At 46.9% G+C, this 138,024-nt stretch overlaps 9 protein-coding genes across 22 annotated transcripts; 5 read left to right on the forward strand and 4 right to left on the reverse strand.

The window, feature by feature from the left end:
* The first annotated feature begins 14,260 nt into the window (after positions 1–14,260).
* On the forward strand, positions 14,261–20,900 carry MAT2A (methionine adenosyltransferase 2A). The gene is made up of 9 exons (XM_042932876.1): positions 14,261–14,490; positions 16,431–16,508; positions 16,606–16,728; positions 17,143–17,255; positions 17,343–17,486; positions 17,649–17,867; positions 18,092–18,274; positions 18,426–18,559; positions 19,253–20,900. The coding sequence occupies exons 1-9, from the start codon at positions 14,400–14,402 to the stop codon at positions 19,353–19,355; spliced, it is 1,188 nt and encodes a 395-aa protein (XP_042788810.1). The 5' UTR covers positions 14,261–14,399; the 3' UTR covers positions 19,356–20,900.
* A 1,610-nt stretch (positions 20,901–22,510) lies between these two features.
* Positions 22,511–41,028, reverse strand: GGCX (gamma-glutamyl carboxylase). Of its 8 annotated transcripts, none has more exons than XM_042932869.1 (16): positions 34,371–34,588; positions 33,800–33,970; positions 32,521–32,679; positions 32,028–32,193; positions 30,310–30,388; positions 29,778–29,884; positions 27,822–27,985; positions 27,205–27,470; positions 26,944–27,075; positions 26,404–26,555; positions 25,773–25,942; positions 25,451–25,581; positions 25,021–25,168; positions 24,659–24,854; positions 24,151–24,223; positions 22,511–23,215 (listed from the first exon to the last, which is right to left on the reverse strand). In XM_042932869.1, exons 1-16 carry the CDS (start codon positions 34,411–34,413, stop codon positions 23,132–23,134), a joined length of 2,241 nt encoding a protein of 746 aa, XP_042788803.1. In that variant the 5' UTR covers positions 34,414–34,588; the 3' UTR covers positions 22,511–23,131. The 8 variants fall into 8 exon arrangements, with proteins under 8 accessions (XP_042788803.1, XP_042788807.1, XP_042788806.1 ...); XM_042932873.1 differs by lacking the exons at positions 22,511–23,215; positions 34,371–34,588 and adding exons at positions 34,705–34,971; positions 40,954–41,028 and having other exon boundaries at positions 23,580–24,223; XM_042932872.1 differs by lacking the exons at positions 22,511–23,215; positions 34,371–34,588 and adding an exon at positions 40,954–41,018 and having other exon boundaries at positions 23,580–24,223.
* A 2,917-nt stretch (positions 41,029–43,945) lies between these two features.
* Positions 43,946–47,406, forward strand: VAMP8 (vesicle associated membrane protein 8). Its single transcript, XM_042932885.1, has 3 exons — positions 43,946–44,192; positions 45,551–45,709; positions 46,961–47,406. The coding sequence occupies exons 1-3, from the start codon at positions 44,190–44,192 to the stop codon at positions 47,102–47,104; spliced, it is 306 nt and encodes a 101-aa protein (XP_042788819.1). The 5' UTR covers positions 43,946–44,189; the 3' UTR covers positions 47,105–47,406.
* Positions 47,407–49,349: 1,943 nt separating this feature from the next.
* VAMP5 (vesicle associated membrane protein 5) lies at positions 49,350–56,825 on the forward strand. Its single transcript, XM_042932884.1, has 3 exons — positions 49,350–49,427; positions 54,953–55,090; positions 55,557–56,825. Exons 1-3 carry the CDS (start codon positions 49,425–49,427, stop codon positions 55,764–55,766), a joined length of 351 nt encoding a protein of 116 aa, XP_042788818.1. The 5' UTR covers positions 49,350–49,424; the 3' UTR covers positions 55,767–56,825.
* Positions 56,826–58,230: 1,405 nt separating this feature from the next.
* RNF181 (ring finger protein 181) lies at positions 58,231–60,087 on the forward strand. The gene is made up of 5 exons (XM_042932883.1): positions 58,231–58,375; positions 58,999–59,129; positions 59,309–59,418; positions 59,605–59,679; positions 59,947–60,087. Exons 1-5 carry the CDS (start codon positions 58,290–58,292, stop codon positions 60,004–60,006), a joined length of 462 nt encoding a protein of 153 aa, XP_042788817.1. The 5' UTR covers positions 58,231–58,289; the 3' UTR covers positions 60,007–60,087.
* Positions 60,088–60,863: 776 nt separating this feature from the next.
* On the reverse strand, positions 60,864–65,599 carry TMEM150A (transmembrane protein 150A). Of its 5 annotated transcripts, none has more exons than XM_042932882.1 (7): positions 64,450–64,969; positions 63,812–63,859; positions 63,388–63,474; positions 62,716–62,783; positions 62,230–62,357; positions 61,872–62,049; positions 60,864–61,599 (listed from the first exon to the last, which is right to left on the reverse strand). In XM_042932882.1, exons 2-7 carry the CDS (start codon positions 63,850–63,852, stop codon positions 61,358–61,360), a joined length of 744 nt encoding a protein of 247 aa, XP_042788816.1. In that variant the 5' UTR covers positions 63,853–63,859; positions 64,450–64,969; the 3' UTR covers positions 60,864–61,357. The 5 variants fall into 5 exon arrangements, with proteins under 5 accessions (XP_042788816.1, XP_042788815.1, XP_042788811.1 ...); XM_042932881.1 differs by having other exon boundaries at positions 64,306–64,967; XM_042932877.1 differs by lacking the exon at positions 62,716–62,783 and adding an exon at positions 64,986–65,599 and having other exon boundaries at positions 63,388–63,859; positions 64,306–64,486.
* A 1,502-nt stretch (positions 65,600–67,101) lies between these two features.
* CA3H2orf68 (chromosome A3 C2orf68 homolog) lies at positions 67,102–72,975 on the reverse strand. The gene is made up of 5 exons (XM_042932886.1): positions 72,769–72,975; positions 72,572–72,690; positions 71,443–71,594; positions 68,520–71,077; positions 67,102–68,263 (listed from the first exon to the last, which is right to left on the reverse strand). The coding sequence occupies exons 1-4, from the start codon at positions 72,873–72,875 to the stop codon at positions 70,955–70,957; spliced, it is 501 nt and encodes a 166-aa protein (XP_042788820.1). The 5' UTR covers positions 72,876–72,975; the 3' UTR covers positions 67,102–68,263; positions 68,520–70,954.
* Positions 72,976–73,995: 1,020 nt separating this feature from the next.
* USP39 (ubiquitin specific peptidase 39) lies at positions 73,996–103,845 on the forward strand. 2 transcript variants are annotated; one of them, XM_042932887.1, is made up of 13 exons: positions 73,996–74,292; positions 78,813–78,882; positions 80,636–80,730; positions 81,491–81,627; positions 82,856–83,008; positions 88,846–89,071; positions 90,868–90,945; positions 92,158–92,225; positions 92,930–93,118; positions 97,268–97,410; positions 99,557–99,692; positions 102,182–102,268; positions 103,346–103,845. In XM_042932887.1, the coding sequence occupies exons 1-13, from the start codon at positions 74,025–74,027 to the stop codon at positions 103,391–103,393; spliced, it is 1,698 nt and encodes a 565-aa protein (XP_042788821.1). In that variant the 5' UTR covers positions 73,996–74,024; the 3' UTR covers positions 103,394–103,845. The 2 variants fall into 2 exon arrangements, with proteins under 2 accessions (XP_042788821.1, XP_042788823.1); XM_042932889.1 differs by lacking the exon at positions 80,636–80,730 and having other exon boundaries at positions 73,996–74,285.
* Positions 103,846–111,164: 7,319 nt separating this feature from the next.
* Positions 111,165–120,666, reverse strand: SFTPB (surfactant protein B). Of its 2 annotated transcripts, none has more exons than XM_042932891.1 (11): positions 120,596–120,666; positions 120,143–120,270; positions 119,744–119,815; positions 119,229–119,354; positions 118,493–118,645; positions 118,147–118,236; positions 115,534–115,648; positions 115,216–115,376; positions 114,243–114,323; positions 113,401–113,485; positions 111,165–113,268 (listed from the first exon to the last, which is right to left on the reverse strand). In XM_042932891.1, exons 1-10 carry the CDS (start codon positions 120,657–120,659, stop codon positions 113,423–113,425), a joined length of 1,053 nt encoding a protein of 350 aa, XP_042788825.1. In that variant the 5' UTR covers positions 120,660–120,666; the 3' UTR covers positions 111,165–113,268; positions 113,401–113,422. The 2 variants fall into 2 exon arrangements, with proteins under 2 accessions (XP_042788825.1, XP_042788824.1); XM_042932890.1 differs by having other exon boundaries at positions 115,534–115,717.
* Between the last annotated feature and the right edge of the window lie 17,358 nt (positions 120,667–138,024).

The following is a 138,024-nucleotide window of genomic DNA, read 5'->3' on the forward strand; positions in this document are numbered from 1 at the left end:
TAGAGTTATATTTCTTATCTTTTTCTTGTTGAGTTGTAGGAGTTACTTATATATTCTGGATACTAGGCCATTGCCAGATAGATGATTTGTGAATATTTTCTCCCATTCTGTGGGCTGTCTCTTCATTTTGTTGATAGTTACCTTTAAGAACGAAAAGTTTTTAATTTTGAGGAAGTCCGATTTATTTATTTCTACTTTGGTTGCTTATACTTTTGGTGTCATATCCGAGAAACCACTGTCTAGTCCGAGATCATGAAGAGTTACTCCTGTGTTTGTTCTTCTAGGAGTTGTGTAGTTTCAGCTCTTACGTTTAGATGTTTGATCTATTTTAATTTTTGTATATGGTGTGAGGTATGGACCCACTTTCATTCTTTGGCATGTGCCTATTCACTTGTTCTGACACCGTTCATTGAAAAGATTCTTCCTTCTCCCATTGAATGGTCTTGGCACCTCTGTCAAACAACAATTAGCCATAGATGTATGGGTTTATTTCTGGACTCTCAATCCAATTCCTCTAAACTTCCTTTAATGTGCTTTATTACTTTAATATATATATTTAAAATAAGCTTCAAGAAATAACTGTAAAGAGGAAGGGATATCCGTATTCATTATTCAGCTCGCAAGAGGAAAACCTACATGGGGTCCATTTACTATTAAAAATTATCTTCGATGATTTGGTTGCTTAGAGCAAGAGCAAAAATTGAGTGTGGTACAAGAGTCTTCACTGCCCACTCCCCCACTTCATGTGTTGCCAGGTGTGTCTGAGGGAACTTCAGGATGGACACATGGCAGGAGGCCAAGGGGAGAGGGTCAGAGTCTGGCCAAATCACAGGTGGTAGCAGTGGGCCTGGGCATGGGCAAGAGTCCAAGGAGAGGGCAGCATCTGTACGTATCGGGCCATACCCGTAAGGGCTACCCATGGGGTAGTGTGTGTAAGTTGGTTCTCAGGGCCTAGCCAGAGTTTAGACACCATGAATGTACTCCAATCTCCAAGTAAAATTCTCATTCCAAAGGAATGACTAGGGGAGCACCTCTGTAATAGATAGATACCACGGAGCCACAGGAAGCTGGCATTTTCCTGTGGCTCTGGACCACAGGTAGTGAATTTGCAGGTCTTGAGCAATTCTTCCAAATAGGTACTTGTCCAGCAAGGGCCACTTACTGTCCAAGGTCCAAGATCACCCTAAAGGATAACAGATAGTGGCATTCACTAGTATGTTTTGCCCCCAGAATAAAGGTGAAGCACCACACAGACCCACAATCATGGCCTCACATACTCCCTGTGTTCCCTAAGTTTGTGTGGCCATGATTGTGTGTCTATATGGTACTTCACCTTTAGGGCTCAGAATGTGTGGTCAGCTGGTGTTCTTGGTTCCCAAGTTGGGAGGCCATCTTCACACTACTTACAGCTTGCCTCCGGGCAGTGAGGGCAGCGCCTGCTTCACCATCCCTCTCTGCCCACGCTGCTCCCATACCCAGTGTCTATAAGCCCATCAAAGAGAGACTATTCCTTGTCAGAGGCAGAGACTCAAGTCTGTACTAGTCCATAGACAAGGCCTTATAGTCAGTGGGGTTACGGACTTCATCTAGTATGCTTCTAGGGACTTAAAATTTCATTCCAATCCTCAAAGTGAATGAAAGCAAAGCTGACTTCCAGACAGAGTACAGGTAATTTGGACCCTGATTTATGAACTCCAGCATTAACAATAACCCTTCAAAGATTCCAATAGCTCAGTGTTTCTCAACTGGGGAGCCCATTTTCCATTGTCACAACTTGGGGGAGTGGGGCCAGGTACTACGGTCATCTAATGGGTAGAGGTCGAGGATACTGCTACATATCCTATAATGCACAGAATAACTCCCCATAACAAAGAATTATCCAGCACACGATGTCAATACTGTGAATGTTGGAGAAACCCTACAAAATATCTGATTGATAGCATCAGCACACTATGCGGGACCAGAGAACGATCATACTTTTACTAACATTTCTGCATGCTACTGGCTCACATAGAGTTTCTGCCTGGACCATCCTGAGTTGTCTCTTTTACAATCACTTCCAAATAAACTCTAAATAATTCGAGGTTCAAATCTTGGAGTACCCTCTCCTCTCAAATGGGTGTATGTAGGTATTCTTTTAATTGTTGTGGCTTTTTAACTCCAAAAATAATGTTTTAAAATTATATGCTACCAGGGGCACCCAGATGGCTTTGTCGTTTCAGCATCTGACTTCGGCTCGGGTCATGATCTTGCAGTTCGTGGGTTTGTGCCCTGCATCAGGCTCTGTGGTGACAGCTCAGAGCCTGGAGCCTGCTTCAGATTCTGTGTTTCCCTCTCTCTGCCCTTCCCCAGCTCACATTCTGTCTGTCTGTCTGTCTCTCTCAGAAATAAATAAACATTTAAAAAAGTTAAAATTATACGCTACCAGCATATATATATATATATATATATATGTATATATTTTAATGTTTATTCATTTTTTGAGATGGAGAGAGACAGAGCATGAGCAGGGGAAGGGCAGAGAGAGAGGGAGACACAGAATCTGAAGCAGGCTCCAAGCTGTCAGCACAGAGCCTGATGTAGGTCTTGAACTCATGAACCGTGAGTTCACAACCTGAGCCGAAATCGACCACTTAACTGACTGAGCCACGCAGGCATCCCTACTACCAGTATATTTTAATTTAGATATCTAAAGTTTTTCATCACAAGTATATTTGAAAGGTTGTAACTTTGGGGCACCTGGGTGGCTCAGTCAGTTAAGTGTCCTACTCTTTTTTTTTTTTTTTTTTTTTTTTTTTTTTTTCAACGTTTTTATTTATTTTTGGGACAGAGAGAGACAGAGCATGAACGGGGGAGGGGCAGAGAGAGAGGGAGACACAGAATCAGAAACAGGCTCCGAGCCATCAGCCCAGAGCCCGACGCGGGGCTCGAACTCACGGACCGCGAGATCATGACCTGGCTGAAGTCGGACGCTTAACCGACTGCGCCACCCAGGCGCCCCAGTGTCCTACTCTTGATTTGGGCTCAGGTCATGATCTCAGTTCAGTTCAAGAGATCTAGCCCCAGGTGGGGCTCTGTGCTGACAGTGCAGAGCCTACTTGGGACTCTCTGTCTTCCTCTCTCACTGCCCCGACTCCGCTCATGCTCTCCTCCTCCCCCACTCTCTAAACAAACAAACAAACATACATTAAAAAAAGGTTGTAACTTTCTGGGAATGCAAGCTGGTATAGCCACTCTGGAAAACAGTATGGAGGTTCCTCAAAAAACTAAAAATAGAACTACCCTACAACCCAGCAATTGCACTACTAGGCATTTATCCACAGGATACAGGTGTGCTGTTTCAAAGGGACACGTGCACCCCTATGTTTATAGCAGCACTATCAACAATAGCCAAAGTATGGAAAGAGCCCAAATGTCTGTCAATGGATGAATGGATAAAGATGTGGTATACATATACAATGGAGTATTACTCAGCAATCAAAAAGAATGACATCTTGCCATTTGCAACTACGTGGATGGAACTGGAGGGTATTATGCTAAGTGAAATTAGTCAGAAAAAGACAAAAATCATATGACTTCACTCATATGAGGACTTTAAGAGACAAAACAGATGAACATAAGGGAAGGGAAACAAAAATAATATAAAAACAGGGAGGGGGACAAAACAGAAGAGACTCATAAATATGGAGAACAAACTGAGGGTTACTGGACAGGTTGTGGGAGGGGGGATGGGTTAAATGGGTAAGAGGCACTAAGGAATCTACTCCTGAAATCATTGTTGCACTATATGCTAACTAATTTGGATGTAAATTTTTAAAAATAAAAAATAAAATAAAAAAATTTAAAAATTAAAAAAAGAAATGAATAAACAGATTAAAGTTGTAATTAAAAAGAAAAAAAGGTTGTAACTTTAAACATATTTTAATTAAAAAAATTTTTTTTAATGTTTATTTATTCTTGAGACAGAGACAGAGCATGAACAGGGGAGGGGCAGAGAGAGAGGGAGACATAGAATCTGAAACAGGCTCCAGGCTCTGAGCTGTCAGCACAGAGCCCAACGCAGGGCTCGAACCCACAAACTGTAAGATCATGACCTGAGCCGAAGTTGGACGCTCAACCGACTGAGCCACCCAGGTGCCCCCGACATATTTTAAATATTGGCATTTAAAATATAATAAACCATCATTCTTAAATATGTCCAATGGAATCTAAATACCAAAGAGTTAATACTCACCATCATTCATTTTAGAAAACACATGAACAAAAAGTACTAATAAATAAAAATTAAAATATATTAACAAATTCCTCTTTAAGAGTGCAAAAATTCATATTGTTCCTTTTTCTCTGTGAACTCCAATCTATTCCCTAACAGAATCTTATACTACTGAAATATATTTTATATTTTATTTTGAAAGTCTTTTATTCATCACTCTATCATGTACTCTGTTCTAAAATGTGTATATAAATTGAAATATATTAGAAAATGTTTATTATAAGTCTCTGAGAATCAGCCAAATTTCCTTTGGCTTGACTTACCAAGATAATAATAAGTACATGATTCATCTAAATCATAAATGCATTATAATCTTTCATAATTATCACTCAAAAAAGGAAAAATATATACTCGTGTGTGTGTGTGTGTGTGTGTGTGTGTGTGTGTGTGTAATGAAGTGGGTGGGTTTTTTCTTCCTTATTAGTTTATTTTTTAAGTTATTTATTTTTGAGAGAGAGAGAGCACGTACAAGCACACCCACCCACAATTGGGGGGGGGGGGGCGAGAGGGAAGGGGAGAGAGAGAGAATCCCAAGCAGGCTCCACACTGACTGTCAGCACAGAGCCTGATGCAGGGCTCAAACTCATGAACCATGATTTCGTGACTTGAGCTGAAGTTGGATGCTTAACCGACTGAGCCACCCAGGCACCCCTTCCCTTAATTAAAGTCCATGGAAGACTATTACATATTGCAAGAAAGAGACAGGATTCATTATTTATTCTAATCTGTTTTTCATTTTACAGGTATAAGCACTAAGGAAACTTGTTCATATAAATAGATATGAAAAGTTTTGTTAGAGCAATTTTACTAAGTGTTCTTAATTCCTTCTAAATGCCAAAAAAAAAAAAAAACCACACAAAACACCCCACCACACAACAAAACCATATAGTGATTTATCATCCAAAAGTATGTGTAATGATCAATTTGCTAATAATGTCATTAAGTCATCCAGTTGTGTAGAAAACAAAGGATTAAAGAAGATTTAACTTGAAAGAGATTTGTTAGTTATTGGAATCATTCATTTTCTCAATACCTATACCAATATTTCAGTGTGTTCCCTTGTTTAGCACCCCAATGTGGGATTCAGCTGGGTGAGAGGTCTTCCTTTTCTAAATACACTTAAGAGAAGGGCCACTGTGAAAGGGACTTGGGAGAATGGGAACCTACTCTTTCATCTCAGGTCTATTATCAGGCAGATTCATTTTAGAAAATAGCTGATATGGAAGTTGGGGGATCTGGAAATTGATTCATTTAAAACTACCAATATCTAGACAGACCTTGGAAGTTTCATGTACCCTATTCCAGTTTGCAGAGTGCTGGTCTAGATTCTTGCTTCTCACTGTGGTGCATAGTCCGGATCAGCACCTCCCGGGAGCTTGTTAGAAATGCAGAATCCTGTTAAAATATGTGATTTAAAACGATCCTCTGGTGATTTGTATGCACATTAAAGTTTGAGAATCCACTGCTTCCCACAAAGGTGTCCACGGTCCTGAAGAATAACATTCTCTTCATATATATAATAGGGATCTTGCAGGCCTCTTGAACATGTAAGGTCATCACCACTGATTCAATCAACAATTGGCTAGCCCAGTAGTTTTCAACCCTGGTTGTCCATTAGAATCACCTTTTGCTTTGAAAACCTACCTGTGCCTTGTCCCAAGCACAGAGATTCTGACTTAATAAATCTACAGGTTTAGGCATCACTTGATTTAAAGTGCTCCAGCGGATTCTAAAGTGCAGCCAGGGCTGAAACCACAACACTATTCCTTTGAATTATCTATTCGAGAAAGGTTACCCATTACTCTGAATCCCAGCTGATGCATTTGCCAAAGGACTCCAGAAACACATCCTACTAGATCTAATCTACATACAAGCTAATCCATGACAGTTGGGTTGATGTCTGCAACCCAGCTGGAAGCCTGGAAGGAAGGTACCAATGTAGGAACCTTCACAAAGGAAAGCATGATCCCAGCAGGACACACTAGGTGATCACTCTGGCAGATCATCCCATGAACCCTCTGAGATGGTTTATAAAGGGTAACATCACTCAGACCACGTTTGGGGGCAAAGACCAGAACCCTGCTTCCCCGTGTCTGAGAATATCTCAACCTCATAGATACTCACCATGGCCTGGTTTGTATGCTCTTCTTCTGCTAGGCCTTTAATCACAGAATACAGTTAAGCCAAATTCTCTTTACATTTCTCCTTTGTGGATTGCCTTTTTCAGTTAAATGCGATTGTAAGAACATCAACTATTCAGGCTTCCTAGGGGAGCCTGAGGACTGAAAAGTTATCAAAGTATGGCAAAAACCCCAGCAAGTGTATAAGGTCTCTGTGAATTGTGAAGGCAACGCCATTGAGGACAGGGCCAAGTTCTTCCAGTTGCCCCACCACACCAGCAATCTCTGCCCTAGGGGCAGCTGTGTCCTCTCACAGAGTAGAGCTGGGTGACAAAAGATACAAGAATTCCTTCCTACTTCTACTCCAACATCCTTAGTTGCCCAGGGAATGGGGCAGGATCTTCCTTTGGCTGCCTGTGGAGGCAGTTTATAGTGGAAGGACCCTGAGGCCAAATCAGGTATCAGTTAGTGAGAAGTCAAGCCACAATCATTAAGCCAAAAAAAAATTTTTTTTAAGTGGGGGAAAATGAGAGGAAAAGGGAGGTCAGGGAGGCCCAGGTACCAAGCAAACAAAGCTGGAAGCAAAAGCAAGTAGGTGTACTAGTCGGACAGAGTTGGCATTCATCCGGGGGCAGATTTTGCCCTGAATTCAGGGCAAGTCTAAACTAGGACCAGTCTCAAAAGATGAGTATGTGCCTTCCTGAAGTGTTGGGGTGAGGTCTAAAGAGGTAAGTCCCCAAATGATAGCTTGTCTGTGGAAATGGCATTGGCTTTCAGATAAAAGTTGAGGATGGCTGGTGGTAAGTCTACATAATAGCAAAAACAATTTCAATCTGTCCCAATAAAGATACTGATGATTCAAGTGGACATGACTGTAGACAATAGCCAAGTGGTGGGACTAAGCAGCAATAGAAATGGTGAGAATAAATTCTTACAGGAGTCTCTTGATTAATGAGCTGTAGCCTTTGACAGCAGATACCCACATGAATGGCATCATTAAGAAATTCTGGAAAGCATCATCAGAATCACGAAAGCTTTACCAGAGGCCAAACTCATAGAAGAGCTAAAGACTGAGCATCCAATTATTTAGATTCCTCCTCTGCCCTTCCCTCACATGGAGTGTGCCTCCTTGTTCCCAAACTTACCATACAAATGAATTAATTAATTTACTGATCAGTGCGGTTAAGCATCTTTTCACGTTTATGGACAATTTGCATTTCCTCGTTGGTGAATTACACTCTTTTTCCTAGTTTTCATTGGGCTGTTTGTCATTTTCTTATCAATTGGTACTAACCCTTTGTCATATGTGTTGCAAATGTTTTCTCCTATTGTTTGTCTTTGGATTTTACTTATAATTTTTTAATGTTTATTTATTTTTGAGAGAGAGAGACAGACAGAGTGTGAGTGGGGGAGGAGCAGAGAGAGGGAGACACAGAATCTGAAGCAGGCTCCAGGCTCTGAGCTGTCAGCACAGAGCCCGACGCAGGGCTTGAACTCACAAACCGTGAGATCATGACCTGTGCCAAAGTTGGACACTCAACCGACTAAGGCACCCAGGCACCCCGGATTTTACTTATATAGTAATTTTTCATTTTAATGTAGTTAAGTTTATCAGTGTTTTCTTTTGTGGCTTCTGGATATTCTCTTTTTTAAAAAAATTTTCCCAAGGGTAAAAAATATTCTCTTAACCTTTTTCATTTGTCATACTGGCAAAAATTTTTTTTAAATATAATTTATTATCAAGTTAGCTAACCCACAGTGTGTACAGTGTGCTCTTGGCTTCAGAAGCATGATTCATTTCTTACATACAACACCCAGTGCTCATCTCAACAAGTGTTCTCCTCAATGCCCATCCCCCATTTTCCCCTCTCCCTTGCCCCTCCCCCCAATCAACCTTTAGTTTGTTCTCTGTATCTAAGAGTCTCTTACGGTTTGCCTTCCTCTCTGTTTGAAACTATTGTTTTCCCCTTCCCTTCCCCCATGGTCTTCTGTTAAGTTTCTCAAATTCCAATATGAGTGGAAAACATATGATATCTTTCTCTGCCTGTCGTATTTCACTTATCATAACACCCTCCAGTTCCATCCATGTTGTTGCAAATGGCAAGATTTCATTCTTTCTCATTGCTGAGTAGTATTCCATCGTGTATATAAACCACATCTTTATCCATTCATCAGTTAACGGACATTGGGGCTCCTTCCATAATTTGGCTATTGTTGAAAGTGCTGCTATAAACATAGGGGTACATGTGCCCCGATGAATCAGCTCTCCTGTATCCTTTGGAGAAATTTCTAGTAGTGCTATTGCTGGGTCCCAGGGTAGTTTTATTTTCAATTTTTTGAGGAACCTCTACACTGTTTTCCAGAGTGGCTGCACCAGTTTGCATTCCTACCAACAGTGCAAGAGGGTTTCGTTTCTCTACATCCTCGCCAACATCTGTTGTTTCTTGAGTTGTTAATTCTAACCACTCTGACAGGTGTAAAGTGGTATCTCAATATGGTTTTGATTTGTATTTCCTTGATGATGAGCGATGTTGAGCATCTTTTCATGTGTCTGTTGGCCATCTGGATGTCTTCTTTGGAAAAGTATCTATTCATGTCTTCTGCCCATTTCTTTATCGGATTGTTTGTTTTTTGGGTGTTGAGTTTGGTAAGTTTTTTTATAGATTTTTTTATGCTAACTCTTTATCTGATACATCATTTGCAGATATCTTCTCCCATTCCACCAGTTGCCTTTTAGTTTTGTTGATTGTTTCCTTTGCAGTGCAGAAGTTTTTTATCTTGACGAGGTCCCATACTGACAAAATTTTTTTTAAATGGTAACACTCAGCTCTGGCAAGAGAGTTGGGAAATGATATTGTCATACCCTCCTGGTAGGAATGTGAGTTGTGACAGCCATTTGGAAAGTAATCTGGCTGTAACTAATGATATGTAAAAATGCACTTTTCCTTTGTCTCAGCAATTCCATTTTGGGACATCTTTTCCACAAAAATAAAAACATTGGGGGGCGCCTGGGTGGCGCAGTCGGTTAAGCGTCCGACTTCAGCCAGGTCACGATCTCGCGGCCCGTGAGTTCGAGCCCCGCGTCAGGCTCTGGGCTGATGGCTCGGAGCCTGGAGCCTGTTTCCGATTCTGTGTCTCCCTCTCTCTCTGCCCCTCCCCCGTTCATGCTCTGTCTCTCTCTGTCCCAAAAATAAATAAAAAACGTTGAAAAAAAAAAAATTAAAAAAAAAAAAAAAATAAAAACATTGGTTCACAAAAGTATATGTACAAATATGTTAGGTTCATCGGCATTGTGCAAAGGGCAAAAATGAGAAATAATTTGGATATCAACCAGTAAAGGTAACAGCTGAATGAACTGAATGGCAGTCATACTATACTACATTTCACTATTATTAGAAAAATGAATTTGCAGAACAATGTGAATGTACTTAATGCCACAAAACTGTACATTTAAAAATGGTTAAAATTATAAATATGTTTATTTTACTACAATAAAAAAAAGAAAAAATAGAATGATTTATCTCCACAGTTTCTGGAAAAGTGGCCATGAAAATTTTTAAGAGAAAAATCCATGTTTCACATTACTTTCACATAAGTGACAGGATTGTTCTTCAGAATTTGGCTAATCTTCTGAGCGTTAAGCAGCTGGAGGCTGTTCCAAGAGGGTCTCATTCAGTTCCCCAGTGTGTGCATGTGTGCCTGTTAATAGAAAAAGGTATGAAAGGATACAAACTAAATTTTACCATTAATTATCTCAGGGAGTGTGAAGTATTTATTGTTTGACTTGTAACAAAGAGCGTGAATTTAGAGCTTAGACCTAGGCTCAAGTCCCAGCTTCACTAATGATTTGATATGTGACCTGGGTTACTTAAGTGCTAGCACCTTCATTTGTAGAACAGGAAGAGAAACAGTAACTTCTTCCTTAGTACTGTCATGAGGCATAGATATTAGAACAGTGACCACCACAATTAGATATAAATTATATATAATGTCATCATTATATAATTGTCTTTTTTAGTGTCTTCATTATACCCTATGAGTTCTTCATCCCTCACGACTTTAATTGGGATTGTCAAAGATGTGATTAAGAACTAGGAGAGAAAACGAGAAACAAAAGCAAATTCCAAGAAGCCTAAAAATGAGGGGATTCACGCTGTATTTGTTTCAGATCCCTCTACAGCTAGCTTGTGTCTGAGGCCATCTGAGATGTCTGAGCTTTGGCCCTATAGGACTGGAACAGTTACAGAGACATCTGGTCTAGATTTCTTTCTTCTTGGCCTGTCATCACATAGAAGGTACTCTTAAGATTCATAGCCTCACAGCTTTCTTCTCAATATCTCCACACCTCCTCTATTGCTCTTTGATATACCTAGTGTCATTTTCCTCTTTTCTCCTGCCCATACACTCCTTACACTGCAAATGCTTTCTCTTAGTTATTGGAACTCTCTTCTTCACTGGGAAACTGATAAGACCTGGAGTTGTTATAGTTGCTATGTGAGTCACAAACATTAGTTTATCCAATCCCAACCTTGCCTCTTTCAAAGACTACTGCCACATTAATATTCTTCGAGAAATCTGGAGCCTTTAGCCAGTGATTAGGTTTTTTCTTGTGCTTTACAACATTTCACATTCAACAAATCTCATTAATATTAAATATGAAATAAACCAATAACTTCTCGGGTTTATTTTACCCTTAAGGGCACTAATGTATGGAATCAGAAATCCCTTCTCAGAGCAGGATGGCAAAGAACTTCCCTGTTAGTAAAGAGCCCTCAATTTTATTATAATGCTTGCAACTAAGATAAAGCTGTAGCTCTTTTCATTGATTTTACATGAGCCCCAAGATTTCCTATTTCCCTATTTCCTTCTGCCATCCCTTATCTTTATTTATTCTTTTTTAATGTCTCCTTTCCTCTCTCCAGCTCTTCTCATTCCCTCTCCTCAAACATTCCTAATCACCTTCTGTGGGTCAGATAGTAACAAAGCTTGAGCAAAACAGACCACCTTCCCAGTGTCATGGAGCTTACAAATTACAGCAAGAAGTGCTGTAATTTCAAATACCACTTAGTAGGAAACACAGGACCCTGTGAGAAATTAGTGTAGGGGAAGGCTTCATCCAGGAAGTAGTAGCTGAGCTGGGGAGGAAGGATGAGGAGGAGTTAGCCAGGCATCTCCTCCCATTTAGAGCCCGGGGTGGGCAGGGAGCAGGAATGTCATAGTACCAGTCCCTGGGTCTGCCTGCCAGAAGGGCTCATAAATATTTGTGGGAGTAAGGGACAATGTGAAAAATATAAAATCAATGAAAATGTCTCTGCCTTGTTTCAAAACTAATCAATTAATGAATGTAACTGTTACTAATTAAAAGAAATCCAAAGTAAAAAGCAGAAAGGAAGAGAAAGTGGCATAAGATGAGCAGCCAAATCACATTCAGGATATATAGGGATTGTAGTTTCTAACCTAACAGCAATTAGAAGCCACTTAAGGGTTATTTTTTACAGATGATGTTTATTTATTTTTTTTATTTTTCAGAGAGAGAGACACGTACAGCGTGAGCAGGGGAGGGGCAGAGAGTGAGGGAGACACAGAATTCGAAGCAGGCTCCAGGCTGTCAGCACAGAGTCCGACGCGGGGCTCGAACTCACGAACCATGAGATCATGACCTGAGCCGAAGTCAGCCGCTCGACTGAGCCACCCAGGTGGCTGATTTACAGCTGATGTTTAAAAAAAGTACCTATTATGTTCTAGATACTGAGCTGAAGACTTAACTTGCATGATTTTATTTAATCCTTGAAGCAATCCTATGATAGTACTATTAGTAAGCCAATTTTACAGACTGAGGACACTGAAATATAGCGGTTGTTTGCACTGCAATGTTACTAAGTGGCAGAGGCTTGACTCCAAAATTCCTCATTCTTAACCACTATATTACACATGCTATGAGCTACAAAGAAAAGTAGGTAAGCAAGTATGAACAGCTGATTCTAATCTCCTTGGCAGGAACAACCCCACTGTGGAGTTGGTAGCATAGGGGTATCAGGGTTTAATGAGCTAATCATTAAATTTAACTAATCCCCTTGTTCTGCCTCCATATTAATCAAATAACCTTCTAATTATATTCTGGCTTCCCATATAGATTTTTCTGCTGGGAGATAATACACTGACCAGCCTACACATGCAATTTGTTCCAGTGGGCAATTTTATTACTCATTGTGAGTTAATAAATTGGCATTCTGCTTAAAAATAAAAAAAGATGAAATACACTAAAACAAATTATGAAAGTCTTATACAGTTGCTTTTCAGTAGTTTAAAAATTAAAATAAAAATAACATGTTGTCTCTTTTGTGATTCAAACTTGCTGCCTGCTTTGAGTCACCATGGATGTGGTCAGGAAGTCTAGAGATGATGAGCCCTTTCTTAACCTTTGTCAAAGCCTCTAGCATAGCCCAAGTGCTTCCATTGTTTCCCAGTGGCAAACTCCCACCTTTCCTCCCGCGCTGACAGGATTGTTCCTCAGAATTTAGCTAATTCTCTGAGAGTTAAGCAGCTGGAGGCTGCTCCAAGGGGTCTCATTCATCTCCCCAGGGTAACGTGCATCTAATCCTAGGAGCGGGCAGTTCCCCGAGTAACATCATTAGACCCCATGTTAATGCACTCGGGGCCACCGGGACAGCAGCCCTTGTCAGACCTGCACTGAGTCACAGCCCCTGAACCAGAGGAAGTTGACACTTGCCCTCCTTTCCACTTGTGGGCTCATTCCAAACGAGGACTCCATGAAATCCGTTTCTGACTCCCTACTCCTTGTTGGCTCAAGTTTTGTTCTTTTTTCTTCTCTCCCTAGAATTCCCTTCATGGGCAAAGCTGGGACAAACACAGGTGGATATTTTAAAGTGAAAGCTTCATGAAACGGACCTTATCAAGGTCCATTTCACCTTATCAAGAGATCTGGTTAATCACATACAAGGGCTAAAAAGGGCTTCTCCCCCAAGAAAAATATGAAAAGGACACTCTAAACATCGATTATTTTCCCCTCAAAGACATAGGAAAGTCCGCAAGTGCAAGGTCAGCCTTGTGAGAGGCCTCCTTTCTTGGACAGAGAGAAGGTCAGAGCTGAAGGGGCAGGAGCGCGGCCTCCACTGCAAGAGCAACAAAGAGTAAGGGCCTCTTTCAGAAACTTTAGCGCTGGGGTGCAAGTAGGACGGCAATCGTTTGAATCGATGACAGAACTCTCGTTATTCTCCTTTTCGGCCATTTCCAACACTGAGGCATTAACCAATAAATTACTAGCAAGCCTCAGAATTCCAAGTCGGCAGCAGCGCGCGGGGCGCGGATGAATAAGGCCGTGAGAAGAATCGTACGCCGGTCAGCCAAAATGGCTACTTTCACATGGCTGAGGGCCACTGGCTCCCTGTCACCAGGGCATCTTAAGGCGGGGCGGACGGAAAGACCCTCAGGCATAGCTTGAGGACAAAACCTCCGCCGATTCTCGCAGTCACCGCTGGGGGACGCGACCTCGCGGCCAGATAGCCCGGTCAACGGTCGGAAGGGAGGTGCCATGTCACAGCAAGGGGAACAGGCCCATAAAGTCCACGTCGCATTTCCTCCCACTCCGAACACGGAAGGGCACGAGGACGCGGTATACTCGCATGTCCACTTTATCCCTCGTTATAAGTGCTTAAGATAACTAAATATTCGCAGGAGGGGCGAATCCGCTTCCTCCCCCTGCCTCGCACAGTGGTTCAGCCCGAGCTCCCGCGTCCGCGAACCGCCCCTTCTGCCTGCCTCCGCGCGAGTGGCGCAGTGGCGCGCGGCGCCGAGGGGCGGGGCCCGGGCCGGGCGCGCGCTGGCGCTGTATATAAATACTGGGCCGCACCGCCCGCCGCCTCGTTCGCTCCGCGCCGCCCGCCCGAGCAGATTAGAGCGCTGTCCTCTTGTGCATTTCGCAGCCGTCGCCTCGCCGCTCCCTTTTTCCTCAACGCCGCTTAATACTCACCACTACGAACCCCAGAATGAACGGGCAGCTCAACGGTTTTCACGAGGCGTTCATCGAGGAGGGCACGTTCCTCTTCACCTCAGAGTCTGTGGGGGAAGGCCACCCAGGTGAGGTGACGGGCCCTGGAGGGAAGTGAGAGGCGGGGCGTGGGCAGGGCCGGGCCCGGCCGGCCGAGTCCGGCCGGCGATGGTGCCCGTGCTAGGTGCCTTCACCCGCCGGGCGGTGGGAAGAGCGGCGGCCGCGCGCCTTCCTCGTGGCGCCGCCGGTGCCGAGCGCGTGGCCGCCGCTCCCCTCCCCCTTCCTCCCCTGCCCTCTCCTCCCCTCCCTTCCCATCCGGCCGCGCGCCTCGGCATGCGGAAGATTCTAGAAAACGAGAAGGGCGGGGGCCGGGACAGCTGTGCTCTCTACCCAGGGAGGGCACTATTTCCTCATCTCCGCCCTGCCGTCTGAAAGCCCTCGAGTGGGCGACCGGCCCCGAGTGCTCGCGGCCGGCCCTCGGGAGCGCGCGCCCCGCATTGCAGCCGCAACCACGTGTTTGCCGCATGTGGCATCCGGGCGAGGGGGAGCCGTCGGGCTACCGGAGCGCTCGGGTGTGCGGAGTGGGGGGTCCGTGCTTCGGGACGTCTGCCGAGTCCGTTAATTCTTGCCTTGGGCTATTACGGTACCCAGGAGAATACGGATGTGTCCTTCGGCAGTATATGGCCTTGCCGTCAAGGTGACAGCCGCCAACTAAATATAGCGCGGGTTGGGGAAGGCCTGCCTTATTTGGACCATGTTTGAAAAGGATTGGAAGCGTGAATTAAGTGTAAGCTGCCATTGGGTTGGATTTCCCTTTAAAGTCTTTGGTGCTTTACCGTTGGGCAGGGTTTTACCGAACATCTTCTCTGGGCTTTGTCCACTAGTCCGCCATTATGGAGATCAATTTACACGTGAACGAGTAAAGCTATTTCAAGGAACTTTGAATCTCAGTCTAGTAAAGATGAGTCTTTTGCTCTACTGGTTCTACCTTTTCTTAGGATGACCACAATGATCTGGTAATCTAGTCTAATGGCTTTAAAGATGCATTTCTCTAGTAAGTCTACTGTGCCTATGATGAAATCCCACAAGCAGCCTAGTGATCTAGGAGAGGACAAACCCCAAGAGCCTGATGAGTGAAGGTCAGGTGTTCTGGTGTGGGTTACCCACCTTCCCTCAGTTTTGAGAATTTGACAGGTATTTGGCCCACCTTTTATTAATTTAATACTTTAAGTCAGGCGTTTATACCAGTTTGTAGATTAAGTCTTGAACTTCTGATTTGACTGCAATGTACATTTTGCTTTAATTGTTCCGGATGATTGTAGAAAATTCAGGAAAGTGATCTCTCTGGGAAAGGGATTTTGTTCTCCCTTTTTTTAATAAATGGTGATACAGTGGGGGAGGAAACAAGGATTCAGAATACATGGGACATTTCCCAGTCTATTCAGCTCATATTCCTGGACTACTCCTTTGGCAAATCAAAAATGTTTCCCTGCTTTGCTTTTGGGTTTGAGGATAAACACTTCAATTTGATTAACTTGAGTTATATGGCTGTTCTGCATAACAGTGGAAATTGTTCTGCCTGGGAACTTAATTTTTCAAAATGTCTGAAATACTTAAGAGATGGAATAGAGTCCTCCTGAGGTGTAAAGTGCATATATCACAATGAATTTAAATATGTTAAACGTGCTGGGTATTCTGGCTAATCTGAATTGGTGAGCTTGTGGTGCAGCTATATTAAGACTATGGTATCAAGTTTTCAAGTAACATGCAGTATTATATCCAGCATTTATTCTTCAGTCAAAAGGTTTCTGGTAAAGCAGTGCTCTATTTAGCAGTTAAGATCTCCATACTTCGAATTGCTGAATCGTATGCTTGAAAATGGTTAAGTTCGTAAATTTGTGTTCTGTAGGTTTCACCACGATTTTTGAAAGAAAGCTTTCCCAAAGGTCTTTACAGCTGTGTTTATAAGGGCATGACAGTGAGATTGTCTATTGACAATGAGACAAATTGAGACAAATTTTTTCCCCAGATAAGATTTGTGACCAGATCAGCGATGCTGTCCTGGATGCCCACCTTCAGCAGGACCCTGATGCCAAAGTGGCTTGTGGTAGGTTCTAAACATTGCTTACCAACTGATGAAAAGGTAATCTCATGGAAATTACTTTGTAAGAGTGGCATTTGATTGTGAATTTCTCTTTTATTAGAAACTGTTGCTAAAACTGGAATGATCCTTCTTGCTGGGGAAATTACGTCCAGAGCTGCTGTTGATTACCAGAAAGTGGTTCGTGAAGCCATTAAACACATTGGATACGATGATTCTTCCAAAGGTGTGTTTTAATGAATTGGCTTTTCTAAGCTCATTTTTCCGGATATTTTCAACACTCTCTAGCTCTTTTACTTTAAAGTTTATTTATTTTGAGAGAGTCTGAGTGCATGCCAACAGGAGGGGGAGCGAAAATCCCAGACAGGCTCCTTGACCTGTCAGTGCAGAGTCTGACGTGGGGCTTGATCCCACATGAGATCTCAGTTAGTGAAAACAAGTACTAATGCAGGTCTTTCCTAAAAGTGAAGTGATGAAACAATAACTTTCAAAACGTGGGGGGATACCTGTATTTGATTTCTATAGCAGTATTTGAAATTTTAAATAACTCTTGTAAATAGAAGGCATGGGTATTGCTATGGTTGTTTTTTTTTTTTTTTTTCCCTCCTTCTTCTTAAACAAGACATTGTTTTGTTTGTAGGGTTTGACTACAAGACTTGTAATGTGCTGGTAGCGTTGGAGCAACAGTCACCAGATATTGCTCAAGGTGTTCATCTCGACCGGAATGAGGAAGACATTGGTGCAGGAGACCAGGTAGCTTGGTAGACTCTATTTGCATCTCTTCTAATGTGAAATTGTGAAGCTTGGATTGATCACATTGGTGACTTTTTCCTTTTTTAGGGTTTGATGTTTGGTTATGCCACTGATGAAACTGAGGAATGTATGCCTTTAACTATTGTCTTAGCACACAAGCTCAATGCCAAACTGGCTGAACTACGCCGCAATGGCACTTTGCCTTGGTTACGCCCAGATTCTAAAACTCAAGTAAGTGATGATCATAAAGATAGATTACACATACTGCTTTGGCACAGAACAGTAATGTTTTTACTAAAGACTAGTATTTATCTTGTATTGTCACTTAGCTTTGCCTTGGTTCTCTATTCTATCTAGTAAACTGATGTTCTGATCATTTGCTTTGCCTTCAAGGTGACTGTGCAGTACATGCAGGATCGAGGTGCTGTGCTTCCCATCAGAGTTCACACAATTGTTATATCTGTTCAGCATGATGAAGAAGTTTGTCTTGATGAGATGAGGGATGCCCTAAAGGAGAAAGTCATCAAAGCTGTTGTACCTGCAAAATACCTTGATGAGGACACAATCTATCATCTACAGCCAAGTGGCAGATTTGTTATTGGTGGGCCTCAGGTAAGGCCTTGCAGTATCAATTCCATTTACTTTTTTGGATTTTCTGTAATGGTTACTTGCAAATTTGGCTGCTACCACCTTTTTTTCTAGATTTGTTAAGTCTGCATGTGAATTTTCTGAGGGTGTATGTTGAGTGATACAGAAATAGGTATTTAGGAAACTTGATCTAGAACCATTTATTGGAAAGGATTAGGCATAAAGTGACTTGAATTCTTTAATTTCAGGGTGATGCTGGTTTGACTGGCCGGAAGATCATTGTGGACACTTATGGTGGTTGGGGAGCTCATGGAGGAGGTGCCTTTTCAGGAAAGGATTATACCAAGGTGGACCGTTCAGCTGCTTATGCTGCTCGTTGGGTGGCAAAATCCCTTGTTAAAGGAGGTCTGTGCAGAAGGGTTCTTGTGCAGGTATATACTTTCTTAAATAATTGGAGTGATTAGAAGGCATGCTAGTGGGAGGGCTTTTAGTGTAGTTACTTCTGTTTTTTAAATACCAGCGTATTGTACAAATGGGTGGGTCTCTTAATCACTGACTTTTATGACATTTGAATCCTTTTAGGTCTCTTATGCTATTGGAGTTTCTCATCCATTGTCTATCTCCATTTTCCATTATGGCACCTCTCAGAAGAGTGAGAGAGAGCTATTAGAGATTGTGAAGAAGAATTTTGACCTCCGCCCTGGGGTCATTGTCAGGTAAAGATGGTAAAGCCTATTGTTAGTGAAAAATGAGGGTGTGTGTGTGTGTGTGTGTGTGTGTGTGTGTGTGTGTGTGTATTTGAGATCTGTTCAAATCGGAGAAGGTGAAGGTGGGTGTGAAGACTCCTCAAATGGGGAAACCTTTTAATTCCTAGAATGGTTGATGTTATCTAAGTTGCCTTTAGTAAAGGCTTATATTAAGAAAAATCTAAAATTACAGTGTTCCATTGCTTAGATTAACCACCCTAGAAAAAGTCTTTCACGTTTGATATTGGGCTTTGTGCTCATGTTATCTAGGGATGTTTATTTTACTTAAATTAGTACAGATAAGTGGGGATATTTATTCAAGGCCGCTATAAAGAAAATAAACAGGGTTTGGGCATGGGACCTTGGTAAGTATGCCATGATCTCAGATGAGCTTTTTGACACTTGGAATTTCTCAGAATAATGACAAATTTTCATATTTGTTGAGCCAAGGATGGAAAAACAAGAACTGTAGTTACTAATAAGGACTGTGCGAGGAGTTTGGACACCAGGGAAGTAACAAACACTTCTGCCACAAACTTTTTTCCTAGCAAACCCCAGAGAACTGAACTCATTTGCCAGAACTCTTGAAAATGAGTCTTGCTGATTGTTTTGCTTTATTTTAATTGAATGCTACATATTAAGTTACGGACTTGTATATTCCAGGGATCTGGATCTGAAGAAGCCAATTTATCAGAGGACTGCAGCCTATGGCCACTTTGGTAGGGACAGCTTCCCATGGGAAGTGCCCAAAAAGCTTAAATATTGAAAGTGTTAGCCTTTTTTCCCCAGACTTGTTGGCGTAGGCTACAGAGAAGCCTTCAAGCTCTGAGGGAAAGGGCCCTTCTTCCTAAATTTTCCTGTCCTCTTTCAGCTCCTGATCAGTTGCAGTCACTCTAGTCAATGACATGAATTTTAGCTTGTGTGGGGGACTGTAAGTTGGGCTTGCTATTCTGTCCCTAGGTGTTTTGTTCACCATTATAATGAATTTAGTGAGCATAGGTGATCCATGTAACTGCCTAGAAACAAACCAACAACACTGTAGTAAATAATGCTTTGAAATTGAACCTTTGTGCCCTATCACCCAACCTTCTAAAATCCTAATTGCATTGACTTTCCCACCAAATGCTGAAAATGTCCTGTAATGTGCACGTAAAGTATTTGTAGTTCCATTATAGCCTGTCTGGCAATGCCATAGCCCTGTCAGCATGAATTTGTAATGTCTTGAGCTCTATTCAGAATGTGAAGCCTTCCCTTATCTTCCTTATAACTTGATCCATTTCTAATTATGTAGCTCTTTGTCAGGGAGTGTTCCCTATCCAATCATTCTTGCATGTAACGCAAGTTCCAGTTGGAGCTCTAGCCTGACGTTAAAAAAAAAAAAAAAAAGGCAGTTACCATTAAACCATCTCCCTGGTGCTTATGCTCTTAATTGCCATCTCTTAAATAGCACCAAATCAAAATCTCTCCACTTTTCAGCTGTCTTTTGGAGGACGTACGTAATAAGGTTTTTATTTAGTAAACCAATCCTATGCATGGTTTCAGCACTAGCCAAACCACCAACTCCTAGCTCTAGAAAAACAGGCACTTGGCACCCTTGTGATGTCATACAGAGAAGTCACAGGGCAGTACCTGAGGGTCTGTAGGTTGCACACTTTGGTACCAGATAACTTTTTTTTTTCTTTATAAGAAAGACTGAGTACTCCACACTGCACAATAATTCCTCCCAGGGTTTTAACTTTGTTTTATTTTCAAAACCAGGTCCAATGAGCTTTCTGAACAGCTGGTGTAGCTACAGAGAAACCAGCTTCCTTCAGAGAGCAGTGCTTTTGGCGGGGAGGAGGAAATCCCTTCATACTTGAACATTTTCTAATTGCTTATTTATTGTATTCTGGGGTATGGCGTAAGTACAGAGAAGCCATCACCTCAGATGGCAGCTTTTAAAAGTTTTTTTTTTTTTGTTTTTTGTTTTTTGTTTTTTTTTTCCTCAACACCATGATTCCTTTAACAACATGTTTCCAGCATTCCCAGGTAGGCCAAGGTGTCCTACAGAAAAACCTTGGGTTAGACCTACAGGGGGTCTGGCTGGTGTTAATAGAAGGGAGGGCAGAGCTGGTGCGGCTGGCCATGGAGAAAGCTGACTTGGCTGGTGTGGTACAGAGAAGCCAGCTTGTTTACATGCTTATTCCATGACTGCTTGCCCTAAGCAGAAAGTGCCTTTCAGGATCTATTTTTGGAGGTTTATTACGTATGTCTGGTTCTCAATTCCAACAGTTTAATGAAGATCTAAATAAAATGCTAGGTTCTACCTTAATTGTGTCCATTATTCTTTGGTTTGAATATGACCTGAGAACATACTCCTTATCCCTGAATAATTGTAATCCTTCCCATGGTTCAGGGAAATCATCTCAAACACCTTCATCCAGGACTGCAGGCGTTTCAGTAGGTTTGTATATCCTATTCCTAGCACTAAGAAAAACCTCCCAAGATCTTACCTGTCTAGCATTGCTTTTTTTGGTTGACACAGTGGACAAAATCTCTATGTCCTTACTATGTAGCAGCTACTCAACTGCCAGTAACATTTAAAAACTGTCCCAAGATTAGGGACGTAAAAGGGACAGTGATGTTTAGTCTTGAAAATTTAAACCCCTTTTCATCTTTCCAATGTAGGGGGGGAAAGTTTATTATGCCTGAAGTGTTAATCCCTTTATTATAAACAGGTGTTAAAGGCTGCAAGTTACATGTTCAGTACATGACACAGCAAAATTTGAGCAGTGGTGAGGGGCCAGCTTCTAATTATTTTATGAGCTAGAATAAGTGAGCTACAGTGAAAAATTGAGCACAATTACAGTGACGATATTACAAGTTTCTAAAACCCTTATTCTAAATTTGTGGCAGTTTGTAGGGGTTTACAACAGAGCTTGAACCATCCCTTTTTAACCAGGAGCTAAAAGTAGAGACCAGAGCCACTTGGCACAGGTTTACACCAGCATGTATGCAATCATGTGGTTCATCTTTACTGTTGATCTGAAAATGTGAAACCCAAAAGAATGCTTGATTACACCTATCTGGAGGCTTAAATATAACTATGTTGGCAGGGGGGCAAGGTTAAGTCCTGGTATCGTTTAAAGTTTCAAAAAGCTCTTAGATGCCAGTGCACTGCTGGCCAAATAAGGGGGATAGGGATGCACTGGATGCCTATAGGCTAGTCGGATAGTACTAGAAAAATTAAGGTTAGGTTCAGTTTTTGCTTCTGCCTAACAGGGGAAAAATTATTTTAAAAAAGTGAAGGTGAAGAAATAGTGACCAGCCCAGGGAGAAGAGTAGAAGCAAAGGTAAAATGGAGTGATGGTGATTATAAATGGTTGAAGATCAAAGTATTAATATGGTATGGAAGGAAAGCTCAATGTGCAGGTAAAAAGGAAATCTGTACTGGACTTTATACAGTTTAAAGGAACAACTTGGTCCGGGACAAGTGCTGAGAGGAGAAAGAACACTAAGGCCTAGCAAAAAGGACATTGATAGTCCCATTTCCATAACAGCTGCACAAGACCTGATTTCTAGTGAAATCTGAATCCTGATTTACTCAGTTGAATAGCTTTTCTTAAACAGTATTAAGATGACCACCTGTCCTCTCCATCCCATCCCAACATTTTCATTGGGAAGAAGAGGTGATGCACTAACAGGTTTGGGACAGTAGCATCCTTGCCTATATTAGAACTACCACGGAGTCCCTTCCCCAAATACCAGTCATGTAATGGGCAGGGCGTGGGGGCACTGCAGGGGAAGGGATGGCTGAACTTAAAAGGACATGGTGCCGAGGTATATTGTGTCAGAGATCTGCAAAACTATTGAAAACCAGTGTTTCCCCCACACTTAACAAGTGACCAAGATACCTCGTGGCACAGTTATTGCTAGCTAACCCACACAATGCCTTGTAAGAATGAGGTCCCACTTGACTTCAGTGGGATGCCCTTATACAGGCCCAACTTGCACAACTGTATCTGCTCAGGTCTATCTCCAACTAGATTAGAACGCAGAGGTAGTAGAAATGAATAGATTCAAGAGGTAGAACTGATGCAACTTGAAATTTAAGAAATGTGAGAAAAAAGGAAGAATCAAGGCTGAGGACTCAGGTGGCTTGGTCAAAAAATGCCATTCACTAATGAGAAGGAGGCCTGAGTTGGGGATGAACAGAAGTTGTTAGAATTTGAAAGCTTTGTGGGATATCCAGATGGAGCTAGTTAGATATATAGGTCTAGGGCGCAGGAGGGAAATTTAAGCATCATCACTGGAAACCACTGGAGAGGACATCATCAACCCAAGTGTGTACAGTGAGAAGGCAGCTGCCTAGGAAAGGCCCCCTGAGACCACTGTCCAAGGAAGTAGGGTAGGGTGGGGTGGGGTGAGGCATGGGAAGCAAAGCCTGAAAACACAGATGTAATCCTTTATCAAAGTTACTGGGACTGCCAATATACTGCCATGACCGTCTTTACTGCAAGACCATGAGCACCCAGAGCAGGGGCCTTTTTTCTTCCTTTTTCTCTATGCATTCTTACTTTCTAGCCCAATGCCAGGCTTTTGTTCATGGAATTGAGGTGCCTCCTGAGTCCCCCTGTACATCAAAGCCTACAAAATAACGGCAAACATGCCTTAATCCCTCACCAAGTTTGGTTAATTCTCTTTACATCACTTTGTGCTCACGAAAGGGCAGAAGGATGCTAAAATTTAATTTTGAGAGAATGCTAAAGCTTATTTTGAGAGAACTAGTACCAATCATCTGAATTTCCTTATTTAACTTGGTCCTACCTATTCTCATAGCTGCTACTGAAAAACTCACTGGCTATAATAGGAACAATAAAGGAACCACAACAGTAGGGAAGAGAAAATTACTCTGTGCATTTAGAACTTGATCACCATCCTAATCTTACCTGTAATTAACAAGACAAGTTTTAGGCTAACACTGTTTCATGATTCTTGTCTGTGAGTCTGCAAATTACAAGAGGCAGGGTACATCTCTTATAAGAGGGTTGTCTTTGAAATTATATGATCTCTGAGCCTTACTTTCTCCAACTGTAAAATAGGGGGCTAATGGCCACTAAGGGTTAAATGAAATAATGAAGGCATATAACAAGTACTTGAGAATAGTTTGGCATTATTGTTATCATGGCACATAAATCTCTTTCCCCAAGGAGCTGGTCACTTTAAACCTGACTCTTAGCCCTTTATCCTAGAATGGCTGTCCTAGCCCCTCAACCTTGAATTGATAAATTTTATCCTTGCTTTACTTTCTTGGCTCCTCTAAGATATCCTCTCTGAATTTAAAAGAACTATGAATAAAGAAGAAAAATATATAAAATATCAATTTCTTCACATTTCCAATGCATAGGTTGATGGTCCTATGACTGGCTGCTCCCACATCTGTACCCAACATCTGCCCCCCCTCAGAACTCTGAGTGCACAGGGTCAGAATTTGGCTCAGGGGGATCAGAATTCGAAGAATCTGTGTTTAAATGACTTGACTCTCCAACTGGCTCAAAGGGTCGCAAGTTTGCATAAGTCACCTCTTGGGCCAGCTGCTCCAGGGAAGGGCGGCCTAATACCAGATTTCGAAGTGAGATACAAGTCATCAGGAAGCTGAAAAAGAAGAAAAAGGCCAGCCAGTCCAAACTCCTGTTTCTACATAGGGATTCCTGCTGAACCCCTCATGGCCACCTGGTCCTACCTTCTTTCACTCAGGCATAAATGAAAATCTCCCCCCCGGTGACCCACCCATCCCAGCTGGAAGGGCACACCACTCCTTATATGGTCCAGTAAAGGATTCTAGAGTGAGGTAGGAATAACCCACAGGGAGGCTGGCGGTGAGCTGAGGCAGAACAAGACAGCAGGCCATCAGACACAGATCATTTAGTCTTCCATTACATCAGGGGGAAAAGAATGGAGAGGAAAAAGTATTTAGCACTAGACTGTCCTTTCTTGGGATTGTCCCTCCCGTTACCTTCACCAGAGAAAAGTTACCCAACTTGCAAACATCTGACGGCAATGACCAGTACTGTTGTCAGTATAACTCACCTGCGGCGGAAGATATAGAGCTTCCGTAGCAAGAAGCGGAAGAGCCGCTCATGGAAAGGGGTATTTCTCCGGCGTTCAAGCTCTTGGAGCCGTCGCTGGCGTCTAAGAAAAGTCTGAACCAGAGGTGTTGGCTCAGGGCCCCCTTTTACTTCCCCTTCCAGCAGAGGTTGCAGTTCTGGAGGTAGAGGCCCCATTTCTGCCCAGAAGATGGCAAAAAGAGGAATCACTGAGGTCATTCTCTCTTTTAGAACTCTCCTTTCACCAGCCAGAAACTTCAAGTTCATTCTTTAGTGGCTAGATCCTCATTCACAACCCTGACTTATAACCAGGTGCTTTCTTAGCCCAACTCTTCATATACTCACCAGTTCCATTCTCCACCTTCTCCTTTAATTCTTGCAGATATGCCAGGTCTTGCTCCAGTGCAAGCTCTGTAGTGTTGACATAGATGTACATGTAGCAGGAAGGACTGGGTGACATCGTATATACCTTATGGTACTCACCAGCAGGCAACTGACAAGGGAAAAGAAATGGACATACTTCACTCTCTAACCTTTCCCAGGCAGCCTATGGGCTTCCTACATTCCCCACCCCAACCCACCCCCCCTTCCCCCCTACCTAGACGTCTTTCTTTTCATTGTATTTTGGAGTCCGAAGGAACTGACTTCTAGAATCCTGGGTGAGGCTGTTCACAGCCCTGGGGACCCTTGATTTTTGAGCTCCCACTTTGGAGTCTATAGTAAATTAACTCCACTCATCTAAACTTTTCTGCCATTGTTAATTCCAACAAAATACCTGCATTTTTTCTCCCTCCTTTAGAGTCTGATTCTTTTGTTCTGCCACCAGCTCCACAATCACCTCCCCCTGCAGCAGCTGAATGCTAGTGTTGCCCAGGTCTTCACTCACAAAATTCTCCAGGTGCAGCCCTGCCAGGGGCAACAAAGTTCCCCAGCTTACCCCATGGAAGATGAAATAATTCCCTTTACCACTACCACCCTTCAGGTCTCAAGAACACTCCTCCCATCAGGAATGCCCCTCCCCTCTCCATCACAGGCAATGTCGCTGGCCAAGGAAACCACAGGGAAAGACAGCAAAGGTTCTTTGCTTTCCTCCATACCAGGGAAATCTGCAATGAAAACCACCTCAGTGTGGTTGTCCAGGCTGCTCTTGATTTCTTGTAACTTGGTCCTCCAGGGAGACAGGTCCATCAACAGTGGCTGCAGCCAAGATGTACGCTGGAATGGGGACCAGGCGGCCTGCACGATGTCCACACGAGGGTCAAAAATCCTTAGGAAAGAAAACCATGTTCTAAAGAGACCACAGCACCTACCCACCAGAATTTCTGGTTCTGTTCCCTTCATCACTGCTCCCAGATAGAGGGAACAGGGTTTCCAAATAGAAGAAATGGCTTATGTCAGCATATTATTGCCAGTCTGGGGCAGAGAGAGAAGGAGAAAGAGATTCTGGAGCATTGGGAAGAATGGGGGTTAGTGGCCACCTGAGGAGAATTGTGTTAACAGCATCTTAGGGAAAAAAAAAAAAAAAAAAAAAAAAGTCAGTTACCTTTTCTGCTGGTTGATGGTGCCCCCTGCTGGAAGCAATCAGCTATGCCCACAACCAATTCAACAGGGACATGCACCAGAGGACAGACAGCCTTTCAAGCAAGACAACACTGGGGAGCATGGGCTGTTCATCTTGGCAAAAGGAGTGGGACTTCATTTTTCCCCTTCTCTGTTCCCTGTGCCCACCTCTGCTGGAAGCGGTCATTGATGGAGACCCAAATATCAAAGTAGATCTGGGGCTCAGTGACATTGTACTTGGGAAGCAGTTGGCTCAGGCAAGTAGCATATTGCTTCAGCATGTCTGCATGATCCTTCCATCGCCGGCTCTGTGTGAATACCTGCCCCAAACCCCCACATTAGTCCCACCTCATCATTATCAACCTCCCAGATGGGTCATGCACTGTCAATGGCACTAAGAGAGTCCTGTCTGGTGCCTATTTTGACCAGGAAAAAAAAAAACCCTCAACTCGTCTCTGGGGAAGAATTGTTTATTGCTGGGCTTGATATACTTACCTTTCCTAAATCTAATTTCAATTCAAAGGAAGTGAATGACACTGCCCTATTTGAACTCACACAAAAGAAGGGTCAACCCGGCTCCTGAGAGGACAGAGTGGGCAGAGTGGACCCAAATTTGTTTTATTTTATAATTATATTTAGGACCAAATCAGACCCCAATGCTCAAGGGAGCTCTGAAGAACAGTAAGTTGTCAGCATCAGACATCTCACCCCAGGGTTAAGGTAGCCCAGCTCGCCAGTGCGGCCGTCACGGTAGGTGATCTTCACGTGCTGGTGGGAGCGCGAGTGTACCATCATGTCCCAGGAATAGCCATACAGCCCATTTGTCCAGTTGTTATAGCCCTGAAAAAGCAGGACAGAGGCAATCGGCCCAACAGTTCTCCTAACCCCATTCTCAACCGACACGGCCCCATACTTCCCTAACGTTGTGACCTCTGCCACTTCCCAACCTAACCCCCAGCCCACACATACCTGGGTGAGGAAATGAGAATAGGGCAGGAAGAGCTGCTCCAGGAGGTAGAGCAGGGTGAAGGCGGCACCAAGCTGATGGCGCAGCCCTGGCTTCTGGCCACCTTTGGCTCGGCTCCTCTTATACACGCAGGACACACTGGGCTGAGGGGCAGCCTTGAGGGGCAGCAGTTCTTGCAGCCTCTCAGGGAAGTGAGATACCAGCTTCCGGGGCCACTCAGGGGAGCAGAAGAGAGGGCTGCTGGCGAGCATGACGTAGGGGAACATACCTAGGAAGGCAGGGAGAAAATAAGCGTTTCAGGAGTTTGGTTGCAGGGAACATGGGTAATCCCCTCCACTCCCCTACTTCAGGAAGCCTCTCCCAGGTATTCTACTTGTGACGAAAGAAGTTCTTAACTAGAGGATTCTTACTTCCCCGAGATTCCTTCCTACACAACACGCTAGCTGAGCCCAGAGGCCCCAGTCCTCTCTTCCTGTTTACGGCCATTTTCCAGTGACTACATCTGGCTCAGTTTAACTCCAGTTCCCATCACCATCTCCCACTCCCAGACAACGTCTCCGGCCAGTCCCTCCCCACAAACCTGTGGCTTCCCATCTCCTACCAGACCACAGGTACTGACCGATGCTGAAAAGCTGGGAATTCATGCAGTGGAAGTAGGACACGAAGAGGAGGCCAATGGACCTCGAGGCATCAAAGAAGAGCAGGAAACCGGCTGAGAGGTCGAGCAGCAGTCCACACCAGTGCACCACTAGCAGACTAGTCATCTCCTCGGACAATACCAGTCTGTAGAGACCAGGAGCAAAGGTCAGGCACCAGCCCACCGGAGAACCCAGCATTCACAGCAAACTCCACCACCCTGTCCTTGCCAAAGGATGTACCATAGCAGGTGGATAGAACTCTGCACAAAGACACCCTATGGGAGTTTCCAACCCCTTTTCATTTCCACACACTTTAGCGGTTCAATTTTTTTCCACATGCCCTATGTAATAAGTAGGGGCAGATTCCACAGAGCAAATTTGATTGAGAAGTGAGTGTACTTTAGGGAGTAGGTGTTTTTTTTTTAACGTTTATTTTTATTATTTTTAAAAAAGAAATTTTTTTTTTAACATTTATTCATTTTTGAGAGGTGGAGAGAGACAGAGCATGAGTAGGGGAGGGGCAGAGAGAGAGAGGCAGACACAGAATCCAAAGCTGGCTCCAGGCTCTGAGCTGTCAGCACAGAGCTTGATGCAGGGCTCGAACTCACAGGCTGAGATCATGACCTGAGCTGAAGTCAGATGCTTAACCCACTGAGCCACCCAGACGCCCCTAATGTTTATTTTTGAGACGCACGCACACACACACACACACACACACACACACACACACACACACACAGTATGAGCAGGGAGAGGGCAGAGAGCAGAGAGAGAGAGACAGAATCCAAAGTAGGGTAAGCTGTCAGCACAGAGCCTGATACAGGGCACGAACCTACGAACCATGAGATCATGACTTGAGCCAAAGTCTGAATCTTAACTGACTGAACCACCCAGGAGCCCCGGGAGTAGATTCTTCATGGAGTTTATAAATGAGAAGAAACTGGGGTACCTGGGTGGCTCAGCTGGTTAAGAGTCCGACTTGGGCTCAGGTCATGATCTCGTGGTTCATGGGTTCCAGCCCTACATGGGGCTGAGTGCACAGTCTGCTTCTGATTCTGTCTCCCTCTCTCTGCCCCTCCTCCCCAGCTGATTCTCTCTGTCAGAAAATAAACATTTAAGAAGGAAGGAAGGAAGGAAGGAAGGAAGGAAGGAAGGAAGGAAGGGAGGAATTTTAAAAGGTGAATGCCTGACAGGGGCACCTGGGTGGCTCAGTGGATTAAAGTGTCCGACTCTTGATTTCATCTCAGGTCACGATCCCACGGTTCATGAGTTCGAGCCCTGCGTCAGGTTCCACACTGAACGTGCAAAGCCTGTTTGGGATTTTTCTCTCTCTCCTACTCTCTCTGCCCTTCCTGTGCAAGCGCTCACTCTTTCTCAAAATAAATAAACATACTTAAAAAATAAAAAAATAAAAAGCGAATGCCTAACATAATAAAGTCAAACTTTTGGAACTGGGAAAGAACAGGGAAAAAGAAAGAATAAAGTAAAAGAGGCAAGGAAAAACAGAAGGAAAGGAGAATTCAAGAGAGGCAAACCTCTGTTTCCTAAAGAGCTTGCAACAATGATTTTGTCAGAGCAAGGCCGCTGACTGTCCATCTATGTACACTGGCTGAGGAGTCCCGGCGAGAGGCCGGGGCGGCAACACAAGGCACCACCTATGGCGGCTGAATGAGCACGGACTCATTCACCAACTCACTTCATTCTGACTTTCGTCTTTTAGTTTGTTCCCTTTGTTCTTGCCCAGGGACAGGTAAGCCTAGATCTTTTGGTATCACTGACTCTGCCTTCTGCTGAATAGGAAGATAAGTGGCCAGAGGAAAGCATGTGGCAAATTCAGGCAAAGCAGGGAGGGCAGTTGTTACCGTAAGCCTGGGGGAGGTGAGTCACCTGCTGTGTACCTGTGCCTCAACGAAAACTCTGCCCTGACTGCCACTCACTTGAAGGGACTGAAGAGCCAGTGCCGGGACAGGTACTCCATGGAATAGCCTTCAACCCAGTCTGCGTCCAGCTTTTTCACACCCGCAATGAAGTACACAATGAAGATCTGCAAACACAAAATGCAAAACGAATGTTCAAACAAAAAAAAGAACCCCGTTTTCTACAGACTACTGGCAATAACACAAGTTCTGATCTGAGTTCAGGGCCTAAGGAAGATTAGATTCACTCAACTGGGATAGTCACTCACCCAACAAGTATTTATTGACATTCTACCAATGCCAGGCACAGTATTACGTACCAAAGAAAGTCATGAAGCATATATCTCTCATAAGGATGTCAATCTAGCAGGGATAAAGCTCTATTCTTTCCATGACAAGGTAAGAGAACCCAGAGACTAGAAGACAGAAGAGGTGGCCTAGCTTTTCAGCAAAAGGAATCCAAGGAGGCAGAGAACAGTGGAGTCCGGCAGCAGGATGGCCACGCTGACAGTGGGTATCAAAGATCACCTCCCTCTTTCCTCAAATCCTGTACCTGGCCCCGCAGCACAGCATAGTTCCAAAGGGGCACGTGGGCATTCCGCTTACGGGCATTCAGCAGGCCGTCCACAGACCTACACGAAGAGAAGCAAGCAGTAAGGAGAGTTTCTTAGTCCAGCACATTTCCACCTTTCTTTTTAAATGTAATAACCTCTCTATCCCAGGAAGTCTTCCCATATCCTCTTAGGTTCTCTGGGCTATTCTAAAGGTCTTTTAGAATTACATGAGCAAATTTAACAGTGACTAGGTCATGACAGAAATGTTACTAGTGAGTGATAGTGACAAAGAGTTCAGTGTTTACCATTAGTTAGTAAATTAGTTTGTCCTAATGGAACAAATCAGGGAAGGGACCATAGTGCTAGAATATGACTGAATTTGAAAAAGAATGAATTTGAGAAGAACGGTTGAAAAGCTAAAGGTATATGTAAACATATACTGCATTAAAAAAAAAAATTCCAAAATCTAAGACAAACTGACATTTCATAGACCTAGATGCCAGGATGTAGTGCTGGAGGGTACCTGCTAACAGCTACCTTGGGAGAGATACCCAAGACACTAAGACTAGATGTATTCTAGGGAGGCAGCAGCAAAACAGGTTTTCAAGAACACAATGAATGAGCAGAGAAGTTGGGGAAGGGGCACTTTACACTTGTGGTCAAGAGCACTGCAGTCTGTAGTTAAGGAGACCTGGATTCTCACTTGTGCCTCTTAGCCTGGTGGGTGACCTTAGGCCAATCCTTCCCTATGCCTTAGTTTCCTCATTTATAAATAGAACAGCACTATAGACCTCATGGCATTGTAATGAGGAAAAATTTAAAGTATTTAGTATAGTGTCTGGCCATGTGCAAAGCCTTCAGTAAAGGATAGGTATTTTTTCAAATTGTGTAAAAATTATAAAAATGAATCTTTTCAGGAGTATTCTGTCAAAACTGTCTTAATTTTATATGATCAGAGCTGGCTATTTTGAATGAATTTAAAGATTTACCAAAGGGGCATCTGTATGTTATATTAATAAATGAAAGTTAATTAATGACTGATAAATCAGTAACACACTCAACATTTGAGATTTTTTTCCCTATACCCATCTTACTGACATTTCATATTTGCATATTTGCTTTCACTTAATGCGGAGGGTCCCTAGAGATCATCCGCCCTGCCACCCTGTCTCCAAATCCCTTCACCACCTCCCATAAAAGATGGTCGCCTAAGCCGGAGGTGGGGGAGGGTTACCTCCTCCCAGGACAGCACTGCTGAGCGGCCCTGATGGGCCCTCTCCTTCTGATATGACTCTGCCTCACAGCAACCACTACTCTTGGCTCTAACTCTGCCCCCCTGGGCTCACACAGAGAAAGTCTGCTCCCTCTTCCACATGACCACCCTTGAGGTATCTGAAAACATCTATGTCTGGCTTTAGTCTTCTCTTCTTCTAAGAGGATTACAGGAAGTGGATAGATCAAGGCACCTGGGGAGATACGGAAAGAGTGGAGGGTTGGGAATGGAGCCATTTTCCTTTTTGTCATCCCAAGTGCCCCAACTCACTGATCCTTCCCCCTCCCGAATTCATCCGAATCAAAATGTGATCCTGTAACCACACTTTGCAAAGCACGGTTGAAAATATGCTTGCTGGGGCAAATTCTAGGACCTCACTGGGCCCCTATCACCAGTAACCATCCTGACCCGGCCAACCCTTCCCCCTTTCCCCTAGACTCATACCAGTAGTGGTTCGCATCCATGAATGTCAGCTGAAAGGCCAACAAACCATACAGATAGGAGTGGTTGTTCCATGACGTCTTGTCCAGGAGAAACACATACCAGTATGGCAGCAGGAATAACACACAGCTTATCCGGTAGCACAGGCCCAGCATCATGCCCAGTGCCCCTGGGATTTGTGGGGGAGAGGATTAAGAGATCAAAGGGTCACCACAGGCCCAGCTCCCCTGGGACAGGCTGTGGGTGGGATCAAGAAAAGTCATAGGACATTTTATCATCGGGTAAAACTAAATGAAAATTAAATGTTACTCTAATATTTTAAAAAGACTTATGGGATCACAGCTGAGATGACACACAGGTCAGCAAGATGAAATTATGAATCACAGCGGAAGTGAAATAATGAACCCAAGACTTTGGTCATTCACCAGCATGCTTTGTATTTCTTTGTTTTAGGTAGGCCAGGTAATACTCCCATCTCTCCCACACTTTCCCTCACCCAGAAACATGATGGTATAGACAAGATACATCCAGTCAAGTGGTAGTGGCTGCAGGGCATCCAGCAAGGGGAAGCGGCACACCTCCAGCCCATCCAGGTATCTTCGATCTAGGGAGCTGAGCCCCCGTTCCTGGGGAATGTCCAACACCATCAACAGCCCTGAGAAGGTAGTCAAGGAGGGGCTGTTAGCCCTCAGCAAAGGAAGAGGTGGAATACACTGGAATACAGTGGAATGCACCCAGCTCCAGGGTCAGACTTCTTACCTAACCCTGGCTCTGCCACTCACTCATTCCCTCAACAATAATTACTGAGCGCCTACTCTGTGCTAGGCATTATGCCGGTTATGTGATCTCAGACAGCCACCGCACCTCACTGAGCTAATTCTTCATTCCCTATTTGAGAAAGGGGCTCATCTTTTACAGGGTTACAAAGAGGATTAAATGGGAAAAGTGTACAAAACGCTATAAATACTGTTTAGGTTTTGATAACTTAAAGTCTGTCCTATGAGGCATAGAAAGTGTTCTAGGGTGGTGCTTCTCAAACTTTTTCTCTTCCTAGCACACCCAGAATATAGTACTTGGCTTACACACTAGAGCAAACAAAAGCAGCTACTCAGGTTCGGAGGACAGTTCCAGTTTAGGCAGGGTTTCTCAACCTCGGGACAATCACATTTTAGTCTGGTTAATTATTTGCTGGGAGGGGCTCTCCTGTGCACCATTAGGTCACAGCATCCCTGGCTCCTAAGTACACACCGGTCTGTGGCCAACTACTTCCTCTTCCCCCAAGTTGTGACAAATAAAAATGTCTTCTGGACAGCAAAACTGCCACCAGTTGAGAACCACTGGGCTAAGGGGATGGATATCTCAGCACATCTGTAACCCGTTCCAAGCATCCTTGTGTGGCCTATGAGTTAGGAAACTCTGGATTCAGGATTCACAGCCAAAATGTCTGCCCTGTCACCTAGCCATTTCTCTGAGGTCTAGTCCTCAGTATAGTTACTGGGCAACTTCATGCCACAAGCAAAATGGGTCTCTGTTCCTCTGCCTCTGTATTTCCTATGACCTCAGATCAAAGGATTTCTGGCCTCCAAACCCTAATCAGAGGAGACAAAGCTGGATTTGATCCTAAACTCCACAAAGATCTCTTCCAGGATATCAGTATCTTCAGCTCTAAGGCAAAGGGAGGCAAATCACTAAGTAAGTAACCAAGAAATGCACAAAGGAGGATTGTTATTCTCTCACCCAGCACCACACTGGCCCCTCCCAGAAACCGGACTTACCAAAGAGAAAACGGAAGACGGCCAGGCTGGCAGGATCCGTTGGTCGGTTCAGCAGGGTCACCAGCCTCCCCCAGCTGGAAACATCTGTCCACTCAAAACCCAAGAGTTTCACCATTCCGCTGCCCTGACTGGGCCCCGAAGTCCGTCCAGCCTTGTCTTTCTGTACTTTATCTGCAAACAACAGAGAAAGCGTGTGTGCAGGTGTGGGGATGGAAGTGCTTTAAAATCGACTTCTCCCCAAATCACAGAAATCACAGCCCCAACAGCCCCAGGGTTTCTGCCTACCAGGTTATCCCACAGATTCCTAAGTACTCTAACACCCTTGCAGTGCAACCCCTCCTTCTGGATCCTCCAATGCCCCAGAACCTCTCGCGCCCTGAGTGTCATCATCAGCCCAAATCCTCGGGCTGCAATCTCTCTCTACAAGCTCCTTCCTAACAGAGGCCCCCTTCCCGGGGTCCCACAGGGCAGTGCTACCGCCCCCGCCCCTCTGACACCAGCGTCTCTCTCTCTCTCTCTCTCTCTCTCTCTCTCTCTCTCTCTGTGCCGCAGGGGAGGACTCTGAGCCTACGTGAGTCCGACGGGGCCCGCGCGGACCGGGCAGACACCGCCATGGCTCCAAGGAGATAACACCGCCACAGACGCGGCGCGGGAGCAGGGAGCGTCCGACGGATCACTTCCCTGAGCCCCGCCTCCCCGACACATCAGCATGCGCACGGCTGGCCGCAAAGCGCCGGGACTGTCGTGGAGGGCTTTTGCCAGCTGCGCCGGCTCCCTGCTTGGCGGCAAAGGGAGGAGCGAAGAGCCTTAGTGCAAGCGAGCTAGCGCTTCAGCGGGCGTCGCCTTGCTTTGTGACAGAGGAGGGGTGAGGATGCCCTAGACCCGCCTCGTTTCAGCCGCCAGACCTGTCTCTCCCCCGAAGCGTTCCGAAGCCCCTCTATGCCTTCAGCCTTAAGATATCTCGGAATTCTGGCAACTTCCCTGGGCTCTTCCCGCCTCCATTAGGCGTCTCCAAGTTATGGTGTCCCTGCGGTGCTCCCAGACATGAGCGATGCGGGCGCAAATGTCAGACTGTTCCCCAGAAAGGTTAACCTCTGAGTTGAGGACACACCTCGAAGGGCTATCCCGGCATAGGGAGAGGGTGCGAGTTACTTTATTCTCTCTTCCGGTACCTGCCAGGGACCAGAGGTTTGAAATCAGCTGGGGAAGCGCACAACTGCAGAGGGGATGTAGAATATGGGCAGTGTGTAGATAAAGTGTGGTCGATCAGGGAGGATTCCTAAAGAGGTGAGGCTTGACCAGCACTGTAATATCTATTTACTGCGCTGGGATTGGCCAACTGCATCACTGGAGGGCATCCTAGAACAGCGGTTCTCACATTGTTTTGGTCTCAGGACACTTTGACCCAGCTGCACATTATTGAGAACCCTAAAGAGCTTTTTTATTTACCTGGGTTTTCTTTTTCCACGTTTACCATATTAGAAATGTACACTGAGAAATGTTTAAAATATGTATTGATTCTCTTAAAAAGACAAATAAACCCATTATACATTTACATAAATAACATTTTAAAAAATGTTTATGTTTGAAAGAAACAGCTGGGAAGGGGCGGGTAGAGAAGATCTAAAGCAGGCTCCCCGCTGACAGCAGAGAGCCCCATGTGGGCGCTGGAACTCATGAACTGTGAGATCATGACCTGAGCCGAAGTCAGATGCTGAGCAGACTGAGCCACCAAGGTGCCCCTACAGAAATAACGTTTTTATGCAAAAAGCATATTTCCCACAAAAAGTTACACAAGTAACACTACTACTACTACAGTAGTACTGTATTGTTTTACATGAAAATCTCTTTAATGTGTGCCTTAATTGGAAACAGCTAGATTCTCCTATCTGCTTCTGGATTTGATCTGGTGTTGAATGAAGTATACGAAGGAAATCTGGCCTCATAGATACTCAGTTGTAAAAGGAAAAACAACATTTTAATAACTTTTTTAGATAATTGTGGGTCTCCATCTTTGATACCTCACCTAAACTTAAAACTGGTAGTTTTTTAAAGGTTAGTTGGATGTGGACTCTGAAACCAGATCAATGAACTTTTATGCTTTGTTACATTAAATCATGGTATATCTTACACTTTGAATGGACCTTTTACAAAATCATGCATTTAGTCATTTGGAAAACATTGTTTCACTGAGTTATGCTGCTCTTCCAAATTCAGAGTCTTTTAAATGTTGGGAAGCTGCCAAGCTCACAGATACAAGTGGCAGATACAAGTTTCCCAAAACTTTAATTTTCACTTGAAAGCTCAAATTTTATCATTGGCAACAAATGCTGTCTATTGTTTTCCTTTAAGGAACAGTCACACTCCTTTCTTTTTTCAAAAACTATCTGCCAAATGTGCCAGTTGGAATAACCATAGTCTGTCCAATATCCTCAAGTAAAATGATGTTTCATTTTTTTAAAAAAGAAAGAAAAGGGGTGCCTGGGTGACTCAGTCAGTTAAGCGTCCCACTCTAGATCTCAACTCAGGTCATGATCTCCTGATTCGTGAGATTGAGCCCCACATTGGGCTCTGTGCTGACAGTGTAGAGCCTGCTTGAGGTTCTCTCCCTCCCTCTCTGCCCCTCCCCCGTACATGCTTCCTCTCTGTCTCTCTGAAAATAAATAAATAAGCATGAAAAAAAAGTCTTAAAGAAAAAAAAACCAAAGATACCCAACATCTTATTTTATTAGGGAATTGCAAATTAAAACGAGAGAATTATCAGAATGGTTGAAATCCAAAGCACCACCACCAACTAATGCTGGCGAAGACGTGGAACAACGGGAAGTCTACTTCACTGCTGATAGGAAAGCAAAATGGTATATAGCCCCTTTGGAAAAACAGTTTAGAAGTTTCTTAACAAAACTAAACATGGTTTTACCATGTGATCCAGCAGTTGTGCTCCTTGGCATTTACCCAAATGAAAAGTTATGCCCACACGAAAGCTGTGCCCAAATGTAAAGCAGCGTTATTCATAACTGCCCAAACTTGGGAAGCAACCGAGATGTCCTTCAATAGGTGAGTGGATAAACAAACTGACACATCCATACAATGGAATATTCAGTGATACAATGAAATGAGCTACCAAGCCACAAAAGGACCTGGGGAACCTTAAATGCCTATCCCTAGGTGAAAGAAACCAATCTGAAAAGGCTATATACGGTATGACCCAAACTGATAACCCTGGAAAAGACAAAACTGGTTTTAAGGCAAAAGATCTGTGGTTGCCAGGAACTGGGGGAAGGGAGGGAGAGATGACTAGGTGGAGCACATGGGGTTTCTAGAGAAGTGAAACTATTCTGTATGATACTGTAATGGTATCATGGTACATACATGTCATTATACATTTGGCAAAACCCATAGAATGTGAACCCTAATTAAACTGTGGGCTTTGTTAATAATAATGTATCGATATTAGCTCATCAATTGTAACAAATATACCACACTAATGCAAGATGTTAATAATGGGAGAAAAATGGGAGAGGGCTAAGAGGTGTATGGGAGTTGTCACATTTTAACTACACAAGTGGTTTTTGTTAGAACAACTGTGAGACGGCCGTCATCCTTGGGTATGCAAGGCGCTGTGTGCGTATTTCCCATTTCTTCACCCAAAATAGTAAAGGATGTGTACCCCAGTGTCAAGAATTAATAAAATTAATAATTTATACTGCTTCAGGGTGCCTGGGTGGCTTAGTTGGTTAAGCATCCAACTCTTGATTTAGGCTCAGGTCATGATTTCATGGTTCATGGGTTCAACCCCACCATGTCAGGCTCTGCGCTGACAGTGTGAAGCCTGCTTGGGATTATCTTCTCTCCCTCTCTCTCTGCCCTTCCCCTGCTTGTGTGTGCATTCTCTCTCAAAATAAATTAAAAAAAAAATGTGTACTGCTTCACTGGGGATGTCCTTAATTGAAAATGGCATTATTTGAAAATGCAAGTGCACAGCAGGGAGGAATACAATGACTACTACAATTTGGTGTCTCATTCCTGCTAAGTTGCCAACAATTTTATTACCCATGGTTGCTTTTGTATCATCAGTGCAAATTGCTTTTGTATCAGTGCAAATGGCAACATAATTAAAAGGACAAATAATGGATCCATATTATTACAAAGGTAGTTTTGTCCTTGAAGACCCCAGGGTTTTGTGGACCATGTGTTGAGAACAATTATCCTAAAGGGAAGGAATGTCAGGAATAGATATAAAAGTAGGGATTACTAGGGACAGATGTGTTTGGCAGGTAGAATCACTGGGCTAACTGTTCCTGCGGCTGAGGGTCTGGCCCACTTCTAGGTTATCCTAACAGACAGGGTAGGCCAAGTCACTTTGGAAGCCATTGATCTATTTATAGGGGGGAATCACTTAATCTGCTGTCAGCCCCAGTCCAAATGAATTTGGTGTGGGTTGGAAAGTTTGGGCTAGCTCTTCTAAGACCACTCAAATTAGATGGTTCCATTAAATTCAGCAATTATGATCTGTTATGTGACAAGAACTGTACAGGTTACAGAGAAAGAAACAAATTAGTAAGCTGTGGCCTCTGTCCTCTTCCTTGAAGGACAAGGAAACATAATAATAAAAGAATATAGAAATAATAGGATAATAACAGAATATATAAAATTCTGTGTATTTTTTAAAGTTTATTTATTTTGAGAGAGAGAGTACGTGCATATGTGGGGGGAGGGGGCAGAGAGAGGGAGAGAGAATACCAAGCAGACTCCATGCTGTCAGCACAGAGCCTAATGCGGGCTTGATCCCACGAACTGTGAGATCACAACATGAGCCAAAATCATAAGTCAGATGCGTAACATACTGAGCCACCCAGGCACCCCTATAAAGTCCTAAGTATTAAGTGGGGTTTAAAGTACTGTGGGAGCATTGAAGAGGAAATGAATTATGACTGGAGAACTCAGGAAAGTTTTCTGAAAACGTGAGCTGGACTTTGAAGGATGAGTATAATTTTGAGAGAAAAGAGGGAAATCAAAAGTTCTTAGTAGTCTTGGGTGAACGAAGAGCATTCTGGGTAAGAGAAGTACAGCTAATAAATGAGCTGTGGGAACTCAGTACCTCTCCACCCCATGATTTTAACTTGTTTTTGTTGAAGGGGTTGATTTCCAGTTTATCCTTTCAGGACCAGTATACAAAGACTCATGCCAGTTAGCATTCGTTTATCCATAAAATGGCCCAAAATCCAGGAAAGAGATTTCTTCATGGATCTTTTCTAATAAAAATTATCTTTTTATATGCACTGGAGACAAGCCCTCTTTCAGATCTCTTGATTCAGTACCCCAAACATTAAATGAGTGCCTACTATGGTTATGGCATATATTATTTTCTACAAGGGTACCAAAGTGAAGACATAGCCCCTATCTTCATAGAAGTTAGAGTCTTGGAGGAGTCAAATGTATATGCAGCTAATGGCAAAGCGTATTATAGATTCTATAAAAGATAAAATGTAATGGAGATCAGAAGAGGAAGAAGTTAACTTCAGTGGGGAAATCTTGAAGGCTTCACGCAAGCAATGTCTTAAATATTAATAGACTTAGTGATGAGTGAAGCAGGATATTTGCTCATCATAAGAAAAGTCTGCTTGGACAAAGATATAAAAGGGGATGGTGTGGGGGCTCCTGGGTGGCTCAGTCAGTTGGGCATCCGACTTTCTGCTTAGATCATGATCTCACAGTTTGTGGGTTCAAGCCCCATGTCGGGCTCTGTGCTGACAGCTGAGAGACTAGAGCCTGCTTCAGATTCTGTGTCTCCCTCTCTCTCTGCCCCTTCCCCACTCGCACTCTGTCTCTGTCTCTCTCAAAAATAAATAAACAAAAAAAAAGTTAAAAAAAAGGGGGAGATGGTGTGTTTGAGGAAGCACATATAATTTGGTATGATTGAGGGGAGTGGGAGGTGAGTCTCATGGGAGATAAGCTTTGAAAACCGGGTTAAGAAGAATCTTGGGATGCCAAACCGGGAACTTTGGGCTTTACTCTGGGGACCAGGTGGAGCATACTCAAATCTGTGTTTGGGAAGATAACAAGCAGCCCTGTGAGGAATGGATGGGAAAATAAGGGTCAGTTTGGAGGTGGATGGAATTGTCCAGAGAGGAGATAATACTGGTGTTACCTAGGAAGCAGGAGCTGGTGTGGAAAGGAGAGAGTGGATAGAGAGATGTGACCAAGATAGAATCAAGACTTAGTGATGTCCCATTGTGGGTGTAGGATGGTTTAGGGATCCCTAGCTTGGGAAACTGTGAGTTTCCCAAGAATGGGAGTACTGCTACCCAGCAGGAGGAATATGGGGAAAAGATAAAGGGCTTGCTTTGACTGTCAGAGGTGTCTGTGGAGAGGGCATCAGAGACGCGGTAGTAGCAATTGAAAGCAAGGTCAGGGCTGGAGATACAGATTTGGGGATCATCCAGAAATGGCTGCTACAACCATAAAGCGTTGCACTTCCCTAGAGAGACCAGGGTTTCAGCCTTAGAACTATTGACATTTTGGTCTATGTAATTCTTTGTTGTGAGACAGCTGTAGGAAATTTGGCACCCTTGGCCTCTACCCGCTGGATGCCAGTAGACATCCCCTCAGTTGCAACAACCCAAAATGTTTCCAGATGTTGTCAAATGTCCCTTGGAGGGCAAAATCAACCTCATAGAGGACTATTACTCCAGGAGAGTGCAGAGTCGGAAGTGAAGATGGCCAAGGGCAGAACCTTCTGCTTCTAAGGTCACAGTCAGAAAGGAAGAAGGCACATTAGAAGCAATGGGGGGAGGTGACTGTGTCACAGATGGGGTGGCCAGCAGTGTAACGGTCGACAAAAGGATTTGGAGACAAAAGAGGCCTTGGCAGTGGTGAGAGCTTTATGATCCCTCAGGAAGCAATTCCTGTTGTGCCTCCTGAATGTGCCTTTCCTTACTTTCTAGCCTTTCCCCAGAGAGGGAGTAAACTGCCCACTTGGGCCATAAGTAAGAAGACTGGGACAGATGTCAGTGTACCCCCAAAGATTGCCTGGTTGCTTTGCAGACTGTTAACTATTCCTCTTCCACTATTTTCTCATTCTACTTTCTCCATTAGTTTCTTTTTTCATTCATAAAGTGGTTTAGTAGAAATATAGAAATATATATCCATACCATTTAATCCAAATAATAACCCTGCAAAGCACCTTCATTCTTCTTCCCATTTTGCAGATGAAGAAACTGAAGCTCCCAGAGGGAAGTGGCTTGCCCAAGACTCTACAGCCAAGGAGTAGGAGAGCTGATACCCAAATCTTCTGATCACATAGGGACTGAGAATATTCTTCATCACACCGTGATTGCTTCTTTGACTGCCACTCCTACCACCTAGCATTTTTCTTTTCAGAGTGACTGATATTCCATCTCTCCTGGGATAGAGCCTTCCTTAACTGTAAGGGAATCGATGACTTGTTTCTCTTCTTGCACCCTGCCCATATTATCATTTCTTTTTCCTTTCTTTTTCTTTTCTTTTCTTCTCAAGTAAGCTCTAGGCCCAATGTGGGGCTTTAACTCATGACCTCAAGATCAAGAGGCACATGGTCTTCTGACTGAGCCAGTCAGGCACCCCCATCCGCATAGTACCATTTCTGCTCATTGTGCATTGTTTGGTGCCTGAGTGTCTCATCTTGTGAGGGCATTAGCAAGGTGGTCTTATGCCCAAGGGTAGCATTGTGATGTTTGCACAGTGAGGTGAGGCCAAGCCTGCAGGGATTCTGCATGGTGAAGACAAGGTGGAACAGGTTGCAGTCCCAACTCTGGGCCCTAGAGAATCTCCCTAATGGCTGCTGGATCTAGGCCAAGGGTCAGCTCCCTCAGGGACATCGATGTATATCCAAGGCTGGCAGTGGCATGCTAGACCCCAGTAACTCCTCAACTACTGTCACCTTGATTTCCACCCTGGAAATCCTCCTTCATTTCTTTCTGCTCTTCTCAGACATTCTACTCTGGCCCTTTGTTTCTTGGCACCTTTCATGTTCCCCTATCCACCATTGCCTTAGCATTTGGACATTTTTTTTTTTTTTTTTTTTTTTTTTGAGAGCGAGAGGGCGCCAGTGAGCTAGGGACACACACAGAGAATCCTGTGAGGGGCAAAGAGAGAGGAAGAGAGACACAGAGAAGGGGGACTGACCCAAAGCAGGGCTCCAGCTCACCCGAAGTGAAGCTCGTGCTCATCTGAGGTGGGACTAGAACTGATGAACCATGAGATCCTGACCTGAGCCTAAGTCAGATGCTTAAGCAACTGAGCCATCCAGGCGCCCTGGCATTCTTAATAATAGTAATCACAATAGCCACCATTTACTGAGGGTTTTTTCAGTGCCAGGCACAGACAGTGAGGTAACTGAGGCTTAGAGATGTCACATAAGTCTATCTAAGGTCACACAAATATTAAGGTATGGATCAGCATGTCTAATAGTAAAAGAAAAGAAACAGGTGAAATTAATTTTATCAATTTTTAAAATTTAATTCAATATACTACGACATTATTTCAACATGTCATCAGTATGTAAAATGACTAGTGAGATATTTACATTCTTTTTTTCATAACAACTCTTTGAAATACAGAGTGTACTTTATTTACTCTTACATCACTTCTCAGTTCATTCTAATTTGTTTAAAATTTTTTTTTGAGAGAGAGAGAGTAGGGGAGGGGCAGAGAGAGAGAGAGAGACAGAGAGAGACAGAGAATCTGAAATAGACTCCGCACTATCAGGGCTTTGCCTGAGGATGTGGGGCTTGAATACAAGAGCCATGAGATCATGATCTGAGCCAAAGTCAACCACTGAGCCTCCCAGGGGCCCCTCACTTCTCAGTTCAGATTAGCCATAGTTCAAGTACTATGTTCACAGTATACAGTACATAGTACTATGTGCACATGAGGTCAGTGGCTACTGTACTGGACAGCACAAGTACAGATCAAGGATTCTGACCTACCTCCACTTGACCACTTTATAGCTTTTTTTTTTTTTAATGTTATTTATTTTTGAGACAGAGAGACGGAGCATGAACGGGGGAGGGGCAGAGAGAGAGGGAGACACAGAATCTGAAGCAGGCTCCAGGCTCCGAGCTGTCAGCACAGAGCCCCACGCGGGGCTTGAACTCACTAATGGTGAGATCATGACCTGAGCTGAAGTCGGATGCTGAACCTACTGAGCCACCCAGGCGCCTCTACTTTATAGCTTTTCTAAGGATGGTGAAAGCAGGCTGGTACTGTCCATCGAAATTCAGGTTTGCAAAATATAATATCTAAATTGGGATAAGATTTCATTATAAAGTAGAATAAAGTGTCTCAAAACTGAGGTCCAAAATTTGTTAAATCCTTTGAAAAAGCATGTGTTAGAGAAGCTGACATTTCCCTCTTAGAACTGATACTTCTGGGATGGGACAGGAATGTTTGTTCCCTTTTGCGTGACCCTGTTATTGTTCTGTCTTCATAAATACCATCCAGGAAGACTGGATTTTCTCTGGCCTGGAGCCAGGTGGTGGAAAAATCCTTTGCCCTGGGGCCCTTCTCTGGTCCATAGGGCAGGCATCTGACCATTTCTGACTCGGCTCACCAACCCCTCATGGTGGCTCCTGAAGGGATTGTTGAACTCTGGGAGGAAAGAAGGGGTTGGTTAGCCATCATTTCCTGGTTATAACAGTGGATAGGTCTTTGTTCTGGACACTTTGCCAGGCACACTGCATGTGCTATCCTTTTATACCTCCCCACCATCCTCTGACATCATCACTAGCACCTGCAAAACCCAGAGAGGTGAAGAGGTTCATTCAGGGTCACACAGCTAATAACCCAGAGCTTTCTGACACCACAGCCAAAGATCACAGCATTCCAGACTTTGGAGGTTTTAATACTTTCTGACCAACCATAAACATGGGAACAAGGGTTGCCGACAAGAAATTTTCATATCTGTGTTCTGTTTCTATGTTAATTAGCCCTGGCAGGGTGCTTAGGGTTGATTTCAGTCTGTAAGTTTTGGGGTCAGATATTCAGGACATTAAAAAGAGAGAGAGAGAGAGAGCGCGCTTCCCTTTCTATATCGGGAGGTCCAGCGTCAGGAAACCTAGGAGGGCTGCTTGATCTTTCTTTTCTTGTTCCTGATGAGTTAGAAGACCTTTAGTGCCCGGGAGCCCTGTTGCTTTAAGCCTAAGCCCTGGTTTGGGAGGAGACTGGGAGGGCAATGGAGGGTGCCCGCCTACCTGGGGGAACCTGCCGGAGGTGAGGCTGGAACCGCTCGGGATGCGAGGTGGGCGGGGGCAGGCTGAAAGTTGGAGCAAGCAGGAAGTGAGCCGAGGGCCGCCCGGGAGGAAACAGACTAGGCGAGTTTGCCGCTGACAGGCCTGAGCCGCTTGGAGACATGGTGAGCGAGCTGAAAACTAGGAAGGGGCTGATTCAAAGACGGGCCAGAGTGGGCTGGGGGCTGGGGATCAGGAGAGCGCGGCGGCAAAGTCGGAGGGCTGGGCCAGGGCTGACTGGCCTTTCTCCTTTGACAACTTGACTGCAAAAAGTTCGGAGCTGCCTGGGCGGGTGTTCCTGCTTCTTCTCTACTCCCTCCCCTGACCTCTGTGCCGGCCTGGAGCAGGGTTTCGGTGGGGGTGGGGGATCCGAATTCCAGGCGAGGAGCTGCTGAGAAGCCTTTCATCTCCTCCTCCAGCCCTCCAGCCGCCGGGTGTTGTGACACCCCTGGGCAGCACCTCTGAAGTTCTCAGGGCGGATTCCAGCCCAGCGGCAGACACCCCCCCCCCCCCGCCCCCCGCGCGCCTCCCGCCTGCCTTTCACTTTAGCCCTATACCGAAACCCTAGGAATCTGTCTCTCTGCCGGGTCTGAGGAATCAGCCCCCTCTCCATAAACGTGAGGAAGAGAACTAAGGGTTTGTAAAAGAACCAGAAGTTGGATTTCTGTGATAACCCATTTAGTTTGGACCCACGGCTCCTGGCCTGTTTCAAGAGGTCTAGTGGGTCAGGGTGGGAGGAGCTTAATAATGGTTTTCCCTCCTTGTTCAAAAACCTTATCATCAGCCAGGGCAGACTGGCCCTCCATTTCCCCCAACACCCAGGCTGCTGTTTTTATTTAATATCTGCTTAAGCAGGCAGTCGTGGCTTGGTGCCTGCGCATGGTGCTGTGTGGTGGGGAAAGCAGAAGTTTGTGGCGCAATGACTGTCCCTCGTGGGGCCTGGTGAGGGACTTAGAGCCTGGTTGCTGTTGCTCTGGGTCACAGCAGTTAGGCTGGAGGCCTGGGACCCGAACTGCTCTCCAGCTACTCTCTTGCAGGGAAGGGGGGGTGTGCTAGCTGAGGGTGTTCTGCTGCCCAGCACACATATTTGTAACAAGGACCCTTTGGTAAGTAATGGTTTAGGGTTTCTACTTTGTAAGATGCCTGCTCAGCAGTTCCCTCTAACCCAATCAGAGGAGCAAGGAAACAGTGGAGAGGGATTTAGTGCTGTGTTTCTTTTCCTCATCAGGGGCCCTGAGAACCTGAAAAGAAATTTGATCCAGTCTGTCTAGCATCAGCACTCAACTTCCGAGACTTAAAAATGCATTTATTTTTTGATTACATGAGTAATACATGAAAACTTTCTTTTTGTAAACAGTTCAAACATTAAAAAAAAAAAAAAAAAAGCTAAAGTCCATCTTAGGCCTTCTCCTCCTCCAGCCTCTGAGGCTGAGTCTCAGTTCCTCCACTGCTTGACCTAATTAACCCCTGTGTTGCTGCCCAGGAGGAGGCCAGTGGAGGTGGAGGAAATGATCGTGTACGGAACCTGCAGAGTGAGGTGGAAGGAGTCAAGAATATCATGACCCAGAATGTGGAGCGGATCCTGGCCCGAGGAGAAAACCTGGACCATCTCCGCAACAAGACAGAGGATCTGGAAGCTACAGTGAGATGGGGAGCCCACTGGGGGTAGAGGAAGAGAGGGGAGGGTAGGATTGTTGAGGTTTGGGGGTTGGTGGTGTTGGGGGCAAAATGAATAGGAGGAAAGTCTGCCTTTTCACTTGTTTTGGGAATTGATGAGCGAGTCCCCAGTTCTGATTCTGCTCTATTCCACTGATTGGGACTGGGATCCAGGGAAGGGGTCCAACGATGGGGGAGGGTGGATGGGGCTGACTGTTGGAGGTATTTTCAGAGACAGACGACCCCGGTCAGGCCTTGCATTCTTAGGCTTCTCTCCCATGAAACTGATTTTTCTCTTTGAAGGCTTCCCTTGACAATCATTTGGACCTGACCTCCCCAGGGCAAAAATATTGGCTCTGGAAAATCCTCCTAGGGCCTTTGGCCTTCTCTGGGAGTTATTTGGCAGGGGGTAGAAAACTGCTGGAGTTTTGCTGAGTCTGCTTTCAAAAGAAGCTGGGAAGAGCAGTGAAATTCTTTGATCAAAGGGTCCTCTGCTAACTGAAGGCTAGAATAATATCTCCCACACATCTTGCTAGACCTCATTCCTCTCTCCCTCCAGCCAGGGGCTGAAGCCAGCTGCTCAGGGAGGGAGTAACTCTAACAAAGTAACTCCAATAAAGGCTGGAGCCTAAGGTTCCACGTCCACAGGGAGAGACTGGCCATGGCTTTCTGAGTCCTGTGTGTAATTTTGGGTATAGGTCCTTTGTCTCCTGTCTCCCTGGGACTTAGTGTTTCTTTCCATAGCGTAATCAGGGGAGCATGGCCCAGGGAAACTTAATTTCTGCAACTTGAGTTGAGGAGAAAGAGCAGTTTCTGTCACCTCCAACCTCCATGCTGCCCTGGCCCACCCTCCAGCCTCAGTAGTCCCCGTGGGGTGAGGGGTCATGGATCCAGGGAGATGTGACCATCTGGAGCTTGCACCCCTTGGCCCCAATGTGTGCCCTGCCAAGGTGGATCGTGCAGACAGTATCGCACCCCTGGGTGTGAGCATAGGTGCTTCAAGGTGCATGATGGTGCAGGGTAAGAAGAGAACGGGGAAAGCAGGGGGCCAAAGGGAGTCCAAGAACTCTAAATTTGAACGTGGCCCACCAGACTGTCATGAAGGCAGGAGGACAGAACATTTTTTGTCTAACAATCTGTTATTTCAACTGATCACTTAAGTATTTAGATGTACGGCGTGTGGGCCTCTGTTCCAGTGGGAGGATGCACTGGTTCACTCTGCCTTATCCCCCAACAGTCGGAGCACTTCAAGACCACGTCACAGAAGGTGGCTCGGAAATTCTGGTGGAAGAACGTGAAGATGATTGTCCTCATCTGTGTGATTGTTTTTATCATCATCCTCCTCATCGTGCTCTTTGCCACCCATGCCATCCCAACTTAGGGAGCCCCTCCCCTGCCCCCCGTCTTCCTCTTCAGGGAAGCCCTCCATAGTGGGTGCCAAGAAGGGCCCTCTCTCCCATCCTCAGCAGGAAATGCTGCTCTGTCCTCCCTCCCCTCATTCTGAGGCCCCGCTGCCATACTGTCTGCCCCAGGGAGCACCTTGGTCCCCTGGAAGGAGAGAGCCGGACCATGGCTGCATTTCATGGGCTCTCAGAGTTGGTTGGAGAGACACCCAGAAGGCCCAGCATGTGGCTGGGAAACTGATGGTGGCCGGTGGGCAATAAAGACCTTTCAGTATCTCTACACATGTGAGGTAATTTCTCCCCTTCCATTTTGCCTTTGGCCCTTCTATTTCTTTTCCCCCTGGGCACGCCTTCTGGCTGAGATTCTCGTATTTGAGGTCCAAGTTGTTGGAGGGGTAGAGAGTGTATATTTGGAGAAGAAAGATGGAGCCTCCTCATTCTTCTCTATTATCCACAGGTCTCAAGAACCAGAATTTTCTGAGGGTCTCAGCAAATGGAAAATTCAAAATCATTTTAGGGTGGTGTGCAAGACTCCTAAGTGTCCATCTTGGGTCTTGCCATGTCCCTTTGTTACTTTTCTGCAGGAAGCATTAGCCGAGACAGCCTGAGGGCCTCCTGCCTCTCCTGTCATTGCCATCTCTCTTCTGTGGCCCTGTTGCAGTTGAGTGAGGGGTTGGAGGAACCGGGCTGCTTTTCCTTCTCTTTGGTTCTTCAAAGTTCTTTTTTTTTTTTTTAAGTAATCTCTACAACCCATCATGGGGCTTATCCTCACAACCCCGAGATCAAGAGTCTCATGCTCTTCCGACTGACCCAGCTGGGTGCCCCTGGTTCTACAAAGTTCTATTTGTCTTTTGTCTGCCCCTGCCCCTTTGGGACTTAGCAGGGCCTCTGGGTCTCAGCTGAGGGGGCGAGCATCTCTCCCCATGTCTCGTGGTTGGGCCCAGTCAGTGTCATAGGACAGGGCCTATGGCCCTCCTTCCCCTCCATGTACAATAGGCCTCTTTGTCTTTGGGCTTCCCTCCTCCCCACCAGGTTCCACCTCATCGCCACTCTTTCCTCTCTCTTGGTTTGGGGAAAGGGTTCTTGTCATTTCTGTCCCTATTTCTCCCCTGGGCTTTCCAGTATTAAAAAAAAACCAAAAACCTGTTTTGGGGAGGGGGTGTAGAAGGAACAGGTTTGGGAGACAGAATCTGGGACTCCTACTGGCAAGTCCTGGAATCATACTCTGAAAGCCAGGGAGGAAAAAGAAAAAAAAAAAAAAAAGCCCTCTGGGCTGTCTTTGTCCTCCTAGGTCCTCCTAGGTCAGACTACAGCCATCCTCTCTCCTCAGGCCACTCCTGGACTCAAGGTCCACAGAACTGGGGTGAAACCTCTTCCCTGGGACCCAGAGTGCCCAGGGTGGGGATGAAGGCTGTGCTCACAGGGGCTCAACCCAAGGAGGGAAGCCCTCAACCTCCTTCCTCAAGAGCAGCCACAGTTGTGTTGGTAGTGGCAGGGGGTGGGGTGGAGAACAGGTGGCTGTGACTTGTTTGCAGCAGTGAGAGGAGAGGGCGAGAACGGGTAGAGTCAGGAAGGCTCTGGAGGGGTGGCCTCGCCCATCTTCCGATGGAGGAGCAGGGTCATATGAGGGCAGGGCTGCAGCTGCCCTTGTGGTGAAGAGGGAAATACAGAAAAGCCAGAACTAGCACCTTCTTCATGGGGGTCCGTTTTCTTTTTTAAGCGAGGCGCCATTCACACAACATACAGTGTATACGTGTACGTACAATTGTAACACACAGCGGTGCCGTTTCAAAGTAGACAATTCAGTGGTAGGTAGTGCATTCACAATGTTGATTGTGAATAAACTTTCTTTCGTTCCAAAACTTTCTTGCGGAGTCGGTTTTTGGGTACCGGTGGCATGCATTCACCGAGGTGGCAGAGACCCCGCCTGGCTGGCGGTCCGCGTCGTCTCTAGCACAGCGCCATCGCCGTGGCACTGGGACGGTTGCTTGTTGCGGGCGATGCCTGTCTCCAGAGCCCACTTCACTGGGCCCCTCGACGTGTGGGGGTGCCGAGCGCAGAACGAGCCCCGGGCTGCTCAGGCACAGGCGCCCGGTTCCGGGGGCTGGGGAGCCAGGCGAAGCTGGGCCGGACGCCTGCAGCTTTCGCTTTTCGTTGGCCCGGGTGCGGGCTCGGGGCAGGCGCGCCCCCCGCCCCCGCGGCCGCGGCCCCGCCCCTCCGCTTCCTCCCGGGTGTGTGGCACCGCGGCAGCTCGGCGACAGAGGAGCGGGAGCCGGCCCAGCGGCGGCGGCAGCAGCGATGGTGAGGGCCCCGGGCGGGGCGGAGCCGACCGCGCAGGGAGGCAATGGGCGACGTGTGGGTGGGAGGCTGGAGTCTGAAGTCCGAGGTGGGAGGCGACCTCCGGGATCCGCGCCGGTCCCCCGGTGAGGTGGCCACCGCCAGGAGCAGGATGGGGGCCAGAGCCTCCACTCGGGGCGCGCGGGCTGGGGAGAGAAAGTTTGGCCGCCTTGGCGCAGTGAGCGCGACTCGGGCTCCCCCCTTCCCTGAGCCTCGCGGTTACGGAGTCAGACTCCAGGCTGAGATCCTGGTCGTGGCCACTTACCGGCTGGCTCTGTGAGCCCGGGCAAGTCACTTAACCTTCCTGAGCCTCCTTTTCCGCATCTGTGAAGTGGGGTCAGCAATACCCGCCTTGCCGGTCCTTGTGAGGTTAAGGGAGATCCAATGGCAGAGCCCTGCCTGGCACTCAGAACCTTCTCCTGAGAAGTGGTAGGTAATGTGATGACCTCTTCAGCCTTTCCTGGAGCTGTGAAGAGCCAAGTGTGGCCTGGGAGTTGGAAACCTGAGCAGATGGGCTGCCAGAGGCTCTGCCAGCCCCATGGCAGGGTGTTAGAGGGCACACTCCTTCCCCTGGGGAAAGATCAAGGGAGATGTTTACCATGAAAGTTCCACTGAAGTTACCAGAGTGTGGCACAGGCCTGACTCCTAACCTCTGCCTAGGGACACATTCTGGAGGTGAGTCATCCCCCACTCCTGCTGCAGACTCTGGCCTGTGTCCCCACTTGCCAGCTATGAGGCAAAGGTGTCAGGAACAGGTGGTGCCAGTTGCTTCCTCTGTCCCCTGGACTCCTGGGAAGATGGGCTGAGCAGGAAGCAGGCTTGGTGCTTTAAGATTCTGCACTGGAGAAGCTGGCAGAGGTGTGATGGATGTGGCCTGGCTGGGGGTTATGATGCCTAGATGGCCTCATCTCTAGGGAACTGGAGGCAGGAAGAGGAAGTGGGGCAGGAAGGTTGCACTGAGCTCTAAGGCCATGCCAGGAAACTGAGGGAGGCTCCAAGAATGGGACAGAGCTCAGAGCCCACTTCCTAGCATGCAGGGCAAGGGATCAGCCAGGGCTAGGGGTGGGCTTCCAGTTGGCCTCTAGCACTTGGGGAGAAGAGGAAACTCCTGAAATGAAGGCTGAGGCCAGGATAATTTACTGAGGGGTACTGGAAAACTCTGGCACTCTCATAGGGTCATCTGAGGCAAATAGTGAATCAGAGCTCAGGGAAGGTACATTGACCTTTCTCCCCTACCCGTCTCCTAGCCCCATCCCTCTGTTTCTTTCAGTCTTGCCCCTTTCTCTGCCCCCAGCGCTTTCCCTTCCTTCTTCCACCCCCTTCCCTCCTTGGTCTTTCTTCCTTGTCCTCTCCTCTGATTCATTCAATCAACAAGTATTTCTTGGGCATTTCTTCTGTGCCAGTCATGGTGGCAGGTATAGGTGATAGAGCAGGAACAAAGAGTGATGGGAAAGATGACAACTGAATGGGTAAGAGCTTGAATTCATTCATCTTCTGGATGGTCCTCTCGTATGCACTGTCCAGTGAACGTGGGTTTTGAACCATGGGCTTCCCTCGTGTGCGCACAAGTGGAACTGGCAGCATCAGAAGGTCTGGGGAGTCTTTACCTAGCCAGCTGAAGTATTTGACCTCCCTGTACTTGCATTCACTTTAGCACAGTGGTTAAGAATGTGATTCTTGGAGTTTACAGTGTATTGGTTCAACTCCCAGATCGTCTACTTACTGCCTCTGTGACCTTGGACAGATGGTTTAACCCCTCTGAGCCTCAGTTTCTTATAAAACTGGGATAACAGCATGCCTTCGGTGGGTTGTGAGGATTAAATAAGCTAAGGAGGACAAACAGCAGGCAGTGCTTAGCTCTGTGTCCATTGAATGGTGGCCGTTATTACTGTCAGGATGTACAGCCTTCTCAGCAGCCTGTAGTGCTTGATGGAAATACTCGATGCAGGTTATCAAAGGCCCCTGTAAAGTTAGAGACAATTAAGCACACAGGTTTGCAATAAGGAAGAACTTGCTTGGCTGTGTATTTTGTAAAAATATCTAAGAGGTTTTAATGATCACATATATTGTGTAGTTCTTGAGATCTGACTGCTAAGAAAAAAAACATCAGTGAGGGAAGATTGGGCTTCATTAATAATAATAGCTCTTGTTTATTGAGCACTTAGTATGCGACAGGTATTGTGACAAGCACTTTGTTCGTAACATGTCACGGGCCCTAGCTAACATTATGGTAGATATTATTCCTGTCACCACTTTACGGATGAGGCAGTGGAGGATCAGAAAGGTCATGTAGTGGACAAGTGGCAGAGGCAAGATTTGAAGGAACCCAGGGCTGCAATGCTGAGCCCTCGTTCTTAACTCTCAGCTCAGGTAAGTGCTGACCTAGGAAGGAGCTGATACGCCCCTTTGCTGCCCCAGTCCTCTGACTAGAACAACAGTGACAGCTGGAATAGGGATTCTTGGGCACTAGCCAAGAAAGAAAGGAGACGGGAGAGTTACGACAGGGAGGTTTGGGAAAGCTTTGTTTTCAGAGGCACCTAGGGTATTTGGCCTGGAGAAACCGGAGACGTTTGAGGGTTGAAGGCAGGATATTCTGTACAGAGGGCTAACGGTCTATCAAGAACATTTCCTGTGTAACTGCCACCCCCTGTCTACCAACCATGCTGATGCTCCCCCTCCACTGCACAACCTCAGCCCTGCAGACCCCAAGCAGGGCTGGCAAGTGCTCCTCCCACCCATCCTTCCTCTCTATGCTCTTTGCTCCCCATTACCTGGCAACCCCACACCCCTGCTGGTGGCATTTGTCCACCTCTTCTGGCTGTTCTCTCTGCCTGGGAGTTTTCTCACTGCCGTCTACCACCAATAGAGAAATTATTCTGAAGCCCCTCTCCAGTGTCCCCCACTTGGCTCAGAAGTCTACACTAGGTTGTGTTCTGTTCCTCCAAGTGACTGTCCCCTTCTTGACTTTTACCGCGTGTGTTCTCTGGCCCCACCCTGCCCCCCTCCGCCCTTACCCTCTGCCTGGTGTGTCTTTGCCTGAATGCCCCAACTCCACCCCATCCTGCAAGGGCTCATCCGCCCGGTCTGTCTCAGTTCACAGGAATCCACTCTCTGAGGGAGGCTCCAACACTGGGTATGTGTATCTCACAGCACAGCCCTTCACTCTTCTCTCATGATGTCCTATATGTCTCTTTCCCTCAGTCTATAGTGGGCTTCTTAAGAACAGGCACAATTCATTCAGAAATTTTTTTCCGCGTGTCCACTGTGTGCCAGGCACTATGTTGAGTTCACTGTGGCAGGTGTAGTGTGGCCCTGCCCTCTGGTCCCTTACCTCCTTCCACATTCTGTGGTTATTTCTCACTGTGCCAGTAGGGACCTATGCATACAGTGTCCTTTTTCTGCTAGTTGAGAGAGGACCCAGGAGGGCCAGGGACTTGAGCCCGGGGCCTCTGTGTTCCCTGGAGCGAATGTGTTCTTTTAGGCCTGGTCCCACCTTGGGGCCTCCGGACAGGCCTGGCTTCGCAGTGGGGGGAGGAGGCTGCAGATTGCAGCAGGAAGCACAGCCAACTCTCTTGGGGAATGTGACCCAATGTCACCCCACGTTGGAGAATAAGAGAATAATAGCTGGAGTTTTCAGAGTAGAAACACAGTCATATTCAGCATCCCACCAACCTCTAGCAGTGATTTGTCATTTCGGATCTTTGTCCATTCTCAAGTTTTTGCCTTGGGCTGTTATGAATGGGGGGATGCCTTGGGCCGTGTGAATGCGAACTATGTGAGCTTGTTGACTAAAGTGGTAGTAATAAGAGTGGTGATGATTACTGGGGAAAAGTTAGCGATGGGGGCAGCTTCCCTGCTCTCTGCATTATTGCTTTGTTCCCCAGTTTCTGCCCCCACCCCCAGCCTGTGAGTGTACCCCTCTGTCATAGTTTGCCTGCCCCCTCTCCAAGCAGGTTGCTTTTCTAAGCTCATGGGTAAATATTGACCTACTTGGGTTTCAGATGCCTGCCCCACGAAACTCCTGCTGGGCTAGATAAACACACTGGGAAAACATCTCTTGAGACTAAGAGCTGCTCTTGGATAGGCTACAATGCGATGACCCGCTCAATGAGTCCTTGCAATGGTCAGCACTGTGCTGGCCCCCCCCAGGTCACCAGGATGGGGGACAGACAGAGGCAGCCCTTCCCCCTGGGGCCTGTGGTCTAGCTGGGGAGATAGGACTCATGTACTGGGAATGCTTGGAGGTTGTGTGCAAGACAGCTGCAAGGATCCTGAATGCGGATTCTTGCCTGAGTAGGAGTGGCTCTCCGTGAACACTGGATCCCTCCCCTTTCTCTGGTTTTAAGTGGAATTCAGTCAAGTGCCAAAATGTCTGCTGCAGACAATGGGCAATATGGTCTGGCAGGAAAGGGAGCTTGGCTAGTGCTCTGTGGGGAGGAGATGAGAACAGGGACGGGCTGTGGGGGAACTAGGCTGGGAGAAGGGAGTTGCTGTGGTTTGTTAATCTGCTGGTATTCATCTCCCTGACATGTCCCTGGACCTGCTCCTGGACTTCCAGTTTTTACTGGGCCCTCCTGCCCTAGATCTCACTCAGTTGCGTGTGTCCAAAGCCCAGTCCCTTTCTTGCTTGTGATGCATGCTCTCTTCCTCTCTCCTGTTCTCTCAGCCCCCCGCCACCTCCCCACTTGAACCCTGCATCTGCCTTCCTCTGAAATTACCTGGGTTCTTCTGTCTGGTGTGGTTGCTGCCCAAGCTGAGAAGTCTAAGAGTAGGTCTCATCTCTGTGAGTTGGACCCTAGTGAAGACAGTGGGTGGCTGGAAGGCTGAGGCCAAAGGCCAGGGAGGCTGAGGTTCCCAGGCAGACAGGGAATCAGTTTTGAGCACTGATACGGGAGCGGGGTCATCCCAGGAGGCAGAAGTGGCCTGACCAGTCAGAGGGAGGGTTGATCTTCCCAGTTTGTTTCTCTGTGTGTGTCTGTGGAGTTAGGCAGAACCTATGATGTGTGGTGGTCTGAAGTGACCTTCCTAGCCCCGTGGGGGTAGATCTCCTCCCTGTCTGGCTTCTAGCCATGTAGCTTGGTGCCCTCTTCTTTGGTGCTTCCTTAGGCCAGTGGGAAGCCACAGGGCAGGTACACATTGGGGAGAGGCCATCCTAGAGTGGGTGAGCAAAGTATCTGCTTTGTGGGAGGGTGAGATTCTGGGAGGTTTCCATCCTGAGGCATCTTAGAGGATGCTGAGATGCTGAAAGCCAAGGCTGACCTAGGACCTGCCTTGATGGGCAAGGAGAAGAAGCTGTGAGAGCAGAGGCAAGCCACACACACTCAGGAGACTGGTCCTTCCCTCTGTACATATCATACCCTTGCATGTAAGATGCTGTTACCCTATCCATACATCATCCCCACCCCACACACAGTGGGGGCAAGGAGGCCGCTAGGTCTCAGGATCAGGTGGGGGCCTCCTGCAGTTCTGACCTTGGGCTTGGCGCCCAGGCAGGGAAAGAGTTGGAACGGTGCCAGCGGCAGGCGGACGAGGTGACGGAAATCATGCTCAACAACTTCGACAAGGTCCTGGAGCGCGATGGAAAACTGGCAGAGCTGGAGCAGCGTTCTGACCAACTCCTGGACATGGTGTGAGGCCTGGGGAAGCAGGGATGGGGGAGGGAGAGGCCAGAAGGGGTCCTCAGAGAGAAAGTTCTCAGGCCGTGCTCAGGGTCTCCTTGGTGGGGTCTGAGGCTTGCCTGTGGGGCAGTGTGAGGCCTGTGAGTTTGTTGAGGCACCTTTAGCCTAGATATGCTCCAGGTAGGCCTCATGAAGTAAGAAGTCCTTCGTATGGAGCTGTGGAGCTTTGTAAAGGGCTGGTATTGTTAACTGGGGGTGAGTCTGTAGGGCTGTGAGTCAAGGGCTACACCAGTGTCTGAGACCAAGAGTCAGGCTGGGAGGGTTCCAGGGCAGGCTATGTGGAGAAGGGGAGCAGACAGGCTGGGAAGATGCAGAAGGAGACTAGGCCCTTCCGGGGAGGTGAGGTTGGGAGACCCTGGCCCTGGATCTCTAGGGGAACCACTAACTCCCACCCTGTGTCTGGCGATGTCCACAGAGCTCAGCCTTCAGCAAGACAACCAAGACCCTGGCCCAGAAGAAGAGCTGGGAGAACATCCGATGCCGGATCTACTTGGGGCTGGTGGTGGGTGGCGGCCTGCTCGTCATCCTGATTGTGCTCCTGGCCCTCTTTCTCCCACAGAGCAGTGAGGGCAGCAGTGCCCCACAGGCCCAGGACGCAGGCGCTGCCTCAGGGCCTGGGGACTGACCAGCTGGGCCTGAGGAGAGGCCGATGGCCATACTGGCTGGTTCTGGTCTCCAGAGAACCCTGGTGTTTGCTCCCACCTGAGCCACCCAACTGAGTGCTGAAGAGCATCCCTGATGTGTGCACCTTTGCATTTCCTATCACGCCACAGACTGGCCCTTGAGGGCAGCCTGCTGCACTGGCCATGCCAGGCCAGCCCCACCTGGAGCTCAGTAAAAGCTGCTGTTTGGTTAAAAGCTGCTGTTTGGCTAAAAGCTGGAGTGTCTGTGTGTGTGTATGTCTGAAGCTCTCCAGGTTGCCTACACTCCTGGGGTTGCTTAGAAAGTCTACCGTCCAAAGGACTTTATCCCTGGGAGATGGCCCCTCTCCTTTCCCTTCCATACTTGATTCAGCCCTACCCAGACAGATCCTTCTGGAGTGCAGGTGGAAAGACAGAGTGGTTCTCAAACCAGACCCTTCAACCAGCACCTTCAACCAGCACAGGGAGACCAGCCTGTTTCCCTAGGAATGAAATCTATTATTTTTCTGATGTCTTGAGGATACTCAGTATAGGACTCCAGGAGAAGAAAGTACTTCAAAGATGTTTATATGACAAGGCTCTCACCTTTGGATAGGCTTTTCCCTCTCTGAACCCCACCCCCCTCCCCAGCTCAATTTCTCTATGTTCTTCCTCAAGCTTGACACCTGATTACAGATGAGGCAGACAGCAGTGAAAAAGGGAAGGGCTTCAAAGGTGCAGCAGTGCGCAGTCACAAGGGACGGCCTAGGGTTTGCCCTGTAGGAAAGAATTTGGCCTTTTCAGAGCTCCATGGCCACACAGGGCCAAGCAGGCAGTGCCTTCAGGGTCACAGGAAAGAGGATGAAAGAGTAAAAGCCATGGAAGAAGGAAAGAAGGTCCTACCAAGACTGAGGAAGCTGGGCAATCTCTGCCTGGCTACTTGACTGCCTCCCAAACTCAAGTGTGGGTGGAAGGAAAATTCAGGGTCAAGTATGTAACAGAAGCAATTCCTTGTTAGGCAGAGTGAGGACTACTGACAGAGAAATAAGAACAAACCTGAGAGTTGTGTGGAGCTTTACCCATCACAGGGCTTGTTACTTCTACTGGGCTCATTACCATCTTCTTTTCCTGAGAAAGATGGAGAAAAACACTTGGCCCTGCAGTTGGTCAGCCAAACAACTTAGAGGCCATGTGAATTTGGGCAAGCCACTTCCGGGACTTGGGTTTTACATATGTAAAAAGGGACAACTTAACTCCCAGAACAATCATAAGGATTGTTTATACTGAGTGTAAAACATCCATCAATGTAATGGTTCTAGATGCCAAATAAATGGTAGCTATCATCCAAATCATTTAGTGCAGTAGTCCTCAGCCCAGCCTCACAGTAGGAATCACCTGTAGAGGGGCGGCTGGCTGGCTCAGTCAGTAGAGCATGCGACTCTTGATCTCATGGTTGTGTGAGTTCAAACCCCATGATGGTGTGCAGCCTACTTAAAACAAACAAACAAACAAACAAACAAATAAATAAATAAATAAATAGAATCCCCTGTAGAACTTCTAAAAACACCACCCCTAGGCCTCAATCAGTACCAGAGCTAAGATTTAAACCCAAGTTTGTGGGATGCCTGGGCACACACATTAGCCACTGCCCTACACAGCCGCCTTATGGGGCCTAGATCTGTTAAGTCAGAATCTTTGAGGGTATCTGGCAGGGTTATTTTCTCTTAAAGCTGCAACCCCTCATTCTCCCTCCAGAATATTCATGGGTAGCCAGGGATGCAAACCACCTTTTGAATTCAAGCCAAAGATTTTACAGAAGCTAGGGGAGAAGTTGAACAACGGGCTGAAGGTCACACACATAGTCTCATGAGCCGGTAAAGTCCCAGATTTCCCGGCAGGGATCTTTCCTCTTTCGGTTGGGAAGTTTTGCTTTGCTCTTTATTGGGCCTAATAGAGAAGAAATGAACAGGAAATTTTTGTTTTGTGGGTATGGGAGGAATCAAGCGCCAACTCCTGAACCAACTAGAGTGCAGGAGGTGCAGAAGTACCTGGCGGGGCCGGACAGAGCAGCGGGAAACGCGGTGATTCCAGGTTCGCAGTACCCTCAGCCCCTAGGCCAGCGCCTCCCTTTCTCGGAGGGCCTTTAACACCTGTGCGTCCTAACCCCGCTGAACCGCAGAGCGGACTCAGGACCCCCTACAGCCTCGACACTTCCCTTTTCACCGCTCTGTGGACGCGAGTTACGCGACACTCCCACGTACCTACCCCAGGTTAGGAGTCCAAAACAGACGTTTCCTGACCAGCCCCAGATCCTGCCATTGGCTTTAGCCTTTGGTCACCTGACTTACTCGAGCCAACGAGAGGCGGCAGAATTAATACTTCCGCTTTCAGTGCGGCAAACGAGCCTCTGTTCCCGCCTTTCGGGTGCTCTGATTGGTCTTCCTCTCTCAGCTCGTCAATTTATTGGCCAGAGCCACGGGGCCGCAGTCCAGCGGGGTTCGAGGGCTGTGTGAGACAGCACCGCTGCGATGGCGTCCTATTTCGATGAACACGACTGCGAGCCGTTGGATTCCGAGCAGCAGGCCCGAACCAATATGCTGCTGGAGCTCGCAAGGTGGGTACGCGATGCTGGGAGGTGGGGGCGCAGGCAGCAGGTTTCTGGGCTGGGGCTGGCTGGAGAAGGCTGATCATATAGGGCCTCCATTCTGAGGAGGAAGGATGAGTAAGCTGGAGAGTTAGTCCAGAGACGATATTCGAGGGAGATCAATAATTTGGATCATCCATAGACGGGCCGGGCAAAGAGATTGTGGGAAAGACTGGAACTGGAGAGTAGGGGGAGTAGGGAGCGGGAAGGCAGCCGGTTGTAGCAGGTGAGGGAGAATATGGGTGATGGGGGTAAGGGAAGGGCCGTGTGGGTATGAGTAGGAACGTTAGTTAGGAACACCAAGCACGGCAGCCAGCGCTGCCACTGGGAATCTGGCTTTATCAGGTCATTCCTACATAGCCTGAGTAACTTCTAAGCCTGTTGCCTCATGTGTAAAATGGGACTAAACTGCTTGCATGCTTGGGGTTGTCTTATAGCAGCTGTAAACCACTTCCCACTGTGCTTTTAATCTAGTGAGCACTTCTGCAGGGTACTAGCTGCAGGGCATTTATTTGCTATAATGCCTAGTGGGCTGTTGGGGCAAAGAGAAAGTATGGTTTTCTGTGGTTCTGACCATGCACCGTTCTTCCCAGGTCACTTTTCAATAGGATGGACTTTGAAGACTTGGGGTTGGTAGTAGATTGGGAACATCACCTGCCTCCACCTGCTGCCAAAGCTGTGGTTGAGAACCTTCCTAGGAGAGTCATCAGGGGCTCTCAGGCCGGTGAGAACACTAATTCTTTCCACTGTTTGGGGCAGGTTTGTCAGACCCACTCCCTCCCAAGCTAGACTGGTCTGGCCCTTCAGTTTTCCAGGTCAGGTTGGGGCAAGAATGTCCTTGAAGAGTGGGAGCTGGGAGGTAGGGCCTGTAGCGGCTCTCCTGATCAGCACTCCCTCCTAAAGAGCTCAAGTGCCCCGTGTGTCTTTTGGAATTTGAGGAGGAGGAGACTGCCATTGAGATGCCTTGCCATCACCTCTTCCATTCCAGCTGCATTCTGCCCTGGCTAAGCAAGGTACTACTTCCTTTTTCTCAGCCCTCACCTTGCCCTGGGCCCAGTTCTCAAGCCTCTCGAGTTCTGTTTATGAACTGTTAGGGGATCAGAAAAGGGAGAGGGGTAGGGGTGGGTATTGGGAGCAGGGGACGAATATTAACTTATGAAGACCAGACTTGGGCTGGAACACTGTCCTCCTTTCCTCAGACAAATTCCTGCCCCTTGTGCCGCCATGAGCTGCCCACTGATGATGACACTTACGAGGAACATAGACGAGATAAGGTAGGGGCTGGTGGTAAGTGGAGAGGGTGGTAATGGGGCCCCCCAGTCGCTGTCCTTTTGTTCTCATTTCCTACCTTAGCAGGTCTGGGTAGGCTTCAGGGTCCTTGGCTCTTGTTGTCTTCCTGGTGACTCTGGTGAGGGGCAAGAGCCTTGGCAATGCACATGCTAGGAGCCTGAAAACAGTGATAGCTCCATGATAGCTGTCCCATTGCTCCACCCACAGGCCTTCACATATGGCTCTTGCCCATTGTGCTCTCTTTCCTTCAGGCTCGCAAGCAGCAGCAAAAGCACCGACTTGAGAACCTCCATGGAGCCATGTACACATGAGGTGCCTGGGGCTGAGTACCAGTCCTCCACATCTTTCTCTTGCACCTCAAATCCTCATTAAAATTTTCTTTACCCACCCTGCACTGCATTGCTCACAAGCCTGGGCAGGGGTTCCGTACCCTCCATGAGGTCCCTACTGCTGTTGGGGAAGGTGGTCCTGAACCGCAGAAAGCACCAGGCTGTGTGTCCCTTCCTGTTAAGTGTACACACTGCTCAGTCTGGCCTGAGAGAAGTGGAGCCCAGGTCAAAAACCTGGCTACTAGATCAGCCAGGGCTTGGGCCTGTGCATTCATTGTTGGAAAGCAAAATGTGTCAGGGTCTGGCATCCAATAGTTACTTACAGATGGTAAAGAAAAAAAAGAGAGCCTACATCTGTCCCCTGCAATTTTTAGTAAATCTTGGAATCCCACAGGCTTTCTTTAGGTTCATTGTGAAAACTGCTCCTATCAGTTTGAAGTTGCTCTGTGGATTCCCTCCGCCCCCACCTCTGCCCCACCCCATTATTACCTACTGAGGAAGCAAACTTCAAACCACACTCTTGAGTAGAAGAAGGATCAGGTCAGTTCTTTAGACTGTTTAAAGTCCTAGAAAGGGTTTCAAGCCCTTGAGGGGTATTTGGATAGCACCTGGCAGTCTTTATTCTTGGCAGCCCTGTTCTCAAAGAGCAGTGGCCACTCAGGACTCTTTCTGGGGGCAGGAGATTTTGCCCATCCTTTGCCTAGGGAAAGCCAACCTGGGTTAGTCTCTCTCTTGACTCTTCAGAACAGACTACAAACATGCAAATTAGAATTCTTTTAATAGATATATATATATATATATATATAGATATATATATATATATGTATATATATATAAAAGTACTAAAATACCCACATGGTTCTGCTGTGTTATTTGCCCGAAAGAAAGAAAAGGGCAGAGTGAAGAATCCCAGTGCAGCTCAGTGGGCCCCAAAGTGGGCCTTCCCACAGTCTAAGGAGTGCCTATCCCTCCACCCCAAATTCTATCCTTCTTGCTGTTCCCAGCCCCCAATTCCTGCAGCAGGAAACCCCAGTGGTTTGGCTTCGGCACTGGGGAGTAGAAGGCACCTGAAGGGCTGGCTGGGTGAAATAAGAATATGTGACCTTTGAACATAAAAACAACAGTGCAGAGTAAGGGAGTAGGTTGTGTGCAGCCCAGGCACCTGCCAGGCCTGTTCCTCCGTGGCACGGGTGGGTGTGGGATGGCCACTGCTCCAGCAGCAAGGAGGCCTATATCCCGACAACACTTCCTCAAAACCATTTTTGGTACAAAATAAATGCAAAGTTATGAGGTGGGGAGCTGGTGAGGCTGGCCCGGCCACCCTCCGCAGACCTCAGATCATGGCGATGCTTTCGGGGGCACAGGTGAGGTGAGTGGAGGTGCGACCGCTCCCAGAGGACTTGGCGGCCCGGCCAGGGGCAGGCTGCAGCGCAGCCACCAGCGTCTCTGACGACACTGCTCCGAACTCATAGCTGAAAGTGCCGTAGAAAATGAGGATGTCAATGACAAACACCCACTCGCACAGGGCTGCCCCATGCTGCAGCTGAGAGCTCTCGTGCATAAAGAAGACCGCACCTGGAATGGGGCTAAGGAAATGTTCAGTAGGATGTGTGGAAGCCTGTTGACACTCCTACCTTCCTAGATAGATAACTAGGCTGGGGCCAAGAGCCAGGTCTCACCTCCTGGGAGGGTAAGTAGGAAACCACACCAGGCAGTATTTTCTGGATATATGTGTACCAAGCTCTCCTCCAACCCCACAACGCCCCCCACCCCCCCACCCCAGGTCTTGGGTGGGGAAAGGCTGAGATAGAGGATTAGTTCCTGGCTGCCCTGTCCTGGAAGGATACTGAGGATCAGGGTGACAAAGGCGATGGCTGCCAGCACAATCCGCACGTAGGCCATAGCCAGGTCCTGGGGGGCGGTGGCCCCGTGGTAGCAGAGGGCACAGTGCAGGCAGACAAAGAGCAGCCCGGCGGAGAAGGCCACACCAGTTCCGATGTAGTGCAGAGACTTAGCATGATCCACCTGGTCCGGAGAAAGCACCCATCTGTGAAGCAGCCCTACCTCCTCCACCCCCATCCCCTTTCCCTCTCAGACCCCCCTATCCCCACCCTCAGCCTTGTAGGGCTGTCTCTGTAGCTTGGGGCAACCTTCAGCTGAGGGCACCCGTTCGTGAAAGTTCAAGAGGCAGGCAGGCGGGCACACCTGGAAGTTGCCGACCACCACAAGGCCCGCAGCGTTGGTGCAGCCTGTGATGAGTGTTGTGGTGTTGACCCAGGAATGACGACTCTGCTCCAGGAGCTGCCCGTAGCGCAGCAGGCAGATCAGAGCCACTGGGGGAAGACAGCACAGGTGGGGCCAGCACTGGTGCTCTCCTCCCACCCCATCCTGGCCCAGCCAGCCCACCAACTGCCCCGGCCTCTGCCCCTGCCCCCCACTCTGGTCTGAGGGCCAAAAGGGAATAGAAGGGCAGGTGGTGAACTGGGTGTCCTCAGCCTCCAGCCAGCAGGGTGGCTGTGTGAGACACTTTGGCCCTTGTTCAAGAACAGGAGAGATGTGACTCCTCTTGCCTTAGCCCTTGGTGGGGTGGGCCGCACTAGGCAAGGGCTTCCTGGGCCCTTCTGGGAGGAGGGTGGGGGAGTGGGTTGGATTGGGCTGGGCTGGCTAGGGGGGGCTGAGGGCACAACTCACCCATGAAAGCACCCATGTTGCCAATGAGGCTGAAGAGGCAGCTCTCTGGGGGATATGTGCCACACTTGCTGAGGGGGGGGGGGGGCAAGGACAGAGTGAGAGAGGAGCAGGAGCACTAGCACCCCCATTCTGGCCCATCTGTCTCTTGCTTTAACCGTGCCTGTTCCTTAGCAGCAAGCCACTGATTTAGGAGAAGGGCCAGTTGTGTTCTATAAACAACTGGCTGCAGGCTGGGCCCTCCCCCAAAGCAGAGCACATGTGTGTGATGGGTAAGGGAGTGCCCAGGATTGCTGGGCAGAGCCCAAGACTCCTTGGACTCCCTGAGACTGTCAAGGTCTGCAGCCAGTCTGGCTTTCCTTGGGCCAGAACTGGGCTGGGCAATCAGAGGGCTTCAGCTTAAATCCAGGTGCCTCCACTTACTAGCTGTGTGACCTGGACGGATGACATAACAGTCTGTTTCCTTGCCTATAAAACAGTGAGAACGATAGCTGCCTCAATGTCAGGATTAAACGGTGTTCTGCGCATAAAGCATTCAGCACAGGGCCTGGCACACAGTGATTGGCAAGTAGTATTGTTATTAAGTGCTTTTAATATACTTAGTATTTCTGAGACCCAGGGATAGGGGTTTGAGGGGCTGGGGTCTCCCTTACCTGCCCAGAGTCCAGGCCTTACCTGATGAGGGGGACATCATCCAGGGTGCAGCAAGTCTTGGGGCCCCCTTGTTCAGCGGGGTCAGGAGAGCAGGACTCGTTGTAGGACCTGGCAGGCAGGACAGAGAGTAGACTGGGGGAAAGGGGTTCTCCCAGCCTGTACCCTCCGGCTTCTCAGAGACTACCCTCCCAGTATTCTCTTGGCAGGGGCAGGAGAGCCCACCTCCCAGAACTGGACTGAGACAGATGCCAAAGGGGTGAAGGGATGGTGGGAAACAGGTGGATGGGCTTGAAGTCATGCCTGGGGAGGGGCAGGCATTGCCAGTGTCAGCTAAGAGCAGTGAGGGCCAGGGTCTCCAACTGGCTTGCTCACAACAGCCCCGACCCAAGAGGGAGCAGAGATGAAGGGAGCTTTGGAGGGAGGCTGTCTGCAGAGTGCACCATACCAGTTCTCCACAGGGCATGCGTGGCGGTTCATCACGGCCATGGCATACCTGCGGGAGCAGAACTGTCACCTCACACCCGTGACCCTCCCAGCCCAGCTTTCCCCCCTACTGACTCTTCTCTCTTGATTCTGGCCCCATTCAGCCTCATTGTCCTTGTTGGGGACTCAAGTTGGGGTAGCCTGAGAACTGACACCACATCAGAATAGCATGGCCTCAAACTAGAGGACCTCGGGGTGTCCCTGGCTAGAAGTATGTCAGGGTCACCATACTGGACAGCATCGGTGCCAGCTCCCCCGAAGTAGCTCTGTGCCCAGGCACCAGGCCAGGCTTTGGAGACAGCTAGAGTGATCCTGGGTACCACCCCAGAGCCTGCACAGGACAAGGGGCTCTGTGTGTGCCATCAAGCTCCTGTTGGGTCCTGGCTGGGCCCTATCCTCCTCAGCCTGGGCCCATTCTGTCCCCCGTTGTCTTCCCCCTTCCCTCTATTTACTCACACAGTCCATAGGCCAGTGATAGAGAATGCTGACAAGCTGACAGGAAGGAGGATCCAGGCGGTCATGAGGGAGGGGAGCCAGGGTGGTGGTGGTGTGGGGGGAAGGGCAAGAGGTAGGTGGGAAAGAGGGGGCCGGCCCAGCTACCTTAGGGTACTTCGCCAAAACCATCAGCGGCCCAAGCCTGGTGGAGAGAGACAGGTCAAAGTCCAGGGCCCAGTGACTGGCCAAGGCCGGTGGTGGGCAGAAGGTGGTCAACACCTGATTCACAGCTTCTGCTGGGGCTCCGAGGGCCTACATTTTGGGCTGAGCCCACGCCAACACGTGGACACCTTCTGGCATCCCCCGGGGGCCTCCGCGTTCCACCCGAAAGCCACCGGTGGGCCCAGGCACTCAGGCGGGGCCGTAACATCTGGGGAGGGAGTCGCGCTCCCTCGCCTGCGGGACCGGGCTGGGGGAAGGGTGCGGTTAGGGCAGTCGAGGGGGCCGCGCCGAGGAGAGCCTGAGAGCGGGTGCCGGTCCCGGCGGAGCGGCAGCCACGCGCAGGCAACCACCTGACCGCCGGCGCCCCGGGGGAGAGGTGGGTTCGCGCAGGAAGCGCGGCTCGGCCCCCGCCCGCGTGGGCGCACGGAAAGCGCCCCGGGAGCCGGGGACTCGAGCCTCCCCAGGGGCCCAGTACGCACCTCCCTGGAGAGCCCCGCCGCCTCCGCTCCCTGCTCGGCCACGCTTGGTATGGTCTCTGGCTGCGGCCCTCGGAGCAGCCCTGGAAGGTTTAAAGGGCCGAGCGGCCCCGCCCCTGTCGCCCGGGCAGCGCCGCGCCGCCCGCCGGGACGTGGAGTCCGCGCCGCCCCGCGCCGGGCCGGAGACTACAACTCCCGAGCCCCCGCGCCCGCGCTCAGGTGCAAGCGTGGATGGCGCCCCGACTTCGGGGAACCTGAGCGCCGAGGGACTCGGGTGGAGGCTCTGACTCCGAGATGCCGATAGTCCCGCGTACCCTGTTCCTGCGGTGGAAGCTTCGGGAGGCGGGAAGCTCCGGGGCTGCATCGCTGTGATTGCCATCGCCTACAAGGCTGGAGGAAGCCTCCCTTCGCCGCTGGGCACATTTTTGCAGCCTGGACTGTCCGGCAGTGAGACTTCCGGGAGCCTCCCTCAATGTGGCCGGGCCTGCCTCTCTGTTCTGGGCGAGGTGGGTCCGCGGAGAAGCGAGCACAAAACCTTGGCTGTTAAGTTTCAAGCGCCTTGGATTTGGCTTATGCTTCCCCTCCGCCCAGCAAACCCTGGAGGAGGGCTACTTTCATCAGATACTTTTTTTTTTTTTAATGTTTATTTTTGAGAGAGACAGAGTATGAGTGTGGGAAGGGCAGTATGAGGACAGAGAGGGAGACACAGAATCCGAAACAGGCTGCAGGCTCCGAGCTGTCAGCACAGAGCCCGATGCGGAGCTCGAACTTGGGACCGCTGAGATCATGACCTGAGCTGAAGTTGGACGCCCAACCGACTGGCCCATCCAGGCGCCCCCAGATACTTTTTATTTTCAAGGTACAAGTACACAAAGTACTGTCAGTGTCATGTTTCCCGACTGATGAGCGCTTACTCGAAACAAGGCCACGGAGATCAGTAGATATCCATGGTCACACATGGCCAGGTGTTGGTAAGAGAGGCAGGCTGGAGACCCAGAGCAATCTGGGAAGAGGAAACAGGATAGCGTGGGAATAAATTACCATTGGCTTCACCAAAATGTACAGGCCAAGGGTGCCTTCCTGGACATTCTTTTCATGATAAAAAAAAGAGTGGGAATACTTCTTTCTCACATACCCAAAGGGAACAGAGGCCCAGGCTGCCAGGAACAGGGGAAGCTTAGGTGTGGCAGCACTGGTGAGTCAAAGGTAATGTGCAGAAACAGGGGCCCTGTACTGTGGGGAAAATGGAGATATACTGGGAAAGGGCTTGAAGGAGCAACCTTTTTTTTGACCCAGTGGAAGGTAAAAATAGAAACAGGAAATCTGTGGGAGAGCCCTTTTCTGAATTGCAGCAGGACAAGTAGTTAAAGCAGGGCCAATAAGTATGGCTGTGCAGAGAAATCACTGTACAATGAAATCACTGGCTGAATGGACTAGTGGGGTATAAAATACAGTCCACTTTCTGGGCGCCATGTTCTGTGCCCCAGAATACAGAGGTGCCTCTTGCTAATTCAGAGAAGCACCACCTTCCTGCCCAGGTGTGTTCCCATTGGAGCAGACACCTTCTTTTCACCTGCCCAACGGTACTGTGAAACCTCAGCATTTCCTACCTCATTGGAAGTTTTGCAAGTCTTAGTCAACACTTAACTACACTCAGTTGAGCTGGGTTTGAGTTGCTGTCCAACCGTTATCATGGGAAGACCTGAGAAGCTACTTAGGTCCTAAACTGGCTGTTCTAATGTAGAGGTAAGACAAGCACTCTAGAACTGTGACCGAGACAGATTTTGGCTTAATATGACAATCTCAGTAATCCCTAAAGTAGAATTACCCCAAGACAGGACTCCCTATGACAGAAGGGCTCTTTGTGTGTAGTCGGTAGGGAGGAGTCACTTATCAGAAAACAAGTGGGACCAGACATCTTTAATAGTCCCTTCTAGCTTTAATGCTACGTGAGTCTAGTTGTTATGCTCCAACCAGGACAGTTCTTAAAATAGTCAAGGCAAAGCAAGAGATGAGATTTCAAGTGCTGATTTGGTGGTGCTGAATGACTTTAGGGCAGGCATTTAATCTGTACTTCTCTTATGTACACAAGCGATTTCAAAACTCTTGGCAAAAACAGTGCTGTAAAAATAGTTAAGTTTATTGCTCAAAAAGAATACTGTTTTTGAAAAGTACCTTTCTTCCAGGATTTTCAAATAATTTGCACACTTCACTTCATTAATCCATCCACACAACAGAAACATTGGAAATGAGGAAACAGAAGAACAGATGGCTTGTTACACATTTAACACCACAACTCAACCAGTTGAGCAACCAACCTCTCATCTGGTGGCACTGAGAAGGCAAAGGAGCCATTTACTCAGGTTTTTACTTCTAGCGTCACTCTAACTACTGGAGAAATTTGGGGTACGTGCCTATGGCGTCTTGGCCATCTGATTTCTCAGGGACAGGGCAGAATTCAATGAGGGAGCTTAAAATGTTTCAAATAATTGTCAACATTCCATGCTGATTCTCCCAGAAGGCTCAGAGGTAGGAAGAGAATTGTCCTCCTTCCTCTTCCTATATGCAAGGGCCTCAGTTACACTTGGGAACCGGCTGGGGATCCACTACTCTACTATCCACGCATCCTGGCAAATGCACAGCAGGCTGGATAGTCACTATCCCAAACGGTTTCTTCCAGCCCCACGGGCTGATCTCTAGTTGGCAGTGTCTTGCAGAGTGGATCATGAAGGTGGAATGCCCCTTTCAGAGTCTCATCCACAGGGAGAAGTGTTTGTTATTGCCCACATTGGTCCTACTGGCTGGCCAAGCTCCACAGACTCCTACACTCAGTACAAAAAGCTTTACGTTCTTCTTTTCCATTCTTGCATTACATTCTTCAAAGACTTCTATGCTTGCCAACTGGCTAGAACTCAAACTCTAGTGTTTACTCTTATACAGCCGAAAGCCCCTAAAAACTCCAGATTCCTTCTATTTATAATATCAGCCATCATGGCCCAGGAAACACAAACCCTTAAACTCCAAGGCCTACCCTCGGTAAGAACATTCAGGGGCGTGAGATAGGTCTATGAGGCTCCCAGACTTTTTTTTTATAGACAGCCAAAAAAGTACCTAGTCAAATTAGGACTGATTCTGAAGCAGCCTGCCAGAAAGCTCCAGTTAGTCCGACATGGTTGCCACTGTACCAAATAGCCATGGCAGACCTTTCTGTGACATCTCTAGAGCCCATGGGAAATGCTCTGGAACATGCTCCTTGATGGTGAAGCACTGATTTTTGAAAACTGCCGGAAGGGGCGCCTGGGTGGCTCAGTCGGTTAAGCAGCCGACTTCGGCTCAGGTCATGATCTCGCGGTCCGTGAGTTCGAGCCCCGCGTCGGGCTCTGTGCTGACAGCTCAGAGCCTGGAGCCCGTTTCAGATTCTGTGTCTCCCTCTCTCTCTGCCCCTCCCCTGTTCATGCTCTGTCTCTCTCTGTCTCAAAAATAAATAAACGTTAAAAAAAATTAAAAAAAAAAAAAAAAAAAAAAAAAAAAAAAAACCTGCCGGAAGATGTCTGGAGCCAAGTCTGGTGAATACACTAGATGGTGCCAGTACCATCATGGAGCCCTGCTGAGGGGTGGCAACAAGCAAAGAGCCTGAGCTAGAAGGCTGTCAGCTGGTAGAAGGCCATCACCAGAGAAGCATTTCAGGCACATCTGGAGCAGTGGCAGCAGCATCACCAACAGGCCTCCCCTAGAGGACAACCTCTCATTTCAGTACCAGGCTTAGTGGTTTCTAGTCCTGTTGCTTAAATTAGCTAAGAGTTAGGATGCTTTCTTGGGTGGAAATATTTTATATGCACTTGATAAGCAAAATGCCTCAAGAAAAAAGCTCACAAACAAGAAGTTCCTGTGAGTCTCTTACCTGAGAGTGTGAGGATTACATGACAAACACATAAAAGGTCACAATAGGTACACACTTCCTTTCTCACAAACAGGAATGGAGGCTAAAATTTCAGGTGCCATGCCCCCAACCTCTTCTTCTGGTCTTGTTTCTAAATTCTGTAATAAATCCGTGAAACAGGCCATCCAGTTGTGAGAAGACAGATGCAAAAAGCATTTCCAGACTAGGAAGCCTAAGAGTTCCAGTGAAATCCTATGTCCAAGTAGGAAGGTCAGTTGAAGAGCTGGAAGACTAAAATCCCCAGTCCTCTGAGCTGCAGGAAGATTGGGGATAGAGTATGGCACAGCCTCCCTGACCTGGGAGGCTCTGGAGGGTAGTTAACATTAGAAGTCAAAAGGCACTTCCAGCCAGGCTGAGTTAAGTAGAGGGCAGACTTTCTCCTCTGAAAGTACAACCGAGCCCAGGACTGGCAAGTTAAGGCATTTAACCTTAGGCCAGCTCTATGGGTCAGGAACCTTCTGGTCCTTGGCCTAACTTATCCACCTCACTCACCTTCCCAGAATTCCTCCGGTACTGCAAGCTGTGGCTTGCTAGATTCTAATGATGTAGTTTAAGTAGCTGCCTTGCCCCATTCCTGAGGCGGTAGATTTTCAGGGGTGTAGGGCACAAACCAACAGTGCCCTCAGGTGTCCTTTAAGAGAAAAGCTGCTGAGATGGAAAGGCCAGACTAATCTTGAGACCCTGATGTAGAGAAACCCCCGGGGCAGGGGGACTTTGGTTTCAAGAAGTCTTAGTGTTCATGGGCTCACTTAAACCCCATACTTCAAGTCACTTAGGTCAGGTCAGTTGCTGGAAATCTGAAGTGGCTTGGAACTGCAGTGCACAGGATGTCTTGTGGACTTCTCAGATCTCAACCTAACCCTGTATAAAGGAAAATGTTCACTGAGGTGAAAGCAGTGATATTCCTAGGATCTTTAGTCTAAGGATCTCAGTTTATATACTCTTGGGAGATAGGAAAGGAAAAAGACTGAGGCAGGGGAAGGGCAGAGGAAAGAGGCTCATTTTACTGCCCTTTGGGCCTTTTCTTCTTCCTCCTCCTCCTCCTCTTCTTCTTCTTCTTTTTTGCAACCACAGCTCCCAATAGGCAATTATTGCTTATGTTGAATTTCCCTTTGTATGTACATTCAAGACTGTTATATCACATTGGGAGAGTCGTTTCACGCTTGTTTTGCTGATCCCTCTCTAGCCTGAGCAGAGGATGGTCTGTTCACAGCTGGGGAGGCTGAAAACTGGAATCCTGTAGCCATATCCAAGGCAGGTTGTGCTGCAGGGAACCCCTGCAGTTTGGTTGTGCCATCATCTTCTAGCTCTATCTAGACAGTGCAAAGCAGGGGGGTGTGAGAGGAATCTGCAAAAGCCATGCAATCTGCAAAATGAAAATCTCCCACTTCACTGGTATCAGAGTAAGTGGGAGAGCTTGTCCACAAGATAGACCTGCAGAACTCCCCACCTCCACAGTCCTGAGCAGTTGGGAGGTGCACAGTCATATTGGGAGGTAGGGTGGAACTCATGGATTCTGAGACCAAAAGAGGAGAGAATGGAAAGAACAAAGAAACAGCTGAAAAAAAAAAAGACCTAGGAAAACGTGGATGGAAGTGAGCAGAAGCTAGGAACAAAGGAACCATGAAGCAACAAACACAGTTCAGTGAGCTGGGTGGAGTGCAGCAGCTAGGTGTCCTATGGCATCTGACCTCAGTAAGAAAGCAGCATGTTAGCACAAGCTATTATAAACCTCAGTTCTCCCTGGAATCTCTGCTTCCAGGACACCAAGCTAGCCAAACAAAATTTTTGAATTCCAGAATACTAGGCTGGTCAAATGGGCCAAGATACAAGAAAGAATGGCTGCAAAGGAGGTGGCCAGGCTTGTCCCTGCAACACCTTATTCCTATGGATGTGTCAGCTTGGGGTGTGTCGGTGTGCGTGTGTGTATGTGTATGTCTCGAGATCAGTTCAAACGGGTCTTGGCACCCCCAAACCAGGAGTGAGCTCCCTGGGCAGTGAATCCAGCCTGGTGAGAATGCCTTCAGTCTGGTCAATGTCGGCTCTGGCGCTTTGCAATCTCCTCCTGGATGCGCAACTTGAGGGCCTCTCGCAGGGGTGGGTCCAGAGGCGTGTGTGCTGACACCTCCTCACTCACCCTTCCTGGATCATCGTCCTACGTGGAGGAAGAGTCGGGAAGCTCAGGGCCTGGCCTCTTCTGGAAAGGCGACCTGCCCTGTTCCTAGACAACACTCTCACAGAACTCCATTTGACTCATAGCTTCTTGCCAGTGCCTGTCATTTCCCAGGTGTCCCCTGTAATAGTGATTTTCACCTGGGGGCCACATGCCCTCCCTGTTGCCCGCTGAGAATCACTGTGTGACAGGTGTGAGTTGTGCTCAAAACATCACCCAGCAGTCTATGCTCCTAACTGGAGCCGACACTTCCCACTGGCCCTGAGGAAAACAGTGGCTGAGGCTCTGGCAGTGATTTCTAGCATGGCCCAGGACCTTCAGGCTGCAGCTGCTTCCACGAGGCATACCTGATACACGATAACTGAGGTGACCTCTCCGCTGTCTGCCTCATATTCTAAACAGAAGAGCTGATGGCCAGAAGGCTCTGGCTCGGAGCTGCCACTACTGCTGCTTTCACCGGATTCCTCACAGTCTGGATTGCTTGGGTGGGTAGAGCCATCTGGAGGGATGAATCACAGTGAGAGGGAAGAGGGGAGGGCTGTTGGAGCCCCTGCCCACATGTATGAAACATGAAAACATACCATAAAGAAAGTCCCAATCTTCCTATGGACCCTGTATGTGTGTGCATGTGTTAAGTGTGCTGCCAATCAGTAGTTTCCTTTACCTTTGTATCCTTGCTCTGGGGCCAGCAGTCTTGTCACACACACAGTAGATATACAATGTACAGTCACATAGTAGATATACAATGTACCTTCGCAGGAAAGTAGTGGAGAGGTGGATACAGCCCTGCCTGGGTTCAAATACAGGCTCTGCTATTTATTAGCTCTGAGATCTTGGGCAAGTTACTTAGTCTCTCTGTGCTTCTTTCCTGATTGTGAAACAAATGATAATAGTTTCCGACTTATGATATCCCATGAAAACTAAACGAATGAACATACCCAAGATCTAACACTAAACAAATTTAGTAATGCTAAACAAATCTAGTGCCAAGTTAGGTACTGTTATCTCTAGGTATCTGGGAAGCTTGAGAAATGGCTTTTATTGTTTTTCTTTAAAGAAAAAACCATTTTAAATACTGACTTTTGAGTTTCATTCCACAAGTATGTCCTGGTCAAGTACAGCTGTGCCAAGCTTTCTCTCCGTCACGGAGTGAGAACTCTCAAGTATAGCATGGTGGGCAAACCGGTAGACAAACAACTTCTTGCCGGCTCCCAGGTATTTCCTGTAATAGTGATGCTTAACTGGGGGCCATGGAGCCTTCCCTGTTTTCAGGGAGATTCAGGGAGCGGAGAATGGGGAGCGTCGAGGTGGGGGTTCCGGGAAGGGACGACATGAACTGAGCCTTGGGGAATAAAAAGTGTTTTTTTGTTTTTGGTTTTTTTTTTTCCATTTAAAGAAAAGAGCGCATAAAGGCTAAGGGCTGGGGGCCGAAAGAGCGCGCGGGCTGGAGGAGGCAGGCGGGGTGGGCGGCCTCACCTCGGTGTCGCGGCAGGTACACCTGCAGGTCGGGCTTTCGGGGCCGCGTCGGCGCCGGCGTGTGCCGCCTCCTCGCCTTCTCCTTGGCTGCTTGTTTCACCTTCTTGTCATAGTCGTCCCTGCGGGGAGCCGAGCGGGAGTCAGAGACTGCCGGGCCAAGCTAGGCTGGGGGTGGCGGCGGCAGGGCGGGGCGGTACCGGGCGAGTTGGTTCCGTCGGATGTGGTGCACGAAGCCGTGGCTCATGTCCAGACGCCCGCCCGGCTTGCAGCAGAGTCCCGGCCCGGGATCCGGCGTCGATTCCATCTGGAGCCTTGGGGTCGGAGCCGCGGCGAATCAACGGCCCCAACGGCCGCCCTCCCGCCTGGCGAGCTTCGCACCCCGACTTCCGGCCCCCGGCCCTGGACCCGCCCCGAAAGAGCCTGCCGGGCCGAGCGGCCCGGCGCGCGGAGTTGCCTGCGCGGGTGCTGGGATGGGGCATGCGCGGCTTCCACTCTCCGTCGGGGCTTTTCTTTGTGAAATTAGCAATAGGAAACAGGACTTAGGCTTACTGCTGATGCATCAGAAAATTCAGAAAAACACAAACGCTGACTCCACTCAGCGTTCGGTGTGGAGTCTTCCTTTGCTTTTTGTGTGATAAAATGCTGTGAAACTCCCATCGCCAGTTGCGTGACCTCAGCTATTGAGCTCCGGTGCTTCAGTTTTCTCATTTGTGAACAAGGTAACTGAGAGCATCTACCTCAAAAGAGGTTGTGAGGAGGTAAGTGCCCTGGCAGGGCACAGAGCAGCACCCCGCCACCAGGCAGCCCCAGGAAGACTGCTGGGGACCGGGACACCCCTTCCAGCCGGCGAAGCTCCTGAGTCCACCCTACCCATGTCTTAACTGTCCCTGCAGAAGGACTCAGCGCTTGTAGAATATGCAGGACTGGTTTTCTAGTCTTTTTTTTTTTTTTTTTTTTTTTTTTTTTTTTTGAGGTTTACTTATTTATTTTGAGAGAGAGAGCAGCAGCACAGGAGTTGAAGGCGGGAGGGGCAGAGACAGAGGGAGAGAATCCCAAGTAGGCTCTGTGCTCTCAGCATGCAGAACCCACCGTGGGGCTCCATCCAGCACTGTGGGATCATGACCTGAGCCAAAATCGAGAGTCAGAGGCTTAACCGACTGAACCACCGAGGCAAGCCAACAGCTTCTACACCAATGAAAGGTTCCCCCTGTGTCAGCTGCAAATTTTGGGAAAGGTGGCAGTAGGCCCGCATGGTGTTCTCAGGCCCCCGCCCAGACCTAAAGGGACCACAAGAGGCGCAGCACTTCCCAGAAGTTTCTCCAGGGGAAATGTGTCCACAATGCGGACTCGTAGAGAGCCCTGGGCTGGCTAACAGCGCCGCTCCTGATTGGATGCCTGCCGCGCGCTCTGGCGTGCTTTGAGCTTGCGCAGAACGACCCGGCCGGTAGTGGCAATGTCCGGTCGGTCCAAGCGTGAGTCTCGTGGTTCCACCCGCGGGAAGCGCGAGTCCGAGTCGAGGGGCAGCTCGGGTCGCGTCAAGCGGGAGCGAGATCGGGAGCGGGAGACAGAGGCGCCGAGCTCCCGGGGCAGCCCAGTGCGTGTGAAGCGGGAGGTCGAGCCTGTGAGCGCGCGCGAGGCCCCGACGCCGGTCGTCCCGGCCGTGCGAGTGAAGCGGGAGCGCGAGGCTGACGAGGACTCCGAGCCTGAGCGGGAGGTGCGAGGTGCGCGGGGCTGGGCCGGACGCGGGCTCCACTCTTGCGTTCTCCTTTTCCTCTCGACTCCCTTTCCTTGGGAGTGAGGGTGGGGGTGGGGCATTCACCCTCCACTCGTGTCGGCGACAGGCCTCCACTGCGTTTTAACGAGGACAGCACTAGTCTTAGTGACAACCGCACCTTTGATGTTTTAACAGTAGAAATAACAGCATCTGCCCTTTATCTAATACCTAACGTGTGCCAGGCGCTGTGCTAATTACTTTTGTAAATAACTGGAAAATCACTTACTAAATTATGTTATCTCCTTCAGTGTTTACAAAACACCTGATTTGTGAGTTCTGTTGTAGTATCTGGAATGTGACCATGTAGCGTCAAGATCCTGAACCCTGGGCACTTCCGCCACACTGCTTTGCCATTCTTTACCTGGACTGAGTCACTGTGGTTTGGGAAAGTGGGTCTTACGTGGCTGTCCCTATGAAAATTAGTGGAGGTAGTTCTGGAGGCTGTGACCTTTGGGAGCCATTCTAACAACTGCTAGTGAGTCTTAACTCCCTTCCGTGACTGCAGCCTTTTGCCAGCTTTCTCTGGATTCCTGCTTCGCCTGACACTCTCTGATTCCTAGAGACCTCTTTACCCATCCTTGGCTTCCTTTTAGTGGGCTGCCTTTTCCAATTTGTTGATATCCTACCAGTTGTTAAGTACATTTCCACCACTTGTGAAGCTTTCCCTTTTCACTGCAATTACATTTCCTTCACTGAACTTGAAACTCCTGACTTGAACCTGTTCCTGTATACTTGCTTTGTGGAGAGTTAGTAAAAGCCTACTGAAGTAGCAGGTGAATATATCACTATGCTTACATGCTAAGGGTGGGATTCATGGGAGGAGTTCCTAGTTCTCCAAGACTTTATAATTCTGCCTTCTGGTCCTGGTTATCTGTATATGATTATATTTTAACATTAACTCTTAAAGTTCTTACAGTCTTCTGTTTGACATATTTTTGTATTACGAGGAGGGTCCAGAATAGCACATTACTCATAGAAAGTGCTTGATAAATATTCTTGAGTAATTAATAATTTCAGGGCATTCTTTGCCCTTCTTAAATACCTTATCAGCTTCTGGTTTCCCTTTCTTTGGAAGAGAAATTGTTTTTTAGGTATCTTGCTTAGTTGTGATAAAGGAGATTATTTTCTTTGGAACAGGCTAGAATCCCAGTTGCTATTCTGGCTTGTCTCCCCCCCCCCCCCCCCCCCAACTCCCTTTTATTTTTATGGTGAAATAGATCACAGGTACTAAGATGGATTGAATATAATGCACAATTATAGTTTAAAGAAGAAAGAGCAATCCCTATCAAAATAACACCAGCATTCTTCACAGAGCTAGAACAAACAATCCTCAGATTTGTATGGAACCAGAAAAGACCCCCAATAGCCAAAGCAATCTTGAAAAAGAAAAGCGAAGCTCGAGGCATCACACTCTCAGACTTCAGGCTGTATTACAAAGCTGTAATCATCAAGACAGGATGGTACTGACACAAAAGCAGACACTCTGATCAATGGAACAGAGTAGAGAACCCAGAAATGGACCCACAAACTTATGGCCAACTAATCTTTGACAAAGCAGGAAAGAACATCCAATGGAATAAAGACCGTCTCTTCAAATGGTGCTGGGAAAACTGGACAGTGACATGCAGAAAAATGAACCTGGACCACTTTCTTACACCATACACAAAAATGAACTCAAAATGGATGAAAGACCTAAATGTAAGACAGGAAGCCATCAAAATCCTAGAGAAGAAAGCAGGCAAAAACCTCTTTGACCTCAGCCGCAGCAACTTCTTACTCAAGACATCTCCGGACGCAAGGGAAACAAAAGCAAAAGTGAACTATTGGGACCTCATCAAAATAAGAAGCTTCTGCACAGCAAAGAAAACAATTAGCAAAACTAAAAGGCAACTGACAGAATGGGAGAAGATATTTGCAAATGACATATCAGATAAAGGGTTAGTGTCCAAAATCGATAAAGGACTTAACAAACAACACTCGAAAAACAAATAATCTAGTGAAAGAAATGGGCAAAAGACACGAATAGACACTTCTTCAAAGAAGACATCCAGATGGCAAACAGACACATGAAAAAAATGCTCAATCAACATCACTCATCATCAGGGAAAGACAAATCAAAACCACTATGAGATACCGTGTCACACCTTTCAGAATGGCTGACGTTAACAACTCAGGCAAAAACAGATGTTGGCGATGATGTGGAGAAAGAGGATCTCTTTTGCACTGTTGGTGGGAATGCAGACTGGTGCAGCCACTCTGGAGAACAGTATGGAGGTTCCTCAAAAAATTAAAATAAAACTACCCTACGACTCAGCAATTGCTCTACTAGGTATTTACCCAAGGGATACAGGTGTGCTGTTTCAAAGGGACACGTGCACCCCCATGTTTATAGCAGCACTATCGACAATAGCCAAGATATGGAAAGAGCCCAAATGTCCATCGACGGATGAATGGATAAAGGTGTGGTGTGTATATATATATACAATGGAGTATTACTTGGCAATCAAAAAGAATGAAATCTTGACATTTGCAACAACATGGATGGAACTGGAGGGTATTATGCTAAGTGAAATTATAGTCAGTCAGAGAAAGACAAATATATGACTTCACTCATATGAGGAATTTAAGATACTGAACAGATGAACATAAGGGAAAGGAAGGAAAAAGAATATAAAAACAGGGAGGGGAACAAAACATAAGAGACTCTTAAATATAGAGAACAAATGAGGATTGCTGGAGGGGTTGCGGGAGGGGGGATGGGCTAAATGGGTAAGGGGCATTAAGGAATCTACTCCTGAAATCATTGTTGCACTATACGCTAACTAACTTGGATGTAAATTAAACAATAAATAAATTTAAAAATATATATTAAAAAAATAAAGAAGAATGAACATTTACATCCTTAAATTTACCACTTGTCAATAACTGTGAAGGGTTTGAGATTTTATTTGCAAGCTGCCTAATTAGCCTGCTACAGTTTTTTGGATGCTAATGAAGATGGGACTAGTTCCTATAGTGTCATTTCCCACAGTGCAATATGAAGAGGACACATACTCACAGTGGGTGGCCTTACTGGAGAGGAACTCTGGGCTTACAGAACTTAAATCTTTCATAATAGTCTGAATTTGCCTCCCCTTTGCTCTGTAGGGCGACTCTCTGTCTTCTAATGCTGTTTGGTATACAAATATTCTTGACAAGATAGTCTGGAGGCAGACAGTGCCCTTGATCACAATATGGGCAGAAACACGAGAGACCTATGGAGAATTGTCTCCTAATGCTATTCAGCTTAAGAAGCTGAGTGGTATGTAACCAGTACCTTAGGAAGGTCCCTTAGGCCCCTTCCTAGTTGTATTTGCCTTCCTTGTTTGGGAATTCACTATTCTATATATTGGAATACTCTTATGTGCTATTTTGAATTTTTTTTCATTTCTACTTTTATTTATTTTTTAAGTTTCTTTGTGTTAATTTTTGAGAGAGAGAGACAGCACAAGTGGGGGAGGGACAGATAGGGAGACATAGAATGTGAAGCAGGCTGCAGGCTCTGAGCTGTCAGCACAGAGCCTAGTGCAGGGCTCAAACTTGTGAACTGCGAGATCATGACCTGTGCCGAAGTTGGACACTTAATTGACTGAGCCACCCAGGCGCCCCGTATTTTTCGTTTTACTTCATATATGTATCCCTAAGTAGTACTGTGTTTTATTTTGTATTTGATGTAAATGGAATCATATGTATGTGGTCTTCTGATTTACCTTTTTTTTTGCTAACCATATTTTTGAGGTTCATTCAAATAGATATTCATGGCTACATAGTGTTCTATTGGTGATACCAGAATACATTTATTTATTTTATTTGTGGCGGATATTAGGTTTGTTTCCAATTTGGGCCCTTTCAGATATGCTGCTATAAATATTTTTAGTTAAGCACTTCCAGTGTACATGTGCAAAAGTTTCTCTCAGGTTTATAGGTAGAGATTGCTGGGTCAGAGTTCTGCATATTTTCAGCTTTGATCTTGCTGTACTATTTTCCAAGAGGTTGTAACAGTTTACATTCCCACCAGCAGTTACAGGAACATTTCAATTGCTCTATGTATTTGCCAACACTTGGAATTTTCCGATTTTATTTCTTTCTTTCTATGGTAGATATGAAGTGGTGTATTATTGTCCAGGGAAATTTGCATTTTCTTGGTTGTTGAGGATATTTTCCTCATTTTCTGTTGGGTTGTCTTTTATTGTTTCACCAATTTCTTTATGTAATCTGCAAATGAATCGTTTTTTGGTTCTATGAGTTTCACATATATTCTCCCAATTTGGCACTTGTTCCATTAGTGGGCTTTTTGGTGTATTGCCATGCCTCCTGTGTAGGAGCTCATCCTGTTTAGTTTTTCTCATTTCTGGGTTTCTTTGTACTAGTAGTTCACCCTGAGTACTGGTTTCCCATTTTCACAGCCTGTGATGATTTTCCTTTCAGCAAAGAATGGCCGCGTGGATTCTGAGGACCGGAGGAGCCGCCATTGCCCGTACCTGGATACCATTAACAGGTTAGTAGGACAGGGATGCCAAGGGCAGCACAGAATGATGGAATCTATGCAGGAAGTGCATAGATTTGACTGTATGTCAAATGATCACAAATTTTATTCTTTTTAAAGCTTTCTGCCCAGAAGATTGTGCTTCTTGCCGTATTTGTTAATCTTTGTTTTTTAATATAAAGTGTTAGAGGGCATTTTTTTTTTAAGGGTGGGCACATGCATAAAGAGCTTTTAGCTTAGTTTGAATTTGTTTGGTGGAATAACAGAGTGCATAGTGTACTTAAAATGACGGTAACAAATTTAAATATTTTTTGAGCAATCACTACGTGCTAGGTACTACTCTAGGTGGCTGGAATTCAACAGAGAAAAGAAAAACAGATATGTCCTAAAACAGGTAGTCACCTCATCCCTGTTTCTTTTCTTTGATTCCAGATGGCATCTTACAGTGCTTTTCAACTTATGCTCTAAGGTTGTAGTGCTAATAGAAGTTTTCTTAGTAGTGGAGTTACTCTTCATTTTTTTTTATTTTTAATTTTTTTTTAACGTTTATTTATTTTTGAGACAGAGCATGAACGGGGGAGGGTCAGAGAGAGAGAGAGGGAGACACAGAATCTGAAATAGGCTCCAGGCTCTGAGCTGTCAGCACAGAGCCTGACGCGGGGCTTGAACTCACGAACCGTGAGATCATGACCTGAGCTGAAGTCGGACGCTTAACAGACTGAGCCACCCAGGCGCCCTGTGGAGTTACTCTTTATAAGGGCTAGCTGTTGTGGCAGGCACAAGCCATTTATGGCTAATGAGGACTTGAAACATGGCTTGAGGAACCAAGTTTCAAATTTTATTATTTTTCTTAAATGTTTATTTTTGAGAGAGAGAGAAAGAGCACGAGAGCATGTGCACAAGTTGGGGAGGGGCAGAGAGAGAGGGAGAGAATCCCAAGCAGGCTCCACACTGCCAGTGCAGAGCCCGACCCAAGGCTTGAACCCATGAACCGTGAGGTCATGACCTGAGCACAATCAAGAGTCAGATGCTTAACTAACTGAGCCACCCAGGTGCCCCAAATTTTAATTATTTAAATTGAAATTTCAGTATCAACTTGTGGCTCTTGCTTCCTTTAATGGACAGTATAGCTTTACTGGGACCAGTACCAATTAATTAGAGTTAATATTTGAGGAGAAATCTCTTTGTCACCTGTGGATTCAATAAAAGTAAAGTTTTTTTGTCCCTTAACCTACCTGGTACTCATATAGCATTACTTTGCAGTTGAATAAGTAGATCGATTTGTAGGTATTCTCCTAATATTCAGGTTTCCCATTTACTTTTATGGACAAAAATAGGTTTTTCTTCTATAAAAGGGTTTGTTCACTCTTGATATCCTTCCACCCCCAGCCTTTTAATTTGGAATGCTGTTGAGGTCCTGTCACTTTAGTCCTACTTGTAGCTTTTCTTCCAGAGAAAGCGACTGCAATGAAAGGTTCTCTACTGGTTGTAAATTTAAAAAAAAGAAAAAAGATGGTCACTGGCATTGTGTGTCTAGTACAGATACTTTTTGATACTGCTTTGGGACTTGGTGGGTGAGGTTGCTATAGTAAATGTTGAGGGGAGGAATAGTTAATGTTTCCCACAGTTTATAGAAGGTTGTTGAACTATCTCTGAAGGATGCTATGTGACATTGTGCAGTGTGGAGCCAATGCTGCTTCTCTTGAGTGCTTTCCTAGACCTCTGTCCCTATTAATTGTTTTTTTCTTTGGTTTGGTTGTTTTAGGAGTGTGCTGGACTTTGACTTTGAGAAACTGTGTTCCATCTCCCTTTCACATATCAATGCATATGCCTGTCTGGTGTGTGGCAAGTACTTTCAGGGTAAATAAGCATTGTGCATTTTATTTTATTTGTTTTAAATGTTTAAACAATGTTTATTTGTTTTTGAGAGAGAGAGAGAGGGATCGTGAGCTGGGGAGAGGCAGAGAGAGAGGGAGAGAGAGAATCCTAAGCAGGCTCCATGTTGTCAGTGTTGAGGCCTATGTCGGGGCTCGATTTCGTGAACCGTGAGATCATGAGCTGACCTGAGACCAAGAGTCAGATGCTTAACTGACTGAGCCACCCAGGCTCCCCAGTGTTGTGCATTTTAAACTTGTGAAGTTTTCAGTGCCAGCTACAGGTCTCCTCTAGAGAGATTTTTTTTTCTTCAGTTTTTAATGTTTATTTTTGAGAGAGAGACAGAGCTCAAGTGGGCGAGGGGCAGAGAGGGAGGGAGACACAGAATCTGAAGCAGGCTCCAAGCTCTGAGTTATCAGCACAGAGCCTGATGTAGGGCTTGAATCCATGAACCGTGAGATCGTGACCTGAGCTGAGGTTGGACGCTTAACCAACTAAGCCACCCACCCAGCCCTCCCTAACCAGTGTCTTAATGCCATCCAAGGAATAAAGTACTAATGTGCTATTCTTTCTTGCTAACTTTTGTGGTGAGAAAAGTTCATGTAGGAGATTCATTGCACAGATGGTGTAGTACTTTGTTTTTGCCGATATTAATACGTTCCAGTACAAAATACTGAAGGAAAATCAAATCTGATTTGTCTCTCTCTGGCATCTGCCCTACACTGCCTTTCATTCTTCCCTACAGGCCGGGGTTTGAAGTCTCATGCCTACATTCACAGTGTCCAGTTTAGCCACCATGTCTTCCTCAACCTCCACACCCTCAAGTTTTACTGCCTTCCAGATAACTATGAGATCATCGATTCCTCGCTGGAGGATATCACAGTATGTATCCAGGAGGCTGGTTTGGAACTAGTTCTCTTGGGAGCCAGCCTAGGGCTCCTGGGGATCTGCCCGCCCCAAGGTTAGGGAAGAATCTCCATTTCTCGGGCTTGGAGAGGCTTCTTTCCCTTTGGGAGCAGCAAGAGAGACCTTAGTAAGAAGGTCTGGATTCATAAGTGTGGCCTATGGTCTGCAATCTAGCGGCTGTTTCTGCTTCTAACATTGTGGGTTAGGACTAAAGAAATGCAGCTACTTTCTAATTGGGGTGAAAGCATTTTTGTGAAGTATATTACCTTCCACACTTAGGAGGAAGGATATGAATTAGGCCTGGTGTAGGATAGTGGATACCAAGCTGCATACCAGCTCATGACTACTTTTGATATGATGCAGCCCAAATGGCCAGTGCCTCCCATCTGTGGGCTCTGGTGTGTGATCTGTGCCAAGAGTCATTGTACTTAGGAAGAGATCATAGAAAGTCTTCTTGGGTTTGATTAATGTTGGAACTATTGATTATTGTTTATTTTTTAGCAAGTGTCTGTGTATTCATGCTGAATGCTTTGTTCATTTTTAAGGAAAGCTTAGTGTCGAGTGTTTGAAACACTATGCTACTTTTATAAATTTTATATGCCTGTTAATAGTTGAGGTTAAAGTAGTTATGGATAGTAATTAGAGAGAGGAACTGAAGTAAGTACAAGGTCCCCAAGAGACTTAGTAGAGACCTCTCTTCAGCCCTTTATGTGATGACCCTTATGGGTCTAGGACCGGGGAAGGTTCTGCTCCTGCCCTTCCAGCCATAGGGAGTATGAGATCTCAGATTTGCACAGAGGTGGGGAGGCATTCCTGCTTCTGCGCTGGGTCCATACCAGTCCTGTGTGAGGTCTCACCCGGCACTCAGACTCCTGCTGCCTGCAGAGACGTGTGTCCTCCAGTTTTGGACCGTTTATCATGGAGTTGGCCAGATGTGAGGTCTGAAGAAAGACCTGGGGATTCAGTGATTTTGGGTTAAACACAGAGATCCCCTTCTAGATTAGTAAGGAGAGGGCCTGTTCAATGTTACCTCAGCTTTTATACCTATTGTTGGGAGCTCTTTGGTTGGGAGCCCTTTGGTTGTGTGATGAGACATTCATGACCAAAGTATTTTTTGTTTTTGACAGAAATTGCTATTTCACATAGCTCTTGTGAACTCCGTAGACAGTCCTGAAACATCTTGGAATTTTCTTTTGCTTTGCAGTATGTGTTGAAGCCCACTTTCACAAAGCAGCAGATTGCAAACTTGGACAAGCAAGCCAAATTGTCCCGGGCATATGATGGGACCACTTATCTGCCGGGTATCGTGGGCTTGAATAACATAAAGGCCAATGACTATGCCAATGCTGTCCTTCAGGTAGGATCAAGATGGGAACAGTGATGGGGAGAGGAGGTAACCTGAGAACACTGTGAAGGTCAGCCAGAAGTGACTGCCTTCTGGTAGAGTCAAATGGTACCTGGAGACACCAAGTCTTGCTGAGGATTCTACTTAACTATTTGCACCAAACATAACATTCCTATGTCTGCTCAAAGGGCTGTTGCCCGATGGTGAGGCTTTTTCTAGCCTCTGGGCTCATGGCCTCTGGAGTTTTCAGGGAATGAAGGATAGAATGAGTGTGTGGCCTGGCAGAACTGAATAAGAAACACATGTGTTAGATGATGCATCTTTTCTTTTTTTAATAGCGCAGATGTTCCTTGTGCTGGCTATCTGAGGTCTTGATCCTCCTCCTGCGCTTAAGCTCCAAAGTGGGGCATACAGAAAGCCAAAGTTCTCCTGTTTGCAATTAAGTTTTGTTTTCTAAAAAATTAACAAGTTGGGGTGCTCGGGTGGCTCAGTTGGTTAAGGGTCCGACTCTTGATTTTGGCTCAGGTCATAATCTCACAGTTCGTGGGTTTGAGCCTTGCATTGAGCTCTGTGCTGGCAGTATGGAGCCTGCTTGGGATTCTTTCTCTCTCTGTCCCTTCCCCACTCTCTCAAAAATAAATAAACATTAAAAAATTATATGAGTATTACATATACATTGTAGAAAAATTAGAACATGTTAGTAAGCACAATTAAGAACATTAACAATAATCTTGCTTCGTTGACCACAAAAATTAATTAAAATTTATAAACATAAACACTTAAGGGATGGGTGGAAGATGTAGAAAGTATAAAGAATGAAGGCTTCATTCTTTCCTTTCTCTAGTACTCTGTCCTGCTTAAAATGTATGAAATCAATACAGGCACACTTTATTTTATTGTGCTTCACTTTATTGTGCCTCACAGACATTGTGCTTTTTACAGATTGAAGGTTTGTGGCAACCCTGTGTCAAGGAAGTCCTTCAGCACCATTTTCCTGGCAACATTTGCTCACTTTGTGACTATGTCACATTTTGGTAATCCTTGCAATGTTTTAGGCTTGTTACTATACATATAAAATATACATATATATGTATATGTGCTGTGTGTATATATGTGGTCATATACATATACTATATATGTATATGTATATTTTGTAGCTTATTTATTGGGGGGACAGGGCAGAGAGAAGAGAGAGAATTCCAAGCAGGCTTTGCAGTGTTAACACAGAGCCTGATGTGGGACTCATACCCACGAACTCATGATGCCATTACCCGAGCCAAAGTCAAGAGTCAGATGTTTAACCAACTGAGCCACCCAGGCACCCCTGTTAATTATATTTGAATCGCTGCAATTTCATGGTAAAACTTTAGTGGATGAGGAGTTGCTTCTTATGTCTGAGCAAAGAACAGGGTTTCTTGAGATGGAATCTACTGGTGAAGACGCTGTGAGGATTGTTGAAATGACAAAGGATTTGGAATGTTACATAAACTTGGATGACAAAGCAATAACAAGGTTGGAGAGGATCGACTCCAATTTTGAAAGTTCTGCTGTGGGTAAAATACTAACAAACAGCATCACATGCCAGGGAGAAATTGTTCATGCAAGGAAGAGTCTGTTGATGCGGCAAACTTCATTGTCATCTTGTTTTAATAAACTGCTGGAGTCACCCCGGCTTCAGCAACATGATCAGTCAGTAGCTATCAGCATGGAGGCAAGATCCTCCACCAGTATAAAGATGACTCACTGAAAGCTCAGATGTTGGAGGGCATCTGGGTTGCTCAGTCAGTTCAGCATCTGACTCTTGATTTCAGCTCAGATCATGATCTCACAGTTGCTAAGATCAGGCCCTGCATTAGGCCCTGCGTCAGACTCTGCACTGACAGTACAGCGCCTTCTGGGGATTCTCTCTCTCTCCCTTTCTCTTTCTGCCCCTCCCCCTTGTGGGTGCACATTTGCTCTCTCTCTTAAAAAAATAAATCTTAAAAAAAAACCTCAGATGATAGCATTTTTTTTAGCAATAAAGTATTATTTGTTTTTAACATTTATAGATTTTGGAGAGTGGGGGAGGGGCAGAGTGAGAGAGAGAGAATCCCGAGAAGACTTCACACTGTCAGCGCAGAGTCCTACTCGGGGTTTGATCCCATGAACCATGAGATCATGACCTGAGCCGAAATCAAGAGTTGGGCGCTTAACCGACTGAGCCACCCAGGTGCCCCTAAATTACTTAACTTAAAAGTATTTTTAAATTAAGGTATGCACGTTGTTTTTTTAGACATAGGCTATTGCACACTTAATAGACTATAGTATAGTAGAAACATAACCTTATGATGGACTGGGAAACCAAAAAATCCCTTTGACTCTCTTTATTGTATTATTAGCTTTATTGTAGTGGTCTGAAACCTAACCTATGCCTGTACATATTCTTGTTCAGCATCTTTAATGATTACATGTTAGTTAATTCAATTCGTGAATGAATTATAGTTTATTTAACCATCATTTCTTGTATTAATGCATTTAGGGCCTAGATTCTAGGCTGTAGGCTGTTTGTAGCAATTTACAAACCCATCAGCAACACAAAAGAGAGTTCTTCATCTTGCATTGTGTCTGTTACACTGTTATTTTTTTCCCATTTTGATACATTTAACTTATCTTTTGTTTATTCACTTCTGAAGTTGATTACTTGTATTTTTTCAAGTGTTGATGGGCCGTGTGCTCATTTTTCTGTTGGTAGTTTATTTTGCTGAACTCTGAAAAATATATATTAGTGTTTTTCTGTTATATATGTTGCACAGATTTCCTTCTAGTTCTTATTTGGCCTTTAAACTTTGATTATGGTATTTTTACATAAAGAATTTGGATAAAAAATTATGAAAGTGTATCTGTCAGTTTTGGCATCTGCCACTGATGTCATACCTAGACCCTGGAAAGGTTAAATGCTTAAGTAGAGAGAAAAAGACTTACAGGTTGAACAGATTGGATTTGAACATGGTCAGTACAGTTAGCCTTGGCTTTGTGAGGGGTTTTAGTTCCCATAGGAAGTTTTTATTTTTAAAATAAGTAGACGAACAAATCCTCTGTGATATAATTGCCACTACAATGGGATTGAATGGACGAAGTATTCCATCTGGAGGCTGAATGATTTCCGTCTGACACATACTTTTTTGTATTGTTGCTGAAAGCAGAGAGCAACCTCTCTCCACAGCTTGGATAAGTGAGAACTAGGATGAACTTTGTCCATACTTCTTTATTTATTAATTTATTTTTGTAAAGTTTATTTATTTTGAGAGAGAGAGTGCATGTGTGCACACATGTGCAGGGGAGGGCGAGAGAGGGGAAAGGAGAGAGAAAATCCCAAGCAGGCTTCACCCTGTCAGTGCAGAGCCCAACATGGGGCTCGAATTCACAAACTGAGATCATGACCTGAGCCGAAATCAAGAATTCAATGCTCAACCGACTGAGCCACTCAGCCCCCATACTTCTTTCCTTTCGATAATAACCCTTTTTTTTAGTAATTATTCTCTAGGCATGAAGTCCTTGTTTATTTAGGTGAGCTAAGCTTGTAGGGGCTTTCCCAATCATCTCTGTTGCAGTATTCCCTGTGTCCTGAGTTGTCTTCCTCTAAGATGCCTAGGTTTATTGTATTTAGCAGAAACCTCTATCCTCCTTTCTAAACGGATTACCTTGCCAAAGAAAGTTGTGCTCATAGTAAGCACAGTGCTGTTAAGGATTCACAAACCCATCAGGAGGGACCTGTAGGGAGATGGCATTTATTTAGGGTCTGTTCTGTGGTTTCCCTCCCAGTTTTGTAGCTCATACTAATGAGCATTATTTCTTCCTGAACCAACATGGCTAGTCTTTATCTTTCTTTAATGAGGTAAAATTTATTATTATTATTATTATTACTATTTTAATTTAAATTTTAGTTAACATACAGTGCAATATTGGTTTCAGGAGCAGAATTCAGTGATTCATCAGTTACATACAACACTCAGTGCTCATCATAGCGTGTGCCCTCCTTAGTACCCATCTCCCACCCACCTCCCTCCATTACCCATAGCTTGTTCTGTATCATTAAGAGTCTCTTGTGGTTTGTTTCCTTCTCTTCACCCCCCTGCCCTGCCCATTCCCATATGTTCATCTGTGTTGTTTCTTAAGTTCCACATATGAGTGAAATCATATGGTATTTGTCTTTCTCTGATTGACTTATTTTGCTTGGCATAATACATTCCAGCTCCATCCATGTCATTGCAGATGGCAAGATTTCATTCTTTTTGATGGCCAACAAATACTTCATTGTGTTTATATACACCACATCTTCTTTATTCATTCATCAATCGATGGACATTTGGGCTCTCTCCATAGTTTGGCTATTGTTGATAATGCTGCTGCTGTATACATTGGTGTGCATGTACCCTTTTGCATCTGTATTTTTGTATCCTTTGGGTAAATAAATACCTAATGGTGCAATTGCTGGATTGCAGAGTATTTCTGTTTGGTAAAATTTATTTTTGTTCTCCTAAACCTTTTGACCATTTTTGATCATAACAGAATTAATCACTTTTATATATATGTTTATTTTGTATCATTTTTATATATAATTATATTAATTTTTGTTATTTTATTTTATATTTATTTATTACCACTCTTTCAATAAATACCACACTTGGGAAAAACACCAAACTTTATTAAGATGACTTTCATGTTATTGAAAAAAAATTTTTTTAATGGTTTTATTTATTTTTGAGAGAGAGAGAGACAGTACTAGTGAGGGAGGGACAGAGAAAGAGAGAGACACAGAATCCAAAGCAGACTCCAGGGTCTGAGCTGTCAGCACAGAGCCCAACACAGGGCCTAAACTCGTGCATGGCGAGATCATGACCTGAGTCTAACTGAAGTTAGACGTTTAACCAACTAAGCCACCCAGGCACCCCATTTTTTTTAAGTTTTTTTTTTAATGTTTTTATTTGTTTTTGAGAGAGAGAGAGAGAGACAGAGTACTAGTGAGGGAGGGACAGAGAGAGAGGGACACACAGAATCTGAAGCAGACTCCATGCTCTGAGCTGTCGACACAGAGCTCAAATTTTAATGTGCATTTGAGAGATGGGAGAAGTTTGGCCTCCAGATAGTTATCTCTGCCCTAGCCAAATGGAATATTTGGATTTCTAGCTTTTAATTCCTATGAATGCAAATATAGTCACAAACCTAATTAGAATAAATGAAGGAAATTATTAAATAAGTTGGTCAGTGAATAGGGACTTGAATTCTTTTTTTATAAAAAATTATCATTTATTTTTAGAGTGAGAGAGTGCACAAGAGAGGGAGGCAGAAGGGGAGAGAATCTTAAGCAGGCTCCATGCTTAGTGCAGAGGCTGATGTGGGGCTCAATCCCATCACCCTGGGATTATGATCTAAGTTGAAATCAGGAGTTGGATGCTCATCCAATTGAGCCACCTAGGCGTCTGAATACTTTTTTTTTTTTTTTTTTTAAACTTCTTGTTTGGGTTGCCTGGCTGGCTCATTTGGTGGAACGGGTGCCTCTTGATCTCAGGGTTTTAAGTTTGAGTCCCATGTTGGATATACAGATTGCTTAAAAAAAATTCTCTAAAAAATAAAAAAAATAATAAATAAAAAACTTCATATCCAAAACAAAGTATCTGCAGAACTGGACTTTATGTGAAACTTAGTACAGAGGATGTTTCTATAATAATGTGAACTTTAAACCTAAGCATTTCCTTTTGACTCTTTGAGGCCATCACAGGCCTGGTTCTATAACCCTTGGCTCCCAGGGTTGTGCATGGGGGCCCTTCGCAGGGGCTCTGGATTAATTGGCTGGAGTATTTGACTTCCAGGCTTTGTCTAATGTTCCTCCTCTCCGGAACTACTTCCTGGAAGAAGACAATTATAAGAACATCAAGCGTCCTCCAGGGGATATCATGTTCTTGTTGGTCCAGCGTTTTGGAGAGCTGATGAGAAAGCTCTGGAACCCCCGAAATTTTAAGGCACACGTGTCTCCCCATGAGATGCTTCAGGCTGTTGTCCTTTGCAGCAAGAAGACCTTTCAGATCACCAAGCAAGGTAAGGAACAAGTCATTCATAGTTTTTCTTTTTTTTTTTTTAAACCTTTTTTTTTTTTTAAATGTTTATTTTGAAGGAGAGAGAGAGAGCGCGCGAGCGTACGAGCATGAGTGGGGGGAGGGGCAGAGAGAGGAGGAGACACAGATCCGAAGCAGGCTCTGGGCTCTGAGCTGTTAGCACAGAGCCCAACGCGGGGCTGGAACTCATGAGCTATGAGACCATGACCTGAATTGAAGTCGGATGCTTAACCGACTGAGCCACCCAGGCACCCCAGTCATTCATATTTTTTGATGTTAGGGCAACAAAATTAGTTTGATGAGCAAATTTACTTGTACCTGCTGTAAACCTTGTAGTAACCAGGTGAGTATCCAGTTCATCATATGATTATGTTCCTGATTCTTCTTTCATCAGCCTGCCCTGTTCAGAGTCCTGAGATTTCAGCTGGAGAGAAAGTCTGTCATATGTAGTAAACTAAACTGTACGGTTCTGGGGGAAAACCAGGAGGCTGGGAAAGGTGCCAACCCTTAAGCACTTGCCACATTTGTTTCTCATTTTGTCATGTTGCAGACTAGATATTCCAATGACCTATTTTGACTGTTTTCATCCCTCCAAGTCCAAATAGTTATTGCCGTGTGAGTAAAGTGGACACTGTAGCTCTTACTACCTGGATCTCATACAGTGTCCTCTGGCCTCATGTCAGTTTGTTCATCATCCATTCCTGTTGCTAGTAGGTTTTAAGGCTGCAGGGATAAGCAACAGTTTTTTTCTTCCAGGAGCTCCCATTCTAGTGGGGAAGATAGTTGTGTAAAAAGGTGAGCACAGGGTGGTAAGCGCTGTGATTGAGGAAGGGAAGTATGCTCTGGGAGGGAGCGTGGAGCAGGGAGCCCCGGCTGAGCACATGGGATGTCGGCTGGAGTCAGAGTGGAGGAAGAGCTAGCTGAGTTCTAGGCACAGAGGAAATAGGTTGGGGCTGGGCATTCCAGGTTAAAGAAGACACTGCCAACAGGAGCGTGGATGTGCCAGGAACAGACACAAGGCTGCCAGTAGCCAGGCGCTTGGATTCCAGGGGACAGTGTGAGAGCTGAAGTGGAGGTGCAAGAGAGGGACTGGATTGTCGGGTTTATGTGCCACTAGAAGGAGATGGGTTGTATCCTGACAACAGTGGGGAGTCAGTGAAGGCTTTTAAGCCAAGATGTGATGTCAGATTTAGGTTTTATTTATTTATTTATTATTATTATTATTATTATTATTATTTTTTTAATGTTTATTTTTGACCGAGACAGAGTGTGAGCAGGGTAGGAGCAGAGAGAGGGAGACACAGAATCCGAAGCAGGCTCCAGGCTCCGAGCTGTCAGCACAGACCCCGACATGGGGCTGGAACTCACGAGCCATGAGATCATGACCTGAGCTGAAGTCGGACGCTTAACCGACCCAGCCACCCAGGCGCCCCACAGACTTAGGTTTTAAAAACAAGATTCTGGCCAAGGAGTGATTTAGAGGGGAAATTCAATACTGGCTTTTGATGGGTGGTGAGATACACATTTGAAGTAGAGATGATAATGGAAAGTCCTGGTTGGGTCAGAGAGCCCAGGGAGAGAGCAAAGATCAGAAGACTAAGAGCTTGACCTTGAGGAGTGCCAGCATTTAATGTCCAAATAGAGGAGGATGCCCAGAGGACAGGATGGTGTTGCCTGAAAGGAAGAAGGAAAACCAGGAATGTGGCATCATGCCAGCCACATGGTTTGGACTATACTAATTTGCAGCTTCGAAATGCCCTACCCTTCCTTCTCTTCCAGGGGATGGAGTTGACTTTCTGTCCTGGTTTCTGAATGCTCTACACTCAGCTCTGGGGGGCACAAAGAAGAAAAAGAAGAGTAAGTCATGTTATTTTGTAAAAGGGAGCTCTTTTTTTGTTTGCTTCCTTTTATAGGCACTTTGCAACTTCCCATCCTTTTCTTAACTTTTTATTTTTTTGCATTAGGGTAGTGTCTGTGTATACATGGACTAAATTTTATTCCTGAATAGGTTCCTCTCCATTTTTAAAAATTAGGATATGGTTATATCCAATGGCATGTTTAATACATGGAAATAGATATAATAATGCTCTAAAATCCTGATCTAGTTCCAAACTGAGGGGCTGGGCAGCATGTTGTCGACTGCTAGTCTCCTGGCAGTGCAAGAGTTAATGTGAAGAGGACTCACTGCATGGTTTGCCTGGCTTCTAAGTTGACTGGTAAAGCAGAGTAAAAGCTAGTTCCTTCCCCTGGGCCTATGCTTGGAGAAATGAGGCTTGCCTCCATATTGATTCTCAGACTTTAAGTCCGATGGTCTCTTAACATCCATGTTGGCATAGCAGTAGTTAGACAGTTTTCATGAATGCCAGAAATAGTTGTTAGCTTAGAGAGTGCTGAGCTAGATAAATAATTTTGGAGACCTAATGCAGCTTTTTCCTTGTCCTTTTTCTCTGTTCTGCTGGTGTTAATGTTTATTAATGTGGAATTGTGGGCTGATGCTCTACCAGATGGCCCTACCACCTCTACCAGGTGTCTTCAACCTGTGTACATCCTCTGAGTTCTGTAACTTGTGTCCTATTAGGATTCTGGAACCCTCTTGTACTTTCTGTCTCAGTGCTTTGGTTCTGTTCTGCTCTGTCCCTCAGTCTGCATTTTTGTTTTATGTCCAGTGCAGGGTGGACTTTATCTTCCTTTGCACACAGCATAAGGTTATGGGAAAGTCTTTGGATCTATCTTGTTTTGCTTGTGATTTTTTTGTGATTTATAAGTCTCTAGGGTTTATAAATCATTCATTTCATTCATTCATTAAGATGCACTTAATTTTTCTCCTATGGGACAGGCCCTGTGCTAGAGGGTATCTTATGGAGAAGGCAGACACAAAGTAATTATTTACACAAATAATGATGAAGGTACCATGGTGGTATATGTTGCAAAGGTACTTCTGTGTTTACTGAGAGCTTTGAGTCTTAGCTGGACAATGCTGGTTTATTTCAGAAATTTAGAAGTTAGGACTATATTCTGGAAATGCTTTCCAACCTGACAGAATTTGCATTTTGATTTCTGTTTGTACAGCCATTGTGACTGATGTTTTCCAGGGTTCCATGAGGATCTTCACTAAAAAGCTGCCTCATCCTGATCTGGTGAGTGGGGGTTGAAACTGACTCTTGGCCTGATTTATCTTACCTGAGGGGATTCAGGGTTGACAGAGAGAGGCTTAGAGGTCTATCAAGGCCTCTTGCCTCAAGATGAGGTTCTACAAAAACACTTGTCAAGTGACAGCTCCTCGGGCTTTTGTTGTACCAGTGTGCTTAAGTTGGGCAGTTACGGTAGGGTAAAAGTCTTGCTGGTTTAAGTGGTCTGGCCATTGGGTGGTGCTGGTGTGATTTTTCAGAAAGCTCAGATAAGCTTTCTAGATCATCTAAAAGGGTTTTAAATAGTCTGGTATTTAAATACAATCTCTCTAGGGTCTTCTGGGTGGCTTAGTCAGTTGAACATTTGACTCTTCATTTTGGCTCAGGTCATGGTCTCAGGGTCATGGGATTGAGCCCTGTGTCAGGCTCTGCGCTGAGCATGGAGCCTGCTTAAGATTCTTTCTCTCTCCGTCTCCCATGCTTTCTCTCTCTCTCTCTCTCAAAAAATTTAAAAAGCCATCTCTCTGAGGATGGAAGTCCCTCAGTGTTTGCTTACTCTACCCAGGCAGCGATGCTGTCCATGAAATGCCCAGTCTCTTGGGCGCTGTCTTCACTCCGATACAAAATGAACAAAAACATTGTTTCTTTCTGTGTGTGGTGATATGCATACTGCTTGCATTCCTTCCCTCCTTTTTCTTCTTCCTCATTTCTAGCCAGCAGAAGAAAAAGAGCAGCTGCTGCATAATGATGAGTACCAGGAGACAATGGTGGAGTCCACCTTCATGTACCTGACACTGGATCTCCCTACCGCTCCCCTCTACAAGGACGAGAAGGAGCAGCTCATTATCCCTCAGGTGCCGCTCTTCAACATCCTGGCCAAATTCAACGGCATCACCGAGAAGGTAGTCCATTTGCACAGCTGCGCTGCTGATGCTCCTTTCTCTCTCTGGACTTTTTTCAGTTTCTTTTTATACTTGGAAGTCACCACGTTTGTGGAATGCATTTATTATAAAGCGTATTGTGTGTATTGAGCCTCCCAGACTCCACGCTGTTTCTAGCTGGTCACCCCAACTCTTCGCTTGATTGGCAGTGCCCTCTCTTACACTTCTCATATGTTCCTTTCAGCCATCTGCCTCTGGGTAGGATGGAGAAAGGAGCGGGTATTTATGATAGTAGAAATTTTAAAATCTTTTAAAAAATGTAGTGTTAGTATTCAAGTGGAAAAAAATAGAGCTAAAATATAGATGAAATAATTTGTTCTTACTATCATATTACTTTTTAAGTTAAAAGTGTCTTCTTTTTTTTTTTTTTTTTTTTTTTTTTTTAAATTTTTTTTTTTCAACGTTTTTTTATTCATTTTTGGGACAGAGAGAGACAGAGCATGAACGGGGGAGGGGCAGAGAGAGAGGGAGACACAGAATCGGAAACAGGCTCCAGGCTCCGAGCCATCAGCCCAGAGCCTGACGCGGGGCTCGAACTCACGGACCGCGAGATCGTGACCTGGCTGAAGTCGGACGCTTAACCGACTGCGCCACCCAGGCGCCCCTAAAAGTGTCTTCTTATCTACTGAGTTAACTGTTTCTCGGTTTAATTCCCTTCTTTATCCTAGACAAATTTAATCCTTTCTGTTCTTTACTGGGAGAATTTTATTCACCTGATGTCTCATTCCAAACCCTTTCTGCTCTTTCTCTTCATTAGCCAAGTTTCTTTTGTTTTCAGATATTAAATAGCAACAGAAAACTCACTAGACTAAAAGAGGAACTTTATTGGAAGGCATCTCTTGAAGGTCTTAGGGAGACTTGAACAGAGCAGGACTTGGGAAGGACAGAACTAGGGTGACAGGGTTCTCAGAAGTGGCGGTCTGTTGATTGTCCCTTGCACAGGCTGCCATTACCTTACTTCAGTTGCTCCAAGGCCCAGCCTTCTGCTACTCTGCTTCAGGATTCCTAGTGGGTTGAAAGGCCCACTTGAATCAGGTGTCCTTTCTGTTCAGGGATCCTGTGAATCAGGGCCTTTCCTTGAAAAGGCGGAATTGGGAGCTAGGCAGCTCACGCCTAAAACATGCCTTTACTAATCTCCATCTCTGTTTCCGTTCAGTATCCAAGTCCATTGTCAGGTACTGTTAGCAAGTTTAATAAGCAAAACAAGCCCTGGATATCCTTGTACAGTGGCACCTGCCCGTGTCACACCCACACACGTGTGTGCACACACACGCTCAGAGATTGGTAAGATGTCGAACACTGTCTTTTAAAGACTCATTTTGGGATGGTGAAAGAGAGACCTTAGGGTTTGTAGTAGCTCAGTTTGTTTATTTTATGGTTTTAAGTGTCAGAACCAGGAATCTAGACTCAGATTTTTCATCTGACTTTTTCAGCCATGCTACTTGGTCCCTCTTATCACTGTTTGTTCAAATTTAAGTAATATTAAGATTCCCATGAACCCTCAGTATTGATTTAAATTTATTCTTTTTTTTGCAATGTCCTTATCATTTATATCTTTATATTTTAAGGTGATACCGTATTTAATGCATATGTACAAATTTTATTTTTTTCTGCTTATTTTTTTACATCCAAGTTAGTTAATATATGGTGTGATTAAATTTATTCTTCTATGTTAACCACCTTAGTATGCATGTAAATGTTGGTATAAGCTCCTTACACCTACAGCTTGTAAGCAAGTATGAAATTATGACAAATTTACAATATAGACAAACAAAACTTTGAGACCAATAAAATTAACAGTTCTATTACAATGTAATATGTAGTTAAAGCCAAATCGTTCCTTGCTATTTGAATGTGGTACTGATGTCCATGGTGAAATTCTTTCCTCAGGCTTTCTCAGGAACTCCTGAGAAACGTTTGTTAAGTTAGGCCGTGACATCACTTAGGTATTAAATCCTTCGCTAGTCTGAGAGATGATTAAAAAGAATGCTTATTTATTTATTTAATTTAAATTTTAGTTAATATACAGTGCTGTATTGGTGTCAGTGATTCATCACTTACATGCAGTATGCAGTGTTCATTATGAGTGCCCTCCTTAATACCTGTCACCCATCTAGCCCATCCTCTACCCATATCCCCCTGTCACCCCTCAGTTGTTCTCTATCATGAAGAGTCTCTTGTGGTTTGTTTCCTTCCCTCTTGAAAAGAGTGGTTTTGATGTCAACTTGATCATAGATTCAGATGTGGGCAGTGAAATCTCTTAGCATTTACCTGATTAAAAAAAATGTTTTGCTTTTAATACAGTATTTTATTTCAACCACACAGAGGTTACTTGATACCAACAAAAAAGACATTTTTTCCAGTAGTGCTTATACCCTTAGATGATCAAAGATTTACCTGAAAGGTATAGCTATGATGTGTATACTAGAGACAGAAAGCTTATTTCTCCAGTGCTCTCAGGTTATGTATCATGTGACAAGGGAACTTGATTTTTAAAAAAGTAATGGCTTTATTGAGATATAATTCATACCCTATACATTTAACCCACTTAAAGTTATATAATTCAGTGGGTTTTACTGTATCCACAGGCATGTGCTACCACCACCACAATTAGTTGCAGAACATTTTCCTCATTAGTGTTTTCATTACCCTTTGGTTACCAACCTCCTCGTCTCCCCCAACCATAGGCAACTACTCATCTACTTTCTGTCTCTGGATTTGCCCATTGTGGACATGTCCTGTAATGGAATCCTTGTAATGTGCTCTTCTGGGATTTGCTTCTTTCACTTAGCATAATGCTTTCAAGGTTCATCCATGGTGTAGCATGTATCATACTTCATTCCTTTTTGTGGCCAAATTAGATCCCATTGTATGAATAGACCATATTTTGTTCATCCATTCATCAGTTGCTGGACATTCGGGATCGTTTCTACCTTTTGGCTACTGTGAATAATGCTGCCATAAATATTAGTCTACAGGTTGTTCTGTGAACATGTTTTCATTTCTCTTGAGTGATGATTAAGAAGTGGAATTGCTGGGCTATATGGTAACTCTTATGTTTAGCCATTTGAGGAACTGCCAGACTGTTTTTCCAAAGTGGCTACACCATGTCGTATTCCCATCAGCAGTGTATGAGTGCTCCAGTTTGTCTACATCTTCACCAACACTTGTGAATTTACAACACTTGTGAATATATCTCACACTTGTGAAATACAACACTTTGTATTTCCCTGATGACTAATGCTGTTAAGCATCTTTTCACGTGCTCGTTGGACATTTGTATATCATCTTTGGAGAAATGTCTATTCAGGTCCTTTGTGTATTTTTAAATTGGGTTATCTTTGTATTATTGAGTTGTAAGAATGCTTTATATAATCTAGATACTGTTCCTTATCAGATGTCTGATTTTACAAGCATTTTCTCCTCTTATATAGATTGCGTTTTCACCATCTTGATAGTATCATTTGAAGCACAGAAGTTTCAAGTTTTGACGAAATACCGTCTAGGTGTTCTTTTGAAGCGTGTGATTTTGTTTTCATATGTAAGAATAGATTGTCAAATCCTAGGTCATGAAAATTTACCCTTATGTTTTCTTCTAAGAGTTTTGTAGTTTCAGTTCTTCCATTTTCTGGAATATCCTCATTGATGAAGGGGCCTTCACTGCTTCAGAAGTACTTATTCCATGGCAGTACGCCTCTACTGAATAGTCGGCAACTTCTTCCTTATTTTGAATTAAGTGATGCTCTCATGGTTTTGTTTTATTTCTGCAGCTTTTAACAACTCCTCTTTTTCATTTGACATTTTTGTTTTCCTTGTAGAAATGGATACCCACATTGCTATGGGTAGAATTCAGCAGTATGTTCATGTACTGGCTTAAACATGTTCCCCACTTGTATTTTAGGTAGTCTTAGTCGTGTTACTGTTCCTAAGACCTTAACATGGCTTCTGCAATCAGGTGTCTTCTGAATTCTTAAGTGTAAGGCAGAATTATATTTAAAAATCCAAACCAAAACAGAACTCCTGCCCCTGTCCTGATACTCCTCCTGCCCCTGTCCTGATACTCCAACACTAATTTGATAATTTTCTTCTCCCCCGTCTCTCTCTCTCTAGGAATATAAGACCTACAAGGAAAACTTTCTAAAGCGCTTCCAGCTCACCAAGCTGCCTCCGTATCTAATCTTTTGTATTAAGAGATTCACTAAGAACAATTTCTTTGTGGAGAAGAATCCAACTATTGTCAACTTCCCTATTACGTGAGTATTACCCTGCTTCTCTTACTCTCAGGGAGAGTGAGCCTAAATTTTTTATATTTTTATACTATTATTAATTTTGGACTGTCTTATTTAGAGATTGCTGGGAATAGAGCCTACATACACTATGTAAGTTAAGAGTTCTTGGAAGGATACAAATATTTCAGGGACCTCAGGGATGGATGTGTCCCTAGAGGCAGTCCTTTCTCCTCCTCGCCTGTTGCTTGCTGGAAAATGTAGTCTTTCCATATAGGGAAAACTGGATGAAAGCAGGGCAGGACAGGTAGGATTCTGCCTGGATTCAAAGATGACCCCGAGTCTGTCCATCTGTTTGCTGGTCATTGCATCTTCTTGCATACTGTGGTTAGGCATGGACAGTGGGGATGGTTCCAGATTTGTCTTGCCATCTTGGGGTCCTTCTGTCTTATTTTTTGCCAGGTAAAATCTGGAATGTGTTTAATTTCTATTGGTGAGAAACATAAATTTTGATGTATAGTCTTATTTTTAGTTTATCATGCAGTTGTCTCTTTATGAACATTTATGAGTATTTTAATGCAAACTGGGAGAAGTTGTACCAGATGCTTTTAATTTGCTACTTTCTAACTCAGAAATCTGCAAGGTCCTTTTGGAGATAGACAGTTGGTTTTCAGTTCTCAAGAGACATGGTTTTCATACTCTGAAGAAGATCTCTCTGAGAACCCGGAGAGACCTGGTGGGAGGGCTAGCAGGAGGAAGTGTGGGTCTCTGTGTGCTGGCATTTAGGTAAGGAAGAGTGGAGCCCTAAGGCACTTTCTTATTGAGAAGGATTTGGGTGGATATATGATAGGATTAACTTGTTGTTTAGCTCATTAGGGTTGTTGTTTTTAAACCTTCACAAAGTAGTTTGGGAGCTCTAACGTATCCATGCTCGTCCCTTCTTTTCTTTCTCTCTCCATCCCTCTCCGTCCCTTCTTTTCTTTCTCTCTCCATCCCTCTCCGTTTCTCAGTTCCCCAAACCATATCAAGACTGCCAGTTTTCTCTTTTGAAAATGGTTCCATGGGGTACCTGGCTGGCTCAGTAGGTGGAGCATGCGACTCTTGATCTTGGCATTGTGAGTTCAAGTCTCATGTTGGGTATAGAGATTACTTTAAAAAGTAAAATCTTTAAAAAGAAAGAAAGAAAGAAAGATCGTTCTAATTCTTAATTCTTTGTAGTGTTTAAGAGGGTAGTCTCTGAAATTAAAGAGGCCTGAGTTCTGTACCATCCAAGCTTTGTGACTTTGGACAGGTCATTTGCATATTTTCTGGATTTATTCTCACATGGGTAAAATGAGAGGCTTGGTCTAGATGAATCCTATTGGTCCTTCCAGGTATAGCATTTTATTTTTCCTGGTTCAGAGATCACCAAGAATCTGAGTTGAAGAGAGGTAACCTTTGTAGTTAGCATTACAGGGGAATCTCTTACTTGCTTTTCCCACACTCTTCTTCACTAGCATCTTGTCTATGTGATAAGTAGAGTGAAATTGGGGCCCATGAAAGCCAGCTCTCTGCCACCTTGAGTGGACCACAGAGAACCTTCCTTTGAAGGCCCATGTATTGGGGATTTCTTTCAGAACTGGACTCTTATGAATTGCCACAGTCACCAGTGTGTTCCTGGTAGGAGGGAGTGCTCTTGACTCCAGGGCAGTTCCCGGGGAGGGATGCTAGGGACCAGGCGTCCCCAAACATTGTGGCTGCGGGATTCCTGGACGGGGCAGAGGGTAAGGTGTTAGACTTAGCCTCTCCTTTCATCTCACTGTCCCAGAGGAGATGGTGACGCTCATTCTCATATCACACAAGAGCCTTAGGTTGTGTAACCTGCTTAAACTCACACATGGCTCTGAAGGGGCAGAGCCCTCATTCCATTTCTAATCTGAAGGACTCTAGGCTGTGCCTTTTTAGTGGTTAGACGTGCTTCTAAAATGTACTTTTCCTGTAGAGCCAGTCTTTCTAGTTTAACTCATTTTTGTGGCAAAGTATGTGAATTTCCCCCAACCTGGGCTTCCATGGCTCTGCCAGCCTGCCTTGTTTCAGGTCCTAAACTAGGGTCCAATAACTCTGTGGTCCACTGGTGTAGGACAGCTAACCTCTGTATCCTTTGATCTCTTGGCTTTCTTTTCTTCATCACCAGAAATGTGGATCTGAGAGAATACTTGTCTGAAGAAGTACAAGCAGTACACAAAAATACCACGTACGACCTCATCGCCAACATCGTCCATGATGGCAAGCCCTCTGAGGGCTCCTACCGGATCCATGTGCTTCATCATGTGAGTGGTAAAAATGGCGGTTGTTCCTTTGGCATTTCAATGGGCAGCTCTCTTCAGTCTGTCCTCTCTTGACCTTGACTTTGGAGCTCTGCAAGTAATAGAGCTGTCAGTGGTGAGTTTCAGGCAGTGGTTCTCAATTTTGGCTGCACATTGGACTCACCTAGGGAGATTTTAAAATCCTGATGCCTAGGCCACTCCAGGCTAAGTACATTAGAACAATGGAATTTATGCCTGTTGGTTTTCACCTGGAATAGAGGTCAGGGATGCTGCTAAATATCCTACAGTGCATAGGTAGCCCCCGTAACAATTAATTTATCTGGCTCAAAATGTCAGTCAGAGTTAAGAGACTGCATTAGATTATCGGGAGGTGGGAGCCAGGCATCATGATGTTTAAAGTTATCTAGGAGATTCCATTGTGAAGCCAAGGTTAAACACCACTGTCCTAGACTAGAGCCTTACCACCTGAAGTGGAGTGAATCCTCTTTCTAGCAGCATTGACATCATATGAGAACTCACTAGAAATGTGGAATCTTAGGCTCCACCCAAACCAACTGAATCAGAATTCGCATTTTAACAAGACCCTCTGGTATATAATTAAAGTTTATGAAGCACTGGTCTAAAGGCTTCCTTTCAGCTAAAAACTTTTTTGAATTTGTCTCAAACTGAAAAGGATGAAACATGTACTTAAGATATATTTGGTATCACACAGGTTATTAGCACAGATTGTTTTAGTTTGATTAGTCGTCTGGGACTATGAGTTTAATAATAACTAGCTCTGTTTGTCAAGCATTTTACTGTGCACTGGAAAGTATGCCAAGCGCTCAGTGTATGTTCATCTTATTTGTACTTTTAAAATACACCTATAAGATAGGTGTTAATGGTACCATTCTTTTCTATTTTAGCATTTATTAAAAAAAATTTTTTTTAATGTTTATTCATTTTTTTGAGAGAGAGCATGAGTGGGGTAGGGGCAGAGAGAGAAAGAGACACAGAATCCAAAGCAGGCTCCAAGGCTCTGAGCTGTCAGCACAGAGCCCGGCATGGGGCTCAAACCCACGAACTGTGAGATCATGACCTGAGCTGAAGTCAGATGCTTAACTGACCGAGCCACCCAGGCACCCCATGTTTGTTTATTTATTTTGAGAAAGAGAGAGCCTGTGCATGTGCTAGAGGGGGAGGGGCAGTGACAGGGAGAGAGAGAATCCCAATCAGGCTCTGCATTACCAGCATGGATCCTGACCCGGGGCTAGAACCCACGAACTGTGAGATCATGACCTGAGCTGAAACCAAGAGTTAGTTAGATGTCCTACCAACTGAGCCACCCAGGCACCCTACCTACCTTTTTTTTTTTTTTTTTTTTTTTTTTTTTTAATTACAAACAAGGAAACGTAGGCTCAGAGTTTGAGTAATTTATCTGAAGTTGATAGATTTGGGCTTTGAACCCAGATAATTAGTTCCACCATGTTCTTAACCACTACTTGAAACAGGAATGGGGACTTGATTACATGATCTTGAGCTTTAACAAAAGCTCAAGGTTTTGTATATTCTGAACTATTGACTATCTGGAATATCTATAGTCTGTAGTATCTATCTTTGGCATTTCTTTGAAGTTTGGATGGATGAGGCAGGTGAGCTTCCAGAAGTGCCTCTGCCATAATCCAGAAACTTCTTTTCCCCCTTGTTTATGGCAGCATGAAGTAAGGTAGATTTTGCTGAATTTGCCGCACAGGTTTTATAGTCCAAAGGAAATGGGTTAGTATTGTGAACAGTGTCCATGAAGGACGCTTTTCTTGGCTGTTGCTGTGTTCTCTGTCATTGGGGGTGGGGATGTCTACTTTTAAGTTTCCCAGTAGTTAACATTGCACCTGCTAACTGTGTCTAATCTAACATTTATGGGCAACAAGGAGTCATCTTAGGTGAGGAGTAGAGGGCTTCCTCTTTTTTCTCTTTATTGCCCATCTAAATTCTTTTTATTTATTTATTTATTTATTTATTTATTTATTTATTTATTTATTTATTTACATTTATTTTTGAGAGACAGAGAGAGACAGAGGACAAGTGGGGGAGGAGCAGAGAGAGAGGAAGACACAGAATCCGAAGCAGGCTCCAGTCTCCGAGCTATCAGCACAGAGCCCAACGCGGGGCTCGAACTCACAAACCGTGAGATCATGACCTGAGCTGAAGTCAGAAGCTTACTGAGTGAGCCACCCAGGCGCCCCTCCCCATCTAAATTCTTAAAAGTGTTGGGAGACTCCACTGTACTTCGAGGAATCCGAGGCAGGGATTGAGTTTGCCAAAATCAGCACCCCAAGAACTCTTTAAATTGAATGATGGCAGCAGAAGTCATGCACCCTCTTAATATGACTCTTGCTGAGTGATAGTCTAGTGGCTGTTCTTCTGATTTTTCTCGCTTTTTGCTGCAGTCTTTTCTTTCTACACCTTTTGGTTTTAGGGAGCAGACTAACCCATTTCTTCATACTTTTTTGCAGGGGACAGGCAAGTGGTATGAATTACAAGACCTCCAGGTGACTGACATCCTTCCCCAGATGATCACGCTGTCGGAGGCTTACATTCAGGTGGGTTGGGCACAAACTTGGTGAGTGTTGAACAGACGGGGTGTGAGGCCGGTGAGAGGAATGATGTGAGTCAAGGCAGGAAGTGGGATTGAGTTAAAGCCTTGGTTAGACTGGGTACCTGTTGGGATGCACTGAGGAGTGAGGTGGGGCCAAGATCAGATTGCCCTGAGAGCCCAGGAGTGATTGTCAGAAAAGAGAAGGGCAGGGAATCTTAGAAGATTTATGGATGAGCAAGGAGGTTATATGTGTGGCTAGGTTAGTTTTACAGATGTATGTGGTTTGGTTTCAAGGAGGAAGAGCTTAGAATCATCAGGACACCCAACTAGGAGTCGGCTCTCAAGCTTTCCCCAGCATCCTAAGTCAAGTTACCACTCTTCGTGACCCCATGCGCTTTCTGCATGTCTTTGCTAGAACACCAACCTTATTTTAACTGTCTTCTCTATTGGATTGAGAACTCGTGGAGCAGAGTATCTCTACTTCTTATAACTGTCCTGGTACCTAACAAAGAAGGAAGACTGAGACTAAGAGAAAGCAATAGCCTTATAAAAAGGAAGGGAGATGCTTTTCATTCTAGAAATAAGTCTCTTTTTTTTTTTTTTAAAGTTTTTAATGTTTTTATTTATTTTTGAGACAGAGAGACAGAGCATGACCAGGGGAGGGGCAGAGAGAGAGAGGGAGACACAGAATCTGAAGCAGGCTCCAGGCTCTGAGCTGTCAGCACAGAGCCTGACGCGGGGCTTGAACTTATGGACTGTGAGATCGTGACGTGAGCTGAAGTCAGACGCTTAACCGACTGAGCCACCCAGGCGCCCCTAGAGATAACTCTTTCTTTAATGACTTTGTCTATGGTTATAGGCTTAATTATGAGTTCATTTTTAGAAAGTGAGTTTGGGATGGAAAGTGAGGAGAGAAGCAAAAGGGAATTTTCTGAAAGATTATTACGAGTTAGTTTCAGGGGGCATACAAATATGGAAGTGGAGGGACAGGTTGTCCATTGCTTAGGGTAGGAGAGGCACTTGATAGATATGTGTGGATGAATGCCAGCTGCTACATGTCTGTTGTATTAATTTCTTACAGATTTGGAAGAGGCGAGATAATGATGAGACCAACCAGCAGGGGGCTTGAAGGAGGAGTTTAGGGCTTTGCTCCCTGGGGCTTTGGCTGAAGATGTAGTAGTATCAAAGTTATTGCTGAACGTAGGCTGACTGGCGCATTCCCTGGGCCATCCCGTTTTGTGGGTTCTGGTTCACGTCAGAGGGGCCCACCCACCTGGGATGGCTCTGGGCTGCCACCTGGCTGCTCTTTCATCAGGTGATTATAGATCGATGCTCCTTTCTCCTTTCTGTCTAGCTCCCCCTAGCTTCAGCAGGCCAGAACTCTTTTTACAGATGTGTGTAATTTATTTCTGGGTATCTGGGAGTAGCTGAAGGACCAGATAATATCTTCTAAGCATCAGAGCCTCAGGATTCTAGGAATAAGAGCATGAAGCCAGCAACATCCTTCTTCCATCATAGGTATTTTTCCCGTGGTTCCTGATGTGTTTTTTGGAGTGGATTAAATGTTTTCCTGTTTTTAAACCAGCCTCTTGTTTTATATCCTTCCCTTAGGCTATTTATCTGCTTGTGGGTGCTTTGTCATTTGGGATGCAGTTTGTCTCTAGGTAACAAAATAGCTGACTAAAAGCAGTGAGTTATTTTGCCTAGCTAGATGTCTGGAGGTGGGTGGTTTCAGCCTACAGTGCAGGGGTGTGTGAGGGAGGAGGGAAGGAAGGAAGGTAGGAAGAGCATCTGACTGCAGTACAATTCTGAGAAAGCCTCAGCCAGGCCAATGGGGAGCCCAGAGCACAGAGTGCTGGTCAGAAGAATGATTCAGAGATGGCTTTCTTCAAGTTCAGTCATTGATTAGGAACAGTCTGGAGAAAGGTTCACCTTCATTTAGTTGTATAAACTGGACATTTATGCAGGAGTCCTCCTCCCCCTGCCCCTATTTCCCTTGTCTAATCTATTACCAAGTCCTGTCGATTTAATCTTGTGTCTCTTGAATCTCCCTACTTTCATCAACTCTTCCACTGTCTAGTCTGAGCTAGTGCCAGCTTAGTCCAGGTCCAGTTAGAAGAGAGAAACCATACAGTAACTTAATCAGGGAAAGCTTAATTTCAAGAATTATTAACTGTAACCGGGGATTGAAGTAACAAGGGATTGGCTGGTAACAAGAGAACTCTGAAGAATGTAGGAATAGCAGGTATAAGGAACAGCTGCTACCTGGGGCTGACATGGTGTCTGAGGCTGAGATCCAGATCTTGCTGAAAGTCTGACGGCTGGAACCTGTCAGAGGTCTTTCTAGTGCGTTTATGGGGAGGCGTCTCACTCCTCTTCCAAACTACCTGAGGAGGAGAGGAGAGCTGGGTGAAGCTGGTGTGTACCGTAGGAGCCAGGCACCGGAGACTGCGAGCACCACGACAGCCTGCTGCTGGAGAAGGCTGCACGTGTTGCTTTCGAGTGAGCACGCTGGAACTGGGACGCGGAGCCCTGTGTTCCTGTAGGCTGTCTCCAGCACCCTCTTTAGACAAAGCATCGATGGCAGCTGGCAAGGAAAAATCTAAAGGGCTCGAATTCACCTTCACAGAGCAGGCGAAAAGGGTTGAATTTGGAGTTGAGAGGCACTAAATTGGTAATAGGTACAGTCCACCCCTCGATGACTCAGCTTCCATTTACACTCTTTTATGCACATTTAAACTCCTATGCAACAGCAACAAAACAATTCTGTATTTCTGCCTAACAAAAAACTGCTCCCCTTCTTACAAGTGAATGTTTTCAACCTTTCCTAAAATGAGATGTCCTAAGAGTCCTGTATCAACCGATGGCTATATCGGTTACTCTTCCGATCCAGTCATAGTCCCACTGAATATTCTGTTACCTAAAGACTAAATTGTGAAGTTAATTTCCAACAAGTGGTTTATAAAATGAAAGTGGAGGGGCGCCTGGGTGGCTCAGTTGATTGAGCGTCTGACTTCAGCTCAGGTCACGATCTCGCGGTCTGTGGGTTCGAGGCCCGCGTTAGGCTCTGGGCTGATGGCTCGGAGCCTGGAGCCTGCTTCCGATTCTGTGTCTCCCTCTCTCTCTGCCCCTCTGCCATTCATGCTCTGTCTCTCTCTGTCTCAAAAATAAATAAACGTTAAAAAAAAAAAAGTGGAAAGGAGAGAAAAAATGGTTTCCATCTACACATTATCATGTGTATATAACAAGCAAGTAGAAAATAAAGTTACAGTCAGTATTTCTGTAACAGGGCAAAGGCTGCAATTGATATGCATACTTCTTCCATTCCTCCTTCTGAATCTAGTCTGCCCTCAGCCCGAGCCTGAGCTGGTTGGAGCTGTGTACGTGGGAGGGTGACCCAGATCTTTAGTCCCTAAGGACCTGACTAATCATCCTGCCCCCCCACCCCCTTTGGGTTGCTGTAGTTTTCTGTTAACCTTTACTACTGGACATAGGCCATCTTGCCTGCATTTTGTAAGAGCAACCCAATTTTATCTTGGGAATCAGGATCAGTCACTCTGACAAGGCGATGACACTCTCCACCTGTCCCTCCCTTCCCCCCCTCCCCCCCCACCTGCCTAGTTGGGTTAGTAGCATAAGGAGCCCCAAATGTCCATGTGATAGTCTGCTCTTCTGAGTTGAACCATTATTGTTTTCTCTGGTGGAAGCATTTCTCTCTTGGGAATGAAGATCTCTAAACAAGTAAAGCTTAAAGTTGCTGGGACAGAAGCAAAAATCCTGCAAGGTTGTTAGGCGTAAAAGAGGAATCACACCAACATCCACCCGTTTTTTAGATCTATGTATTTTGGCGATGGGGGAGAGAGCACCATATAATGAATCAAAGCATGTACTGCATCCTGTAAGATGAGCACCGGCTGGTATTGTAGCCGAGTTTTCAGTAAGCCATTCTACCTTTCAGTGAGGCTAGCTCCTTCCAGATGATAGGTGTATGTGTTAAGGCCAGTTAAATCTATGGACATGAGCCCATTGCTGAGCATCCTTTGCTGTGAAGACAGTTCCTTCACCAGTTGCTGCATGAAATGCCAAGATGGTTGATAAGGCATTCTGAGAATCCATGGGATGGTGTTGCTCCTAGAAACAGGGGCAGGGAAGGCAAATCCATATCCAGAATGTGTTTCTATTCCTCTGAGGACAGATCTCTGCCTCCATAACAGAGGGTATAATCAGCCTGCACCAGGTAGCTGGCTGATGCCCACAAGGAATAGTGCCATACTCACTGTTAATTCTTGCTGTTGGCAAATTAGATATTCAGAAATGCTGCTCAGGTCGGGGAGGGGAAGTCTGTGTTGTTGAGCCCATGTATAAGCCTCTGTTGGCACATAAATGTGGTATATGTTGTCTCCAGAAGCAAAAAAAACCCCAAAAACCAAAAAACCCTACCAAACATTGGCCCTTTTTCTTTGGACCTGCCTGGGCAGGTGGTGGGGTTGTGGTGACAGGTGCTGTGAAGTACAGCAACCTGTCTTTCACAAAGGAGGGGATATTTTGTTATACTCTAGACCACACTGTAGACCCCAGAAACTTCTCTGAGGTGGCAGGCCCCTGAACTGTTCTAGGGTTAAATCTCACTGTCTTGTTTGCTTATGTCTTACTAAGATACCTAAAGTACCTGGGGCATCTGAGTGTCTCAGTTGCTTAAGTGTCTGACTCTTGGTTTCAGCTTAGGCTATGATCTCATGGCTCGTGGGTTTGAGCCCCATGTCAGGCTCTGCAGCTGGCAGAGCGGAGCCTGCTTGGGATTCTTTCTCTCTTTCCCTCCCTCTTGGTCCCCCCCCCCCACTGGCACTGTCTGTCTCTCTCAAAATAAATAAACTTAAAAAAAATACTTGTTATTTCCTGTTCTTCAAATGACATCATCATAATGTCAATAGTATAGTACACTAGTGTGATACTTTGTGGAAGTCAGGGTGATCAAGATGTCTGTGAATGGCATTATTGTAGAGCAAGAGAATAGACATTGTCCTGAGGCAACACTGTGAAGGTGTACTGTTGGGCTTGTCAGGTGAAAGCAACTATTTCTGGTGAGCTTTATAAACTGGTATGGAGAGAAAGGAGCCAAAGCAGCATGCCAAGGGCCAGGGGCAGTGCTGTGTCAGTAAAGATGCTGTATCTGGGACAATTAGCTTCAATTGGAGTCCCCATCTGATCCATGTGACTTCTGCACAGGCCCTGTCATTCTAGTCTAAGCTCTTGCTAGTTGCTGTTTACAGTGGTCCTCTAACAGGTCTCATCCCATTCCCTTGTCCCCTCCCCCCCAATTCATTCACACTTTGGCCAGACCAGTCCTTTAAAGCACACACCTAACCAAGTGTTTCTCCCCCATACCCCGATCTCCCACTGAAGACATTTTGTTGGCTCTTAGGATAAAGATGGAAGTCCTTAGCCTCTCAGCCTCACTTGGGAAGTTTCTTCTGGTCCTTGATCCCAGGCTCACTGTCATTCGTTCCATCGCTCAGATGTGCCACAAAATGCAGGCCTTTATGCCATCTGCTTCCTCTGCTAGGGGTGCTCTTTCCCTTTTAACTTGCTCTTTCTTCACCTCTCTGACCTCTCATACCTCCTCAGTACCATTTATCTCTGATTGATAGCACGTATCACACCTGAGGTATTCGTTTTTTTTTCCCCCTGTGATTCTTTGATTAGTGTCTGTCTTCCCAGCTAGACTCTAAGTTCCAAAAGGGCAGATAGGAACTGTTTCTTTTGTGCCCAGCCGTAGGGAAATGCTTGGTACTTAAGAGTTAGTTGTTAATGTTCATCGAGCAAATTATATAGTGCTAAGTCTGTGTTCTCCATACCCTTCTTTCACACAAATATTTTTCTCTCTTTAAACCCACCCAAGATGGTGACAATAGACACCATTCCCTGAAAGGGTGGGGACCACTGTCAGAGCTGACCGTCATGTTCTGTGTGCAGAAGCTTCAGGTCCTTTGTGGGTGACACGTGGCTTGCTTCCACCACTGCTGTCTAAACCAGAGTCATATGTTTTTATGACTGTGATCTCCACATTTGCTTCCACTTTTGGAGCCTTCAGGCTCTGGCTGGTCTGAACCATACATAAGAAAGAAGTGGAATTCATGTTTTCTTAGCCAGAAGTCACAAAAGAAGAGATAGACACGTGGAAAACACAACCTAAATATAAAAGACATGACAGGGTAAAGTTTGGGGGGGAGGGGTACAAAAAGTTGTTTAATTTATGAAAGCACGGGGACAGGACCCATGGGCAGAAAGAGCTGCCGTGACGGTAAATTTTGCAACGTGAAGTAAAGAAATGAATTTACCTGATATCTTTTTACTGGCAAGACAATAAAAAGAATAGTTCCATGGAAAATTGGGCAAAAGCCCCAAATAGACATTTCATAAAAGGTAAAATGTAAATGGCCAACGAACATGTAAAAAAGTTCACTTAGTAACTGAAGAAATGCAAAGTAGAACAACCAGGGAGGTCATTTTTATATTTTAGATTAGCAAAGATTTGAAAGATTGCTACTACTTAGCTTTGTTGAGAGTGGAGAAGGGGTACGCGTTTGCTATTGGGATAGAAATTGGTACAGCTGGTGCAGAGGGGTAGTTCGGTAATGCAGCCTATATTAAAAGTAAAGATGTGCATAGTTTTTGTCCCCAAAAGTTCATGTCTTGGGATTGACTTCAAGAAAATAGACTAGTAAATAAAGATGCAAGAGCCAGGATTTTTATTTTCCACCACACTGTTGACAGTAGTTGTTTAAAAAAGCGAAGAGTTTGTATCCAGAAAAAAATATATCATGTGACAGTTACCAGTGATGACAGATGACTATCTTGACCTGGAAAGATTATTTTAATTTTATTTTATTTTGCTTTATTTTATTTTATTTTATTTTATTTTATTTTATTTTATTTTATTTTTATTTTACTTATTATTTTTATTATCTTTTAAAGATTAAAAAAAATTTTTTTAATGGTTTTTAAATTTATTTTTGAGAGAGAAAGAGTGCAAATGAGGGAGGAGCAGAGAGAGAGGGAGACACAGAAACTGAAGCAGACTCCAGGCTCTGAGCTGTCAGCACAGAGCCCAGCGCAGGGCTTGAACTGACGAACTGTGAGATCATGACCTGAGCTGAAGGTGGACACTTAACTGACTAAGCCACCCAGGCGCCCCTTAAGATTTTATTTTTAAGTAATCTCTATACCCAGTGGGGTTCAAACTCACAATCCTGAGATCAAGGATCACACTCTCCACTGACTGAGGCAGGTGCCCCCAAAAAGATTATTTTTAAATGAACAAAGCAGTTGTTCAGTTTACAAAGCAGCATGTGTAGGATGTTTCCATTGTTGTAAATCTGTTGTGTCTATTTTTGTGTATGTGCAGAGAAAAGTTTGGAATGGCCTATAGTAAAATGTTATAATGATTGTGTTGTGGATTTTAAATCTGTTATTAATCAGGGGGACATAAAAGTAACTGTCTTTATTTCTTTATAACTGAATTCATTTTGGCTCTTAAGCCCCCAAAATATAATATTTCCATTTGAAAGTGACTCAGTTCCTTGTTTAATAGTCAGCTCCTCTTGGGTTCCTAACCACTGGATCCTCCTTCCCTTTTCTCTGGGAATGATTTACCAGCTGCCTGGTCATGAGGAGAGGTATTGGTGATGGTGCTCTCCCTGGTCCTCTAGGTCTCCCTCTCTGTGTGCCTGCTCTTCTCAAGGTCCACAAGATCTGTCAGTGCTTTGTCCCCAGTCACGGGCTCTTGTGGGCCCACCATTTTGTCCAGAGCTGATTTGGATGGCTTCTTGGGCTATGGGGGTGGAGTTGCTCTTCTGTGTCACTGCAGGGAGCACTCTCTGAGGCAGTCCTCAGGCCTGTCTGCCTAGGTCCCTCTGTAAGGCTGTGTTTTGTACTCTTTCTAATCTCCTGTTGGAGGCAGCCTTCTCTAAAGGACTTGTGTTCTCCTCATGCTGCACCCTGGAAAGTCCTCTCTGCTCTTAGGCCCCCACACCTCCTGGGGCTTCTCCTTTCCTACCCTGCTCTGGGGGTGCAGTATACTGGGTGTGTCTTAGGGACCCTCTGAGTCTCAGCTGTAGCCACTTCCTGCAGTTCTCTCCTTCCACCGGCTGCTCGATTCCTGACCTCCTGTTGAATGAAGCCTCCTCTTCCATTATCAGGAGCTCGTTCCCACACTGGCTTCAGTGGTAAATTATTTTGTTTATTTTTTAAACTGTTTATTTATTTATTTTGAGAGACAGAGAGAGAGGGGAAGGGGCAGAGAGAGAATCCCAAGCAGGCTCCGCACTGTCAGCACAAAGCCCGATGTGGGGCTCAAACCCTCGAGCTGTGAGATCATGACCTGAGCCGAAGTCGGACACTTAATCACCTGAGCCACCTAGATGCCCCTTTGGTGGTAAATTATCAATGCCTCACCTCCTTCATGCTTTGTCTCACCGTCTTCACAGCCAAGTTTTTAAAAAATTTGAAACTCTCTTCTCTTTAGAAGAGAGTCTTAGTCTTGTAATTGAAATAATGGCTTCCAAGACAATAGACTGCTATAGTTTTACAAAAATCCTCTTAAAAGTTCAAATTCAAAGGCCAAGGATTTGTGTACAACATCCTTACCCCAAGAGCACATTGTATAGAAAGCTTTTCCCTGGAGCTTGAATGGCACAGATGTGGGGAAAATGGATTAAAAATGTGCTGTCTATAGCTCAGTGTCAAAGTATACATCCTGCTCTAGTCCTTTTCTGGGATTGGTAGGATTGTGGGTGATTTCCACTCCTTTCTGAGTTTTCGATACTAAACATGTATTTCTTTCATAACAGGACACATGACAAAAGTTCTTTTATAAATAAAGAGGCACTTCCAGGCACCTAGATCTTTAATGGTAAAGGTTTATTCAGTTTTTTGTTTTGGTGTGTATTTTGAGTTTTTGGTACCCTAACCACCTCATCTCATCACAGTGAGTGGACTCTTTGGGAGAAGGGGTGGGGGCAGGCTGGAAGCCATTACAGGATGCACTGTGGGCATCTACTCTGTGAAGGAGGAGAATGACTAGGTACCCTCGGGGGGTGGGGGGGGGGCATCTTAAACAACTTTTTCCTTTTAGTATGAAGCAATAGATGTTATTAGAATTGTTACAGGTATTGTAGTACAGAGGAACCGATTTTTAGCACGTGCCCCAACTGAGCTTTGAGGGGAGAAATCCTAGCAGAAATGGAGTCATGCTGGAATTTCAATCAAAAGTTGGAAGCTTACTTTACAAAAAGATAAAAAGAAAACCCCTTTTTACATCTTAAAGTGACAGCTCTTAAGCTGCAGAACATTTCAAATAATGAAAGTTTCTCCAGTCAGCTTTACACCATGCTTGAGCCCTGCGACCTGATTTTTAAAAAAAAGTTTGACTTCATCTATCCATCTTTTATGGTACTTTATGTTCCCATTTTTTTTTATTCTTCTGAATTTGAACTTTGTGAAAGTATTAGCAAAATAATTGTAAAAGCCAGTATCTTGCACACGTGGAGATCAAGTGAGGCAGGCCCCAGTTTCTACCCCGTTGTCGTCTGGGAGCCAGGGAGGGACTGTGTGGCTGATGGGTTCCCCTGGACCCAGCTCCTGGGTGTTGTAGGAACTGGACTGGCTCCAGCGCAATGTGAAGTCTGGCCGGAAGTTCCCAGGCCGGAGGCCCCCCCTTGCAGACCTCTTTCAGCAGATGCTGCCTTGGCTGTACCTCACACCCAGAGAGGATGGAAGTCGCACTGGCTTGGGCTGTGGCTAGAGACAGGACAGGTAAGACTGACACAGGACTGAGGTTACAAGCTGCAGGTTTGTGGTGCACCAGCTTAACGTCTTTCTGGGGAAAGGAGGTGGGGAAGGTGACTGTGGGAGTGAAGGGTGTTTCTCAGTGTGGGCAGGCGGCAGGGAGCCTGAGGAGGAGCCTTGTCACATGCAAGAACCCAAGAATCCTAGAGACCACCTTATTCGATCCTCCTTTGCCTCTGAGGAGAATGAGAGGCAGGGAGGGGGCAACATATCTTGGCTGGGGATTCATGGCCAGTTGATGGCAGAGTTGGGATCAGAGCTCAGGTCCTCTGTGTCAATCCGTTGCTTTTCCTGTTTCAACAGGCTGGAAGACCCAGCTCTTCCTGGTCCCGGAAGCCCTGGTTGCTGGGGAGAGGACACTGCCCTGGTCCCTGGGCAGCTCCCCGGCCCTCAGGGTTCCCCTCAGCTGTCATTAGGATGGAGGGAAACGTTAATCTGGTCCCTGTGGGATAGGTCTGAGTTGGGGCAGACGCTCCCTCCCCTACAGGGGCTTGTGATTCAGGAGCAGGAAGAGTCGGAACCTGGGGCTTGAGCTCCAGGAGGGCACGGGGTTCATTGTTTTATTCCCATCTGTAGATCTTGTGCCTAGAATGTGGCCTGGCCAAAGGCACCCACGTTTTTTTAAAAAAATGAGTGAACAAATGGATAAATGGCTGTCATGTTAGGGGCTGGCTCTGAGCATATTGGCAAAGTGGGCCAGGTTTGTTCTCAGTGACACTTCAAGCCCATGGTTGCTATGTCTGTCGCTCTCAGGTTCATTTCCCTGTCCTGGGGCACCTGGTCACAGAGGCTGCATCTGACTCGCCCCTCACGCTCCAAGGTGCTACCTCTGACTTGGACAATGATAGGGAGAGAGAAGTGCGTCTCTGGAAGGCGGGATCCGATGATGGTGGGGCTCCTGGCGTCGGAAGAGACGACATTTTTGTGCAGCAAAGTCTGATTTCCCCTGAACCTCAGGAAAGGTTGGGCTTGGTACATCAAATACAGAGCATCAGTGGGTGCAGAGGGTGGCTGCAGCTCCCCTTGAGGGCCTGGGACAGGGCAGGGGAGGTGGGAGCTGGGCCTGGCACCAGCGGCAAGGATTCTGAGGAGAGGGTGTGAGAGAGGCCATTCTTGAAGTGGTGTTGTCAGCGACCCTCAGGAGCCTTGAGCTGTGGCCTGTGAGGAGGAGCATAGGGCAACCAGCAGCACTGGGCACCTCTTCCTGCTTGGGGAGCAGGGGGCTCCCTGTCCCGATGGGTGCAGGACCCACCCACCTCTTCCTCCCTCAGCTAGAAAGCCCGGACTCACCTGGCATGGCTTTGAGTTCTCATCAGAAGTGAGGAATGTGGATGCACTGGAGAGGACTGGACGTGGTCCCACACGCCCCCAGGACCTGCCACAGGGACAGCATGAGGGCCTGAGGCCTGTTCCCCATTCCCAGTTCCGAGGGGGACAGGAAGCTCCAGCTGGAAGGGGCAGCTTGCCACCTGCCACCTGGTGGGTGCTGTTGGTGTGAGACCTCTTGAGCCATTCCTGAGCCATGGGCCTTCTGGGTTTAGGGCCTGCAGAGGTAGGGTGCTTGCCCCAGAACACTCACTTCGCACCCCCTGCCGAGCACACACTGCTCAGTGAACAACCCCCGTCCCCAAATGTGCATCAGACCACACTCCTTAAAGCTGCCCTTCCCATATGTCTCCTTTTCTGTTTTGTGGCTTTTTCTTGACCCATCCGAGACTATCTTTTCTGTGTTAAAACAGCATGGGGGGGGGCGCCTGGGTGGCGCAGTCGGTTAAGCGTCCGACTTCAGCCAGGTCACGATCTCGCGGTCCGTGAGTTCGAGCCCCGCGTCAGGCTCTGGGCTGATGGCTCGGAGCCTGGAGCCTGTTTCCGATTCTGTGTCTCCCTCTCTCTCTGCCCCTCCCCCGTTCATGCTCTGTCTCTCTCTGTCCCAAAAATAAATAAAAAATGTTGAAAAAAAAATTTAAAAAAAAAAAAAAAAACAGCATGGGGGGACCTCCCAGTCCTGGGCCTGCCCTCCTGGGGTTGCCCTGGGCCCAGAGGAGCAGGGCCTCTGAAGATCATGGACGAGAGAGGGTGGGGGCTCTGGGATCTGAGGAAAGTCCCAGCACCAGCTGGGAGGGTGAGCATACCTGGCAGGTGGTGTGGGCATCCCCACCCCTGGACACTAGGGTCTGCAGCTGGGGCATGTGCTGCTCCACAAATTGTTCACACTGAGGAAGGGGACAGAAACAGGCATGGGGTAGAACCGGGCCCATTGCAAGACTCTCCCACCTAACCGTCCTGGCCTCTCCCCTTATCTGGATCTCCCCAGGGCTCCCTCCTGACCCAGTGGAGATCCAGCCATCGGCCTCCACTGAGCAGCTCTGGCTGTGAACGAGCCGGCATGGGCTGAAATGGAGGGTTTCTGTTGGGAAAGCCAGAGACACTGGAGATGAGGGCTTTGAAACTCAGGCACAGGGGCTGACCTGTGCCACCAACTCCCCATCCCCCCCCCCCCCCCCAATTTAAAGCTCTTCTGGTCTTGGCAACCTGATGTTGGTGGGCGGTGGGGAGCCCTAAACATCACTGAGCAGGGCGGTACCATACAGAAACCTGCCTCCTGAGAAGGTAGTCATTAGGCTTCCCTCAGGGTTTTACTTTGTGAAGGGAATTTACTGTATGGACTCTGAGTCCTGGACTCTGGGACCTTCAAGCCCAGCCCTCTCCATAGGTGGGTTTGTCCCCAGTGAGTTACACTGAGAGGAGGGATGGGGCGAAGACAGGACGGGGGCCCTGGAGAGAAGGCCAGGCCCCCTTCTGCTCCAGTGGGCCCTGGTGTTATTCAGCTCCTCATAGATAACTGGGCCTCGTTCTTTGCCCAGGAGGGAGGCCTGCAGGTCCTCTGGAGCCCGAGCCCTTCGTCCAGAGGCAACTTGTGACCTTAACAGGTTTTGCCCTGAGTTATTGTTCCGTGTTTTTTTGGTCCCTGGCCTGTCCGGCTGAGCTCCCCAAGGGCAGTGGTCAGACCACTCTGTGTGTCTCTGACTGGGAAGACTTTCCTGGGCTCAACCGCTACTGTGGGCAGGCCCAGGGTCCCAAGTCCCCCACGTGCCTGTCCCGCACCTTTTGCCTGTCCGGCCAGGAGCTGAGGCAGGCCTGGCGTATTGCCTGCAGCATGGCCGGCCCACTGCTGTTCCCTGCCTGGCTGGTTACAAACATGCAGAGGTGGCACGTGGACTCTTCAGGTAGCCATTCTCCGGGCAGGGACTCCAGAGCTGTGAGGACTAGAGAGGACACAGTGAAGACTGCTCCGCAGAGGTACTCAGTTCCTGTCCTGCTTGGTGCAGTGTGGGGGGACTGGGGAGGGGGAGGGTAGTGCAAGGCCAGGGGCAGGGGAAGAGAAGAGTGGGCAGTGGGAGGGGGCTGAGGCAGCAGGCTCACCTGGGCCAGCACCGTCCTCGTTGGAGCAGCGGAGGACGAGGCCACAGACCAGCTGGGGCAGCACGCGGCCCAGCAGTGCGTCCAGCAGGAGGACGGTGTAGCGCTCGGCCAGGCACTGGCAGATGCCCCCCACCACCAGGGGTACAATGTGACACACCTGGCCCACGGTCATGGCCAGCACACCCTGGGGTGGGGGCAGAGAGAGGGCGGGGTGGGACCTTCCCTGGCAGGATCTACTCCATGCCCAGCGCTAGTGGTTCTACCCTGTTCTCAGACAGGTGAGCATCACCAAGGCCATATGGTGGCCCGGGGCATAGGTGCAATCAGACCTGTATCTTCTCCCTGCAGACCCAGGGCTTGCTATGTTTCCCTGAAGGTGGATTAGCTCTCATTTGTGGCTTCTGGAGCCAGCATGTCCCTGGTTTCAGGAGCCCCTGGGGGAAGCAAGGAGTTTCCCCAGCCCATGCTGATCCCAAACTCAGCCTCCTAGCTGAAGGGCAAGGAGAGAGGCAGAGGTGATGAGCACTCTGGCTCATTCGCTCATCCTTTATTCATTCAATCAATACGCGTAAAGCTGGATGCCACAGACTGGCCTTGGGTCTACCCCTGCTCACGGTCCCACTGCCCCCATTGCTGGGAAGGTGGAGTTGGGAGCGGGACACAGTGAACTGCACATCTCTGGGGTGTCCTACCTTCCGAAGGGATACATTTCACCAAATACTCGCACCTGCTTGTGTCAGAATCCACACTTGGCTCAACCTCCCCACTTTAGTGACAGAGGAGTGGTCCTGCTCTATCAAAGGCCAGCCTGTCGCGCACTGGACACCTGCCCCTACCTTCTCAAGTACTTCACCCCTATGTTACGCTCTCCCCCCACCTCACTGCTTCTCCCACCTGCTGGCCAGTCTCATCGGCACACAAACATGACTCACTTGTCTCTGCCTCCCTTCCCGGAGAAGCTTCTTGAAGGAATTGTGAATATTTGCCATTCTACTTCTTGTCCTCCCTTCTCCCTGGGGCCCACTCCATTCGGGCCTCTGTCCCCATCACACTGGTCGTGCCTGCCTCCACCTCACAGCAGCTCTCAGCCCCTCCTTCTTGAAATGCTTCCTTCTCTCTCTGGTTCTATGACATCACGCCATACTGTGCCCTCGCCTCCCCTGCTGCTCCTTCCTGGCTGTTGCTTATGCTTTGGTGCTGGCATTTCCCCTTGCTGAACCAGGCCTTCTCCTCCACCCTGTCCACACCATGTCCCTGGATGTCCCTACTCTTTCCCTCAGATTTAAATCTTGTCCACAGCCAGCAACTCTCAGATGGATGTCTCTGGACCTAAGCTTTCCCCTGAGGCTTGGGGGTATTCAGCTACCTGCTTAACATCTCCTTTTGTAGGGCACAGAGGCGTCTTGGACTTCATGGCTAAGGAGCGCTTTAGTTTTCTGGTCAAGCCTGTATATTCTCAAGTTTATGCATCTCAACTGGTGGCATCACCAAAGAGCCCGTTCCTCAAGGCAGTTGTCCATCCTAGATCCTCACTCCCAGGCCCCTCCCGTCACCCAGTCCCAGTGAGCCCGCCTTCTCTCACCGTGGTGACTGCAATCATCTCCTTAATGTTCTCCTTTCATTCTTGCCTCCCACCTGCCCAATCCGCTCTTCAAACTGTAGGAGAGCCATCTTTCTAAAGAGCGAATCAGATCACGGTATCCCCCTGCTTGAAATCCTTCCAGAGCTGCAGATTGCATTCACAACAAAAGCCAGTGTTTCCTAACTTGGCTTAGATATTTCCGCATGGCCCAGCAGTGCCTGCCCCTCTGTCCCCTTCTCCGACTGCTCTGCTGGGGCCCACCTGCCATGGCCACACTGGCTCTCTGTTCCTCAGGCTTGCCATGCCTGTTCTTGACCGTGACCCTTCGTCTGCCAGGGCCTTGTCCTCTTAATCCCCACCTCCCCAGAAACTCTCCCTGACCAACCAGCTCAGCCCCTCTCGTCATCGGTTTTGATTCTCTGCTCTGAACCTAACTGCAAAAACCCTTTCCCCCCACAGTGCCAACTTGGGAAAGTGGGGACCTTGTCCGCTGCTGTGAGCCCTCAGTGCCAGGAGGACTGCAAGCTGCCATCTGGGAAGAGCTCAGGGGGCAGGGCCTCGCTACCTTGTACCCTATTCCAAGGCAGGGCAGCCCTGGGCCGAGGAGACCCTGGGTGATGGTCACTACAGGTCTGGGAGACTCCCAAGTTTGGCGCGGGTAGGGATGGGGAATGCACCTGCAGAAATTCTCCTTTTGACAAATTAAAGCACCTTTCCTACGGAGACAACTGGGATTCTTTGCTATCAGATGATGAGCTGCTGGAGGACAAGACCTGGGTCATTTTCATTTTTGTTCAAAGTAGGGACAATGCCTGGCATAGACGGGGGGCTTTACAATTGTTGAGTGAACCCTAGGCCCCGGCAGCCCCCGGGTCCTGAGCCTGAGCTCCGGGGTCCCTTGTGAGGGGGCAATGCACCGATGTCTCCCCCCTGCCTACTTCTCTTGATGGGTGTGAGGAGGAGTGGGGGAGGGTGGAGCTGTGGAAGGGCCTGCAGAGCAGAGCAGCTCCGAGTATTCCTGGATGCCTCACCTTGGGAATCATGGCTTGGATTCGCTTGATCAGCATCCTGCAGAGCCAGCAGAAGGGGAGGGGGATGGGGAACCGCTGCTCCATGAGGTCCTTGGGGAGAGAATCGCCTCCAGGTGAGGCCTGCTGGGCTGGACACTGGGAGAAGGCATTCTCCGGGCTCCGCCTCCCCCCCCCCCCCCCCCTCCTCCTTTCCCCTTCCTGCTTTAGGCCCTGCTTAGAGCGTCTTTTCCCTTTCTGGCTCTGCCCTTCCCAGAGCAAACACTTATGGGCCTTGGCTGTGGCCCCAGCTCTCTGGATTCCCATCTGTCTGGTATGAGGGGCCAGCAGTGCAGGGGGCCTCCCTCACCTGTGTATGAGGCCCAGGCCTCGCCTGGAGGGCTCTGGGCAGCACGGGGAGGGTCAGCTTGTCCAGCAGGGGGTCTGACAGCTCCGGCTCTTGCCCTGGCTCTGGACGCTCAGGTCTGCACAGGCCCAGGTACTTGCAGATGACCTTTGGGTTCTAGGGCACAATGCAGGGTGAGGGAGGGAGCCCACTTCCGCCCAGCCTGGCTCAAGGACTTGTACTAAGACCACTGGCTTTGAGCCTGGAGTGGAGGCCAGCAGGCTGGTTGGGAGCTGTGGCTTAGGGTTCTGTGGCAAGGGTGGGGGAGCCCAAAGGCAGAGGTGGGACTGTGTGGAGTGTTTGGGCAGGTGTCCGGGAACGTGTGTGAATGAGCACGAGGGTGTATGTTTGTGAGAATGGATGAGTGCAAGCATGGGTGTGAGAGTGTGTTTGTATGTATGAGTGATGGTGTGGGTTCTACGTGAGACTGAGTGTGTAGTATGAGTGTGTGTGAAGGGTGTGAGGGTGTGTGGTGGGTCTTTATAAGCCCACCGTGCAGGCCCACTCTGTATGGTATAGCGGAGCAGGTAGGGCTGTGATCTGGGGCACCTGGCTGAGGACCACTGCATTTCCTGGAAAGGCCATGGGTGGAACGTGGGGGCGGGGGGGCTGGGGTGTTGTATGTGTGGGTAACTCGGCATGAGTGGGCATGGGGGCTGTGCAAGGAGGCAGGTTGGAGGTGAGGTTGCTGGGCTCTCACAATCTGGTTCTGGAAATAGTCGATGACCACTGGGAAGTAGGTGTCGAGCATGTGATGGCACTGGGGCACGAGCAGCTTCAAGGGGAGAACGTCACACTCACGCTCCAAGAATTTCCGTATCGAGTCCTGGGAGGCAGTGGGAGGCCGACAAGGTTGGAGAAGGGACAGTCAGGCTGGCCTCTCTGAGATCTGTCCCCACCCGAGTCCTTGGATGCAGGACCACCACCAGGCGGACTGGCCACCCTCTCCCAGGGCTCTAGAGTTCAGAGAGTGCCAAGGAATTAAGTAGTTGGATATAGGGAGGGCTCTTCCCCCTTAGGAAAGACGATTTCTGGCTGTGCTGCTGAGCTCACTCCCGGGGCCCTCTCCTGGCCAGGAGGATCCTGGAGTCCCCAGGCAGACCTGAGCCTCACTTTTGGCCTGGAAATGGCTCCTATAGGGGGCTAACCTCTGTGCCCTGCTCTGTCCCCCAGCTGTTGGCCCATAAGCTTCATCCAGGATCTGGGCCTCATCACCTGTAAAATGGCCTCCTTGGTCATCTTGGTGAGGATGCGGACGATGTCCTCGCATTCCTGGCACAGGTCATCCTGGGGAGGGGGCCCCAGGTGGGGCACTTGAGTGGGGGGCATGCCCCCAGCTCAGGTGTGTTAGGCTAACAGAGCAGGTAGAGGCTGACAGGACACTCTAAGGCACAGGCAACTGCCTCCCATCTTATCCCATCCCATCCCATCCCATTCATCCCATCCTATCCATCCCATCTTATCCCATCCCATCCCATCCTATCCATCCCATCCCATCCAATCCATCCTATTCCTCCCCTAGTGGGGCTTGAATCCCCACAAGTCCATCCAGAGGTTACCCAACACCCTTTATACCAGACTTCCAGTCTCAGTGCATCCATGGGTGGTACTCACAGCTCTTACGTAACCCCAGACTTCCTGTAGGCAGTGGCCCAGCGCTCTACACTGCAAGGCTTGCTCCAGGCTTTGGCACCAGAACTCAGGGCCCCGGGCACAAGTCAGAGATGAGGCGGTCCGGTCAGCTGCAGTTTGGGGCCAGAGAAACCTTGGAATTTAGGCCACATCTGGCACTCTGACTTCACCCAATCTCCAAATCCAATTTACTGGGAGCAGTTGGCCATTAAACACGGTGAAGTCAGATAGCTCTGCTTTCCTGCTCTAGCGCCCACCAGCTGTGGAACCTTGGACAAGTCCTGGAGCCTCTCTGAGCTCATCTTGAAATGGGGCTATTGTACAAAGTAGGGATATGCCTGGTTCAGAGCCAGAGCTCAGTAAGCATGGAGATGCCCAGGATGTCTCACCTGGCCCCAGGTGAGAGGGAGGTGAGGAGAGGCTGGGGAGACTCACCAGCGCCTGGGCCACAGAGTGTGGAGAGCAGCAGCAGCCACGGCAGCAGGTGTGACTTGGCCATGTCACCTCCACAGCCTGGATACCCTGCTTGGGCGGGGGCCCTTATAATAGGCGGGGGGGGGGGGGGGGCGGTGCGGGTGTGTGGCGGGGGAGGGGTGTGGGGGCAGGGCTCTGTGGGAGCAGCAGGGACCTCAGTGTTTGCCTTTGCCCTGGAGAGCCCTCCAGGTGCTTTGATCCCTGCCTCTTCTGAGCAGTGACACTCCTGCCAGCCACCATCTCTCCACTACCGACTCCTGCTTGATGCCCAGTTCCTGCTCTTCTGTCCTCCTGCCCTGAGTCCCATGAGCCTGGACTACTGGAGGCTTCTGAGTGTCCACATCTGGTCCCATCTCTCTGGGCTATGGAGGAGACTGAGGCAGGGCCAGGGCAACCAGAATGAGCCCCCTCCCATTTCTTCCCTCGTCCCTCGAGCCTCCTCCACTCTTGAGCAAGCTTTGAAGGGCTTCCTGCCTGGCTCTTGACCCTGGGCAAGCACTGAAGGAGCAAACCCAGGACCATCCTAGGCCACCTACCTCTACCCTCTCCTTACTCTTTTCCCAGAAAATTCCTCTGGTTCTAGGGACTCATGATTGTCATTACTCAAGAGAGCATTTACATGAAACGAACAAACAAAACCCCCCAAGGTCCCAAGAGTCTGAGACAAGGCTGTGGGGATGAGATTTCCAGAGTGTCTCTGAGCAGCCCTGTCCAGTGATGCTGCCTATGTCCCCTAGGGACCCCTCCAGGGTGGGGGCTGGGCACAGCTGGTGGTTCAGGAGAAAGAAAGTGTCCTCTGCAGCGGCACAGGCTCCAGGGTCAGGTCCCATTTTGGGGGGGGGGGGGGGACGTGCACCCTGGGGACAAGCTCACCACCTGCCAAGGGGCAGACACTACTGTGAGTGCAGGGGTAGAGAGCATTAGCTTCTTAGCTCCTTGTCACCATCTTGGCGATCAGTTTATCTGATGACTGAGGCACCCTCTGCAGTGGAGGCTCCTGGCATCTGTGTTCCAAGAAGCACCCTGATACTCATGGTGCCAGTGGGGCGGGAGTTAGTGCCACTGTGCACAGGATGGTCATGTGACACGCTGGGGGTCCCCCAGCCATTTGTGTGGTTTCTGTGGGCCTCAAGCCCCTGCCAGTATGAGAAACACAGTTGCCATCAGGGAGCGTGTGTCAATGGGTGATGAAAGATTGGGAACAGGGTGACGTGGGTACACTCCAGGAAGGTGGGACTGGAATGTGCTAGTAGTTTACTAGGTGTGGAACAAAGGAGCCAAGCCGGATGCAATCAGGACTGAGTGAGCAGCAAAGCGGGCTTTGCGGATGGCTGCCTCCAGGGGACACTACTCAGGGGAGTCTCACAGCTCTAACAAGGAGCCCTCAAGGCCAGTAGCATCCATGGTGGTTTCTCACTTAAGTCCCTGGGCAGCGCAGGTTGTCTTGGGTGGGGAGGCTCTGCTTCCCAAGGTCATTCGGGAGCCCAGGCTCCTCCCTCTGTCTGTCTTCCTGTCTGCAGGGCTGGAAGTCTTCCCCGGGATCCTCTACCTCTGGCCGGCAGGGCAAGGAGAGGAAGACTGGAAGATATGAGGACAGTGTGGGGGCTGGGCCTGGGAGGGGTGCCCATCATTTCTGCTGTCAGCTCATTGTCCAGAACTCAGTCAGAGGTTCCTTTTAACCACACGGCAGGCTGGCAGGTGCACTGTTCTTCTTTGCCCAAGGGAAAGGGGAATGGCGTTGGACACACAGCATGGTCTCACATCCACCCAAGTGAATACAAAACTGTATGTTTTGTAGATAGCAGGTCTGTGGCTTCCATCGAATCCTCCAAGAGGGGTTGGATTCTCCCCACTGCTGAGAATTGTCATCCAAAAGCATAAATTAGAGAAAACCCAGAAAGCCAACCATTGCAGAGACCCTGGCCCAGGTGGCGAGGTGGCGGGGGGAAGCAGGCAGCAGTGCGGGTGCCCTGCCTCATGGTCCCCAGGATGGTACCTGGGTCCCTTTGCTCCGACACCACTGTCACCACCATATCTGATTAAAGTTTGGCTTTTCATGGGGTGTGGATGCAGCCTGCACAGATCTGTCCACTGCCTCCTGGCCCAAATTCTGGAAAAACAAAACAAAACAAAACGAAACAAAAAAACAAAAAACTCCAAACACTGTTAGCCATCCAGGATCTGGGACCCTCATGAACTTGAGTTTGTTAAGAGATGGCTCCCCTCTTGGTGTGTAGACAATTGACATTTCTGAAGGCCAGTTCCTGGTGATCACTCTGTTTTCACTCCTGCCTCCTGCCTCTCACTCTGTCTATACTGGTCTGGGTCCCCATTGCGCCCACCAGTCTGTTCTTGCCTGCCCCCAGCAAGAAAGTGGCTTTGGCACCCTCCTGGAAGCAGAAGGCCCGTGGATCATCTCACTCCATCCCTGGCCAGAGCCAGCTAGACACCTGCCCCAAAGAGAATCAATGCACAGGCTCCGGTGGAGTCCACTGGAGTTTGAATTGGGAGATCAGAGCTGTGTCAGCTGCTGGTGGGACAGCAAAGGTGTAAAGACTCAAATTAATGGTGCATTGCAGAGAGGGGACTCAACTACTCAAGGCGCAGTGGCCTGCAGCAAATGAAGCCTCCCTTCACACCCTCTAGGGTGGCTGTTCTTAAAAAGCCAGAAAGGACAAATGTTGGTGAGGATGTGCAGAACTGGGACGCCAGTGTGTTACTGGCAGGAATGTGAAGAGGTACAGTTGCTGGAAAAGCAGACTGTGCAAAACAGTTCTTCACAAAGTTGTCCCTGCACTTACCTGCCACCGAATGATGTACCTAAAAGTGGTAAAAATGGTAAATTTCATCTATGTATATTTTACAACAATTCTGAAAAATTGATGATAGGAGGAAGAGAGAGAGGGAGAGAGAGGGAGAAAGCCAGCTGGGGTGGAGCAAAGTTTGTTTTTCTTTTTTCTTTCCTTTTCTTTTGTAAATGATTTCTTTTTTTTTTTTTTTTTAAAGTTTACTTACTTATTTTGAAAGAGAGAGAGAGTATGCGTGCACATGAGCAGGGGATGGTCAGAGAGAGAGGGAGAGCGAGAATCCCAAGCAGGCCCTGAGGCAGGGGTTGATCCCATGAACTGTGAGATCGTGACCTGAGCCAAAATGAAGAGTTGGATGCTCAACTGACTGAGCCACCCAGGCTCCCCAGTAAATGAATTCATTTTTAGTGCAGTGTAGTTGCCAGGCTTGATTCTCTGTCTGTGGAAAACGTGAGGAGTCTGGGCTAGAGAGAACTGGGGGCTGACACGGGCAGCAGATATGTGCTGTTACAGGTTCTATGACCAAATCTCTGGGGTGTCCGTGTGGAGGTGCAGGCGAGAGCCCACTTCCTTGTCACTCTTCTGTGGCTCTGGGCTGCGTCTATGTGACATCGCTGCTCACCACAGGCTCTGGGCTGCTCACTAGGGGCTTAAGACTGTTGTCCCTCACCATCCCCATCCCCATCTGGACTTGATTTATTCCCATGCAGTTTATGGTTTAGGGGTAAAACCCAGGGAATGCCTGGAAATGCCACCTTGGGAAGCCTCATGGGAGCCTCTCCTATAGCATTGCTTCTTTCTTCTAAGTTCTTTCCAATGAAGGAATTTCCCTGGGGAGGGAGGGAGGGAGGGCAGGGAAGCTTGGAGTTTATAACAGAATTCTCACTGATTGATTCATTTGACCAAATACTGGTTAATGGTCTGGGAGTTGGAAGCACAGTGGTCACTGTCCTTGTGGACTTCAAGTGCCTTGGGGGCCACAGAGCAGTGATTAGAGTAGGGGTAGCCACTAGGCCCAGGAAGAGAGGGGAGGCTCTCTTGGCGGGGTGGGGTGGGGGGGGGTTGGTGGTGGTGGTGGCGGGACCACTGGTCAGAGACTTCAGGAAGCCTAGGAGTTGGGCTGGTCAGATGGGTGTTGGGATCGGAGAAGCACTCCGGGCAGAAGGAGCATCTCCTGCAAAGGCCTGGGAAGGAGCACGCTGGGCTGGTATGGGGCTTGTTTTGTTCTCATTCGATGGAGGAGGCAACTGAGGCTCCTTGCAAATAGTGACTGCAGAATATGGGGCTCAGTGTGTGGTGATGGCTGGCCTTTTAGCCTTTGCCCCATGTGGGGATACATTTCTTTTGTTTTAATTCATTCAGTTTGGTAATTTGCAAGGGAGCTCTCAGAAAGCACACAGTTGCCCACCATACTCAGCCCATCCATCTCCCTCTCCTACACCAACAGCCTTTGCTTACGCTTGCAAATCCGAATTAACATCTGCCATGTACAGGGCCTCATGGTTACTGGTCAGCGTTGCTGTGCGTGTTTTTGTTTTCTGTGACCAAAGGGTCTGATACAGGTAGAGGCTGTGGTGTCTAAATGGGGTGTCTCTCTATAGAATTGGCACCCCCCAAATGTGGGGCAACGAGTGAGTGCAAGCTGGTGGCAAGGGAGGTGAAAGAATTCACCAGAGGCAGAACAAAGGAGACAGAAGTTTATCGAATGTACTGCATGCGAGTGGCGTGCAGGACAGCAGAGGAGAGGCTGCCTGCAAGGAGGTAGTGGAAGGAGGCTTTTTTTAAAAAGGGAAGGTGAGGAGGGATGGCAATATTTGGAATTTTCTGTTATTTGGTAACTGCGCCTGGTTGTAAGTAGCCCATTGTTCAGTGGGGCCTATGGATATTTTGAGGTGGGTTGCCCCGTGGGCCTCTCTGTATTCAGCCAGGTGGTCACTGTGGGCCCTTTATACATTCATTCCATCTTTCAAGCCTGTTTGCCTAAAAACGGTCTCTTATAGAGGCTTTTGGGAAGAACACAGTTTCTGGGTATTAGGAGAGCTGAGTCTCTGCCCTAGTCTCTGCTCCATGATTAGGTTAAGCCCATCCCCTTTACCAGTAATTACTTTGGGGTAAACATGTGTTCACATTCTGGTCCAGCAGAAGTCCTCCGGGGGCTGCAAACGTGGGTGTATTTCTGAGCAATGTGTCCTTCCTGGTTAAGAGACAGTTGGGAACAAAATGCTTCTTTCTCCCTGTGGACATGCCCATGCAAAGATATGATGTTGGAGTGATAGCCACCATACTGTCCCAAGGAAGGAGAGACAGGAGAAGCCCAGAGAAACAGTTCGGAGTCCTGACCTGACAGAATTAAGTAATTCTGAATGCTTTTTGACTGCTCATACAATTTCTAGTGAGATATTTCTTGGGTGCAGCCCAAATAATCTAAACCAAAGACAGAATGAAGGGAAGAAGGAAGAAGGGAGAAAGCAAGAGAAGAAGGAAGTCAGTCAAATCTTTCCATCTTTTCTATGCAGATTAAATCCCGTATCCTCCAAGGGGGTCTGTGAGTTCCCCCCACTGGAGTCCATCTCCCCTCCTCTTGTCCCCATTGAGCATCTGTCTTTTGTGACAGCTCTTCGCTGTCAGGTTGCTTTCCTAGAAAGAGTGGGTCAGGCACTGTAACAGAGCAGTGGACGAGGCAAGATTCAGGTAGCAGGATATACTGACAAAAGCCAATATCCAAGTGAGGCCATAGGGGAAGCCAGAGTCATGTCAGTGATTCTGGGATGGAGCTGGTAGGTGAGGGTGGTGAGGGGGGGAGAGGTGGACTCAGAAGGGGTATAAGAAGCCCACTTTGAAGGCCTCTGGAGCCAAGGTCTCACCAATCCTAAAAGCCAGAGATGCAAGTTGCCAGTGACTTTGGAGCTTCTCAAAGGATAGGGCCCATGTAGGGGTGATGCTGGGATGGGAGATTATGAGAAGTTTGTGAAGTTATGAATAGAAGATGGACATGAGGCAGAAAAGGAGATAAAAGAATTAAAATCTGAGAAAAGAGGCCTGGGTGAAGCTGGGCCCCTCTTGTGGCCTGGGAACTTGAGAAATTGGTCAGGGGCAGTTCCGATGAGGTTTGCTAACTCTATGAGAAACCCTCGATCTCTCCTCTGTGTCACACTCTGAGTTATCACTCAGGTGGTGGGGACCATGTGGCCTGGAGTGTGAGCTCAGTTTTGATCAGGAACACCAGAGAGGTTCAAGAATCAGCCCTCCCCATCTGCAATGCCTAGTTGATCAGAGTGGTGCATTCAGGAGCTTCTATCCAAAACACAAAGTAGGTATGCTGGTCATTTCTAACCAACAGTCAGGCTTCCAGGGTCAGGAGGCTGCCCAAGCATTGGAAAGGGCTTTTAGAGTCAGTTGATACATAAAGTATGTCTGGAACATGTAGTTCCAGAGAAATGCATCCAAAATATTAGAGGAACCTATACCATGCGGAGCTGCTTCCAGTCATCCATCCATCCATGCATCCAACCCATGTATCATTCAGATTTCCTTCAGTCACTTCCTTCCAGATCAACTCCATCCATCCATCCATCCATCCATCCATCCATCCATCATCCATCCATCCATCCATCCATCCAAAAAGACACAAGGAAGTGATGGACATGTCCACCTTCTTGACTGTCTCAACGGATTGATAGGTGCAGAGATGTAACAAAACTGACAAAGTTGTATACAATAAATGTATGCAGGTGAGTGTACTTTAACTATATCTCAAAGTTGGAGAAAGAAAGGTAATTAGTATGTACCGGAAGGTCAAAATTGATAATAACTCAAAATATCTATCAACAGGACAGTAGATAAATTATGGAATATTTGCACAGTGGAATAGTGCCTGGCAATAGAAACGAACAAACTCCTCACACACACAATACCATGCATGAATCTCTTACACATTAATGCTGATCAGATGTCAGACACAAGAGAATGCATTATGTCTCATTCTATTTACGTACATTACAATACTAGAGAAAACAGGACTATAGTGTTTAAGAGCATGTGCTCAGATGATTACTACAGAGTCAAGCAAGGTCATGAGTACCATTAAGGTCAGGGTAGCATTGCCATAAGGGAAGAGATGGAAGGGACTTCTGGGGTGCTGGCAGGGTTCTTGGCCAGAGTGGTGGTTACAGAGTTGTTTCCTTCAAAGGAAACAATTGAGCTGCCCATTTTGTTTTGTGCACATTCCTGAATATGTTTTCCGTTCCATAATTAAGAATGGAACAATGTATGTGTACTATGCTTGTATGGAAAGATAAAAGAAAGTTTTAACAGTAGTTTCCCCTGAGGAAGAGGCTATGGAATAGTGGGGTATGGTGGTGGGGAATGATTATATTTGATTTCCTTGTGCTTTTTGTAACTAAAAAATTTAAAGATTTTCCTCATGCTATTCATAAATAGAAGTGAAAAATTTTAAATCAGAAACTCGTTGATGATAGAACAGAGAAGGGAGAAAGAGCTCTCCAGTGGCAGGTGGTAGCATGGGGATCCAAGCAGAGTAGAAGAAAGAGCCAGAAGGATGGCTGTGGGCATTTGTGAGTATGTGTGTGTTCAGTGGTACACAGAAAGATGGTACTTGCAGAGATGCAAAGCAGAGAAGGACTTGATCCGCTATTGCTGGCATTGAAGACAGAGAGGGTCATGAGCCAGGGAATGCCAGCAGCCTCTAGGAGCTGAGAACGACCCTCAGCTGACAGATGGTAAGCAAATGGGAACTTCAGTCCTACAAGCCCAGGAAACTGAATTCTGCCAACAACCTGAATGACCTTGGAAGTAGATTCTTCCCAGATAAGAGCCTGAGCAGCCAACACCTTGATTTGACCTTGAGAGACCCAGAGCAGAGGAACAGGTTGAGTCCACCCAGATTTCAGAAGAAGGAACGGTCAGGCCCTAAACGGGTGTTGTGTTAAGCTAGTATGTTTATGGTAATTGCTACAGCGACAAGAGAAAATTGATATAGCCATGGGCTGACGAGGGCAATTGAAGTGATTTCTCACCATGTTGCATGAGGGGGCCTTTGGAGACAACACTGTATGGGTCAGGGGCTTCTGGAAACAAAATGGAGAGAAACTCCTAAAGGACACTGAGAGGCTGCATTAAAAAAAATTTTTTTTTAATGTCTTTATTTATTTTTGAGAGAGAGAGAGAGAGAGACAGACAGAGTGTGAGCAGGGGAGGAGCAGAGAGAGGGAGACAGAATCTGAAGCAGGCTCCAGGCTCTGAGCAGTCAGCACTGAGCCTGACACAGGGCTCGAACTCACGAACTGTGAGATTATGACCTGAGGCGAAGTTGGACGCTTAACCAACTAAGCCACCCAGGAGCCCTGCCCAAAGAGGCTGCATTATTGACCCAACTCCACTTGGACATGGGGAGTGATGGGAAAAACTGGCATTCAGCCTCCCAGCATAATCTGAGTCACCTTGACCATGATCTACTCTTCAAAGGTACGACTGCATCCTGCTGACCACAACCCTGGCAGGTTAAATCATCGGGTTAACAGAAGGAACAAACGCATGTGCATGTGTGTATGTGTGCACATGCATGAGTGCCCACCACACTCCCAGGGTACCCTGAATATATAGAGGACACAGTGCAGTGACGGAGATGCTCATCTCTGGTAGAGTATGTTAGTCCACTGCCACTTCTTTTACAGGAGGATTACAGGGATAATGAAAGCTGTCTCAGGCAGGGCTCAGTGCAGAAAACAGGACAACACCAGGGCTCTCAAGAGGAAGGGACTTGAAAGAAGGAATTACGTCCTTACAAACTCTAAGTAGGACTGAAGGAGCTGGTTCTGGATTGGGCCTCAAGGAATAGGCCTAGAGCAATAGGTGTCTCTGAGGTTGCCCCTGAGTTCAGAGTTCAAGGACACACATCCAAAGCTGCCGTCTGGGGATTGCAAAGCCCAACTTAAGAAGCCTTTGGGTACTGGTAGGCCTCCTTCTCCCAAACCTCACATTTCCAGGACATTGCTTACCAGCCAAAACAGTCAGAAAGAGCCGGAGAGGCGGCCCTTGGGGTCAGCCTCCCACACCCCACAGGGTTGCATCTGTCTGTAGATCCTGATTTCCTCCAGACCCAAGGTGCAATGAGTTCTGAGAAATGTGAGTGCAACTTTTCAACCTCTCTAGCAAGAAGGAGGGAAACATGAAGGGTGAGTCTAACCACCCAAAGGTAGACTTTGGGTAGCCACCCAAAGGTCTTTGTTCTTGCTTTCTTCTCTCTTGTTTATATTTTGAGAGGTGAGCTACTGCTTGGAGTTCCTTTTTTTTATTATTATTATTTGATAAAAATGTTTACTTAAGTTTGTATTTAGAGTTAACAGTGAATCTCATGTTTACAGAAAGCTTGCACAGAGTACTTCGTTGGGTAACACAAATATCAGTATGGCCAAATGTTAACTCATTTCACTGATTGAATCAAAGTGATATTGGTAATATGCAGTGTTCCCAAACAAGTGTAAACACATTTCCTAGAGTTATTTTATTTGTAAAAGAAAACATTATGTAATAAATAGAATTATATCCCCAAAAGATACATTATGAAAAAGTATAAAGTTTAGGGGGGAAACCTTCAGTTCAGTTCTTTTTTATACATCCCAGCTCATCATTCTTTCCCATTTTAAAAAGGATTCTTATTGTAGTTGTAAGTTTTGATCAGTGTTAAGGGTAAAACTAATTTGTTAAGTCATTCACAAATTATTAAAAATTTTTAAATGTTTAGATTTTGAGAGAGAGAGAGAGAGAGACACAGAGTGAGAGTGGGGAGGGGCAAGAGAGAGAGGGAGACACAGAATCTGAAGCAGACTCCAGGCTCTGAACTGTCAGCACAGAGCCGGACATGGTGTTCGAACCCACGAACCAGGAGATCATGACCTGAGCCGAAGTCGGACGCTTAACCAATTGGACTTCCCAGTGTCCCCAAATCATTCATATATTATTATTGATCATGAACTGTAAGTGAAACAAAGCAGCATTTCCAGTTGACAAATGCAACCTCAAGTATTTTGATGTCTCTTAAAACTGTAGCAACGAGAAAACTATTGACAAAGTATAACCAGGGATTGGTCTTCCCAAAATACACTGGAGTGTGTACTTTAAGTAAAAGGATGATTGCTTGAAGTAGCAGAGTTGGTAAGCAGGTACCAAGAGAACACAGGATCAGTTTGGAGAAGAGTATTTTCTAGAGCTCACATTATAATTGGATGGGATGAAAAGGGAAAATATAGGATAGTCTCACTCACAGAGGAAGTCACCCCAGCAGCCTGTATTGAGGTCATAACTTCTGACCAGAGGTTCCAGAAACCAAACATAGAATCATCACCGTGGAAAATGACGGCAGTAATCCTGAATGCTCACGTAGAGAGGACCGTGAAAGAAGAAAGCTTCTGTGCCTCAGGCTTTGATCAGTTGCTGGATCTCTCAAAACATCAGCAAGGACCAAAATCCAAATTAAAATTATCGTAAAGAAAAAATGAAATTACAGTAAAGAAATAAAAATAGGTTTTGACACCTGAGTGGAGAGTTGGTGATTTTAGAGAAATGCAGGTGCTAATCTGCACAAACTATCAGGAAAGCTGGATAATGCAAAAAGCTGGCGGTAAAGGGAATCATTGGAGTAAATAGGCAGATGTAAATAATTGGAGTACAGAGGTCTCCAGAGCCTGAGGCCTAAAATTACACATCCCTGAAATAGAACACAGTGGAAGTGGTCACTGAAAGTCAAAGATGGATGAATGCTAGTGAAATGTGCACGTAGTCCCTAACATTCGGAAGGGCGTTTTTATTCTCATTCCAACTGTGAGGACATTTAGTGCTGTTTCCCCAAGTATAACCAAGTAGAGCACAGTTAACATGGAGGCGCTGGTTCGGTCCAGTGAACAGAGCCATTCTGTAAAGTGAAAGCAGTCGTGTGTAGTTAAATTTCAGGCGGTCTGCTGAAATATACACACTCAAACCCTGCTTCCCTGTTTTCTCTCCTGTGCTTTCTCTGCTGGGTCTTTCTGTGATGGTCTTCTGATTTCATTTCCTCTTTACTGCCTTTCATGAACTTCTGGTTCCCTGCATTCATTTTGTTGTGGCCACATGCCCCACGAATAAGCTCAGGGTCCTGGCACAGTGTGGGAGGAGGAACGATTCCTCGCAGCTCAACCTTCCTGGCCAGGCAGATCTGTCCCGTGGCTGCTCCTGGGAGATGCTGAGGAAATGTCCTGTGGTCACCTTGGCAGCCGCACTGCTGGAGCTTGGTTCCTGTGCCTGAGATTCTTCCCAGGACACTTTTGAGAGACACAAAAGATGACTTGGAAGAACAAAAGGCCATGCTATGCTCACGGTTGGAAAAGTGACTAGAAAGGCGTAAACGTTCTTCATGTCAATGTTTCATTCTAACAAAATTAAAATGAGAATTACAATGTGATATTTTACTTGTTGATTTAATTTCTAAAGTTAAGTATTGTCTTTAGTAGTTCATATATATTTAGTATATAAGGTATGCTTTATGTATACTTTTGGTATATAAATTATTACAGTAATTAAAATATCTGCAGTGTAATTTCATTTTTCAATTGATTAATTATTTAATTAATTAATTATCCCCCCCCCCCCACAACAACATAGTTGACACACAGTATTACATTAGTTTCAGGTGTACAACATAGAGATTTGACAGTCTGTATGTCACCACAGGGGAAACTACCAGCCATCACCATGCGATGTTATTGCAATACCATTGACTATATTCCATACGCTGTACGTATATTCCTGTGACTGTTTTGTGCCTGTGACTGATTCGGTCCATTACTGTGTCTCCCACTCCCATTTTTCCATTGTGTCCATCTCCTCAAGATGCTCCCCTCAGGCAACAATCAGTTTGTTCCCTGTTTTTATAAATCTGGTTCTGCCTTTTATTTGTTTTGCTTTTAAGATTCCACATATAAGTGAGCTCATATGGTATTTGTCTTTCTCTGTTTTACTTCACTTGGCACGACACCCATAGGTCTATTCGACGTTGTTGCAAATGGCAAGATCTCATTGTGTTTTTGGCTGAGTCAAATTCCACTGTGTGTATATACTACACCTTCTTCATCCACTCATCTATCTGTGGACACTTGGGTTGCTTCCATATCTTGGCTATCGTAAATAATGCTGCAGTAAACATAGGGGTGCATGTATCTTTTTGAATAGTATTTTTGTTTTCTTTGAGTACATACCAAGTAAAAGAATTACTGGATCATATGGTATTTCCATTTGTAATTTTTTGAAGAACCTCCATATCGTTTCCAAAGTGGCTGCACCAATTTACAAGCCTGCCAACAGTGGGTGAAGACTCCCTTTTCTCCACACCCTCAGCAACACTTGTTATTTCTTGTCTTTTTGATTCTAGCCATTTGATTTGTATTTCCTTGATGATTTGTGATGTTGAGCATCTTTTTTCTTTTGCAAGAGAGAGAGAGAGAGAGAGAGAGAGAGAGGTAGTGGGGTTGGGGCAGAGAGGGGGTGTGACCTGTGAGCTCACAGCTTATGGGTTCGAGCCCCGCGTCGGGCTCTGTGCTGACAGCTCGGAGCCTGGAGCCTGCTTCAGATTCTGTGTCTCCCTCTCTCTCTCTGCCCCTAACCACTCACATTCTGTCTCTGTCTCTCTCAAAAATAAATAAACATTAAAAAATATTTTTAAAAAAAGAGAAACAACTATAAAACCTGGAAGAAATCAAGAGGATACCTTCATGGTCTTGGAGAAAGCCAAGATTTCTTACAGAGGATACACAAAGCAATGACATTCACACAGGAAATCCTGAAGGGTCTGGGCTTGACTTGCAATGGGCCAATCCAGGGAACCCCATGAGTAGGAAGAAAATAGGACCTGTCTAGGTGCTCTTCACTGGGACTCCAGAGACTTGGGTGGAAGCTTGTGACTACTGAACCTCATCCTGTATCCCTCAACTCCCCAGGCAAGAACTTACTGGACTATCTGGTCTTACCAAATACCCACAACAAAGATAGAAATGAGCCACCCTCCAGAGGCTTTTCCCCTTCATTAATGTGGTCTTCACACATTAGACCGAGGTCTGTACATGCGGTTAGAGAACAGGAAGCCTGCTGACAGCCGGGAAGCAACGCCTGGGCTGGCTGTGAGAGGGGTAGCAGCTCCACACTGGACACCTAGATAGGGACAGTGTGAGATGGGGGAAAACTTGGACTGTGGAGTCGGCCAGACCTAGGTTCTCATCCCCAGCCTTATCCTGTTAGGCTATGTGCCCTTGGGGCAATTCATTGGCCCTCTGAGTCCTGGTTTCCATACCTGAGGTGAACCAGTCTAACATCATTTGATCATTTGGTCTGAGGGCTGTCCTAGGCATGGTGGGGGGGATGCTGTCGGCAGAAGCGAACCTGCCCTTGCGTGGGCCACTGTAGCTGCACACAGTGCAACACTTCAAACTTACCTTTTCACAAACAAGCTCCTTTTCCTGCTTTTCCTGCTTCCCAACCAGCCCTCAGCCTCCTAGGCCTGAAATATTGTAAGACTTTGGCCTTCTGTCTCCTCTATTTCCTGTATATCCTATCAAGTCTTCCTTCAAAATGCCTTTTAGCAAGAAGTCCTCCTATAGCCCATACTGCTACTGCCTACTGATTCCTGTTGCTTGCCCTCCTTCCTGGCAGAATCCCAATTTTGTTCGAAGTGACAATGAAAGTCCAACAAAAGGCTTTCTTCCTTAAAGGCCTTTGCAGCTGGGGGTAGCTCTGAGACCCATGCATGAGATGGAGGCTAATGGGTTCTGGGACCACCCCTTCCTGCTTCATTCTTTCTATTTTCCCATCTGGGATGGAGGACCTATGGCAGCCATCTTGAGATCTTCTCTGAAGACCTTATCCGAAGAAGGCGTCGTATCACTCACATAGACTCTTGCACCAGCCATCAGAGGGCTTTTCCCAATTTCTGCTCTGCCAGAAAGCATTGTGAAAGCATCGTGGTGGACGCACGAGGCCAAAATCAAAGGACTCCAGTTATAGCTCATCCCTAAAGTAGAACAGTAAGCAACCTGTGGAAATGAGGAAGGAAATCTACATAGACTGATGTGGAACCATATTCATGATATTTTGTTAAACTAAAAAGGTTGCTTAAAAGTAGCCTTTTTGGTATATAATTATAAACATAAACTCATTCTGAAGTATATGCATTTTAAAGTGTAAATGGATATTCCTGTGAATCTTCAACAGGGTCATTACATCTGCCTGATGAATTCTAGGTTGTATTTGTTTTCTCTTATCTGATCAAAATATTTTTCAATAAAAATAGAAGCAGTGGACAAAAGAACTTAAAATGCTGAAATTCCATGCTCCTTAATCTGGCATTCTGTGGCTTCCACAATGGACAGGAATGAAGACACTGTGTGTGTGTGTGTGTGTGTGTGTGTGCGCACGCCTGCACGTGAGTGCCCACAAGTACGCCAGTGTGAGTATTTATGAGTTCTTCAGAGTGTGTCAGTGTGTGCGTATATGTAAATGTGTGTATCTAGGGTCAATGAGTGTGTGTGTGTGCTCTGTGACTTAGTGTGTGAGTGCTTTGCAGAGTGTGTGGGTGTGAGTCACTGTGAGTGTGTAAGGAGTGTGATGTGAGCGAGCGTGTGTGTGTGGTGAGATGGTGGGTGTATTTGTCCTCCTGGGCTCAAAGAGAAGAGGCAGAAAGGATTCAGGAGCCCCAACTTTCTCAAGCCAGTCTGATCCATCATGGGGTACAGCAAGCCTGCCTTCCCCACCCTCCACTCTGCCCACCTAGAAGCAAAAAAGAATGACAATGAGGAGGGCCTCAGTCTGTCTGTGGAGGGGCCTGTCTGTCTGTTTTTATTCTCCATGACAGCTGACCCCCAGGCTCTAACTGGCTGCTAAGCTGGCAATCCGCCTGGTCACACACCCTGAGAAGATGACCAGGTCAGCTACTCCCTCTCAATCCTTCCAAAGCTCCTTGAGCAAAAGGTTTTGTGGCCAATGATGTTAGGAAACCCGGAGAAATTGTGGGATCCACAAGAGACACTGGCGTGTTAAGGGTGCTGAGAAGTCCCTTGGGAGGGAAGCCTGTTGCACCTTCCTAGACTAGCATTCACTCTTGAGAGCAGGAACCCCTCTACTCCCCTCGACAGCACCTGCTCACCTCCCATGGGAGGAGGCCTCACAGAAGCCACGTTGGGGAATGCTGACCCAGCCTACCTGGCACATCGCAGGCTGTAAAGCTCCCTCACCCACACACACACACGTCACTGGGGCCCTGTGAACAGGTGACACTACACCCATTTCACAGGTAAGGGAAATGAGGCTCCAGGAGGTGGAGTATGTAGCTCACGGTGCCCCCAGCTTGTCGGAGGCCTGCTTGCCTGGACTCCACCCTCTTTCCTTCTAGGCAGAAGCTGAGCGGAGAGCAGGGCTCCGAATGGGCTCAGGAAAGTAGAATACTTCAGCGAAGAAGGCCAGGCTGAGGCTCGGCACTAGCCCATGATGGGATTCCCGGGCAGGTGGAAGGCGTGGAGTGGTCCGAGCAGATACTGAAGGGGGACAGGGGGCTGGGAGGTGCTGAGGGGGCCGTGCCAGCTCGTCCTGGCTGTGTGCCTCTGCCGTCTCAGCAGCTGGGGGTGGGGGAAGGTTCTATCCAAGCAGGACCCCAGCCGGCCCGAGGCTGAGGTCAGGGCCCCTGCTCTCCGCACCCAGTTTCCTCCTCTGAGCCGCGAAGGAGGTGGGGGAAGGTTGCCAGACAAAAGGTGGGATGCCCAGTGTAATGTGAGTGTCAGGTAAACAGCAAACACATTTCAGTGTGAGTGTATTCCATGCAATCTCTGGGACACACTTACACTAAACAATGACTTATTATCTATCTGATAGTGGATGTGACCTGCACAGCCTGTATTTTCATTGTAGATGAGGCCAGTGACCTTCATGGCACAGATGAGGGGTCAGACCCGGGAGTTGGGACTAGATCCCTGTCTGTGGCTCACTTCCTTCTCAAGGGCTGTCTTTCCCTATGGACCAGGTGAGGGACGGCTGGGCTGGACCTGGCTCTGAGGGAAAAGCCTGCCTCCGTGATGGTGGCCAGGAGGCTGGTGAGGGGCTGGGGACCCAGGGTGTCTGTGGTGCCCATGCCCGGGGATCACCAAGCATGAGAGCAGGGCTGGGAGGAGCTGTCTGCATCTACACTGAGGGACCTGTGTCTAAATCTGGAGGAATCTGGTGGTGCTCCATTGGCTGAGATGGTTGGGGGAGAGCAGGGATACAGGAGGTGGCTGGTGGAGGGACACCAGCATAGACCCCTGGGAGAGGAGGGGAGGCAAGGGGGAGGGGTGGGAAGCTCCAGGGCCAAGGGCCTACCTGAGCCTTCAGGTGCAGGGATTGCTCTATTCATTACCTCATCTGAGGGCAGGGGGTGGGGGGCATCATGGTAGCTGCTGCCCTCCAGCACCCCTCACTCACTGGGAAAGCTCTAACAGTGTGTGGGTGTGTGTGTGTGTGTGTGGCCGGGGAGGTGGAAGACAGTGTGGAGTCTCTGAGGAAGCACTCCTCCCCCCACTTCTCCACAAACTGGTGTCTGTGTTTGTGGTAAAGCCAGTGACACGGGGACATGGCCTATAAGAGGAGCAGGACCCGGCAAGGTCAGATTGCGAGGCGGCCAGCCACATAAAGCGGGGTGTGAAGAGTGCTTCAGCAGCTGCCCCACCATGACCTCCTGGGCCCTCCTGCTCCTTGCCTCAGTGCTCCTGGCCACCCCGGGTAAGGACATTCCCCCATGCACATCCTGGCAGCTACTTCTTAGCAGAGGGTAGGGACAGTCTGGAGACTGGGTTGGGCTGGGCCACCAGATTTGAACTCCTGGGGGAAGGCAAGAGAGAAAGAACGACCTCTGAAAGGAGATGAGGGTAGTGTTCTCTTAGAGCAGCTCCAAATCCGTGTGTGTGTGTGTGTGTGTGTGTGTTTGTGTGTGTGTGACAGAGAGAGAGAGAGAGAGAGAGAGAGAGAGAGGAGAGAGAAAACAGAAAAACAGAGACAAAGACAGAAAAGAGCTTCATGGATGATGTTGGTGGGGGGCGGGGGTGGGGGGCAGATAATCTTCTCCTGTTTTCCAGAAAGAATTGAGAGCATGTCTGTTGCACAGAGACTGGGTCAGAGCAGCTCCAGGGCGGAGCGCAAGGACAGGCCTCCTGGATTCCTCACAGATCCCTGCTCCTGGCCTGTTTTCTAGCTACCTCCTGGGCTCCCACCAGCCAGGAGATCTGTCTCCTTCCACTTGTGAAGGGGTGCTGATGGTGTTTCTTCCCCAGGGCTGACCTTTTCTGGTTTGAACCCTGAGGACAATGACTTGATGACCGCTGACTTGGGTCAGGAAAAGCAGTTCTTAGAGAGCTTGGTCCTGGAGTCCCCCCAGGTTGGTGGCTGGTTCCCTGCTCACTTCCCATAACCACCCCCTCACACATTGTCTCCTCCCCGGGAGCAGCAGGCAGGGCTGCACATCTCGCTGGGCAGAGGGGTGGGGAGGCAGGGCTGTGGGCTGAAGATGCTGGTTTTGTG

The sequence above is a fragment of the Panthera leo genome, chromosome A3 (genome assembly GCF_018350215.1).
Source record: "Panthera leo isolate Ple1 chromosome A3, P.leo_Ple1_pat1.1, whole genome shotgun sequence".
NCBI lineage: Eukaryota > Metazoa > Chordata > Mammalia > Carnivora > Felidae > Panthera > Panthera leo.

Coding starts and splice junctions, on each gene's coding strand:
- VAMP8 (XM_042932885.1), top strand. Junction 45,710..46,960: donor CAGAGGATCTGGAAGCTACA/GTGAGATGGGGA, acceptor ATCCCCCAACAG/TCGGAGCACTTCAAGACCAC.
- TMEM150A (XM_042932877.1), bottom strand. CDS start 64,473: ATGGTTTTGGCGAAGTACCCTAAGGTAGCTGGGCCGGCCCCCTCTTTC. Junction 62,358..63,387: donor GATGATGTCCCCCTCATCAG/GTAAGGCCTGGA, acceptor GTCTTCCCCCAG/TGGCTCTGATCTGCCTGCTG. Junction 62,050..62,229: donor TGGTGGTCGGCAACTTCCAG/GTGTGCCCGCCT, acceptor TCTCCGGACCAG/GTGGATCATGCTAAGTCTCT.
- CA3H2orf68 (XM_042932886.1), bottom strand. CDS start 72,875: ATGGAATCGACGCCGGATCCCGGGCCGGGACTCTGCTGCAAGCCGGGC. Junction 71,595..72,571: donor GTACCTGCCGCGACACCGAG/GTGAGGCCGCCC, acceptor TCATCCCTCCAG/ATGGCTCTACCCACCCAAGC. Junction 71,078..71,442: donor CCTCAGTTATCGTGTATCAG/GTATGCCTCGTG, acceptor TCCTCCACGTAG/GACGATGATCCAGGAAGGGT.
- RNF181 (XM_042932883.1), top strand. CDS start 58,290: ATGGCGTCCTATTTCGATGAACACGACTGCGAGCCGTTGGATTCCGAG. Junction 59,130..59,308: donor CATCAGGGGCTCTCAGGCCG/GTGAGAACACTA, acceptor TCCCTCCTAAAG/AGCTCAAGTGCCCCGTGTGT. Junction 59,680..59,946: donor AGGAACATAGACGAGATAAG/GTAGGGGCTGGT, acceptor TCTTTCCTTCAG/GCTCGCAAGCAGCAGCAAAA.
- USP39 (XM_042932887.1), top strand. CDS start 74,025: ATGTCCGGTCGGTCCAAGCGTGAGTCTCGTGGTTCCACCCGCGGGAAG. Junction 80,731..81,490: donor GTGTGGCAAGTACTTTCAGG/GTAAATAAGCAT, acceptor TCTTCCCTACAG/GCCGGGGTTTGAAGTCTCAT. Junction 102,269..103,345: donor TGTCGGAGGCTTACATTCAG/GTGGGTTGGGCA, acceptor AATTTCTTACAG/ATTTGGAAGAGGCGAGATAA.
- VAMP5 (XM_042932884.1), top strand. Junction 55,091..55,556: donor CTGACCAACTCCTGGACATG/GTGTGAGGCCTG, acceptor CGATGTCCACAG/AGCTCAGCCTTCAGCAAGAC.
- MAT2A (XM_042932876.1), top strand. CDS start 14,400: ATGAACGGGCAGCTCAACGGTTTTCACGAGGCGTTCATCGAGGAGGGC. Junction 16,509..16,605: donor TGATGCCAAAGTGGCTTGTG/GTAGGTTCTAAA, acceptor CTCTTTTATTAG/AAACTGTTGCTAAAACTGGA. Junction 17,487..17,648: donor GCCCAGATTCTAAAACTCAA/GTAAGTGATGAT, acceptor TTTGCCTTCAAG/GTGACTGTGCAGTACATGCA.
- SFTPB (XM_042932890.1), bottom strand. CDS start 120,659: ATGGCCAAGTCACACCTGCTGCCGTGGCTGCTGCTGCTCTCCACACTC. Junction 119,816..120,142: donor TCTGGGGTTACGTAAGAGCT/GTGAGTACCACC, acceptor CCCCCTCCCCAG/GATGACCTGTGCCAGGAATG. Junction 115,377..115,533: donor CGAGGACGGTGCTGGCCCAG/GTGAGCCTGCTG, acceptor TGTCCTCTCTAG/TCCTCACAGCTCTGGAGTCC.
- GGCX (XM_042932868.1), bottom strand. CDS start 34,413: ATGGCGGTGTCTGCCCGGTCCGCGCGGGCCCCGTCGGACTCAC. Junction 33,971..34,370: donor GCGGGCCCCGTCGGACTCAC/GTAGGCTCAGAG, acceptor TGTTGTTTGCAG/ATAAAGTACAGAAAGACAAG. Junction 24,855..25,020: donor GAAGGTGGAGAATGGAACTG/GTGAGTATATGA, acceptor TCTTCTGGGCAG/AAATGGGGCCTCTACCTCCA.